This window comes from Pinus tabuliformis, chromosome 7 (genome assembly GCF_031772625.1).
Source record: "Pinus tabuliformis cultivar Carrire ecotype Pingquan chromosome 7, CPIR1, whole genome shotgun sequence".
In the NCBI taxonomy this organism is placed as follows: domain Eukaryota; kingdom Viridiplantae; phylum Streptophyta; class Pinopsida; order Pinales; family Pinaceae; genus Pinus; species Pinus tabuliformis.
Window position 1 is genome coordinate 459,477,558 of NC_142293.1, and position 144,179 is coordinate 459,621,736.

General features: G+C 34.5%; 2 pseudogenes; both read left to right on the forward strand.

Moving 5' to 3' along the window:
- Nucleotides 1-5,196: 5,196 nt before the first annotated feature.
- Nucleotides 5,197-90,613, forward strand: LOC149247945 (isocitrate dehydrogenase [NAD] regulatory subunit 1, mitochondrial pseudogene; annotated as a pseudogene).
- Nucleotides 90,614-90,641: 28 nt separating this feature from the next.
- LOC149247946 (isocitrate dehydrogenase [NAD] regulatory subunit 3, mitochondrial pseudogene) lies at nt 90,642-92,286 on the forward strand (annotated as a pseudogene).
- The last annotated feature ends 51,893 nt before the right edge of the window (nt 92,287-144,179 follow it).

Sequence of the window (144,179 nt, forward strand, 5' to 3'; positions counted from 1 at the left end):
TCCTCTCTCTTCTGATAGTCTTTTGCTACTTGCTTCCTTGTACACCCAGCTTCACAGAGTACCTGTAGAATCAAAGCAGCATAACACTATACAAGAACATGGATCTATTATCATAAACAATCTAGGATCAAATGTAAATTGACCATACAAATGCATAAAACATAAACGACACAAGAGTATGGAGGAAAAATTGAATAGATTTTATTGATAATCAAGAAAGAGCCAAGAGAGTTACAACCAGTTGTCTTGACCCAGCATCATCCTCTCAGCAAGTAAGCCCTTATTCACCTCATGCAAAGCTTATATCACCCAACACTATGATGTTGCCTCAAGAAACCAACAGCAATTCCTTACAAGATGCAAAATTCCAGCATCTGGATCTCTGGGATGAGGGATCCATATATAGATATCTGTAAGGGAGATGAGTCAGCTTGTGATTTGATTAGTGTCTTCCCTTTGATATTTCTTGCTTCCACTTGGAGATTGATGATCTCTTACTCATCCTTGGTCGAATTCAGAGACGCAAGTGTCACAGGAGAAGTTTCTGGAAGATTCCATGCCTCTCCACCTTGCGGATTGACACTACCATTTATCACTACTCGCCCATCGCACCCCATAGAAGGGATTTTTGAAATGCAACGCACCCACAGAGTGTACTTAGGTTAGATGCAACACACTTTGCCTATGGAGCAGGTGAAATGATCCTGTTTTGACTAGTTTTGAGTAGTTTTTCATGGAGAACTTCTGGGAGAAGCTGTAATCAATTGACCTTGTTCCTTTAGGGGTTAGAACAACACTTTTAGGGACTTAGGAGCCCTTGTTTTATGGACATTTTATGCTTGGGGTTGCAGTGCCCAAAAATGTCTATAACACTTGGTCACCCATAACGAAGCGTACTTCTCTGCCTCTGGAAGGTTAAGCATGACCGAAAGGAATTGGTCGTCTTTGGGCAGCTCTCATGCCACCTGTATGATCAATAGCAGGAACCATGCGTAATGAAACATTTTTCCCTACTATCGTTCCTCGAAACAGTTCACAAGGAACTCACTACATAGATAGTTCTACTAGTCGCGTCAATCCTCTGGCGCACTAGTTGCTCAATCGTAAATGCGAAAACTTCTCGTGGTTTGCGAGGTACGTATATTAAAATTTCAACACAGGAACCAGCCCTAAGTGTGGTCCCTCAAAAATAATATCATCTAGGAGCAGCGAGTTTGCAGAGAGCTCTTGCTCTCATCTATGTCCTTCGACACCTTGGATTTACCCTTATGCGAAGGAAGATATTCAGGTGACCAGGTAATAGTGTCTGCACCCTGGGTTTCAACTTCCATTTCTTCGTCCTCCTCATCCACTAGGATTTCTTCAGATTCCTCCTTGTCAACCTCCAGATTAATGGCCTTCCCCTTTTCCTGCAAGGTGAGCTTGGTCTTATGTGGATTTCTAGGCAAGACATGCACCGGGATCATGGAATGCTTATCCTTCTTAGGTCACGTTGTATTTGGTGATTTAGGGACCTCAACTATCGCTCTGGTGCTCTTTGGGGCTTCCACTTCCACAATTCCCTATATAGCTTCTTTGAGTGTTGACATCAGTCTAGTTATAAGGTCCTTCGTCTCCTTAGGAAATGTTTCAAACATAGAACTTTCTCTCAAAGCCTCAAAGTTCATAAGGTCCATACACACTTGATAGCGCAATGACTGATTTTTCAAAGCGCCAAGTGTTTTTCGCTAGACAACCACTTGTAATTTACAAGCCCTTTTGAATTCAAATTAAACCATTCCCCCCACATTTAGCCCATTAATGCTAGATTTGTGGTAGATTTCCAAGAATATAACCCATAAATTTCACCTTAAATGCCTATCGCCCACTCCATTTTTCCTCAAACCAACCATCAAATCATGAATAGTGACTTTAATAGTCACTTTCTGGCAGACCTACGCAGTAGCAGAGCTATGTTCGTGCTGTCGCAGACCCTGTGACACTTCATTGCTTCACGCAGTCTCAACATTGTGCGGTTCCCAGGTAGTGTAGTTTATAGTACCACGCCTCCTTTCAGTTGTCTGGAGTGCTAAGACTATGCTTCTATGAGATGTCAGATGGCTGAGCCACCGATGTATGGCTTCAAATGACTTCCATTCATTTTTCCTGGGAAGGGATCTCCATTCAACTTAACCAACTGGACTGCGCCACCATCAGTAATCTTCTTATAGCCTACAACCCTAACTAGTGCATCTTGAGTTTCCCAAGAGATTTATAAAACTTACTATCATACAAAAAAACTAGATCATTTACCTTGAATGTGCGTTGCTTGATGTGTCAGCCGTGCCATGCCTTTTCACGCTTCTTTTGGACCTGCTGGTGAAATCCAGCCAAAAATCTTTCTTCTTCAAGCTATCTAGCCGCATGAGCCTCTCTTCCAGGGCTCCCTGATCCATCATACTTGTGAGCGCTACTACTTGTAGACTAGGTACGATCTATTCCATAGGCATCATCACTTCAACCCTGTATACCAGCCTAAAGAGTGTACGCCCCGTCAACTTCTTGCATGTCATCTAATAAGCCCATAACATAGGAGGTATGCATAGGTCCCAATCAGTTTGCTGTGCATTGCATACCTTGGTCAGTGTGTTTTCAAGAACCTTGTTGAACGCCTCCACTATCCCGTTAGCCTGTGGGTGATAAGGTGCACTCTTTTGGTGATACACCTAAAATTCCTTCGTTAGTGCGCTAATCGTCTCATTTAGAAAGTGTGTACCACGATCGCTCATCAAGATATTTGGACATCCAAATCATGTTAGTACATGCTCAAATAGAAACTTCACGGTAGTCACACCTGTGCAATCCTTCACCGGCTGCACTTATTCTCAACAAGTCAAGTACTCCGTTGCAGTAATAGTGTACCTCACACCTATCTTCCCTTGAGGTTGAATAGGTCCTACAAAATCTATTTCCCGCTTTTTGAAGGGTTGCAACGTTACTTGTGGATTCAAAGGCATTTCATCTTTCCATGATGGCCCACCTATTTTCTAACATACATCACACGCCTTGCAATATGCTTTTGAATCTTGATGAAGGGTTGGAAAAAACAACCCCACGTGTAGAATCTTGTACGCAGTTTCTCTTACTGTATACTGTCCTCCTGTGGCGCAACCATGAGTGTCTGCGAGGATGCTGCTTCATTCAAACTCAGGTACATACCTTCGCAATATTTCATCATTCCCCATTTTGTATAGATGCCCAACAATTACAGAGAAGTCTGCTGCACGCACCACTATTCATACTTTTGCTAGACAGAGTATCTTTTCGGCATAGTTCCAGTTGTTAGAAAGTGTATTATATCCTCGAAATGTCCATCCACGATGCACACAACAAAGATCTGCGTGTCAGGTAATCCTTCCTCTAAACGGTAGGTTCCTTCCATGTCTCGATGCAGGACAGGTGGTCAGGTCCCACGTTCAATCGTCAGCTTTACAACAACTTTAAAATCATATTCTTGGAACAATAAAAGCCATCTGCAAATTTTTCCCCCCAACATAGACTTATAGACTAGGTACTTTAGTGTAGGTCCCACATTCAATCGTCAGCTTTACAACAACTTCGAAATCATATTCTTGGAACAATAAAAGCCATCTGCAAATTTGGCCCCCCAACATAGACTTATAGACTAGGTACTTTAGTGTAGAGTTATCCGTATACATCTTAAAGTGACCTCCTAGCAAGTAGTGTCGATACTTCTAGAGCGTGTACATCATAGCTAGCCCCTCACGCTCAGTGGTAGAATAGTTCTTCTCCTCTTTGGCCAACTATGCACATGGATCATTCTTCCCATCATACTTGTCTATTAGTCACATCTTAGGTTTCCAAGATCATGCTTGTAGCATTCTCCTACATTCATGCCAATCATCAAAGATTCCTTTGTGCATACCCCACCATCTTGCGGGTGTAGCGTGCAATACCCAGTCCAAGGTGTGGAAGCATTCCTTTTCTAGCACCTCCCCTTCAAATGCATTGAAGAAGGTATCTACCTCAGTTAGACCATCATAAGTAGGAAAATTTGTTACTTCTGATGACACGCAATGCAGCGACCGGCTCATCATGTTGCAATTCAATGTAGTTACCTCATGTAACCAATTCTTCCAGCGGTCTATTTCTTCGTCAGAATCCGAAGTGCAGGAACTCTCATGCTCCCACGTAATCCGCCCATCCGCGATGGGATTCCCTGAGTCTTGGTCTCGCGCTATTATCTTATACATGAAATCCAGATCATCATCACTATGATAGTCACCGACTGGTTCCGTATAGTGCAATCCTTCAGTAGGATCCAGGGGTATTATTACGCGCAGTGATTTCTTCTCAAAGATCATCTTTCACTTCTTCATATTGATTAACCCCTTCATATCAGTAGCTGAGTAAATTGCCAGGTGCGTAGGTTGGGGATTGTTGTCATCAACAATCTCTATTACATCAAAATATGCCATCGCACTCACTCCCTCAATATCCACAGTTACTCCCTACAGTCACCCCATGGGTATGATTTTCTGTTGCATCGCCATCCTCAGCTAAATCGGAGACCATTGCAGTGCAGGTCTCCCCATTCACTCCGATTTCTGTATCGGTAAAACATTCACATCTGATCCCAAATCCAGAATGACTTGATCTATCTCTTATTCTCCAATTTGCACGGTGAGTCTCATTTCATGCCTTGTTCTTGTATTATGCTTTCCAATCTTGTGGACTACACACAGTTCACCTGGCATAGTCCTAGCACATCTATTGATAAGTCCTGTAACCCTTTCATAGCCTTACTGTCGTGCAGTAGCTTTATACAGGTTTCCACGAAAGTAGTGAGCATAGAGGGGTCCATCTCCAGCTCTGGTTTATCTTTGCTTCCTGAAGTGGAGGCCTCAACGAAGCTCTTCTTAGCTTCCATGAAGGTTTCCCGAGCATGCTCAACTCGTTTCACCGGGGCTTTGCGTACCTAGGTACTGTCTTCTGGTCATTTCCCCTTTTCATCTCCCATCGTGATTCCACTTTGGCGCATTATATTTACATTCAGAGCTTCCTCGCGCACCTCAGACCTCATCATCTACAGGTTCTGAGTCGGGGGAGGTGGTAGCGTCCCTTTGTCACGTATCCTAGCTATTAGTGTAGGACAATCTTCTATTTCATGATCAAATAGTGTGCAATAATTACATGATGGATGCACTGGATTATTTCAATCATGGGTATAATGTCCTGGTCCTCTGTAATTATAGAAAATCAACTACCTGTGACCTCTACAATGTCCTTCTCCGCCTCGGTCTCATACGCGCCCTTGAAATCCTATCCACGCCATCCCTGCATTCTATTGAAGGGGCCGCATTTCAACCTGAAATCTATAGGCAGGCATTCTATCCATCATCAATTCGCAACTCTTGCAAGTCCGCTCATCATGTCCCACTGATCTACAAATGTTGCAGAACGATTATTGCGGAGTTTGCGTATACTTCGGTAACATGTGGTAGTTATCTGTCACATGTTTTTCGGCTATTTGATAGATAGCACACCATAAGGGAGGGGTTGCGCTAGGTCCTACTTGAGCTTTTGACCTTGAAGGCATCGGTCCTCCTCCTATAAGGTAATTTGTCAATACCGGGTAGTGGTTTTTGTCATGACCCTCACTCTTGCATTTCACGCACCATACCTCTTCGCATACCTCTAGCCAAAGCGTCCTGTCCTATTTCAGACTTTGTATCTCAAGGCACAAATTCTTCAACTACACATGGATCTGCTGGACTGCTATATCATGATCCTGCATCAGAATCCCATGTAGTCTCATGGCAATCTCCAAGGCCTCTGCCTAAGTTATTATATTCTATCCATCTGTCAAATTCATGTTGGCTTCATGGATCGTACATTTTAGCCTCTGATCTAGTTCCCAAGCTGTCTCATCTGGTAGCATCGTGATCTCTTTGAATCCCATAATTTACTGTGCTTCATATTTAGGCCTACTAAATTCCCTATTCAATGCTACTTGGATGTCCACTACTCTATCTTTTGGGTTATCGTTGGAGTACTTAATATAAAAGGTTATCGCACGATCTTGCAGAGCACTAACTAGTGTTTCCTTCTTTATATGGTCATTTTTAACACCTTGATCTTCCCATACAACCCTCACAATGAACCAGAATTGGTCCGATTCCTCATTTCCTAAGCCTTTGAAAAAATTCAACCTTACTGTGTTGGCCAACTGAAGCGCGGTGGAGGTGGAGGTGGTACATGTAAAGTTGGAGGTGATGGCAGTGAAGCAGGTGGTGGTGTGGTCGCAGGTGGTATTCACAGAAATCCTTGCTTTATCAAATGAATAGCACTTCGGGGAGAGACCCTCACGATCCCTTCTGCATCTCTTCACCGAGGTGAAGTCAAGGGGCTATACGCTGGACCCTTATTTCCTTCATTTCTATAACTTTTTCCACTTCGCGTAGTCCCAAACATCAAGGTAGGTGCATAACCCATTTTTCACAGCAACATTTTAATCCAAGTATTGAAAGATTTTACGTACTTACCTCACGGTCCTTTGAAAAGTGTTGTTCTGCCTTGCTATCGCTCACTGAGGTTGACTGCGAACTCAGTCACAAATCATCCTATAATGTGATCAAGCCAATTATCAATGGTGCACGTGATCTTACCCTCCGATGCTTCCAACCTTCACACTAGCTCTCGATTTCACACAATAGGGCCGTCAAGTTTCCACCTTCCTTGGCTATCTCTTAGCTTTGTGATCCGCTCATATAACTCAGTAGGGAAGGACATGAAAAATATTTCATGGACCTCCATATATAGGTATTGGTCAAACCACTATTATTTTGACAGTCACAGGTTTCTGTTTTCTTGTGCCACGAACGCATGAATCCTTCTGTCTAACTAGCCTTTGATTTCTTTCTTAGTTGGATTCCAGTGATACGACGTCACACGTCTCTATGTAGATTCTAGTCCCCGCAACAAAACTATTTGTTGGCTTATGGGATCCCGACCCAGGTTCAACATTAGTTAGCCAAACAAATCCCTACACTACTGGCCCTTTTGGCATCAGCCTGCGAAGCACGGACTGAAGTCTCACCCAAACCAATATGGGGGGATGTTGGAACCAAGTTTTCGCACCCTTGAGATGGATGTGATTTCTGTTTATCCCAACTATAGCTACCTACGTTTAGGTTTCTTAACCCTCTACTCATCCTTTAGCACCTTCACGAAATGGTACAACTAGCATTCACGCAGCCCTAACCTGGGGCCGATATGCTTCCGCACTGCTAGAACAGTGAACTGTGGTATTTCCCAAACTACGCTAAGTATCTTACTTGATTTATTAATAGATCTTAGTTAGCTTCACGTAAACAAACGTTCTTACTTGTGTTCACTTAACCACTACATTTACATACATTCATGCATCATATAAGAATTATAAGTGAAATTTATACCTAATATAACAAATGCATAAATAGGAAATAAAGACGCAGAAATTGTAGAATACTTCTCTTTATTGATAATTATGTACTGTTACAAACTCAACCCGCCCTCCACACTCAGCAGCAAGGGCCCATGCACTCAGCTGCAGACTTTTAGGCCTATGCGCACTCATCTACAGAGCCTCTACCTATGATACAACCCAAAACTTAGAGTTCTACTTCAGAGCTATCTCTCATACATGTTCGATCATTGATTCCATTCTTATTTCCTTTAACTACTTAGAGCTTAGCTCTATATATACAATCCATGGTCCGTAGACCATGTGTAGATCTTCTACAACTGACGTTACATTTCAAAATAAGGGTGAACAACCCTATGGCTCTTTAACAACTACACACTCTGTGACCACAAAATACAGAGTCTTTACACTTGGATTACAAAATTGGACCAAAATATGGGATTTAAGCACCAAATCTGCCCTTGGGGGATCCCACGCCCAACAAATCCCAAACTTAGTCATTTTTAGAGCTTTCACTTTCTTAGAAACTTGCTAACATTTCTTCTGATTGGAACAGTGTAGTGCATAGTATTAAGACACAATGAAGCATCCCATGCCTCTTGGGAATGTGAACTACACATTCCTAAAGGATAGTCTCACTAAATTTTACACTAAGGAACCTTAAAGTCTAGATCATCACTTTGGTGGCTTAGCCCTATCAACAATGCACTACCTTGACAAATATTTCCTTAGATTCCACACTGCACAATGGCAATAGTGGAGCCTCCATAATTCACTAACTTTCCCATATTTGTACTCTACTAAGTGTCCTCTTCAACTACTACACATTACATAGTTACAACATGCAACCTTCTCACCCTACCACCCTAATTTGTCCAACAATACGGTCCCTTCATCTCGTGGGCTTCACACTATGCATTGCATAGTTTTAGTGAGAGGCAGGTCACTTATATGTCACTGATACCATCAACTAAACAATTCACTCAACTGTCCCTAAATCACTGTGCATTGCACAACTACAGTGCTCATTCTTACCACTCATGCTTATTGAAACCTCTACTTGCAAAATCCCTTACCTTATCTTGTCTCCTACATTTCATTGTGAAATCCTAGTGGATAGTGAGGTCATCCCTCAACCCCTTTGATGCTCATCTATGAAATTCTTAGCCTCCTACTCTAAAATACCTTGCTCGTTGCCACACCAAAGTCAACATGTTCCATGAACAAAGAAAAGGAAGAATAGGTGGTTTTTAGACTAATTTTGGCATTTCATTAGTGGACATCATTTGCAGGTGCTATCATTTCAACACGAAAAGGTGATTGTTAGGGGAGATCATCAAGGAGAGGGTACAAGAGAGTAGTTGAGAAGAAGGGGAAGAAAAAATAACCATCATTAAGGACATGAATAAATCCTGGACCATGATAAAATGGTGGCATCTCATGTTGACTTGAAAGGTTCTAACAATGATCTAGACCCTTTGGAGGGTGAAGATGAGTAAGAAAATATCCATCTTGAAGAAGTCAAATTCATAGTAGAAAGGAGAAAGGCTTGGCATGAACACATCATAATTAAGCTACATGTTATCAATGCCAAGTCATGGCTTGTTCAAGTGTCATCACAAAGTCATATGTTTCAATGTATTTTGCCACATCATTTGCGGGTATTTTCAAAAATAAGAAAATTTAAAATGTGTGGAAGGCAAAGGGTTCCACATGGAATGTGAAAAGTCACTTAAAAGTTCTAGAGTCATTGTAAGTTCAAAGGTCGTATAGCAATTTGAAAATTCATAGTAGAAGCTCAAGATTGATGAGGGAGGTCAAGAGCCACATGGTAGGTGGAGAGTGTTAGTTGCTAAATTTGCCCACTTTTTACCTACCCTTTTATCCCTTTCATTCACCTATTTCATGTCTTTGTGAGGTTAATTTATATCTCGAGTAATGAAGGTATATCTATTTTTCATGTCTTTGTGAAATATTAATCGATGAAGCATAGTCAGAGGGGAACATTGCGTATGTGACTTGCTAACCCAGGTTTCTTTGAATATTCAAAAGGATGATGATCAACAAGCAACAATTCAACATATGGTTGTCGATGAGTTGGCAGCGCTAATCTCAGGATGCTCGCTGTAACGATGTTCAACCCATGAGAGTCTATTGGACCAATTCATTTTCTATCCTTTGTATTCTATTTCTGTATCAAATTATCATTGTGTATTTGTAGGCAAACAACTATTGTAATCTCTGGAAATTGTTGATACCATTCTTGTAATATTGAAATGTATAAGTAAGGTTATAGAGGCAAAAAGAGACATCTAGAGACACTATAGTTCTAAGAATGTAACAGTATAATTTTGCATTCTCCTTTTGATTAATGCAATCATGATCTTCTGAGTATTAATTAGTCTTCGATCTTTCACTACAACCCTGATTGGAGAGTTGGGCCCACTCCCCTGGTCAGGTGTTGCTAGATTAGTGGTGTGTATAGATTTATTTATTTTATGATTATTGATTTATCGCTGGAATGGTTCATTAAGTTTGTGTTGTCGTGAATCCTAATTTTTTGTTACTATGATTGTTGTTAGTATTTCTTGTTGTTACACATTGTTATATTGTTGATTGAATGCTCAATTTTGGGTAGGGAAGCTATGTACTGCAATAGACTTTGCATAGTAGCCTTGAAATAACCAGACGGGCCCTAGATTGACAATTAATGTGGGGAAGGGAAAATTCTATAATTCATATCTGAACACCAAAATCTTAGCCCCTTTGCCGGAGAGGCTATCAAAGGCGTGAATGCAGGACCCGTACTGAGCATAGGACCACTCTCACATCCTCATTAAGTGTGGTTTTACGCCAGCTTCCTCTAGGTCTTGAGCATCAAATTTACCATGATTGTCTTTAGTTGTTTTCAATTTCATGCCCTTTTATAGGAACCACTCTCTCATCTTGGGAAGGGAAATTTTCACCTTGTTATAGGTCCTAAGTATTAGATTGCTTTGGTTGTTTCAATTTCTTTCATTTTTTATTGATTATAGGAACCACAATCTCATCTTGTGAAGGGAGGTTTTACCCTGTTTCGGGTCCTAAGCATATATTTTCTGGTCGGCTTGTTTCTCTTTCTTTTATTTTCTTGATTTAAGGGGCCACTTTCTCATCCTGGGAAGGGAATCTTCCACCCTGTTCTAGGTCCCGAGCTTTAGATTTGTTTGGATTTTTTTCTTTTGCTGCCTGATTTCATGAATTGAGATCCAAATAAATGGGGCAGAGGAAGGCCCCCAAGAATAGGGAGGAAAGATTTAGGTAGAGTAGGCTATATCCAAAAAATCATTTCAAGAGCTAAGTGAAGGGCATCATCAAGAGCTTCTGTGAGGGTTAGATCTCAGATGAAATATGGACGACATTCAATTACACATCTGGATCCTCCCCCAATAACAGAATATGAACTCATGGAATAAGAAATAGGAAGCATTAGCCCTACCGAAGTAGAACCCAGGGAAGAAGAAATCGGGAGGGGTGACTCTGCAGAACCCCAGGAGGAAGAAGTAGGAAGTAGAGGATCCGAGGAACTGAGCATTGATAGCTCAGAAGAGGAATAAGGCTAAACGGAATTAAATCCACCACTTGAGTGAGGGAGTGTTGTTAGACAAACTCAACTATGCATTGTTGAACCATCAGAACCTATTGAGATCCCAAGTGAATATTGGAAGGTATTCATGGCTCATACAACCTCCGCGATCGATTTCCCAATTGCGTAAATTAGATGTAATGCACCTATGAAACCTATTCCTTTAACATCATTACCTAACTTCCATGGTCTTTCTTCTGAAGACTCGAACACATTCCTCTTTAAATTTGATGTTGTCCTTCAAGGCCATGATTATATTTCCGATGCTCAGAAATTGAAGATATTCCCTACTACTTTAAAAGGAACAACCCTTAGATGGTATATGGGCTTAAGGGGAAAATCCATTACAACATGGGATGAAATTGAGGAGATTTTTCTTGAAAAGTATGAGGAATACTGCAAATCACAAGATCTTAAAGAGGAAATATTTAATTTTATGCAGAAAGAGGATGAGAATATGGAAGACTTCGTGGAAGGTTTTAAATACGCTCGGTAGAGATCAAGCCACAATAATATGGATAAGGATATCTTAAAGATAATCCTTCTCCATGCATTAAGGGAAGAATCGTTGGAACTCTTGAATGTTGTAGGAAAGGGAGATATATCAAAGGAGGATTTTAACACCTTCTATGAATTATGCATCAAGAGCTCATGTGGAGCTGTGAGGAAAAAGAGGGGGATACAATCTCTCAAAGCATCCAATGGTGGGGTGAGGAAAGAAGAAATTTGGAACCTATTGGATAATTTGAGGACGGATATTCCCACCACCTTGTCCTCACAATTGGATGTTCTACTGTCAAAATAGAAACAGATGGAAACTGAGAGGGAAATGGGAATTTTCTACCCTGAACGAAAGAAGAAGCACCCACTGAAAGAATGTCCACTCAATACTGTTGAAATTTGTGCAATATTTGAGTAGAGGCATTCTACCACCACGTGTCCATCTCTTCCTAGGCTAGAGGCAATTTTTCAAGGTGCAAATGAAGAGGTAGATCAACGTTACTTCATGGGGCCTAAAAAACCATGGAAACCATGACCACAAAACATGAATTCAGGCATGTCTCAATATCTTTCTCAGTATTTCAATAATTTGACTTTTTGGCCAAAACCTATACCATTTCCACCTTCATAGCCACAATATTATCAATCTTCAATGCCTTGAGAATAGTGGTCCCCCCAACTGAGTCCAACTCCTTCATGGTCCTAGAATTGGCATGGAACCCCTCTTCCTACAAGTCAATTTTCCTAGCCTATGCCACCAAAAAAATTATAGGTTCCCTCGAATGCCGCCACTTGTAATCCTCCTCTTCGTCTGCAACTGCCTACTCAATCAAACTCGAACCTGAATAAGAAAGTGGCTCAATAGGTTGAGACACTCAACCTTCCTACATATAGTATTTCTATCGCGGAATGTAATGAAATGAACCTTCGATCCAGATAGGTGGTAAATAATAGGACTTCACTAATAATTGTTGAACATACTAATGATGCAATCCTAGAACCAGAACTTAGGAATTCCTCTAGAACAACCAAGGGTGATTCAACGCAAGTTCCCATGGAACAACAACCCCCTTCTTAAACAATTGTCACTCGAGGATGTCAGTCTAGTCCACCTTATCCCAAGAGACTCTCCTTGAGCAAACAAATTCCTCTTCTTGAATTTGACTTTTTGGGGAAATTGAAAAACCTATTTGTCAAGATCCCATTACTTCAGGCCATGAAGAATGCACCAATTTATGCAAAAAACGTTTGAATTATTTTTTTCTAAGAAGCTTGGAAGAGATTCGAGGGATCCACCCACTATCCATGTCATGGGAAAATTGTTAGACATGATGTTGGAAAGCCTACACATGTTAAATATGTAGATCTAGGGAACCTAATTCTTATAGTACAAATTAATGGATTTCATATCCCAAATGTGTTGGTAGACCTAAAGGCCACAATTAATCTTATAAAATCATCAACTATACTCACCCTAGGCTTACTTGAACTTAAACCAAATACTACAGTCTTAGAACTTGCAGACCGATCCACTGTATGACTAGTAGGGGAGTTAGAAGGTGTGACTATCTATGTAGACTCATGGCAATACCCTGTCAACCTATTGGTATTTCACACTCAATCTCTAGTTGGGGGACATCCTCTGATTCTAGGAATATTGTGGCTTGCGACTGCAAATGCTTACATTGGGTGTCGATCTAGAAATATGGTAATATCCAATGGGGAAGTCACAAAGAGCCTTATCCTTTACCCCCTTGTAGAACCAAGTTCATCAATTAAACCAAGATTTACCTTAATACAAAAATCTCCACCTATGGATGCACTTAAGCTTGAAAATGGAGATATTAGACCAATTCTTATCATTGGTGAAGCTCTTTGTTTTAAGGATGAAAGGGAAGATGATGATATTAGTGCATTTATCAGTAGTCCAAACTCTGTTTCTGATTGAACTCGCTAGTTATTAGAATATGTTATGAGATGCACCACCCAGGAAATCATTGAACCAAAAACCGAAGTTGAAAATTTTCCTGTCACTACACCCCATAATAGTATTCCTGTAGAAATCAAACCAAGAAAAACGTTGAATATTAATCCTAATATTACACCATCTCAGGTTAAATAGTTGATGAAGATAATTAAAGATTGAAAGGGACCTTTTTCTTGGGAATGTACAGATATGAATGGAATCCCTGTTGATCTATGTACACACCATATATACATAACAGAGGAATGTCAATCTCTTCGAAAACCACAAAGGAGGATGAATCCTACTTTCAGAAACATTGTCAAGGAATAATTACAGAAGCTATTGGATGTTGGATTTATTTATCCAATTCCGGACAGTCAATGGATATCCCCACTAGTCTTTGTTCCCAAGAAGAATGACAAGTGGAGAATTTGTGTTGATTATAGGGAATTGAATAGGGCAACTCAGAAAGACCACTTTCCCTTACCCTTTATTGACCAAGTCCTTGACACATTGGTCAAAAATAATTTCTTCTCCTTTTTGGATGGATTTAGTGGATATAACCATATCGACATAGATCCTGAGGATTAGGATAAAACTACTTTTACTTTCCCTTAGGGAACTTTTGCATATTGGGTTCTCCCGTTTGGCCTCTGTAATGCACCTGCAACCTTTCGATGGGCAATACTGGGAATTTTTTATGACCTTGTTAATGACAATGTTGAGATTTATATGGATGATTTCACCCCATATGGGGATTCCTTTGAAGAAGGTCTGGAGAATTAAGAAAAAGTACTTAAATGATGTAAACAGACTCATGTCTCTCTTAGCACAATAAAATGTCACATGATGATGGAAGAAGGGATAGTTTTAGGGCATTTACTTTCAACGGCTAGAATAAGGGTTGATCCTACTAAGGTTGAGGTAATGTTAAATTTCCCTACACCAAAGACACCAAACTACGGTACATCGATTTATTGATTGTGCCAGCTCTTACAAACATTTTATAGATTTTTTTTCTAAAATATAATTTCCACATTTTCAACTATTGTCTAAAGATATAGAATTTGTGTGGACAGATGCATGTCAATCAAATTTCTCAGAAATCAAAGAACTAGTTTTAAAGGCTTCGATATTATGTGGTCCTCACTAGAAAATCCCATTTCATATCTCTACAAATCCTTCTCACATAAAAGTAGGGGTGGCCTTGGGACAATAGGAGGACAAGAAACCCTATATGGTTTACTATGTTAGCAAGAAATTAACCCCTGTTGAACGTAATTATATGGTAACTAAAAAAGAGTTTTTGGTTGTTATTTATTCTATTAATAAATTTCGACATTATATTACAGTGTATCCCACCTTCATGCACACTAATCATTCAACCATCAGGTATTTGATGAAAAAACCCATAAGTCCAAGATGAGGTACAAGATGGTTTTTGTTCATACAAGAATTTTATATTACCATTGTAGATAAACCACGAAAAGACAATGTGGTAGAAAATTTATTATCTAGGCTTAATACTAATGATGAAGACACACCTATATAGGATAGTTTTCTGGATGAAAATATTTTTGCAATTTCTACTCACACCCTGTGGTATGTAGATATTGCTAACTATCTTGCTACATGAAAAGTACCTCATCATTTTTCATATAGGGAACAACAAAAAGGCATCCACCATAGTGGTTGTTACTCATGTATAGAGGGATACCTATTATATACAGGACCTTATCAGTAAATACAATGCTGTGTAGGCGAGGACGACATCTATGACATTTTGAAAGATGCCCATGATGACTCTTATGAAGGACATTTTGCAAACAAGCATATAGGTCATAAGGCATTGCAGATGAGATACTATTGGCCCTCAATTTTTGGTGATGCTAAGAAATATGTTTGAGGGTGTGATAGTTGTCAACAGATGGGTTAGCCTAATTGGTCAAATGAGATGGCGCTACAATCTCAATTAGTTTTTGAGCCCTTTGAGAAATGGGATATCGATTTTGTTGGGACTTTCAATCCTCCTTCACATCAAAAAGTTCATATTCTTATCTACACAGACTACGTGAAAAAATGGGTAGAATCAAAAGTTGTTGCAAAGGCCACTGAACAGGTTGTATTCAAATTTTTATTTGAAGAAATATTCGTATGGTATGGAGCTCCTAGGGAGATAGCTTCAGATGGAGGGGCACAATTTACATCATGTCTAATAGCAAAGCTCATGAAAAAGTATGGAATCAAACATAGGGTAACTTCTCCATATCATCCCCAAGTGAATGGTAAAGTTAAGAGCACAAAAAAGGTACTAGAAAAAATTCTCACAAAGACTATAGATAACCATTGCCGAAACTAGTCTGAAACACTTCCTGAAGCACTTTGGGTGTATAGAACTGCATGGCAGAATACAAGAAGAATTTCACCATATGAGCTTGTGTATGGAAAATACCCTTTGTTTCTAGTAGAATTTGAAATTAAGAAGCCCAGGAAAACACTTGAAGTAGGTTTGGATCTTACTGCAACATAGAAACACCGATTAAGACAAATCAATGAGTTAGATGAGATTCATTTGATGGTTGTACATAACACTACCGCAATCCAACAACGACAAACTAATTTTCACGAAAAATTCATCAAGAAGGTGTTTCAGAAAGGTGATTGGGCATTGCTCTATGAATCTCGGTTCAAATACTTTAAGGGAAAGCTCTTCTCTAGACGGATGGGACCATATGAAGTTGATGCAGTGTTTGATAATGGGACTGTTAAACTTGTAACAATCGATGAGGCACATAGTCCTTTGATTGTAAACGAACATTGCCTTAGATTGTATCAACATCCAACATATAGTCACTCCTTTACCAAGCATTTCCTTGATAAATCTGGTTTTGAAATTTTTTTAGCAGAGAACTATTCCTCTTGAAATCTTAAAAAATAGAAAAATAAAATAATAATCATATATATTTTGAGAAGATTCTTCGGTGAAAATCACATAAAGATACTTTTGTCGATGCGTTTCGAACCAACCCGTGTGGTTAATCGTCAGGGCAAGTTGAATGAGTAGATCTTGCTTTGCATATTAAATAGATAGGGGAGAATATCCAATGACCAAATTTCTAGACAAGGTAATGACTAAACTGACAACAGCTAGATTTGACTGGGAAATGGCTAGTTTGACTATGATGAGGGATATAAACTTTATTAGATAAGTTAATTCGGTTATTAATATTCTTATTAAATAAATGTAAATGGACTATTTTATAATTATAAATATATAATAGAATAAGTAAGTTAATATATAATAATAAGTAAACCAAAAAATAAATTAATTTCACATTGTTAGATATCAAAGTTATTATATATAAATAGAGTATTCTATAAATAGTTAATTATATTTTAAATATAAGTTAAAGGGACATATATTTATAAATATCTATTAAAATAAATAAATTAGTTTCATATTCCTAGTCAAAGAGTTTTCAGATATATAAATATTAGAGAATTCAAGTGTTAGAAAATATTAAAATATTTGAAAATTAATTAATATTTGATTAAGGGTAAAAAATAATATATTAGTTTTAAATTAATTAATTATAAAATAAATTAATTTTAAATTAATTATATAAATTAATTGTAAAATAAATTAATTTTAAATTAATAGTCAAAGAGTTTAAATATATAAATATTAGAGAATTCAAGTGTTAGAAAAATATTAGAATATTTTAAAAATTAATTACTAGATTATTTAAGGGAGGGGAAGAAAGGAAGAAAATGACTAAGAGAAGAGGGCTGGGACCCAACAACTACTGATCTTCCAGCCATCCTCTCTATTGAGATTGTTCGGCATTTTTTCAATATTAAGGGTTTCCCTAAATTTGTGATGATGGAATTACGACACTCTAGCAATCACACTAGCTTCCTCGATGTAGACATGATGATTGGTTTTCTCCACATTCTTTGTTAGAGTGGAAGACTTGGTTCTCATGTGCTTAAGGTCAGCTGCGTGCTCACTAATCCTTTGGTTAATGGAGCGACCAGTCTCACCAATATAGGGGGTCCCACATGAACAAGGAATAATATAAACCCTTTTCATGTCCTTGGGGTGAATATGAAACTAATTTATTTATTTTAATATATATTGATAAATATATGTCCCTTTAACTTATATTTTAAAATATAATTAACTCTTTATAGGTCACTCTATTTTTAACTTTTATAACTGACTAATATTTTTATAATAACTTTGATTTTAAATTAATTTATTTTAATATATATTTATAAATATATGTCCCTTTCACCTATATTTTATTTAAAATATAATTAACTATTTATAGAATACTCTATTTATATATAATAACTTTGATATCTAACAATGTGAAATTAGTTTATTTTATGATTTACTTATTATAATATATTAACTTACTTATTCTATTATATATTTATAATTATAAAATAGTCCATTTATGTTTATTTTAATAAGAATATTAATAACTGAATTAGCTTATCTAATAAAGTTTATACCCCTAAAACCAGGCATTTCCCGGTCAAATCTAGCTGTTGTGAGTTTAGCCGTTACCTTGTCTATAAATTTGGTCATTGGATATTCTGCCCTATCTATTTAATATGCAAAGCAAGATCTACTCATCCAAATTGTCCTGATGATGAACCACACTGGTTGGTTCGAAACATGTCGACAAAAGTATCTCTATGTGATTTTTGATGAAGAATCTTGTCAAAATTGACATGGATCACAGAAACCTAAATTCAATAATAATATATATATATATATATATATATATATATATATATATATATATATATATATATATATATAAATAAAAAATAAATATATATGTGTATAATAATAATAATAATAATAATAATAATAGTAATAAAATGTTTTTGCTACTCTATTAGTACTTCTTTTCTTGCAGGTGTTGTTACTCCATTGGTGTTGATACTTCGTCGATGTTGTTACTTCACTAGTGTTGTTACTCCATTGATGTTGTTACTCTGTTGGTGTTGTTACTACGCCGATGTTGTTACTCCACTGATGTTGTTACTCCCCGTTGTTGTTACTTTGCTGATGTTGTTACTCCACTGATGTTGATACTCCGCCGATGTTGTTACTCCACTGACTTTGTTACTCGGATGATGCTGTTACTCTGCTAGTGTTGTTACTCCACTGATGTTGTTACTTCATCAATGTTGTTACTCTACCAATGTTGCTACTCCACCCATGCAGATACTCCACCAAGGTAAGGTGCCAGGTACGTCCCCAACTGACTTTGTGGATTTGATTGGTATTTCACTTATGACATGACTAGTCATGATTAAGGACGGTCATACCTTAGTTGGGGGGAGGTACCACATTTAATAGAAAAGGTATAATATTTAATAGTAATTATGTCATGTCATAATTTTTATTAAACCTTGTGTCAAATCGTACATCCAATAATTATTACCACCATAGTCTGTATCAATATGTAACCCCCACCATACCCTACACACTTATCCTCACACATTGAAAGTTACATATTATACAAAGACATTAATTTTTAGTATTTTCCAACACATTGGATTAATTACTATAATTATTGTCACCACAAACTTTATTGACTAACAACCCCCTCAATCGTATTTGCTACTCTGAGTGTTGCTACAAAGAAATTGGTAGAATGGGTGGTCAAGCTATTAGACATGAGCTGAAAGATACATTACAGGTTCAACATCACCTTGATGTATGGCTGATTTTTCAGGATGTTGGACGACACATCTACTTTTAGAGGTTGCAGGGGTTTGATGAAGGCATAACAGTCGAGGTTGGATTTTATTTGGAAGGGAATTATTCCAAATTCTACGAATTGGATATTCCTATAACATAAGCGATTATCTCATGGTTAGTGGATTGCAACAAGGAGGGAAAAAATGGGTTTCCCGTAAAATACCCTTGCTAGAATTTCCAAAATTTTTCCTGCAAGAAGGAGAAACCGTGGTTCAGAAGGGGAGAGAATATGACCGAAAATCATAGTCACATCAATGGGTTGGGGTTTCATACTTTGTCATGTGATACATTACCTATGAAGGTTGACTTTGTACTCTATTTAAACATCATTTCAATCTTCTAGCATGTGTTTGTTTGCATCGATTGCATTCTCTAGATATTCCATTTTTCCTTTTGAACAATCTTCAATTAATGGCATGGTCTGTGCACTGATCACACCAAGAATTGATAATCCTCACAAACCATGGACTTGTCAGGTTGTGAGTGGTGCATTTCCTATTACTGACCCCTGTAACTTGGCCATAATTTGTTGAAGTAGCAAAAAAAGAGCTTGTGACTATGATGCCAACAAGGGTTGAGGAATCATTGTTAGTAGAGGAAGGAGTTGCAGTTGATGATGATCCACATGAACCAACATCAACTGCTAAACATTTGGGGGAAATGGGGGAACAGGCGACGGAAGAAGAAGAGGAAGGAAGGGAGGAAGAAATGGAAAAACAACCAGTTTAGATAGGGGATAGATACGGAATTGAAGAAACTAAGGCAGAAGGCATTGGAAGAATGGAAATTGAGAAGGTTACTTCTCGTTCTCCTCTCCCCACTTCCTTGCCAAAATGGGCAAGGAAATTATGCTCTCCTACCCACACAATGAGAAAAATGATCTATTCTATAGTGTTAAAGCTTGTAGGAGTAACTGCATGAGAAAGGACCATTGTTGACACTTCTCCACAAGAACTAGGGTCAACTTCTCAGCCAATGGGAGAGGAAGCTACACTTGACACTATTACACAAGAACTAGTGTCAATTGTTGGACAAATGAAGGAAGAAATTATTTTCGATAGTGCTAGAGAAGAACTAGTGTCAACTGGAAAGAAAACTGAAGAAATTATTGTCGACGCTATTACAGAAAAACTAGTGTCAACTCGTGAGAAATTAAAGAAATTTTTGTCGACACTATTACAAAAGAACCAATGTCGATTGATGAGAAAAATGAGGATGTTTTTGTTGACACTTCTCCATAAGAACCAACGTCGACCGATGAACGAATTGAAGAAAGGGTTATTGTTGGCACTGCTCCATAAGAATAAGTGTCAACCCCCGAGGAGTTTGAAAGATACATGGCTGTTGGTACTGACCCGGCAGTGCCATAATCAATTCCTGAGCAAGTGGAAGGATAAAATAAGGTAACAGAACAAGTACGTGAAGGAAATGTTGATGATACTACTCTTCAGGAACCTATAGTGGCTCCTAAGCCATTTGGAGAAAATGTGGATGTACTTGGACCTGTAGAAGAAGGCACTAAAGCCACCCCATGAGTTTTTCAATAAATGGAGGAAATAAGAGTAAAACAGGAACTGGCTAATGAGTTTGCTGACGTCAATCTGCCAAACCCAACATAGCTCGTGACACCGATGAAGGAGGTCATTATTAAACAAGAATTGATTGAACAATTTGAAAAAATCAAGGCCCCCATCCAGGTCTGGTACCGGTCACAGTTTAGGGAGAATATGCAATATAAAATGGAAATCACTAAGTTGAGGAGATAATTATTATGCTTGCGGAGACAAGTGAGAAGGAAAAAGTGGAACATCGATCAAGCTACCATGATTCCTAGAGCCAAAACGACTTCGAGAGTAGTACAGAATAAAGATAGGCTAACAACCTTGGTAACTACATAGACCGAGTCGTTTCTGCATTTGATTGAGCCTCAGGAGTTGCTGTTGACCGTAGAAATTCAAAAATGGAAAACCATTGCATCTTGTCTTTAGCTGTTAGGTCCCTATACTACTAGTGTAACCCCTTATTGTATTAGTGCAACCCCCTTATTATATCTTCATGCCCACGTAGTCCCCATATTGTTATTATTGTGCCCCATAGAAGCCCACTATTGTTATTATTGTGCCCTTACATTATTATCGTTATGTTGATCTAATTATATTATGACCCCTTAGACTCCTATATATAGAAAGGAGGTCTTGTCATTTTTATCATACAATAATTATTCATTTGTGTAATGTAAAGGAGGTTGCCCCCTTGAAGAGGCTTACTTATAAGGTGTTGATCTATCTTTTCTATCTTTTTCTTATCTAATTTCATAAAATTTAGTATCAGAGCTTTGGATTCTAGGGTTTTCCTACTCCAAACAGGTCATCATGGAATTTTCGCTATAACTTTTTTTCTACGATGTTTCAGAAGATAAAAATAAGAAACCCATTTTAGACAAAATCTCACTGAACCTCGGGTTTGAATTTCAGATCTTGTCTCGGTATATTTTGAGATATATGATCTGAGGAAGTTACGGTTTTTGCAAGCTCCATAATTCCATCTCAAACAGGTTATCGTGAAATTTTCTCTCTAATTGTTTTTCTGTGAAGTTTTAGATTCTAAAATTAAAACCCATTTGGGCCAAAATCATGGTGAAGCTTAAGGCTGAATTTCAGATCTTGTTTCACCATATTTTCAGACATATACTCTGAGACATTTAGGATTTTTGCAAGCTCCCGAATTACACCCCAAACAGGTGAGCTTGGTAAAATCGTCATAAATCTTTGTCTGAGCATGTGATTGAAATTTCATAAAAGGTGACAGCAAGTAAATGGATTGTAGTTTGTTGGGTACATTTTCAGAACCTAAGGTCCAAACAGTGACACATGGCACACTGTAGAAATGTGCTTTACTAAACTATTAAATAATTAGCTCATCTCGGGAGATTGGAAATAACCCTTTCTTAAGGAATCCAATTGTGATCAAACATGTGGGGATAGAAAGAGGAGTCAGAGGGCTATCATAGACCAAAATTCCAGAACTTAAAGATCCAAAATTACAGAGTTAGAGTAATTTCAAGTGTGAGTCCTAAAAACAAGAAAAATCAATATGAGGAAGTTTGGTGGAAAGGATCAAGTAAATTGGATACTACAGATGGAGAAATATTTTGATCCACATGAGGTGGAATTGCTATAAAAGGTACGTATTGCATCCTTATATTTAGAAGCAAATCAATTTTTATTCTATTAAGGGCTTTGTTCTCATAAGCCACTTGTCACGTGATCAATTTTCACAAAGGAAATGATAGCACATTATGAGGATACAAAGGGAAACACCTTCTTTAGCCAATTGATAAATCTCAAACAAAAGGGTTTAATGGAATAGCACATTGAGTACTTTCAAAAATTGAATATAAGGGTAAATGATATTCCAGAGAAGCAAAGGATTGATGTCTTCATAGCGACTTTAAAGGATAACATTCAACATGAGGTTCGTCTTTGGGAACTTGACTCATTGGAGAAGGCATTCTGGTTGGCAAGAAAAATTGAAAGTGGAATTATTGAAACAAGGAATCCCACCACTCACAACTATAAATATCGAAGTGTTTTTTCTCCTAGCCTTCCACAACCTACAAGGTTTACCTGACAACAATTGCAAGAAAAAAGAGAAAAAGGGCTTTGTTACAGTTGTGATAGCAAATACACTAAAGGTCATAAGTGTGCTGAGAAGAAATTATTTTACATAGATTGTGAAGAGGAGGAAGAAAATAATCAAGAAACATCAAAACGAGAGGATATATACCAGGAACCAACTCCAGAGAAAGAAGAAATGAATCTGACCATATCTTGTAAATCATTAGCAAGAATTACCACTCATCAAACTCTCAAGATAGAAGGGCATATCAAGAAGAAAAAGGTTCAAGAAGTGAAAGATCACATCGAGAAAGAAGAAATTAATCTGACCATATATTGTAATGCACTGGCTGGAATTACCACTCCTCCAACTATCAAGATATAAGGACATATCAAGAAGATAAAGGTAAAAGTGTTGATTAATTTAGGAATTACCCATAATTTTATTCATTGTAAGATAACCAAGGAATTGGTTTTCTTCCTATATTCAGCACTAGAGTGTCAAGTAACAGTTGCAAGTGGATGAACCATAAATTTCTCTAGAAAGTGCCATAATATAAAGCTATACATGGGAGAATATGTATTGAATATGTATTGGGTACAATAGATTTTAACTTTCAACAATGTTTCATGAAATTTTCTTCGGAAGGAAAGGATGCTGAATTAAGGGGTATCACAGGGAAACTAGGAAAGATAATTAGCTCTAACGGAATGACAAATCTTTTAAAGAAAGAAAAATGATGTATAATTTCACAATTATGTTCACTAGAGGTTCCCACATCGAAATCATCTATTTCTCCTGATCTAGAAAATGTATTGGACAATCATTGCAAGGTATTTGAGAGTCCCAAAGGCCTCCCACGTATTTGTGATCATGATCACTCTATTCATTTGATTCCAGGAAGTGCTCCTCCAAACATCAGGACTTACAGATATCCCTATGACCAAAACAATGTAATTGAACGTATGGTTGTAGAAATACTAGAGGCTGGTATAATTCAAGTGAGGCAAGTTCTTTCTCTGCTCTAGTAGTATTGATGCACAAGAAGGATGGGTCATGGTGGATGTGTTTGGATTATAGAGAGCTCAACAAACTCACTATTAAAGATAAATTCCCCATTCCTCTCATTGATGAATTATTGGATGAATTGCATGGATTAATTTATTTCAGCAAGTTGGATCTTTGTTCAGGATATCATGAAATAAGAATGAAGACTTAAGACATTATGAAAACAACACTATTGAAGAAGGATGCATTTTCATGGACACCAGAAGCAACGAATGCCTTTGAACATCTTAAAGAGGCAATGTGCCAAGCACTGGTCTTAGCTACACCAGACTTCACAAAAAACTTTATTGTGGAAAATGATGCATCAGGAAATCGAATTAGTGATGTTTTAATGCAAGAAGAAAGGTGCATTTCTTTCAAAAGTCATCCAATCAAAGGAAAGTATTTACACAAAGATATTTAGGAGAAGGAAATTTTGGCAAGACTGCATCCACTTAAGAAATGGAGACGTTACATAATGAGAACATCCCACTTCAAACAATCTTGCTAGAACTTGATGAGGAAGGAAAAATCATATTGGAACCTGGAGCAGTCATAGAAACAAGAACCTAATAGCTACAAAATCGATCAATTTCAAAGTATCTCATAAAGTGGAAGAACTTGACCGCTGAAGGTTCTACATGGGAGGACAAGAATTTTATACAAAAGCATCAAGAACTACTCAAGCATTGAGAACAACACTTTTTCAAGGAGAGGGGCATGTTAGCTCCCTATACTACTAGCGTAACCCCTTATTGTCATTAGTGCAACCCCCTTATTATATTGTTGTGCCCATGTAGTCCCCATATTGTATTATTATTCCCTGTAGAAGCCCACTATTATTATTATTGTGCCCTTACATTATTATCGTTATGTCAGCTCTAATTATATTATGACCCCTTAGACTCCTATATACAGAAAGGAGGTCTTGGCATTTGTATCATCCAAGAATTGTTCATTTGTGTAATGTAAAGGAGGTTTCCTCCTCGAAGAGGCTTATTTCTCAGGTGTTGATATATCTTTTCTATCTTTTTGTGAGTTGGTTTCATAACATAAACAGGATCTATCTCTTTGGAGGATCACTTGAAAGAAGTGACAGGAATTCGGGAACAAGAAGCAAAAGAGGTGGTTGATCATGTCACCCATATAGAAATGGCTAAACAGAAATAAGAAAAACAACAAAAAAGGATTGAAGAATTACAAGGGCAAGTTCAGCTACTCAAGGCTGAAAAGGATGAAATGTTCACCCTAACACAATAGGTAATGGTGTGTCGACCTCTTGCTAACTATTATGCTTTGTTTCTTCACAAGCAATATCTATTTCTGTGTCCAGAGAGTATCCACCAATAAATTAGGCATGACATAAAAGACCATATGCAGTTCCGACAGATCCTGAGAGCTTACAATCTATTGAACCGACACTTGATGTGTGAACTTTATATGCACAATTACATTTCTGAAAGTGATCAGTCAGTTAATCTCATGTCGTATGTAGGTGATAGTCAATTAACATCATTTAATTACTTCATTATTAGTTAGGTTAAATGTAAGAAATACTTCGACACATTTGAAGAGAATCAAATAAATCAACCACTTGTACTCAGAATGGAGCATTTTAAGGCTGTAGATATTCTTATAAAACATAATGAGTTTTTGAAGTTAGAGGGACAAAAAGAGCATATGTTGAAAACATAGAAATGGTGTGTTGACATCCATATGAGGTAGATCCTTAATTGTCAGGAGGAAGCCCCGGGACGCGTGTTAGAAATGATGGATGTTTTCATCATCAGCAGTGTTGATGTGTGAACCTTTTCTGGCCCCTAATTTTTCTGAGGCTTTGAAGCAAGTTCCACGATATATCTTGTGCATCCAAAACTATGGGACCAAATGGATAGGCTTAAGATTTCAATTTTCCATTATTTGACTGCCTTCTGAGCCATACACACTAGCCTATGTGACTTCAGAAGACCAGTGGAAGGACATCATTTATGTCGATGGTTTCAAACTCTCCAGGATCGATATGGCCATGAGATACGACCTTGGACAACTTCATGCCAATTGTTAGTGTCAATCTTTCCATCCTTCCTCCAGTGATCAAACATTCTCTTACAAAGTGATTTTAAGGTGTCAAGGTCAAATTTTATCATTTCAGTGAGTCTTCAAGTAAAATTTGGTCACTAGGCATTAGGTCTAGGGTTTGCTTTCAATCCTTTCAAAGTTTCCCAAATGTTGGTCTATGTCACTATTCATCTGAGTCTACCATCAGTCAGAGGGTTGTCATCATCATGTCAGGTTCCAATGGGTCATTTTACACCTTGTTCATGCTTGAGTTGCGCCTAAGTAAGGTCATTTCCCTCTCCTAGGGTTTTAAAGACAATTTCTCTTGGACGGTCAAATCATCAGCAAAACTTGTATCCTAATGTTCATCCACCTTCCCCTATCTTAATGTACCTTATTAAACACTTCCCATCACTGAGATTCCCCAAATTCCTCATTTTCGCACAAACCCTAGTTTCTTGCTACAACTTGACAATTTTCAAGGCTAGGCCTGTGTTTTGCCCTTTCTCACCCCTTCCCCTCACTCAATTTCTGAGGTTACACTTTCCCCTACTTCCCAACATCCCTCCCTACTTCTCAAAATTTCCTCAAGAATATAAAATCTCACTATCCCCTTCATTTCGCTTCATTTCGACAAATCTCTTGTTCTGCACATTGGGGTAGGTTTCACTCAAATGATGTACCTGAGCAAGAAAAGATGAATTTTGGAAAGTGGAGAGATTTATTTGTCCAAAATAGGCCAAGGAATAAAAACCTCCTTCACTTTTTACACAGGTGTCATGGTTTTAGAAAAATGTCAAAAATACAATTGCCTCAGGAGAATTGATGCACCTCTGGAGTGACCTTGCAAAAATCAAGTTTTCTCCTAGCGTGGTTCGCCAACTGACTTACTTGATGAGTCAAATGATAACTAGAGATAAATATCTTTCCAATGAGCTATCATGAGCTCAATGTGGAGTTGAGGAAGGCATTCAAAAGTTTACTGCAACAACACTCTACCTTGAGGAAGCCTCATTTGGCACATTTTGACTAGTCTTGGGCGATTTGATATTTGATAGAGAAAATCAACTCCAAATTAAAAAATTTAGTTGGGTTGGAAATTAGACTCAGAGGCCTTTCCAACGAGCTATCCTACGCCCAATTTTGACTCTAGGAAGGCCTCGAAAAGACTCCTGCAAAAAGCGCTATGCACAGACTCTATGCGCCATGCCTCAAGCCCAATGCGCCACGCCTTCCCTGTGTGTTGCGCCACCTGGTGCGCCCTTTTTCTAGGCATCTCGAAACTAAAAAAAAGTTATATTTTTGGATTTTTCATGAAAAATCATGACTTTTGGTTCATAGCCAAGAAGTTCGGGCAAATTTTGAGTCCTCAGGAGGTCAAAAACACTAAAAAAATGACCTCTCTGCCCCTATTTTGACACACAGGAAGCAGTATTGGGAGATTGAAGTTTTGGAGGGAAAAATGGGCACCAACTTTAGAAATTCCACTTGGGTTGGAAAGTAGAAAGGTGGGGATTTTTAACAAGAACACTTGGGCTCAATTTGGACTTCAGGAAGTGCCTCAAACTCAACCTCAAATTGGCGTGATGCACAAAGAAATTGGCGTGGCGCACAAAGGTTTTCTGCCCAATTTTTCACCTTCCAGCTCAGAAATTCGGCCAGTTTGACTAGTTTTGCTTTGTGATGTAATTTTTGATCTATATTGATGTAATTGGATGAACATGATGTAATTTTGGCATGTATTTACTTGTTCTAGAGGATTCATCCACTAAAAAGTGAACATTTAATGAATGAATCAGTTTCCTACCTTATAGAGGCAAGTTGTTTTGACTGCCTAAATTTTAGCGGTTTGTTTAGCATTGTTTGAAATAGCTCCTAGAATGATGAGCTCGACCCCTAGAGGCAAGGAAATAGGTTTTGCTTGCCTATATTATGTAATTTCTAAGTCATTTTCAGGGTTGGACACTTGGGATTGCTTTGGCATATCATTGTACATTCTATCTCTGCATTTTTGGCTAAGGAAAGACCAGGGTTTTGCAGCATTGTTTGGGATCCATGTGGCTTTATGTTTTTATGGTGTGCTTCTCTAAGTAATTGTAAGTTCATTAGCATTATGTGTATCATTTTCCTCTCTTTTCTTCTGAATTTGAACAAATGAGTGATTAAGGTGGAATCCATTAACTGTTATGCTCTGCCTTTGAATTTGTTTAAATTTCCATGTTTTCATCTGTTCAAGGAGAATTATTGAGACTCTCTTGCTCTCTTAGCTCCTCACTTGTCTAATCTATCCATTTCATTCAATTCAAAGCATCAAAATGATTGCCTTCCTTTCCCTAATCAGAACTCTGCAGAAACTGTGCCTCATCCCCGAGCCCAATTTGCCTTTCCCTATTTCCAACACAAAACCCTCAAAAACTCAAATCAAATCCTTTGCACTTAATACCTAGCCTAAAATCAGTTGCAAAATCAGTCATTTCCAGCCCCATTGATTATATTTTTCCAAGATCGACTCAGAGAGAGCCCTCTCCTATCATCGCAGGGCTAGCTACGAGGCTGAGCGTGGTTTGATGTGGACCTAGAACCTTGCCTTTTCAGCCTAAGGCAAATCTAGGCTCTAACATAGTGGCGACTCAACTGGGGAAGAAAATGGTTTTCTTGTTGATGTCATTTGTTTTATAAGCTACAGACGAAGCCTGAATTTATTCTAGGTAGCCTTCGAAACACTTTTGTTTTTCATTAGCAGAAGTAGATAAACGCTGCTTCAATCAATCTCCGGTCTAGCTTGTAAATGTGACATCTAACTTGTTAATTGCCCCGGTACATGTATCAAGTTCAAGTCTGATTGTTGATGGTGGACAATGATCAGACACTGGAAAGGATGAAATCATTTACTTGGCAATTCCAAATCATTTTCAAGATCAGATCCAAAGACTCCACTGGAGGATGAACCTGGTGAGCAGAAAAATGAAAAGACAATATGGACAGATCATGTATTCAAGTTGGAGTTTCATCCAAGACATTTTGTTCTTTGTTCTAAATTATTTCTTCTCTTTTCCCGAAAATGTTAACAAGGCTTTGCAAAGTATACTATGCTTGAGAAAAGATCCCAGGCCTGCATTTGATTCCTTCCCTTTGAAGATTGTGAATACCAAAGATTTGCATGCTTTTGAGCTTGATCAAGACCCTTTTTCTGAATCTTGCGATGACCGTCTTCAAAATGATGAGCTTCAATAGACCAAGACTAATTTTATACCTTCTATGCATACTCCTGCACCTTGTAAAATCCCAGATAGGTATAAACCTCTTGTTTTACCTTCTGTTCTTCATGCTTTCCCCAAAAACTATGATCTATACTTGCCGAGGTTTGATGGTAAAAGTAAGAATGTCAACGCTGAGCAACATGTGCAGAGTGTTGAGAATTTTCTAGACCTTTTTGAAGTTGATGACGAAGATGTTAGTATTAGGCTTTTTGCTCTTTCTTTGCAAGGAAAAGTCAAGAGTTGGTTCAAAACCCTGCCTGATGCAAGCATCTCAGATTTCCAGCAGTTCGTTAAAGTTTTCCTCAACAGGTGGGTGATCGGAGAAAACCTTTTCTTGATTATAGAAGAGTATAACCAGCTGAAAAAAAATGCCAGGGGAGACAGTACAACAATTTTTTGCCAGATTTAACCAAGTTTATTATTCAATGCCGGTTGATATAATACCTTCTCCTAGATCTGCTCTCTTGCACTATCCAGGTGCCTTTGATCCGGAAATGGAGTTTTAGCTGAGAGAAAGGAATGTCGCAACACTTGAAGAGATGCAGAACAATGTAGTAAATGTAGAAGCTCATTTGCTGATTCGAAGGGCAAGGTTGAAATAAGAAGAGACGAAAAATGTAGATCCGGATAAATCAGCATCTCTAGAGGTAAAGCTTGACATTTTGGTAAGTGTAGTAGAAGAGATGATGAAAAAGATCATCGCAAGGAACGATTATGACGTTCAAGCCCATGGCTCGCTGATTGAAGAAGAACAAGTTGCTAATCCAAAACATAGATCTGATAATGATTGTTTTATAGATCATCGTGGAGAGGAGAGATCTATTGATATGACATGTATGCTTGATGATGTGTTTTATATTGATTATTTGCCTCAGTTTGATCAGTATGATGATGATGATGATTATGTTCTCCAAACAGAAGCTAATCTTGCAGACAAACCAACAACCAGTTTGTGGGAAGAAGAAGTTCATTTTCAACAGCTCGAATGCAGTGATCAATCAATGGATATCAGCTATGATAGTGACGAGGAAAGTGCAACAAATTTTGAAGTAAGTGAAGGATCTTTGCCTTTTTGTTTTGATTCATGTCAATTCATCAGAGAAAACTTCCATGCAATCAGAAATTAGCTATCAACAAGTCTTGATTTGGACCATCTTGAGGGCGATGAACACCTTGTTCAAGACTTTTCATATCCAGATTTGCACCCCCTGAATGCCTTTGATTGTCAAGTTGCAAATAAAGACTTGGAAGTTGGAACATATTCTCAGATGATGCAAGATGATTCCATACCATTTTATTTTGAATCATTTCAGTTTTTGAAGGGAAAATTGCATAGTACATCTTTAGTAAAAAATGAGTAGCATGTAGGCAATCATGTAATCTCATCGGGACCAATAGAAAATGGGTTGCAGTAGTGTTGTCATGTTGTTCATGATCCAATACCTGATGTGTTGGATGATGTCTGCAGTCCAAGTCCTTCTCCATTGACTATATGTGAGCTTGAAACATGTATTGATACAAACTTGACCCGACAACCGGTTTCTTTTTCAGTTTCAGCAGGAGTCTCGTTACAAAGCTCAGATCAAAGTTTGCATTCGTGGTATGAAGAGAAGAGAAGTAATCCATTGGATGAGCTAAGTCCCAGTGAGCATGGATTTCAAGATCCTTATGCAGTGTTTTTGGAGTTGGATAGAGAATCGATAGCATTCACCGCATATGTTTCCAAGTTGTCATGGGAGTTTCCTTTCAGTAGTTCTCTCTTGTTGTTCATAAGTGAGTGCATGTGGAGAATTCAAACAATAGATGGAATACTTAGTTGGTTGCATTGGTTGTTTCATTTCACTTGATCAGGTGATGAATGAAACTGTTAGAGTAGGTTTTGATGAATAAGCTCCACTTTTGGCATCATTTCAAGTTTGTCGGTTGTGTTTAAGTATCGAGTCAGTTTTTAGTTGAGTAAGAGTCAATTTGTGTCATCAAGTCGTCGGTTTTCAAGTCATGCATTTTAGCTTGAGTTTTGACTCCATTCCCTAATGGATAAGGCATTGGTCTGCTCTCCCAAAGATCTGCCGTTCTTGGCACCTCTAAGGAGGTACCATCCCCATTGGAGCCAATGTTAGTGTCAGTCTTTCCAGCCTTCCTCCAGTGATCAAACATACTCTTACAAAGTGATTTTAAGGTGTCAAGGTCAAATTTTATCATTTTAGTGAGTCTTAAAGTAAAATTTGGTCACTAGGCATTAGGTGTAGGGTTTGCTTTCACTCCTTTCAAAGTTGTCCAAATGTCAGTCTATGTCACTATTCAGCTGAGTCTAACATCATTCAGAGGGTTTTCATCATCATGTTAGGTTCCAATGGGTCATTTTACACTTTGTTCATGCTTCAGTTGCGCCTAGGTAAGGTCATTTCCCTCTCCTAGGGTTTCGAAGGCAATTTCTCTTAGACAGTCAAATCATCAACAAAACTTGTATCCTGATGTTCATCCACCTTCCACTATCCTTAATGTACCTTATTAAACACTTCCCATCACTGAGATTCCCCAAATTCCTCATTTTCGCACAAACCCTAGTTTCTTGCTACAACTTGACAATTTTCAAGGCTAGGCCTGTGTTTTTCCCTTTTGCACCTCTTCCCCTCACTCAATTTATGAGATTACACTTTCCCCTACTTCCTAACATCCCTCCCTACTTCCCAAAATTTCCTCAAGAATTTAGAAGCTCCCTATCCCCTTCATTTCATTTCATTTTGACAAATATCTTGTTCCACACATTGGGGTAGGTTTCACTCAAATGATGTTTCTGAGCAAGAAAATATGAATTTGGAAGAACTGAGAGAGGTTTTTGTCCAAAACAAGCCAAGAAAGATAAAACACCTTCACATTTTACATAGGTGTCATGGTTTTAGGGAAATGTCAAAAATACAATTGCCTCATGAGAATTGATGCACCTCTGAAGTGACCTTGGGAAAATCAAGCTTTCTCCTAGCTTGGTTGGCCAAATGACTTGCTTGATGAGTTAAATTATAACTAGACACAAGTATCTTTCCAATGCGCTATCATGATCTCAATTTGGAGTTGAGGAAGGCATTCAAAATTTGACTGCAACAACACTCTACCGTGAGGCAGCCTCATTTGGCACATTTTGACCAGTCTTTGGAGATTTGACTTTTGATAGATAAAATGAACTCCAAATTGAAAAATTCTAGTTGGGTGGGAAATTAGACTCAAAAATATTTCCAACGAGCTATATTGTGCCCAATTTGGACACTAGTAAGGCCTCGAAAGGTCTCCTGCAATAACCGCTATGCACAGGCTCTATGCGCTGCGCCTCAAGCCCAATGCACCGCACCTTCCATGTGCACCGCGCCACTTGGTGCACGCTTTTGATAGGGATGTGAAAACTAAAAAAAGTTTATATTTTTGGATTTTTCATGAAAAATCATGACTGCTAGTGCATGGCCAAGAAGATTGGGCAAGCTTTGAGTCCTCAGGAGGTCAAAAACACTCAAAAAATGACCTCTCTGCCCCTATTTTGACACACAGGAAGCAGTCTTCGGAGATTGAAGTTTTGGAGGGGCAAATCGGCACCAAATTCAGAAATTCTACTTGGGTTGGAAAGTAGACAGACAGGGCTTTCCAACAAGCACACTTGGGCTTAGCTTTCACTTCAGGAATTGCCTCAAACGCAGCCTCAAAGTGGCGCGATGCATAGAGAAATTGGTGCGATGCATAGAGGTTTTTTGCCCAATTTTTCACCTTCCAGCTCAGAAATTCGGCTAGTTTGACTAGTTTTGCTTTGTGATGTAATTTTTGATCTATCTTGATGTAATTGGATGAACATGATTTAATTTTGGTACTTATTTACTTGTTATAGAGGATTCATTCACTAAAAATTGAACATTTAATGAATGAATCAGTTTCCTACCTTATAGAGGCAAGTTGTCTTGATTGCCTAGATTTTAGTGGTTTGTTTAGAATTGGTTGAAATAGCTCCTAGAATGATGAGCTCGACCCCTAGAGGCAAGGAGATAGGTTTGGATTGCCTATATTATGTAATTTCTAAGTCATTTTGAGGGTTGGACACTTCGGATTGCTTTGGCATATCATTGTACATTCCATCTCTGCATTTTTGGCTAAGGAAAGACCAGGGTTTTGCAACATTGTTTGGGATCCATGTGGCTTTATTATTTGATGGTGTGCTTCTATAGGTAATTGTAAGTTCATTAGTGTTATGTGTATCATTTTCCTCTCTTTTCTTCTGAATTTGAACAAACGAGTGATTAAGGTGGAACCCATTAACTGTTATGCTCTGCCTTTGAATTTGTTTAAATTTCCATGTTTTCTTCTGTTTAAGGAGAATTATTGAGACTCTCTTGCTCTCCTTAGCTCCTCACCAGTCTGATATATCCATTTCATTCAATTCAAAGCATCAAAATGATTTCCTTCCTTGCCCCAATCAGAACTCTACAGAAACTGTGCCTCATCCCTGAGCCCAATTTTCCTTTCCATATTTCTAACACAAAACCCTCAAAAACTCAAATCAAATCCTTTGCACTTAATACCTAGCCTAAAATCAGTTGCAAAATCAGTCATCTCTAGCCCCATTAATTATCTTTTGCCGAGATCGACCAGGAGAGAGCCCTCTCCTGTCCTCGTAGGGCTAGCTACGAGGCTGAGCGTGGTTTGGTGTGGACCTAGAACCTTGCCTTTTCAGCCTGAGGCAAATCTAGGCTCTAACACCAACCACAGTGGTTCCAACCCATACTTGCGCAAAAAGTGAGATGCATGAGCACATGCACAAAAGCCAGTTGGGAGGAGATGTTGGTTGCTAATTTTTCCTACTCTTTACCCTCCTTTTTATCCCTTTCCTTCACCTATTTCATGTCTCTACAAGGTTAATTTGTATCTTGAGCAATAAAGGTATATCTACTTTTCATGTATTTGTGAAACAATCACTGAAGTGTAGTGCTAGGGGAACGTTTCTTATGCGACTTGCTAACCTAGGTTTCTTTACAGATTCAAAAGGATGATGATCAACATTCTACAATTCAATGCATGCTTATCGATGAGTTAGCAACACTAATCTCAAGATGTTGGTTGTAATAATGTTAAAGCAATGAGAGTCTGTTGGAACAATGCATTTTCTATCCTTCATATTATGTTTATGTCTCAAATGATCATTGTGTATTTGTAGGTAGATAGTTGTCGTAATCTCTAGAAATCATTGATACCATTATTGTAATATGGAAATTTATAACTAAGGTTATTGAGGTAGAAAAGAGATAGCTAGAGACACTAGAGTTCTCAAAATGTAACAACAGACTTTTGTATTTTCCTTTTGATTAATACAATCTTGATCTTCTAAGTATTATCTAGTATTCAATCTTTTGCCACAACCCTTATCAGGGAGTTGGTCCCACTTTGCTGAGCAGGTGTTGTTGGGTTATTAGTGTGTGTAGATTTATTTCTATTATGGTTATTTCTTTATCATTGTAATGGTTCATTATGTTTGTATTGCTATGAATCCTAATTTGTTGTTATTCTGATTGTTGTTGCTGTTATTGCTTGATGTTAAACATTGCTATATTGTGTATTGAATGATCAATGTTAGGTAGGGAAATTGTGGCATGCATAGAATTTGCACAATAGCCTTGAAATTACCAGATGAGCCCCGTATTGACAATTAATATGGGGAAGGGTGAATTCTATAATTAACATCTAAACACCAATAGAGATTCACCTAATTTTCTATAAATATTCCCTCATAGCTCAAGAGAGAGGACTTTGGACATGGGATTTTTCACCTTCGCTTGTCTATTTTGGCATAGGAGAGAAGATATTTCTTCATAGGAACAAGCGGTAACTAAATGTTTCACTATTAGGGCTAGTGTGGCAACATTATAATTTTATATATTGGGACTTTTACTTAATATGTCAAGCTCCTTTAATTGGTGCACTTTCATGCACATGTCATGAATGATTGTAAGACTACTCTTTCATTTTTTGTGGTGTATGCTTATGTTAAGACATACTAATGAAAATGGCTATTTCCATGTTCTTGTGTGTCTCTTTTATGATAGTACTATTACTTTTCTTCTAGAGGCTCACTCTCTCTTTCCTTACCTTGAAAGTACCTTATATAAATTATAGTTTATGCCCTTCAATGTCAACTTACTTTCTTATTCCAAAGATAAATTGTATAATCTCTTATGTTGATCATTATTTCCGAGGAAAATTCCTAAGGATAATGACAATTGGCCTTATTTCCTGGTTTGGGCTCGTACTCCTAGTGGTGTGAGGTCTAATTGGGACTTCATACAGGGGAGACACCCCTAGTTAATAGATTCTGATCACCATCAATAGTTGGCTCTAAAAGGAGGGCTAGATCACAAGATAAGCCCATTGAGTCTATTTTGAATCTCTTTTCTTGAATGGCTGATTCCCAAATCATAATCCTAAGGATTTTTTATAATAGGGAAAATCTTACACTCTCTGTGGAACTTATTTACAACTTGTCTTAATTAAAGTTTAATGGTGAGGGTGGAATATGTATATATGAATATAGATCACAATTTTTTAAGTTTTTTTCTCTTAATGAAGTGATTTATGAAGATGTTGTTTGTAAGTTTTTCACCCTCAGACTTGAAGGTCAAGTTAAATATGGCATCATACCTTACCATCTACTTCTATTCATTCATTCAAACAAATCTTTAATAAGATTCATCAATATTTTGGAAGGTATGATTACTAAGATGTTTATAAAAGAATTATTAACTTAGGATGAAATTTGATGAACTAATTGAGGATTTTTCCTATAGATTTATTCACATATGCTATGAGACTCCTGAAGAAGACATGTACTAGGATTTATTCAAGGAAAAATTTCAACATTTGGTTTAAATCTCCTTGAAACATTGTGAATATGAATCCTTGGTTGATTGTTTTCTTCTAGCTTTTCTTAATCATGAGACATATCCCATCTTAGAGGAGGATCTTGTTGTCCCTTTCTTTCATTTTCCTCCTCCCTTTTCATTTCCTAACAAGGTAGTTTCTAGTGTTATTGCTGAATTTGGGGAATTTCAAAATCAAATTGTTCATCCTCTTCTTCCACATTCTTTTTAATTCCATGGTGAAGATATCATTTGAGAAAAGTTTCAATGTTCTAATCAATTCATAGAGTTTAATGTGGAGGTTGGTCCCTTTATTTTTCAATGTCACAATGTACATAATCCAAATTCTAAATATTTTATCATTAAAAGTATTGTTTCTTCTAGGGAGGCTGGTGATACTCTATCATCTACATATTATGACCCTTTATTCCTTGATCCACTTGATCAATATGCTCCACCATTTAGTTCTTCGATGCTCTTGATTTTCGTTTTACTAGTCTGAGTAGTGATCAGGTACAAGGTGATAACATTTAATAGGTAGATGATTAGAAAGGTATGTTAATTTCTCTGAGGGATATATTTTTCTTTCCTTTAGATAATTGAATTTCATCATTTAGATATTAAATTCACCCCACAACATCATATCATTATTCAATCTTACGTTATTCAGTAGCATATGAAATTATATAAAAGGAAAAATATCATCATCAATGTAGTAGAACATAAAAGGAACAATAGAAGAAAAGCATTCACAAATAGAGACACCAGGACTGGTTGGAAACCAAGGCAAAACTGAATATGGGGAAAGCCCTCTAAATTACTTCTTCTTATTAGATTGTCATTAAATGTTTCAACAAAGAGAGAGTACAATAATGCAATTTAAACTATAAGTCAAAGTCAATCTTTAAAAATCACACTGTAAATTTGTGTAATCATATGTGAATTCCTATAATCACACAAAAATTCCTATAATCATGGAAAAATTTAGGGGCTAATGTTCACTTAGTGGGCTAATTTTGCATGATTTTTCCACAAAATATTCGGCAATTTTCAATTTTTATAAAATAATGTTTTTCCAAATTTTAGAATATAGAATTATTTTACCTTAAAAATTGCCAACTTTATATAGAGACTATATATAATCATTATAAATTTGAATAATTTTACAAATATATCAATAAACATTTTATAGTTTTCATATTAGGGATTAGTGAGATTCACCAATGTTATTAAACATTAAGAAAATTTTCCATCCTTAAAATTTTCCTTACCTATAATAGGAAATTCCTACAATCATATGCAAGTCCCAGTAACCCACACGAAATACTGTAATAGAAAATTCCTACAATCATACATGAATTCCTGTAACCCACATGAATTCTTGTAATAGAAAATTCCTACAATCATACCTGAATTCTTGTAACCCACACGAATTCTTGTAATATCAAATTTATGCAATTATACATGAATTCCTATAACCCACGTGCATTCTTGTCATACAAATTTCTGCAATAATACCTAAATTCCTGTAACCAGATGTAGATTCTTATAATATCATGCAAACTCCTATAATAGCACTCAAATACCTATAATAATCAATGAAATCCTATAATCATGAATTCGTAATAATGAATTCCTATAATAGCATGCAACCTCTTGTAGTAGCATGTGAATTCCTACAATTTTTATGAACCCATAAAGATAAGGTGTATGGTAATGAGTATCCAAATGTGGTTTAGGTCACTTGTATTCAAGCTTACAAGGGGGTCCAATTTTCTTTAGGGCTGACGCGACCTTTTGTGCACATGATGGATTTAATTCAAAAATGTACTTTCCCTTGTCCAAATTGATCACTTCAATAGTCAAAATTTATCCTCTCGAAAAGAGGAATATCGTCCCATGGTTGGAATTTGTAATTGAGATTCTAAATTAACACTCCCTATCATTTAAGGATAAATTCTAAATGTATCACGTAATCATCGCAAGTATCCTATCATCAAATCATATCCTATCTCAAGCATCTTGTTATCAACTATCATCACTGGTCAAATAGATTCATATCTACTTATTCATGTTTATCTCTTGATTGTTCCTGCTCATATGTTGAAAATTATGGAAAGTAAAACAAGAATAATTTGACATCGAATGAGAGCCTAAGATACCACCCTCTATAATGTCAAAGAATGCATCTAAATAAACAACAATATCATAGAGCACATCTCAACCTGAAACCACATCAGGGAGCTTAGTCTCAACTTGAAAATGCATTGGGGAGCACATATTGATCGAAAATCTCATAGGGGATAAAAACAATTTCAGCCCCATATCACGCAATAGGTGATATATGAGAGAACATCTCAACCCATCCTATTTCCCACTCATATTCCCAACAATGACCCTCAATATTCATGTGGTAGAACACTTGCATCATAATCCGAGCTTGGGTGAGATATCAAACTTAGAAAACTGAAGGATCTCCACTCCCAAACCTCCCCAACCCATTGACCAGATGGGGAGGGATAATCCCAACAATCTTGTCATATGGGTATGAAGCCTGTTCGGTTATACTTTGCTAGACAAATATAAGGGGAGATAATGGAATTGTCAAAACAAAGAAGGATCATACACACCCTATGGGTTACAGTACGAGACATACCCTACCTACTGCAAGAGTAGGGATCATGCACACTTATTGTACATATTTGTCTAAACCCTAGGTGCCCTCCATCTAAATTCCACGTCCTGCGAGCTTAGACAAGGGCGAAGAGATGACTCAGTGTTCTCAATCAGTATTGCTCTCTGTAGATCATAAACATATCATCATGCCCATATCTAGTAAATATCATGTGTCAATAACAAAAATAACTTGTTCATATAGTAAATCAAATCAAATATTATATTAGAACAAATATATATATATATATATATATATATATATATATATATATATATATATATATCACATAAATGATACCCTATTCACCCTCCCTCTCATGGAGGTAGCTGTTAAGTAATTTACCCGAGAACACAAATTAATTACGGAGAATTACTAAGAGGAACAAATACAAAAATAACTAGTAGCAACCATAAACACATAAACACACATGTTTATCCAAGAAAACCCTAAATCCGGGGAAAAACTCAAGCTAATGATATTTCATTAGCATTGGTCAAAACCTTGGCCAATCCGACCAAGTGAGCCTTCACTGCTCACCTCTAGGCCCTTAGATTACAATGAAGTCCTTCCAGCCTTTTATAAGCTACATTACATATAATACCATGGGTAGAATACTATGGGTGCACAATACCATGTGCCCCAAAACCATCAATGTTTAACTTGGTCAACTTTGACTCTATCCCGAGTCAAGTTTACCTAACAATTCCCCCCTTAAACTTGACTTGGGGTTCCTTGACTAACTCCAACTAAACCTGCTAAGTGAGAAAGCCATCAAATCAAATATTATATTAGAACAAATATATATATATATATATATATATATATATATATATATATATATATATATATCTATATATATATATATATATATACATATATATATATCACATAAATGATACCTTATTCACCCTCACTCTCATGGAGGCAGCTGTTAAGTAATTTACCTGAGAACACAAATTAATTACGGAGAATTACTGAGAGGAACAAATACAAAAATAACCAGCATAAACACATAAACACATAAACACACATGTTTATCCAGGAAAACCCCATATTCGGGGAAAAACCCAACCTAATGATATTTCATTAGCATTGGCCAAAACCTTGGCCAATCCGACCAAGTGAGCCTTCACTGCTCACCTCCAGGCCCTTACATTACAATGAAGTCCTTCTAGCCTTTTATAAGCTCCATTACATATAATACCATGGGTAGAATACTATGGGTGCACAATACCATGTGCCCCAAAACCATCACTATTTAACCTGGTCAACTTTGACTCTATCCCACGTCAAGTTTACCTAACAATTCCCCCCTTAAACTTCACTTGGGGTTCCTTGACTAACTCCAACCAAACCTTCTCAGTGAGACAATCCCACTGACTCTAGCCCTTATCCCCCTTAGAGCTTTTACCCAGGGTATTGTTAACCCGACATCCCCCCTGTCACCTAGGTCTAACCAGAATTTACTAGTGATTATCTTGGGGTACACATGCCACACTAGGTCTTACAGTAGTATGCCCATTTACATGCAATAATTTTGACTTCATTATTTTTTTCTTTTTGGTTTATTGCTGCTGCTACTCTGACCCATCCTCTCTCAATTTGATACTGCAACTGACAGAATGGGACCTGGCAGTAGAGTTGCTATGATAAAAGGCCCAAATTTTGACCAAAAAATAACGTCTAGAGATTCAGCAAAAAGAGGGATTTTATGTCATTTGACCGAAGCTTCTATGGCCACCATGTTCGACTGTCCGACTGTATCTACAGCTCAGAATTCTGAACAAGGGTCCCTCCCAGCTCTCAAATCATTTGTTCCAAACTCTGCCTCTTTCCGGCGCCTGCCTTTGACAACGTCTATTCTCATCCTTACTTCCCTTCGAGAATATAATAATCATCCATGAAAACCACATTTGAATCCCATACCCTCAACCATGGCTCTGATACCAATTGTTAAGTAATTTACCCAAGAACACAAATTAATTACAGAGAATTACTGAGAGGAACAAATACAAAAATAACCAGCAGCAACCATAAACACATAAACACACATGTTTATCTGGAAAACCCCAAATCTGGGGAAAAACCCAACCTAATGATATTTCATTAGCATTGGCCAAAACCCTGGCCAGTCTGAGCAAGTGAGCCTTCATCGCTCACCTCCAGGCCCTTACATTACAATGAAGTCCTTCTAGCCTTTTATAAGCTCCGTTACATATAATACCACGGGTTTAATACTATGGGTACACAATACCATGTGCCCCAAAACCATTACTGTTTAACCTAGTCAACTTTGACTCTACCCCGAATCAAGTCTACCTAACAATAGCAACCACACACCTAAGATTGTCTCATACAACAACACTAGATGAAGATATCATAGTCCCAACTATATACGGGAATCTCTGCCAATCAGATCCCACTCATTATTATTGGAACATATCCCTATCATATCTAGAAACTACCTAAACATCTCTCCAAATAGCTTCTTTATCCTTCCCCATAATTAGCCACATCAGCAACATCGTACTCAATCTTTGCTATGCTTAAAGCTACAAACTTCTCATCCCAAATAATATTATGGAAGATCTCATACTAAGGAAACACCTAGATGTCCTCAACTTATCAACAATGATCCAAAACAACATTAGTACATCCATGCAATCACATATCATAGGAAGGATATCTCATATCAGAAATTGATCTTCCCATGCAAATATCTTGAAGGGTTATTAGCAATATATCAATGTGTCTAAAGCAGATCAATGATGAATACACTCAGGTTTCTCTATAACACACACACACACATACTAATGGGTGTTTGTACAAAACATCTATGCTTCAATCAACTATCGAATGCAAAGTCAGGTTCAACAATCTCTTTTCATAACTTTAATTCCCTCAAGGTTTTCAAGGATTTTCATTCACACTTAACACAATATTTCTAATAGCTTTACAATGTATTTTCCTTTTACAAACTCCATCATGCCAGGTTCTTTATGTCAAACTTCAGAGGCCAACTCCCTCTTACTTTCATCATCAAAGACTCGTTACCTATCAAGAATATATCATTAGTTTATAAAACCAAAATCAAAGGCATACCTTGAACCAATTTGAAGTAGAGGTTTGGATTGGAACATCCTCCTAGCTTCACTGATAACTGTCAATGAATTCATACCAGAATCGGGGAGCTTGCTTCATGCAATGCTTTCTACGAGCATAATTCTTGACCAAACAAATATGCTCAACCTTACACAAATCAGTATTGTGTAATTAAATCAATTAAGTTAGCTTATCAAGCCTTACATGATAGATCAAAACTAATATCAAAATCATAAAATTTTCTGCCACTATAATGGTAATAAACTCTTTGGACCAGGTGATAGGTAGAGCTCATATCCAAATACCAAGTCATAAATTTCTCTATTGTCATCTCAATAAAATTAAGAAATGCCAAATTTCATCAGGCTATTCACATAATCACAATATGAATTATTTCTTGATTTTAGAATCTTAATTAAAAGTTAAATGTTGTGTTAGAAAATGTGTCAATATATTATTATATTATAAGTTAAATATTTTATTTTATTCTATTTTTATTTTTATTATTTTTTAAGTTGAATAGGTCAATACATAACATTATATTATAAAAAATCCAAAAAATTAAAGATGTAGTTAAGGAAACTCATGAAAATAAAAGAAAAAAATAATTCGAATAGAACAACCCATTAAACTATCAAGAAAAATGGAAAAAAAATAAGAATTATATTATTTCATTATAAGATCATTCAAAACATCATCAATGTATTATGTATTATAATTATATAATATTAAATTATTTATGCAATAATGATAAAAACAAGTTAAAAAAAGGGAAAGGAAGAAATACTAATGATAATAAGCTGTATAAATTTACAAATAAACTAAAAAGATAAAAATAAAATAAATAATGAATTAATTGATAGATTAATAGATTTTAAAATAATAATAATAATAATAATAATAAGAGATAAGTTAAAGAAATTACAAGAGAACGAACTATAATAAAAAAGGGCGGGGGTGGGCACACTCAATAAGAGAGAGCGTGAATCCAACTCCTACTTAATTTCCAACCATCATCATTGTTGAGATTAACCTCATGCTTCTCAATCTCGATGGTATCCCTTAACTTCCTATGGTGGAAGTGATCAATCCTCGTGATGACCTTGGAATTCTCAATGCAGACATGGTGTTTGGTTTTCTCATCATGTTCATCTATAGCTAAAGAGTGAGAACAATTGTGCTTAATATCTAATGCATGCTCTTGAATTATTTTATTAATAGAGCAAATCGTTTCCCCAGTGCAGGGAATCTCACAACAACAAGGGATTGATTAAGCCCTTTTCATGTCTTTAGGGTTAATTTGGTCCTTAATGGATCTAAGGGAATTTCTAATGGTATGACCATGTTTTTTCTACCTTCAAACCCCTTAATACCATTAGAAATTTCATTATATCTATTAAGGACCTAGTTAACCCTAAAGACATGAAAATGATTTACTTAATCCCTTGCTCTTGAGGGATTCCCTAGATTTGGGAAATAGGGTGCTCTATTAATAGAATAATTCAAGAACATGCAACATATATTAAGCACAATCGTTCTTGTTTAGATATCAAGGGAGCCAATCGAAATTGAGAGGCATATAGTTAATCTCAACAAGGACGATGATTTCAAATTAAGTAGTAGTTGGATTATTGTTGTCTCTTATTGAATGTCTCTGCCACCAGCACCCCCCGCCACCCCCCCACCACCTTCATTTTTGAATGTCTTGCATTTTATTTTTATTATTATTTTTAAAATTTAAAATTTATTAACTTTATTTTCTATTTATTTATATTGTATTGTAGTTTATTTGTAAGTTTTATACAACTTATTATCATTAATATTCTTTTCCTTCTTTCTTCTTTCTGCTTTGTCTTTTTTTCTAAACATGTTTTATAATTTTTTCATAAATGTTTTAATATTATATAATAATAATACATGTTATTTTGATGACATTTTCATTTATTTTATAATAAAATAATATAATTATTATTTTATATTTAATTTAATTATATGTTTTTTTCCATTTTCTTGACACTATACCAAGTTGTTCTATTCCATTTTTTTTTTCTTTTATTTTTTTCATTTCCTTACCAATCTATTTTATGTTTTAGATTTTTTATAATATTATATTATATATTGACCTCTTCAACATAAAAAGTAATAAAAATAAAAATAAAATAAAATAAAATATTTAGGTTATAATATAATAATATATTGACATTCTCTAATAGTTTGTTTAACTTTTAATTAAGATATTTTACTATCCTAACAACTATCTCTGGAAATGGATGCATCGTTGCTATTTAGACAAGATGATAGATTGGTTTTTTCACCTTTGTCCTGAGGATGAATGTTAGGTCCCTATAATACTAATGATTACCCCATTACTATTGTAGTTGTATCCCTTATTAATATTGTTGTGCCCCTGTTGTTCCCATATGGTTATTAATGTGCCCCATAGAATCCCTCTATTATTATTTTTGTGCCTTTATATTATTATTGTTAGGTCGGCTGGGTTATATTGTGACTCCTCATATGCCTATATATAGGAAGGAGGTTTTGTCATTTGAATCATCAAAGAATCATTCATTTGTGTAATGTAAAGGAGGTTGCCCCCTCAAAGAGGCTGAATTCTAAGGCGTTGATCTATCTTTTCTATCTTTTGTGAGTTGGTTTCATAACATTTCGTATTAGAGATTTGGATTCTAAGGTTTCGCTACTCCAAATAGGTCATCGTGGCATTTTCACTATAAATTTTGTTCTTCAACGTTTCAGAAGTGAAAAAAAACCCATTTGAGACAAAATCGAACTGGACATCAGGTTCGAATTCAGAGCTTTTCGCGCTATATTTGCGGAGATATGAACTGAGGAAGTTAGTCTTTTTGCAAACTCCTGAATCACATTCCAAATAGGTGACCTGGGGAAAATCGTCATAACTTTCTCTCTGAGCATCGGATTGAAATTTCGTAAACCTCAACCAACAATTGATGATGTGATTAATCTGAAAACATTATCAAAATGAATTATTTATGGCAGTAGATGTGAATGTATAGACCAAGGATAAGTCGCATTTGTCACAGACTTCAACCAATTTACCAAATCCAATGAAGTCAATACAAAATCAATACTAACATCAATCAATGAAAGTCACTATGCCCACATAGCACTAAAGTTGAGGTAAACCATCAGTCATAAAGTATCAAATTGGATAAAAACTCTAACTTGTAATCATTGTGATTTCAATCAATCCATAAGACAAAACATATCTATAAACTATCATGCATCATGTCAAAGTTCTAACACATCATCAGTTATCCAATCCAATATTGCTCAACTATATTAAGTCGAGATAATATTTTTATATAATAAATCAAATGATTAAGTCAAGGAAAATACATATTCATATGCATATTTCAATCTCTTGCAAACAAAAGACTAGCCAAGACATTCATATTCTCTATATTAAGTCAAACATTATGTAAAATTCCTTGCTTATATAACATGTCTCTACGATTGTCATACACTTGGTGTGTTCTTGGTATCATGCATAAGGATTTAGATTTTATAACCTACAGACTCAACCACACCCACATGCCTTCATTTGCGCAGTTGGGAGGCTTATAAATGCATCGTTAAGCCTTTCTCCCAAGAGTTGGGGCTTGGGCTAGGAGAAACCTTTTAAGCTTGGATCAAAACATGAAAAAATTTCTTTGACAACATTAGATGGTTATTCATGACCAGAATTCTTCCTTTAACAGTTATGTGTCTTCTTTTCAAATAATAATAGGCATTGAAATCTGATGAAGTGTTTCTCCCTCTAACTGAGAAGCCTCTTCAATCATCAATATCAACTTCTCTATCATAATATTGTCATGCTACAAGAAAATTGTTAGATATATCATAACAAGACATCATCATGTCATAAAACATTCATCAAGGGTTAGTTTCATATAACTGTATCTTCATATTTCAAGGATCATAATCACAACATCATGTCAAGACATCCAATTCTGCCACATGCCATATTTACCAAGATGAACAAGAGATAAACCTTGTTATCACAGTTCCATCATGCTTATCTCAAGAATTAAAAACAATATCAAGTCACCATCTCCCTCTTGAACCAGTATTAAAGAGTCGTGACTGACTATTTCCCCTATGACATTGCTACCTTAATTATATTTTAACCAACTTCATTAGCAACGAGGCCTAAATAAGACTTTCCAATCTAGTGCTACCTCAAACCTTTCACAAGTGCTAAAACATCTTCACATTGCTCATGCTATGGTTTCTATATTGCATATCTAAAATCTTTGTCATTATCCAAGGTTTCTTCTAAACACTAATATCATAATATCCATCAAACCCTAATAACCATATTTCCTAAGGTTTCCTTAAAATCCTCGTATTCCTTTTGGTATTCACCATCTTCTCTTACTTCCATCAATTGTAACTTCTTAGGGGTGTTCTCAAAGATTTTTCTTCAGCCTAGCTCTGATACCATGTTAATTTCTCTTAGGTCTATATTTTTGTTCTCTTTAGATAATTGCATTTCATCATTTATATATTGAATTCATCGCACAATATCATATCGTTATTCAATTTTACACTATTCAACAACATTGAAATTATATATAAAGAGAAATATCATCATCAATGTAGAAAAGCATAAAAGGAACAATAAAATAAAAACATTCACATGTAGAGACTTTAGGATTGGTCGAAGACCAGGGAAAAACCCACTACGGGGAAAACCCTTTCAAATTCTTCTTCTTATTAGATTTTAATTGAATGTTTTAGTAAAGAGAGAGACAATAATCCAATTTGAACAATAAGCCAAAGTCAATATTTTACTATCACAGTTTGAATTCCTACAACCATACGTGAATTACTCTAATCACATGCGAATTCATATAATATAAAATTCCCGAAATCCTACATAAATTAATCTAACCTAGACAAATTCCTGTAACCCTTGTGAATTCCTATAATAGAAAATTTCTACAATCATACACGAATTCCTGTAACCCATGTGAATTCATGTAATACCAAAATTCCTCCAATTATAAGAAAATTCTTGTAATAGAAAAATTCCGGCAATCATATGTGAATTCTAGCAACAACACATGAATTTATGTAATAGCACGCAAACTCCTAAAATAACACGTCAATTACTATGATTGTGAATTCCTGTAATAAGGTGCAAAATCTTGTAATAACACATGAATTCTAGTAATCGTGAATTCTTGTAGTAGCATGCGAACTACTGTAATAGCATGTGAATTCCTACAATTTGTATGGACCGATAAGGAGAAGATATACAATGATGAGTATGTAAATGTGTTTGAGGTCACTTGTATTTATAGGCTTCCAATGTGGTCGAGTTTTCTTTAGGGCTGACCTAACCTTTGTATAGATGAGAGATTTAATTCAAAAATACACTTCTCCTTATCCAAATTGAGCACTTCAATAGTCAAAATTGGTCCTCTAAAAAAGAGGAATCTTGTCCCATATTTCAAATTTTTCATTGAGCTACCAAATTTATAAGGTACAAATATTTTTTATCTCCCTTCAGTATTTCAGACTCTTCCACGTGAAGATGTTGTTCCTCCATTCTTGGTTGATTTAGAATCTAGTGATCTTGGTAGTAAGTCAAGTGAAATGAAGATTCTTAATCAATATAAATCCTTGGGCATCCATTATTATGACGAAAATGACTCTATTGATATATATGGTGATGGATTCCTAGGTACATCAACTCATTTCTTGATTTCTCAAGAAGGCATAAATTTGAAAGATTTAAATCGAGGATCCGATTTGGTCAAAGAAGATTATTTTATAGACACTTCCTCTTCAACTCATTGGCCTTTATGTCTTATTAATTGTAATGAGTTAATTTATGATGATAACATGTCATGCTATTTGAATCTACAATCCTGTCAACTAGATTCTAAATTAACACAAGGTAGTTAGGTCATCCACAATGAAGAAGAAATAAATAAAATTATAGAGAATCCATTCCCTGCCTTGTAGTTTCTATTCTTGCATCAAAACAATTATTTAGTACAAGTTGCTCATGAGATTTATCTGATCTATGTGTCCCTAGATATAATTTAGAAGAATCTCATGACTCGATTAATTTGTTTCTTGAGGTTGAAAAATATGATAAAAAAAGTGATGTAGTTGAATGTTTTTTGGATAATAGTGATCATGTTGAAATAACTGATAGTAGTTGTTCACATGCAATTCATGATCTAACTCAGCTCTCACAATATGACTATCAAACATTTGAAAGTCATGGGACTTTTCAGGGATTCGAGGTACTTCAACTCTCATTGATGGTTATGTCAAGTTCTCACGATCCTGATGAGTTCCCCAAATTAAGCCAGTTCTGTGTTTCTCAGAAAATTCCATTATTCATATAATTTCATTAGATGCAAACTCATTCTTGAAATATTTGCAGAATTTCCAAGTCAAGCTTCCTAATTTTGAAGATTGGATTCTAATCAAATAGAGATTTTGTTTTAGTTAATTCATACTCATGTAAACCTCTAGAGTTGAATCGAGGATTGGAATGTATATATTTCTTGGCTGCACAGAGCTATGAAGCCTATCATTCTGATTATCAAGAAAAATATCATCATTGGATAAATAATTCAGATATTTTACATGTTTTTGTGAACAATCATCTCCTAATATTTATTGTAAATTTTATGAAGCTAATCATTTTTGTTTTTTCCCAATCAATCCTTTTGAGTAGCATTGAATGCTTGAGTCATTTACTAGATCAAAGCCCCATGCTAGTATCGATACTAGATTTTATTTGGCATACCCTTCTAACCTTTTACTAGCATTTCATTCTAATTGGTTTCATAGCTTTACAATGCCAAAAATTGCTTTTAATTCCCTGATCTTTCATATTACTAGTTTGGTATGGAATTGGACACAAAGGAAACTAACCGAGAATCAAGATTCTTGTATGTCAAGCCACCAATATCTTCATAAAATTGTGTCTAACATATGTCATTCAAATAAACACTTTCCCACTAGTATATATGATGATAGTTGTTTTACATTGATTAATATTGTTGAAGCTATTGATATTCAAGATTTATCATTTCGTAGTTTAGATACTTGTTAAGTGGTTGAGGCACTTCAACCTTTGATAATGGTTATGTTAGGCCCTCACTATCTTGAAAATATTTCTGATTGAGATCAGGTTATATTTTCTTTACAAGATGCTCCCCATGACTGGAATGTGTTAATTGAAATTTCATTCTCCTAAGAGTTTTGGGGTTTTTAGAAGGATTGTCTCGAATTCCATTATCGAATCTATGATTGGGTGGAAACATATTACTTAGAAATTTCTCTCATTAATAATACGTTTCTATCTTTCTTGATATTTGCTAAGAGTTAGAACATGAAAGAATGTACTTTCACGAGAATCTTTCGAGGTTTGTATGATTGTTGTTCTAATAGAAAAGGTAAGACTATAGGCTGGTAAAAGTTAATGTTATGGCACATATTTCTACCAGTACATAAAACCTTTAATTTACTGTGCAAGGTATTCAAGTTATTATCTTTACTTTTTCACATTCGTTTATGGTTTTTTAAATTTCTCGCATCTTTGTAGTTGTAGGTCGAGAGCATATTTGGTGGCTACATTGGAAATTTCACTTCCCTTAGTCCTGACATTCTAGCATGTTAGGTTAAGAGTAGGTCTACTTGCATTTTTACTTTTCAGGTTGCATCAAATGGACTTGCATTATGCCTTCGACAAATAGTCTTTACATTTTTTATTTTTCTTTGTTTTGTCGTGCATGTTGCTTTCAGTTCAGTTTTCCATTTTTTTTGTTCTTTTGATCTTGTTTTCATGAATTTTCCTTCATGTTTTGTTAATAAGACCATGCATAAGAACTTTTGTTGTTTACCTCGAAAGACGGTGTGGAAAATATTATAAAGGGTAACTGTGATGACGAACAATGCTTGGCTAGTCTGTAATCTCGTCCTTTGCTTGCATTTGATATATTTAAGGTCAATGATCTCTGAATGGAAAATATGATTAATTCAAATGGAATGTTATACGTAGAACCATGCATCCTATATCTATTTAGTGTCTTCATTCCTTGACTTGGTATGGTAATCGAATGGTGTTTTTCTTACCAATCCAATCATGTAGGGAAGGGAAAAAAGAAAAGTAAGAGAAAGAACATTAATTTTAGAGGTATATAATAGTCTTTGAAGTAATATCCTCTCTGTCTCTCAATAAGTCATGATCCCTCTTCCACCCTAGGATTATAAATGTTGATAAAATTCCAATGAGCATATTGAAAATAAAATAATTGGTGAAAGAAGAGAAAGGATCCATACGTGAAGAGGTAACTTCGCTCGGGTACTGAACAGGCTCGCTGGGAGTGAAGTAATGCTTATGTTCCTAAAATGACTCTTTTGGGATACTAAACAATCTTACTGGTAGTGTACAACATGAGGGATGAAACTAAAACTCTAATAATCTTAGGATCGTAAATATATACTATCCTTCTCCCACATCAAGACAATTGATAAATGATAAGCCTTGTAAATGTGTTTAGTTGAGAAAGGGAGTAGCAAAGCTTGTACTCATAATTGGGATAAATGGAGAAAATAGGGTGGTCAACATGGTGAATCAATACTTCCTGAAATAGTAAGACTTTGTGATTAAAGTTAGACCTAAGAAGATAAGTTGGAGTTCATCCAGTCTTTTTTGCTACGAGAAACACCCTCCAAAATTTTTCCTCCACTTGAATTTTGGAGCCTCATTCTGATCTTAAAATGTGTCACTCCAGGTTTATTATAGTTTCTTCATGATTGGTTTATGTTTTTTTTAATGTTTAAGTCTTCTTATGATATTTTAACTGTTAAAACTACTTGATTAAACATGCTTAAATTTCGATGCATTTTCAAGTGAAACTCTTTCTTACAAGCTCAATAGTAAATGTTTACCTCTATAGACAAGCATTGTGTATTCCCTGATGTTAATGGTTGCAGAGGCTCTAGAAATAGTTTTTGCACAACCCTTGATGACAAACATTAGACAAGTACTAAACATTATGCAACCCTCGCTACCAATGGTTGAACATATGACGAGGACATTGTACTATGTAATATGTGCCAACAATCAGTGTGCAACATTGTTTCACAACATCTCTCACTTTTAGTGGCTATTGTATCACCATTTTGATGAGTTTTCTTAACTGTTTCTTTTGTGCACCTTTTATTTTCACAAATGTCGCTTTCTCTTTTGCGACTCTAATTTTTTATTTACTTCACTTTAACAAGTGTCACTTTTGATTTCTCTTCACTTTAGCATGTTCCACTTTCACATTTTTGTAGCTTTGGCGAGTGTTGTTTTCACTTTTTCTTACTATTACAATTTCACTTTTAACAGTTTGTCTCCTCCATGCGTTGCACCTTAGCATATTACTAGAGGAGGCTTTAGAAAATCCTTCTACATTAGTTGATCATATATATCATAAGAATATGTGATAGGCACTCTCCCATAATTTAGCACATTTTCTAGTTGTAATTGACACTTTTGTCCAAACTTGTATTCTAAGTGCCACAAAGCTAAGTTTCAACTGTCACACTTAGAAATAAGTGTTGCTTTGTTGTTGTTTCAACGTATGCATGTTGATTTTGGTACTGATCATTCTTTTGGCTTGTGTTGATTTTATCTGATCTTGAGATCAATATTTTAGGAATTGTTTGCATGTCTTTCTCTCTTTTCTCCCACTGATCCGAACATAGTCATTTTCGAAGCTTTCACTGTGTTTGCAACTTGATAACATTTCTCCCTCCTATAACTATGAACTAAACAATATTAAGTCACAATGAAGCATTCTTTCCCTCTTGGAACTGCACAATGTGTAGTACTAGAGGACAGTCTCCTTCAAATGTACACTAAGAAATCTTTTAGTATGGACCATGACTTTGGCTACTTAGCCCATTCAAATATGAAATAACTTGACACAAAGTTCCCTAGATTTCACATTTCGCAGTTGCAATAGAAACTAACTCCTCCCCACATCTTTAACTTTTCCAACTGCATAGTCTGCTAAGCTTCCTCTTCAGCTAATGCACATTTCATAGTTACAATATGCAACCTTAGCCCCCTGTGTCTCTAACTTGCCCAACTGCATACTCCCTTCATCTGGTGGGCCTCCTATCACACACTGCATGGTTCTAGTGAACAACAAGTGACTTCCAAGTCAGTAAGACCCTCAACTACCCAATTCATTAAGCTTATTCCTCAATCGCTGCACATTTCATAGTTACAGTACCCAATCTTGCTACTCCTACTTACTGAAATCCATTGCTGAGTAATCCATTACGTTATCTTGTATGCTACTATGTATTTCATAATTTTAATGGATACCGAGGTCATCCCTCCACTGTTGTGATGCTCAAAAATGCAATTCTCAACCTCCTTCTCTCAAAACTCTTGCATGTTACCTCATTACAGTCAACATATTCCATGAGAAAAGCAAAGGTAGAATAGGTAGTTTCTATAGTGATGTTGTCATTTCATGATTGGACTTAATTTGTGGGTGTTATCATTTCAACATGGAAAGTTGATCCTCAATGAATATCATCAAGGAGAGGATACAAGAGAGAATTTGAGAAGAAGGGGCAGAAAAAAGAACCATCATGAAGGACATAAACAAATCTTGGACCATGATAGAATGGTGGCAGCACATGTTGAGTTAGGATGTTCTAACACTTGTCGAGACCCTTTAGAGGGTGAAAACAAGAAATGAAATGTCTATCATGAAGAAGTCAAGGTCAAAGTAACAAGGAGAAAGGCTTGGTCTGAACACATCATAATGAAGTTTCGTTTCATTAATGCGCAGTCATGCCTTGTCTAAGTGTCATCACAAAGTCATATGTGTCAGTGTATCTTTCCACATAATTTGGGGATGAAATTATTATATTTTTTAAAAAATGAGAAAGTGTAAAATGTCTGTAAGACTAAGGGTCCCACATGGAATGTGAAAATTCACTTGAAATTTATAGAGTCATTCGAAGTTCCATGGGCATATAGGAATTTGAAAAGTCATAGTATAAGATCAAGATCCACATGGAAGGTAGAGAGTCACCTCATTTGTTATAAATACACCCTCATAGCTTAAGAGAGAGGACTTTGGATATGGGACTTTTCACCTTCGCTTCTCTAGTTTGGCTTAGGAGAGAAGATCTTTCTTTGGATGAGAAAGTGGCAAATTAATGTTCCAATGTTAGGGCTAGTGTGGCATCAATGTAATTTTATATATTTGGACTTTCACTTAATATATGGAGCTCTTTGAGCTGACACACTTTCATGCATATGTTGTGAATGATTGTAAGAATGTTCTTTCATTGTTTATGGTGTATGTTTATGTTGGAACTTACTAATGAAAATGAAATATTTTATCGGATTTGGTATGAATCTTATTGAATGTGTGTTGTTACTTTCTTTTGTTATCATTGTTATCTTGTGAAATAGTTTTTAGGTTAATCAAGGATTGTTTCCATGCTCTTGCACGTCTCTTTTAGGATAGTATTATTACTATTCTTCTAAAGGCTCACTCTCTCTTTCTGTAGCATTAAAGTACTTTATATGAATTATAGTTTCTTTTATCGCAATTTTAACTTACCTGCTTGTTCCAAAGATCATTTGTATAATCCCTTATGTTGATAATTGTAGCCAAGGAAAATTCTTAAGGATAATGGAAATTGACCTTATTTCTTGGCTAGGGATCCTACTCTAAATGGTGTGAGTTCTAATTGGGAGTTTTACCTGGGAAACCCACTTGGTTGATAGATTCCCAACAACTTCAACACTATCCATCATCTTTGTACCTACAAAATATGCATTCATACACAAAATATCAATTTTAAAAGCACAATATTCTCTAAACTCCTTCTCTATCATTATTATCACATATTTATGCTAATATAAACTTTCCAAACAATCCACTAAACTCTCATTAAGTCTTCTATTAACATCTTCATTATCATACACTCTGAAGAATGATCATCACTTTGGCTCACAATAATAAATTCTCATTTCACACTAAACTACTATCATGTTTCTTCCTTCGACCAAGCTCTAAAATTGTGCCTCATATTCTTCCATAAATTCTCCTGAATAATTCCTTAACGTGCCATGTAACCTGTTTTTTTAATTTTCATCCACATCTCTAGTCCTCATCTTGACTTTCTTATAGAAAATTAACCATTACAAGGAGCCTTTCCTCTAACTCAGTAATTTCTTTGTCAAATTCCTCCTTACCCATATTCTTCTTTCTCCTACCAATTGTTCTAGCATCTTCTTTCATCTTTTTGTGGCTTTCTCATAAACTATTTTCCTTGATGTATTCAGTCATCTTCATCTTTTTTTCTATTATATTTCCATCCTCGATTGTGAGCTACAAACAAGCCTCTATAGTAACAAGTTTATTTCACCTTGCTACATAATACCTCACCAATATTCTCTCCTATGAACTTGGTATTCTGGTGATTTTGGTTCTCTCTATGAAACCTTATATGCTTCCTCTACCTCTTATGTTTCCTCATTCTATTCGTTCTTCTAACAATTATACCCACAATAGGAAGAGTGGAATTGCCTCAAAAATGTGTACCTAACCTCATTTTGATCCATAAACTAACGGGGATATTCCACTGGATAGTTCGTCGCAACATATCTAATAATAATATATTTAAATTTTGAAATTTTACACTACTACAATTTTATTAAACTTCTATATCTGTGAATTTCAATGTAATTTGTGCATGCATGCTAATGGAAATTATGAAGAAAAGTAGAGAATGATAGAATAAGCTGACACACACATAGAAGGCACAATATATGCTCTAGGAAACCCTTTCGGGAGAAAACTCAGCTACAAGGTGACGCCTCTTCCCTCTCTTTATTTGTCTGGAAAATATGGTTGTAGACACAAAGAAGTAATGCTTGTGGCCCGTGGGTTGCTACAGTGCACAAACCCTCTCGATGTTATCTACCTCCTATATCTCCTAGCTATATTTTCTGAACTATGGAACAAAATACTCTCGAAAGAATGGAATGCCTCTTCCTCCTAAGTGACTAGTTATAACACAACTTGATAGCCTACTAACGGTTAAGTTTGACTACGCTAAATCTTACCTAGAGTTACAATATAGACTCTTCTTCAATATTTTACATCAAAAACATGTGGATAGCCCATTTTCCATGAATAATATGGGATGAGGCAACATCCTCCAAAATTATAGGTGTCGAAACAGGAAGGTCAAATTCTGAGTGGCATAACGTTTGCATAGGGACTCCCATTGACATGCTTCTTACATCGTTGGAAATATATCTGCATGTAGAACAATATGAAAATGTGCTACACTAAAGAACCAATGTTTTACCCAAAGAAAACATCATTTGATGCCTTAAAATGGCGTCGAAGTTTTGAGACCCCATTTTGCCAAAATGGGTCATGCCAATAAAAGGGGTCTTGTGAGATGATTCCTCCACTTTTTTGACTCTGAATGAAATGAGATGGATAAAAAAGGATATAATGATCTAATCCATATGACAATTAGAATTTGTTACAATTTCTTCTTCTTTAATAGTTTCTCCTACATTTTCCTTTTACTTGTTGCCACATGTAATCAACAACTTCTTTACCCAAATTAACTTGAAAAAATAAAGATCATATTACTTTTCAAGTCTAATCAAATCTACAATTCCAATAACTTCTAAGTTTTTTATATGCAAACTCTACAAATTTTTTACTACTACGACCCTTCTCTTGTTTTCCTTGAAGCTATCATTAACAATTCTACCAAACTCCACTTCATGGCTAGAATTGACTTCAACATGAGGTAATTTTTTTATATGCTAACTTTCCTTTTCCCAAGGTCCACTATGATATGTTTCATTATCCAAACTTCCATTCTTATTGAAATAAATCCTTTCTCATAACTTGTGAAACGTATAATCAAATTTATTATCAAATTGAATAAATATATTACCCCAATACTTGTAGTCTGTGTGCCTTGCATATTTTCCTCCAATATCTTATTGACAATCTATTGGTCTTTCCTTTGAACTTTGGAAGCTTGTCAAAAGTTATAAGAATTCCTACTCTTATCTCTTGTCTTGAATTCTTATGCTACTCCACCACTATCCTTGCTAATATATTTTACTCCAATGTGGCTGCAAGGATTTCATTTTCCTACAAAACATTGAAATTAGCAGACTTGTCCTACTACACCAAAAATTATGCGAATGCATCCAATTTCCAAGTATTCCATGGTGTCCCAATTTGAATTCGACCAAATCCTCTTCATCGCGTTTTAATAATATTGTGGAGGATCCCTTGAATCCTCTCTAATTATAGCTATGTATTGATTTCGGCTTTAAACTTTAAACAATGTTATCGATTCTTTTCAAACTCTGTCCATACGATCATAGTGAACATTGCAAAAAAAAATCACAATCCCTAATTTTTTAAGCCTTGAGCACCGGGGGCTTAATATAAACCATCCACGAGACGTAGTGCTATGACAAAGCACTTACTTAAAAGGTGTGAATGCCAACTTATCACAACATCCATATCTGTTTTACTACTCCTAATATGGATACCTTTCTAACATAAAATGCATTCTCGACAACTCTGTGCTAGCACCTCGATCCGGGGATCCAAATATCTCACAAACCTAGATATCTTTCAACACTTTGTTATCATTTCAATCCAGATAACTTTTACCTTCCGAGTCTTCCTTTCACTCAAACTACTTTAACTATAATACTACCAAACTGCCACTCCAATTCAGATACTTATGCTTTATCTGGCTTAACTTCAATCTAACTAAAGGAACTTTTGTTTGACTCAAATACATTTTCTATTCGAGATACATGGAAATCTACAATGAAAACCTTTTTGCTTCCATCAAGTAATATACTTTAACAAAAATAGAAAATATGCTTATTCGAAGATTCAGCTCATTCTTGTACTTGGACCATTGTTCACAACCCGAATGGCGGAAGACCTGGATTTACATTCGATTCTTAGGTCCACTCTCTGTCGTTTATCAGAGGATGATCAATGGTTCACATTCAACCTTCCTCCACATGTCTTCATCGTAGTCGTTAAACTATCCCCTTTATGAAAAAACATCATTGTTTATTTTTCTAATTTGATCATGTCATTCGGTGTTGTTTTATAAAAATTTGTCTCTATTATGTGGTCTTTATCAATTGATTACTTAGCTCTGATGGACATGTTAACTTTATATGTTGTCTCGATAAATACAATGGTATTATATTTGACTATTTCAAATGACATTATTTGTCTGGAATTTCAAAACCATAGAGTATAAACATGTTAACTCAAAATATAACGATTAGGCACACACGTGATTGAGGATATTCACACCATCTTCATTCATAATGGATCAAATCATCCATTCATCGAAAAAAGCTAATCTAAGCCTAAAACCTCTAACTCCAACAAATTATTTCAAATAGTGAATGCCTTATTTTTCTAATCAATCTCTATCTCATTTGGAAAAGCAAATCCCTATCTTTAATTAAATTGTATTAAATTGAAAAAACCAACTCCCCTTAATAAATGTGGTAAACACTTATATATCTTGTAAAAAAATGCAGAACTTATATATCTTGTTAAAAAATTCCCATGAATCATTTGGATTTCCATTTCTACAACAGTAAGACATCACAATTGGTCATCACATAACAAGAATATTATTTTTTCCAATACTAGGAAATCTAAAAGTTTTAGTGAGAGTAATAGTTTGAAAGGAATCTCAAGAAAGGAATCTTTTGAGTTGTGACTTACGAAGGAGAAGCTCTCATTTATTATACAAAATCTATCAATTAAAATTTCAAACTAGGTTATCGAATTACTAATCAATTCTTTAAGGTCGAACTTTAATATATATGTGAATTAAAATAATTTTATATATTTAACTAATTTATTTTTATTTATATATTAAGATTTATATTAGGTTTAATTCATAAAAAATATTCCAATTTAAAGATATATAAATAAACTTTTTAGATCAATAAGGTACTTATTTTATCATCATTCTCATTTCTTAAAAAATTACATTTATTCTGGAAGTTCACAGAAATCAAATATTCTTTCATTATTATTTAATTCATGAAAACAAATATTATTTTTATGTTGTAAGGTGTTCCTTCTGAGAAGAACTCCCCTACTATGCCACCTTTTCCATCTTGCACCATTGATTTTGGTGTTAGATGATTGAAATATTGTCTGCCATAGGATTTAAAAGAAGTATCAGTGATTTAGAATGTGTCACGAGATTTTTCTATACAATATTATGATGCAACACCTTGTTCCCCTTCACAGATTTTGTCGCCGCTAGTACATGAAAGATTTCAACATCCGCCTAGTTTCCCGTATGTTAATGCACATGCTTTATCTTTATTTTCCCATTTGAAGCAACAATATGAAGTTTAGATTTGCGGGGCCAACCAAATGTAGCTATTCAAGCCAACTATCAATTTTAGAAACAAAAATCATGGCCTCCCTCCATCGAGAATGAAGAAATAATGAAATCAGATAAGAATGTGAGGATGATGTATGTAGAGGCTACAGTTGTGTTTTTGAAGGTGTGAGAGATGTTAATCAACGGACCTACTCTTAGGGCCTCCAATCACTCTAAATCTACCAAGAGATGGACCCAATAGAAAAATGATATAACTGCGGCAATTACCATATTTTTTTAATTATGTTTATTTATTGAGGTTAGGTAGGAGATGCTTTTGGGAAAATAAATTGTCTTATAAATTTTTTATCTTTGATTGAATTTGAAATAATTTTAGTCATAATAATTCATTGATAAATAGTTCTTCCATTCCAACATTCAAATTGACTCGAACGCTCTTCTAATTATTCTACAATGCTCTAATAACTTCGCACTTTAGTTTTTGTTTTGCAGTAAATTGTCATTCGCAAAAAATCTTATCCTTGCTATCATTAATGACAATAGTAACTCTTTAAGATAATTGAATGTTTTCCAATTCTTTAATCGCAGTAACAATTCTTGTACTCATTCTTTAAGATATATTTCTTAGTAGTTTATTTTGTTCATAAAACTTTTAATCAACCTTTAAAATCCAAGTGTTTTCTCACATTGTCATTCCTCCCATCGACAACATTCCTTTCTTTAGTTCCCTTTCAAACTTTTCCTCTAGTTGACGACATTCCTTTTTCTAGATGCTTTTGGAACTTAAATAATTAATCGCTCTGATATTAAATTAACTAACTTTTCAATTCTTAATATAAGTACATACTTTCCCCCGATTGGGGTATGATCTAGATGACACTCTCACCAATTGAGATTTAATGTGAAGGACATCGGGGTACAAACCCACCACTCCTCACACAGTCGAGGTGATAGTTACGATGGCTCCTTACATGTAAGAGGTAAATACCCCCATGGAAGGTGGCAGGGGTAGCATGTTTATGGTCTGGCTTGGTGCAAACGCTCTGCGAGTTTTGTTAATTGATTCAGTGTTTCAGGGAAAATAGTGTGGAAGGGCGACAATGAGGGTAGAGACACGCTGCGGATCCAGGAAAGTTGGTGGTCTAACCTTCTCCAGGCGAGGGTAACCTGGTATGGTAACTATTTTTCCTCTCTATCCTCCATGCATCCACTTGTCTATTCATGGGATTTGGGTCTACATGGGTTTGAATTTCTAGTTGATCGGAGAAATTGGGGTTGCTGGAAGTCGCTTGTGTCGATATCCTTGTTGCAGTATGTTGTCCTGACTAGTATGGTCTCGATGTCGGTTCAATTTTAAATTCTTCTCTCACAAATGGGGTTATATGGGATGTGGGTCTTGGTTGCCAACGCTTGGGACCACCTCAGTCTGGTTCGGTTTGATAATTCTGGCGTTAGGAGTTGGGTCGTCTTCAGCTCCATCTCAAGATTTCATATTATTGTAATTCATGGGGTTGAGTGGAAGTTTTTCCCTCTACATGATTACCGGTCCCAACATTGGAATGATTCAGCTGTCCATCCTGATAATTCTTGCACCCATGGCATTTATGGAAGCCCCCACGAAGTTATTATTGAAGGTATGTATCTGTATGTCTTTGGGGATTAATTTAATGTTATTGGTCATGGTGGTATTTTTGATGCTTCTTCTGACTATTGTGAAAAGTGGTTATGGTGTGTGGAAGCTGAGTCCTTATGTGGGATGGCTAGCAATGTTAGGGTGTGTGGGATAAAACCAACAAAGGTTCAATGTTTTTTATCATGGAAATTACTATTTCGTTCTCCTGTGGCAGATGTGTGTGGCGGTAGGGTCATCTTGAAGCAAAAGGCTTTTGGGCTTTGGCTACCATCTGCTCAAGCAACTCGTCATACCAAAATTTTCACTAGGCACTATGAGCTTGTACCTATGGCGTGGTCTACGGAATCAAGGTGCCATGGAAGGAGGCCTTGGGTGACCATGTAGGGGGAACAACCCAGCTCCTCAGGTGATAGAGCAAGGGGCAGTAAATTGATAGCCATCACTATAAACAATGCAACCAAAGTGTATCATGAAAGGACCAGCAAGGAAACTAGGCATTTGATTGAGGAGTGGGAAGTTGATCTGAACTACCATGCAGGCTCGACGAATATTGAGATGGAGGACTGACACGCGATGGTGCCAGATCTTCGGAATACCCACGGGAGAGCGAACAAGTTCAAATAGACTTTTTATTTATATTGCACCATGAAAAGTCTCCTCAGCAAGACCCTGAAACATATTTCAGTGAGCATGGTGACAACGTACAAGATTCCCCCAACTACAGGCAAGACTTCCAGAAAGTTCAGTTTCAACTGCAAAATAGGATGGAGGCCTATGCCGAATTGAGTATCAACTCCCTTTCCTTCTTTCATACATAGTACTACCAGGTTCCAATGTTATGGACTCAACCCCGTTTTATCTTGCACCTGTCGAGGGAGATGAGTAGGCTGCTATATGGTTCCTATTTTGATTATTATATATTCCGGTAGCTTTTAATTTCCAAAAGATGTTTTATATGTTCATAGAAAAATAATGTTTGTACAAGGTAAAGATATACATACATATTTAGACTGGGTGGAAACACATTGTTTTTTTCTACTTGATGATTTATTATGCTATTAGATGGCCAAGGGACTTGGTTTCCCTTCAGGAAAGTTGAGGTCACCTAACTATTCTTATGTGGATGTAGCTTGCTTATATTTTAATGAAAATGAAAAGATCTACCAAAATTATATAAAAAAATATAAATACATCATTTTCTTTCTAAAATTTTTTAAATTCTTTATTTTCATTTTATGATCCACATAATTGATTAACTATGTCAATTTTATATATATATATATATATACTTATTTAATACTTATTTATATAATATTAATACTTATTGACTTATGCTATCCTTAATACTCAAATAAATTGATATACATACACACAGTGAACCATTTTATCAATGAATTTGTGATAAAAATGAATTCAAATACTCGAGGGAATGTTTAATCTTATTGAACATCTTCGTGGGAGTATTTCTTGTTGAATGCTCATACATGATCGTGAATTGAATAATTAATTTATATGAAAGAAAATGTGGATATGAATTAATTTTTTATATGGGTAATCTAAAAGAAATTTAAATTTAATTGTTATAAAAATATAAATATCGAAATATTAAATATTTATCAAAAAGATTACATATTTTATTATAAAAATATTATATAAATTTTTTTGGAAGATATAATAATACAGAGTGAAGTTTTTTGTAAAAAAATTTGTGGTAAAAATGAGTTCAAATACTCCATAAAATGTTTAACCTTATCGAACATCTTTGTGGAGTATTGCTGGTTGAATATTCAGGTATTAGTCATCAATTTAATAATTAATGTATTTGAAAGGATATTTTTAAAGAGGTTGAAAGTTGTTAATAACTAAAAATAGAGTTCAATTTATTTTTTATTATCAAAATATTAAAAAAATTATTAATTTATTTATATATATAGATATATGTATATTTTTGGAAGAAATAATAATATTTCTATGTTATTAATATATATGGATGTTTAGTTTTTATTGGATTGTTTGGAAATAAAATAGGAGGTTATCTCCCAAAATTATGATAATATTAAGAATATTATTACTTCAAAATTTAAGGAGAAACGGTGGGCAAGTAAAACTTTAGAGAGTGAATGAAAATTATGGTATTATAAGAATGTTATCAACACCATGTCGGATTTTTTTTTTTTATCTCATTAGAATCACTAGCGTTAAGAAGGAAATGAACATTGTTAATATTAGAACCAATTATCATGAGAATCAGAGTGAAACTTTGTGTTGTTCAATTCCCAAAAGGTCATGGGATGAAAGAGTTTGTCACCTGTGGGATCCTATGAAGGTTGAGGTTGAAAATGAAAAGAATTTTAACTTAAATTTTTCATCATCTAAATTAGTATTTTATCACACTACCAATTTTCTTGACATTTTGACTCAACTAAATTATGGTGATTTAGGAATGCTCCACTCACTTATCTTTGAGCTTAGAAATACAATGCTAACTAATTTTGATCTCTTACCTTCTTCAGATTTAGTAAACCATATTGTCTTACTAAACAATAATCATCATGATATCTAATAAAAAAATATAAATATATAGCATTAACTATTAAAAATAATTAGAAGAAAGTAAGTTGAAAGGTTGTCTTTTTAATTTTTATAAATCCTTTTCTAATAATAATTTTATGATAATGATGAAATATTTTATTATTGAGAAAATAGTAAAAGTAAAAATGAAAGAATTAAGTTTTCTAGATGTGAGCCAGATGATTAATTTCAAAGCTCATTCCTGTGATATAATCTTGTAATTTCTTTTTTCAAATGTTATATAATTGATTTTCTTTTATAAGTAGATCTTCAACTCTAATTAAAAATTAATTTAAATAAATTCTTGATAAATACCCTGAAAAGCCTAATGCGCTTAGCACTAATGAAATGAGAGCATAATTTTTCATATAAACTTATTGGCCATTAATGCATTACTAAGCTTTATTTGCTTTAATTTGAAACTCATGAATAAATAACAAATTTTTAAATTTTATCTTAATCTCTGTGAAATATTTTTATTTTTCCATATTATTATTAATTATTATTATTTTTTTAACCTAAGTAGTTATTACATATTTTTATTAGCTTATATTAGTTTTAAATATTAATAATTTTTTAATATAAAAATTTAAATATCATTTATAAAAAAAATAATATAAAAACTAATTTTTAAAAGTGTCATAATAGCTTTGTTCTTTAATTCTTTTTATTCTATGTTGTAAATGAATTTATTCAAGTGTTTCGTAATGATCATGAAATCCTAAGTATGATTTATGGACATATACTTCACTGTGTATCTAGTAAATATGGATTGTAAATAGTTTAGTGCATTATTGGTATATAGATTTTTCTTTATTGTATGTATTTTTATACCTAAATTGAAAACTATGTAAACATTAATCAAATTTCACATATCCCCATATAAATACAATATTTTATGCTCCAATGTTCCAAAAAAATACATTATATCAGCGTCGTTGTCATGAACCTGAAGCAAGCAACAAGGTACCTTTATCTCATGGCCACCTTGCATCACTTCTTGTCCGAGATGAAGCATTTTATAGAACACAATCAATTATAATCGATTATAATGCTTTTAGAGGTACCGAATATTTACATAAGATCAATCTTAACTCTATTATATTTTTATTTTTGTTTCGATGTATGTTTAATAAACTTATTTGGCTACAGAGGAAAACCTTCTACCAAGCATTTTTGTGAGAGCATTACATGCAGAACACACATAAATGATCGTGAATTTAATAATTAAATTATGTGAAAGAAACTATTTTGAAAGAGGGAGTGATCGTGATTTAATAATTAAATTATGTGAAAGAAACTATTTTGAAGGAAGATGTATTAATTTGTTAAATTGGTAATCTAAAAAAAGTTTAAATTTAATTATTATAAAAATAAAAATATAAAATATTTATTAAAAAATACAATTTTTAATAAAACTATTATTTAAAAATGTTGTAGAAATGATAATGCACACTAAACCTTTTTGTAAATAAATGCGTGGTAAAAATAAGTTCAAATAATCTATTAAATGTTAAGCCTTATGGAACCTCTTTGTGGGAGTATTGCTCGCTGAACACTCATACATTGATGGTGAGTTTAATAATTAACTTATGTAAATGAAAATATTTTTAAAGAAGTTGAGATGTATTAATTTATTATATTTTAATTGTTACTAAAATATAAATACCAAAATATTATAATTGTAATTTTATATATATATATATATATATATATATATATATATATATATATATATATATATAGATAGATAGATAGATAGAGTAATGATATTATTTAAATTTTTTCGAAGAAATCATAATATTGAGCTGGTTTAATGGCTAACGGTATGTGTTTCCACTTAAGAGGTCATAGGTTCAAAACTAGAGTGAGGTAGAGTATGTATATCTTTGTAAACTTGGTAGTAAAATCGTTTGGTGGAGGTGAGTCTGTTGTCCCACAAACAATGGGTTCGCATAGACCAATTTGGTGTTTGTGAGTCTGTTGTCCCACAAACAATGGGTTCTCATAGACCAATTTGGTGTTTGGCTTGGATGTGACCTTAAAATTGGATAATAATAATAATATTATTAAGGTATAAGGATGCTTGGTTTTCATTAGATTATTTTGAAATAAAGGAAGATGTCATCTTGCAAAATTATGATAATGTTAATAATGTTATTACTTCCAAATTTAACCAGAAGTTGTGAGAAAATGAAAAAATAGAAAGTCAGTGAAAACTGTGATATTATAAGAACATGATCAACGCCATCTAATAAGGAACTAAACATTGCCAATATTAGAACTAATTCTTACCAAATTCACACTGAAAGTTTTTAAATTGCCAAAAGGCCATGGGCTGAAAGAGTTTTTCGCTTCAGGGATCCTAAGAAGGTTAAGGTTGAAGATGAATATCACTTTCTCTTAAAGTTTCTAGCATCTAATTTTCTTAATTTGTCACACTACCAACATTCTTGAAATTTTGACTCAAGTAAATTATGGTAATTTAGGAATGGTCCTCTCTCTTCTCTTTGACCATAGAAATAAAATGTTAACTAACTTTGATTTCTTACCTTATTCAGGTCTAATAAGACATATAATTTCTAAAGGCTTGTTATTTCAACTTAAGGTGGATAAGGCTCTGTTGAATTTTTTATTTTATTTTTTTAATTGATGAACTAGGTTGATTTTGAAGGGAATATGTTGAGCATATGCTTAGTCTTAATGTTTATCAATTATTGTATGTTTCATTTACTTTTAATAAATTGAAAAGATTATATTTGTGCCAAGTGGCTCTCTCCCCACCAATTTCCGAGTGATTTGATATTATTCCAGTTCTAATAAGTTCATATTCGAATTAGATGGGGAAATTAATATATAAACAAATTTTTTATATTAAAATTAAAGTTGACTCAACCTTTTTATACATGGTTAATCAGGTAAATGTGTACATTGGTAAGACATTCTTCGTTTTGCAATTATTTTTTTTTATATATTTTTAAAGCCTTCGACTATATCAACCATATTAACATTTTCAATGTGGTTTTACTAGTCTTCCTCAACAATAATCATCATCATGATATTTGATAAAAAAAATATAAATATATAATATTTCCTATCAAAAATAATAATGGTTGTATAGTTTGACTGGGCCTAATGGTTAAGACCATGTGTTTCCTCCCAATAGGTCACAGGTTCAGTAGACTTAGTAGTCAAATAGATACAGAAGGGGAGTCCCTTGTCCCACAAACAAGGAGGTCTCATCATGTAAATTGATGAAGTTATCTTTTTAAGTTTTCGAAATCCTTTTCTAATAATATTTTTATGATAATAATAAAATAATAAATATTTCTTTATTGAGAAAAGAATACAAGTAAACATGAGAGAATTAAGTTTTCTAGATATAAACGGGATGATTAATTTCAAAGATCATTCCTATGATATAATATTGTAAATTGTTTTGTTTCAAATGTTACATAATCAACTCTTTTTTATAAGTATATTTTCAACTCTCGTAAAAAAAATTAATTTAAAAGAATAGTTGATAAATACTTTTTCAAAACTCATTCCTATAATATTGTAATTTTTGGTTTGTTTGAAATGTTATATAATAATTTTTTTTTTATAAGTACATTTTGAACTCTAATGAAAAATTAATTTAGAGGAATAGTTTATAAATACCTTGGAAGCCCAAGGTGTTTATCATTATTGAAATGAGAGCGTCAATTTTGAGATAAACTTATTGGTCATTAATGCATTGCTAAGATTTATTTTCCCTACTTTGAAATAGTTATGCATACAAATAAATAACAAACTTTTAAAGTTTATCTCGATCATAAATATGTTTCAAATAGTTATGAAGTATTTTTATTATTCGATATTACTTATTAATTATTAATGGTTTTGAAACCTAAGTAATTATTAAGTATTTTTATTATGTTCTATTAATGTAAAATATTAATTATTTTTTAATATAAAAAAACTAAATACCATTTTTAAGCCAAAGTGAGATAATAATCTTCAACTATTTTTTAAAAGTCTCATTAGCCCATATTTTCAGAGAAAAATTGTTTTATAATTTAATTTGTAAATGTTAGCTTTTCCATTCCAAAACACCACCCCTCTCAGACACAAATATATATAAAATACTATATGATAAAGTATTTAAAATCAATATATATTTCCCTTAACTAAGAACCAACTCCTTAGAAAGAAATATATAAACATACCAACTTAAAAATTAATACATAGCAACTTTGTTCTTTTCTTCTTTTTATGTTATGTCAAGAATCCATTTAATTAAGGTTTTAGTCTCGTGATTATGACATCCTAGGTATGGTTTCTCGACATCTACTTTAAAACCTCATAGTGTGTATCGAGTAAATGTAGATTGTAAACAATTTAGTGCATTATTGGTATATAAATTTTGCATTTCCATATGTATTTCTATATGCAAATTTAAGAATATGTAAACTTGAATCAAACTTAACATATCCATATATAAACAAAATATTTTACACTCTATTGTTCCAAGAAAACATTATATTAGCTTCATTATCACAAATGTGAAGCACGTAGTGAGATACCTTTATCTGAGGGCCACCCTACATTGCCTATTGACCCAAATGAATAATTTTATATAATATGATCAAATATAATATATTAGAATCCTTTTAGAGGGACTAATAATTTCCAAAAAATCAATCACAACTCTATTATTTTTTGGTTTTTGTTTTGGAGTATGTTTAGTAAAATTATTTGGCTCCAAGGAAAACCTCCTATAGTATTGGTGGATGGTATCACTAATGAAAATTGAGTAAGTTGGTGTGTCCCTGGTAGAAAGGCACGGGAATTCGCTACCTGGTAGTGAATAGGCCAATTTCCACTGACATTGACAATTAGTTTAGTTGACATTAACGGCAACAACAATAATTGAAAGCCAGGGGAATTCACTATTTGGTAGTGAACATACCAATTTCCAGTGACATCGAAAATTGTTTTAGATGACATTAACGACAACAAAAGAAATTGGTTAAGCTAACCTATTGTTATAAAAATGACAAACTTTCTATTAACACACATATTAATGCATGTGATCTTCCTCTATACATAATAATCATAGCAAAAACATCTAACAGATTGTGACTCCTTGGAGCAAGTCAAGCATAAAGAAATTATTTTAAAATTTTATATATATCTCATGGAATTTTATTTTCCATCTCTGTGTTCTGGTGTATGAAAATTGTACTTGCGTAATTGTTTTATAGGAAAGCTTGTTGGGGTACATAGGAAGCTCTCTCATAGCTTGGAGCAACACGTAAGTTTTTTTTATTCATGTTGTGATTTGGTATCAATACGTTAGTATGCACTATAGTTTGACTGAAGTTTATATGTTCATGTTATCATGAATCTATTTGTGTTCATTATGATATCCAGTGTAATCCATCACCCTATGTTATAGATTTATCAAAGCAATGATAGCTCTAGAAAGCAATATGATAGGTTATATACATAGATATTATTAATATTAGGGACGTTAGACTACTCTTTTGGAGTAATTTGACTATTACAACTCTCTGAAAAAGTATTTGGCCATGTTGTTTTACCAAGAAATCTAAATTTCGGTATTCTACATCCTTGACTACCTTGTACAAGCTCTTGGTGAGCATTCATCCTCTCCAATGGGGCCTTTATGTAGTACAACATGGTATTTTATAATAATTTTTCTAATTTAAATTTCATTATAATACATAACTTGGTTTACAAGATTGAAGTTCTAATAAACAATGTTACCAACTTTTCTATCTCAGACGGAGGAAATTGATTAATCTCATTCTTACTACAAACCTCATATATCTTGATTATGACTTCATCTAATTCATTTATATTTTCTTTTTAAATGTTTGAATTCTTGTATTTCAGAAGGGTTGTTAAGCAGGAAAGGGTAATTGAGTAATGTCAATGTATTCCTATTGGGATAGATGGAAACCCATCTATATATCCTTTTCCAATAGATTGGAAGTGGCGTCAAGTGTTGGCAGATAGTTTAGAAAATTATTTATATTGAAGTAGCTAAGAGTTCAAATCTCTCCATGTCTTATCAGATTAAGAATCTTTTGATTAACATTTTTGGGATTTGAAAGAGAGGCTACCTCATTGGTCTTGGATGACCAACTTTGGTCCTGAAAGTGTTCAAGGTTAAAATTTTTAACTTTTACAGTATTGTAAAGCAAAGGTTCCATGTATATTCAATTTTCTTTATGAATTTTAATTTCTTGCCTGCATGCAACATTGTACAAGCTTATAAATTTTCCAAAAAATGTGGATTGAACAACTTGAAGCAGAAAATTGAAAATTATTTACTTGAAGAAGGGAAGGTATGAAAATGTACATTTAGAGTTTTTCTTTTTTTTCTAATTTTTTTCATGTATCACAAATTCTATTAGAGTAACTTAAAATTATTTTATTTTATTGCTTGAATTGCATATGTGGTTTTCATAAAATTGGGGCAATAAACTTCTACATTGCATCTAGAAAGTTGTAGATGAGGTACACATATACCTCAAGACCTATTGTACAAAGGAAAATTGATCTACATCTCACTTGTTAAAAAAATTTCACCCTTCCCTTGGCATGTCCACTATGTATTCAAGTCTAAATCTAGTCCACCCATGCACAACACTGGGAGTAACTCAGTCCTGTATATAAAGTTTGTAGATGGTGTAGTCAATACAAGGATAACAACTTTAGATTTTTTTGTGAATCCATTAGTTTAATTGCAAGAAGCAAAATTCTACTACTGTTACTTGGCAACTTTGTACCTACATGCTAATTAATGGTTAGGTGTCTTGGCACTTGATTTTTTTCAATGACCTTTTATATAAAAGACATGAAAACTTATTTTGAAATTTTAGGGGGATTTGATCGTCTAATTCTGATTTATGCATTTAGCGAACTTATGATTGACATGCAAATTAATAAATGAATTGCAAGTTAGTTCATTTTTCTTAATGCATGTAAATTTCCTTTATACATAATAATCATCACCAAACTAGCTAACATATTGTGATTCCTTAGAACATTTCAATCATAAATGAATTCTCTTAAAATTTAATATAAATCTCATGGAATCTTATTTTCCATCCTCGTGTTCTCTTGTATGAGCATTGTACTTGCGTAAATATTTTATAGGAAAGCTTGTTGGGCTAGATAGGAAGCTTTCTCATAGCTTAGAGAAACAAGTAATGTTTTTGTTATTCTTGTTGTGATTTGGTATCAATTTGTTAATATGCACTATAGATTGACTAAATTTTATAATTTCATGTTATCATGAACCTATTTGTGTTCATTATGTTATCCAATGTTATCCATTATCCTCGTTACAAACTTATCAAAGCAAGGGTATTTTTAGCAAGAAATATGATAGGTTACAGACAAAGATCTTATTAATATTAGGGATGCTAGACTACTCTTTTGGAGTAATTTGACTTTGATAACAGTAGCCTTTGACCACAATGTTTTACCAAGAAATGTAAATTTTGGTTCGCTAGGTCTTGGAGTACCTTGCACAATCTCCTTATGAGCATTCATCCTCTCCAATGGGGACTTTGTGTAGTACAAAAAGGTATTTTATGATAATTTTTCTGAGTTAAACTTCATTCTCATTACAAAACTTTGTTTACATGATTGAAGTTATAAAAACTATAATAATTTGTATTTTTTGCCTTAGTTGGAGGACATTCATTCATCTTATTCTTACTATGAACCACATATATCTTGATTATGATTTCAGGTACTTCATTTATATTTTATTTTTTAATGACAATGTAAGCCTATTGGGCTAGATAGAAAACTACATTTCCTTGGAGATTAGAAGTGGTCCCAAAGGTTGAGAAAGGGTTTAGAAAATTGTTTCTCTTTAACAAGCCGAGAGTTCTAGTCTCTCCATTTCCTATCATATTAAGAATATTTTAATTAACAATGTTTGGATTTGAAAGAGAGACTACCTCATCAATCTTGGACAGCTAAATATGGTTCTGAAAGTGTTCAGGGCTCAAATTTCAACTTTCAGAGTATTGCAAAACATAGGTTCCATGTATATTCATTTTTTTTCTTTGTTCCTTTTAATTTGTTTCCCCCATATAACATGGTCCAAGCCCATAACCTTTCTATAAAATGTTGATTGAACAATGTGAAGCAAAAAATGGAAAATTATTTTCTTGAAGCAAGGAAGATACGAAAATGTACATCTAGAGTTTTGATTTTTTTAGAAATCCTATCTATTTTTATTACCTAAATTACAGGTGGTTTGTAGAAAATGGGGGGCGGGGGGGGAGAGATAACCTTCTACATTGCATCTGAAAAGCTGTAAATGAGGTCCAAAAGTACCTAAAAACTCCTTGTACAAAGGAAAAATAAGTCTACATTGCACCTCTTAAGAAAATTTCACCCTTTCCATGCCACATCCACTCTGTATTAAAGTATGAACTCATTCGATCGATGCACAACACTGGGAGAAACTCCATCCAATATATAAAGGTTGTAGATGGTGTACTCATTACAAGGCTAGTATCTTTTGAGTTTTTTGTGATTCCATTGATTTAATGGCCAGAAGCAGTATGCTACTACTATTACCATTCAACTTGTACCTACATGCTAATTAATGGTCAGGTGGCCTTGCATTTGATTTTTTTGAATGGCCTTTTATAAAAAAAGACATGGAACATTCTTTTGAAATTTGAGCAGGATTTAATCATCTAATTACGATTTATGCATTTGATAAAGTGTCCTTTCTAATGAACTGAGGGTTCTTCATTTGTGTCAATTAACATAGTTCTCTAAAAACACCCCTTCAAGACTTTTTGTCTTCCTTTTTTTATTAAGCTTCCAAACTGACTAAGATTCATCAAAAACACCATCACAGAACTTATTTTTCTATTTTTCTTTGTTACCCTATCTGATAGGGTTTGCAGTTAATATTCTATTGAGCCACACATTAAAACAAAAGGGTTTAAAATTTACATATTGTGGTGTACATATCCCTATCTCCTTTATGTATCATAGTAGCTAAGAAATATTGAGCTAACCCCTTGTTATAACAATGGTGAGCTTGTGGTTGACACATAAATTAATGGATGAAATTGCAAGTTTGTTCATTTTTTGTATGCATGTAAACTGCCTTTATACATAATAATCATAACCAAAAAAACTAAGAAATTGTGACTCCTTGGAACATTTCAAGGCTAAAAGTATTCGTTTAAAATTTAATATATATCTCATGAATTTTATTTTCCATCTCCTTGTTCTGGTGTATGAGAACTATACTTTTCTAATTGTTTTATACAAAATCTTTCTAGGGTATATAGGAAGGTCTCTTGTAGATTGGAGAGACAAGTAAGTTGTTTGTTATTCTTTTTGTGATTTGGTATTAATTCATTATTATGAATTACAATTTTACCAAATTTTATAATTTCATGTTATCATGAACCTGCTTGTGTTCATTATGATATCCAATGTTATCTGTTATCCTAGCTTACACACTTATCAAAGCAAGGGTAGCTTTCACTAGAAATATGATAGGTTATAGACAAATATCTTATTAATATTGGAGATGTTAGACTAGTCCTTTGCATTAATTTTACTTTTATAACACTCTAAAAAAGTATTTTGCCACAATATTTTACCAAGAAATGTAAATTTTGGTGTGCTAGGTCTTGGAGTACCTTGCACAATCTCTCGACAATTGTTTATTCTCTCCAATGGGGCCTTTATGTAGTAAAAGAAGGTATTTTACGATATTTTTTCTAAGTCAAATTTCAGTATGGTTATAAAACTTAGTTTATAGGCTCAAAGTTCTAATAACTGACATAAATTGTCTGCTCCTCCTCACCCATTGCAGACACATCGAAGCAGAGTGCCTATTGGGCAAAGACAACTTGTTTGTAATGATGAGTGTGCGAGGTTAAAGAAGTATGCCTTTCGCCTTTGCACAAAAAGGGATGACCTATTAGGGTTGAATTCACAGATTTTAGATTTGATAACCAGAGAGCGAGAATGGGTCTCATATGTTGAGGAAATGTTTAGATTATTGGTTTTGTCTAAAAAAAAGGCATATGTTTGCGTGTTTTTTGTGCAATTCCTAAAGAGAAAAGGGACACATTGAACCTTATTACAAAAATATGTAACCTCTCTATATATTTTGTAGGAAGGGATCCAACATGTGTTTTGATTGTACAAGCTACACAAAACTCAAAATCCGCTCTACGTTGTAGTATAAATTCCAAGGATTCATTTCCTGAAATAGGGAAGGTGTGCCCTCTACCTTTCAAATCATTTGTAGATATGGAATCAAGGCTTGTGATTTTACTATTTGATTTACCATGCGATGTGGATGTGTATTCACTGATATTCACATTTGGAGGTGAGTGTGAGCCAATGTGGCTGAATGATAATAATGCATTAGTTATATTTAAAGATCACACAAGAGCCACAACAACTCTTAAGGTTGTGAATCATGCATCTACATATGAGGGGGCCAATGAAGCACCTGCAACAAATGTAATGTCCATCCATAGTGTAAGGAGTACAACAAAATCAAAGGACAGGTGAACAAACTCATGCATGGACAAGAGATGAGTAAAAGTCAAGTGATGGTTGAAACAATTAGCAATTTTCTTGTATTCAGGATTTAAGGAAGCCCTCACACCATGTATATTTTAATTGTAATGCCATTAAATTAATGTTTACAGGGAAGTTTTTATTATGAAATATGTTAAAATTTATTATTAATTAAGTAATTTGTAAAAAAAATTGTTTTTTTTTATTATCTAGCAACTCACAATAGGCAAATCTAGAGCATATCACCCATTTCAAGAAGAAATATGGAGGAATTGTACCAAAACAACCTCTCATTTCAAAGGTATAAAATCATGATCTATTTCATTATTTATGAGGCATTCATATTGACATAATTTGACAATGTACTTAACTTTAAGATAGGTCTAATGATTTGTAAGACTCAAGGAAGTGGCAGTAAGATTTCATTGTAGCATTGTCCTTGCCTTTTGTTGATATTTTCATGTCTCCGAATAGTTTGTCAAACAAGCATTAATTAGTGCTACATACTATTCTGTTACATGTTTCCTTTGCAACATATGGTGCAATTGCTAGTTAAATTATAATTTAAAAATATATTATTTTTTCATTTAAGTAAAATTATAACTTGAAAAAAAATATTTTATTTTTTTATTTTATAATTTTTTCTATGTGGTTTTACCGGTTCGGAGATGGTGATTACCATGTCTACCGAATATTATTCCATATTGAGTCGACCATAGAGCCAAACCTGTAGAATGTTAAGAGAAAAAAACATGTAACCTCTCAATAGCGAAATTGCTTTAACAACCTCTACCAATTAAACCAATCCTCTTAACTAACTTAAAAATTGTATTTTTAAATACAAAAATTAATTTAAAATTCATATAAACTTAATTTTATAATTTACAAATTTTATATTTTTTAAAATAAAATATTGCACTTTCTTTTCAAAATTTTAAATAAAATCAGTTTAATAGCAATATTTTTATTTCTTTAATTAATCGTATGAAAACATCCACTAAATTATTTTAGTATTACCACATGCCGAATTTCTAAAAATATATTTGTAGCACTATTTTCATTGAAGCTTTTATTTAAAAGTGTATATATAATCCAAAGAGAAAGGAAAGAAGGAAAATGGACCTCTCCGAAAATCTATAGATCTCTCCATATTTATATCGAACGAAACTAACCAAAGCGTCTGTCAAAATAAAACGAACAAGGAATTTTATTTTATTCGGCCTTGGGTGACTGATCTTGTCTAAATGTTCTTGAAAGTGAGGCAGAGGGTTACAATCACAAACATCTCCACTTTTTTCGTTTAACGAAACAAGAAACATGAGTATCTCACCAAATTCGATGTACTACCTCTGGCTCGGGAACGATTTCTAGTTGCGTTTTGCTTCCATGATTCCTCCTGCAACGGAGCACAGCGTTAAAACAACCAACCAGGGTTAAATGAAACGGGTATGCCCAGAAAACATAAAAATAAGGCCATCGATTTTTAAAAATGAGTCACCTTAATAAATAATGGCGAAACTAATACGGTTTTTGAAAAAATATGAAAATATCGATATGCGAGGGTAGAAAAATCTTAATCCAAAATCTATCAAGTATTTTGAAGCTTTAAAGGTACCAATTTTTTGATAAAGATAAATCTTGTTTTCTCTTTAACACATTTAGAATTAAAGTGGATTTTAAAATTAAAGTGGATTTATATTGTTGTATTGTTTATTTATATGTATGTGTTTTATTTGCATTGTTCCTTTATATATATTATTATTATCCAATTTTAAAGACACCAAATTAGTGTATGAGACCTTTTTGATCTATTCCTCTAGTTTTGAACATGTGACATCTTAAGAGAAAATACATGTTCTTAACCATTATGATCTGAAAATAAGATCTTAAATCAATATTAAGGTATTATAGACACATGTACAGGAATGCCTATATTACTTAGTGCAACAAATTGAAACGATTACGAATAATATAGACAATGAGTAGTTAGAAAACATAACAGACATACACATCAACACAACAAATAATCAAGGAGTTCACCAGACTTCCTGGCTGCGTCTCTTGGTCGAACTTTCAGTGTCGACCTCTATATTATGTCTGTAAGAGCAGAATATTACAAGTGCGAGCTCAAAAAAAGCCATAACACAACAACAATGATATTACATAGGGATTTCACTCAAAAACCTCGAGTTTAAAAGAGTACACAGACTCTCCCTCTTAGTGCCTTTGATCAACTATTCGAAGCTACGTTTTCTCTGACTCTCTGTCTCTGAGCAACTGATTCCCTTTTGTCTCTGTCATTGAGTGGTTTTTAAGCCTCTCAGCCCCGTCCGTTCACCTTCGTTTTCGGGCTCTCTGCCTCCCGGCCTTTGTCCCTTCATTTCCTTACCGAGAGTTAAACACTCATTGCAAAACAATTAAGGAACATAGGCAGCCATTCACAAACAGAAATATCTTGGGCACGGGTGAAAATCCCCCGCACTTACATTTCTTTGTTTACACAGAGAAATACTGGGAAAACACTAAAAACATAGAAAATCCTGATCGAAACGCCAAAGTCGGACTTCAAATGATATAAAGTCCACCGCATAATCCTTTCAGGTCCATGCTTGATCTCTATCTCAAATCCACCGTTGATCCACGATCTCCCAATCCAACGGCTGATATCCATTTCAGGTGGCCTATGTGCACTGAGATTACATGCTTGAAAAAATAGTTTTCTCTCTCCTACGATGTGCCACGTGTCAGCCAAGTGTATGGGATCGAGCTGAGCCCATCCAATACCACTTATCGCCTGAAGTCCGCCTGAAACACTGCTTACCACGGAACTAAAATAACATAAGGTTGTGTTTATAAACCTTTTAGGTCTGCCATTCTATCGTAATATGGCAATATTGCATTATATGTGGCCAAACATCAATACACTGGGAAATAAAAAGAAATCCGCAAAAATCGGACTTCAAATATATTTAAATTGCATTCATAATCCCTATCAGGTCCGGACTTTATTGAATGTCACAAAGCTCGTGGTCCTCTTGGCATCACCCCTTTGTTATATTGCGATGCAATAAGTCGTAATCGAATATCGCTTATGCCTCTTGCTTGCGGTAAGTCTTCCCTTTAAATTTGCGATACGATATACGTGCTCTCCGCTGTTGATCTGCGTGCCGATCCGTCGGTCCAGGTTATATCACTGGATCACAGTCGCAACTCACTCATGGTTAGCACTAATATGCCCCACTGACCTCTACTGATGCGATATCGTCGATTTGATTTGGACCGTTGATCAGTCTGATCTGATGGCTCCTGTACAGGGCCATTTGAACATCCGCTTAGCTCTTTTTCCACCAATTCTTAGTGTTTTTCCATGCGATAGTGTTTTCCGATATTTGAAGACTTAGAGGTTTAGAGGTTTTAGGATCCATTTTGGATCACGCCTTCCCACTGAAAAGATTTTGGACCACCAAAAGTTTGTTTTAGGCATCAATCAATTGAGGATATAGTTCCCTCACCTGTCCAATTTGTATCCATCATGCCTTGCTTGGATTTGAACCTTTGAGTCCCACTCTTAGGTACTTAACATCCCCTTGACACTTAGTTATTACCTTCTTGTCCAGAATTGTGTCTTCCTGTAACTCATTGAGATATTCAGGCAACAGATCCTCAATAGAAGGCAATTGACTTTGCTCTTCAGGATCTTCAATCATTGATGGTCCATAAAATCTCAAGTTTTCTGCATTAAAGATTGAATATATCTGTGTATAAGCTGGTAAATCAAGGCGAAAATAATTTTCACCAATTTTATCAAGTACCTTTAAATATCCATACCTTATTGGTTTTAGCTTCTTACCTTCACCTTGCATTCTGTCTTTGCTGATGTACAACCATACTTGATCACCAACTTGGAAACTATGCTCAACCTGATGCTTGTCGTGTCTCGCCTTGTACTTGGCTTGACTTCTTTCTAGCGGTTCTTGTACTACTTGGTGAATTTCTTAGATTTGCTCAATGAACTTGGTTACTTTGTCCATATCATTGTGTCCATCAACTGCTATGTCTTTACCAAAGAAAAAATCCAAAGGAGACTTTGGTATAAAACCAAAACAAGTCTCAAAAGGAGATATATGAATAGAAGAGTGCTTGGTACGATTGTAAGCATGTTGCACATAACACAAATGCTCATCCCAAAGCTTGGGACGCTCGCTGCAATAGCCTCTAAGCAACTGGATCATTTTCCTATTGACCACCTCTGTCTAACCATCTGCTTGTGGATGAAATGTTATGCTCTTCTTCAACTTGGTGTCCATCAACTCCCATAAGCTTGACCAAAACTTCCGAATAAATGAAGAATCTCGATAAGGTATAATAGAAGTGGGTAAACCAAAATGAACTCATACATTCTGAAAGAACAACTTTCTTGTTTGTTCAGTTGTAACCTGCTGGTTACATGGTATCAAAATACACATTTTACTGAACCTATCCACAACAACATATAAATAATCGTGACATTTTCTAGATTTTGGCAATCCCCAAACAAAGTCCATGGAAACACTTTGCCAACGACGAGAAGGAATTGGAAGTGGAGTGTACAAGCCTAATTTTCTATTACTAGGCTTGCTTATAGCACACATAGCACACCCTTTGATATATCTAGAAACTAGGTTTCATGCATTCTTGGCCAATAAAAAAACCTTTGCAATTGTGCAACTGTTTTACTTACACCAAAATGACTTGATATTAGAGAAGTATGTGCTTCTCAGATTATGTTAACTCTTTTAGTTTGTTGAATGCATAACTTTCCCAAATGATATAAGAGTTGGTGCTTTACATAATAATACAATTCTTCTACTTTCTTTCCATGACTTAAAGTTGCATATACATCTTTAAAATCTACATCTTGAGCATATTGTTCATTGTAACTTTCATGCATTACTGAGTTATGCTTAAGTATAGTAGATGCATTTATGATTGGTCTTGACAACATATTTGAAACCTTATTGTGTATGCCCTTCTTATATCTGATGACAAGATGAAATTGTTGTAGAAAACCCATCCACCTATAATGTCTTGATTGGTAAAATTTAATTTGTGAGTGCAAATATTGAAGTGGTTGATGATCTGTATGTATGATTGTTTCTTTACCCATTAGGTAATAATTCCACTTTTTCACACTTTGTACTAATGCATACAATTCTTTATCATATGTGGGAAAATTAACTACTGTAGAAATAAATGTCTCAGAATGATGGCATATGGGTTTTCTATGTTGCATCAACACTGCTCCCATTGCACAGTCACTGGCATCTGTCTCAATCTCACATGGATGTTGAAGATCTGGCAGTACTAGTACTGGTGCTATACTGATTTTCTCTTTTAAGGTGTCGAAGGCTTTTTGTTATTTGCCTCCCCACTGAAACACCTGTTTCAATCCTGTTAAAGCATGCAATGAAGCTGTAATCATTGAAAAGTTAGAAATAAACATTCTCTATTATTGTTCTGCCCCTACGAAACTCCTAACCTCTATAGAAGATTTGAGTTTCGGCTAGTTCACAATGACTTCAACCTTAGAAGGATCTATCTTCAATTCACCACCCCCTACAATATAACATAGATAAATTAAATATGTTTTGCCAAATTCACATTTTGACAGTTTTACATAGAGATTTTCTCTTTTTAAAACATCTAAAGACTACTTCACATGCATTACATGGCCTTCCCATGTCTTACTAAAAACAAGAATGCCATCTAAATAAACAATTACAAATTCATCAATAAATGGTTTGAGTACATCATTCATAACTCTCATAAATGTAGCAGGAGCATTATAACCAACCATTCATAAAGTCCTTGCTTTGTCTTGAAAGTAGTCTTCCATGCATCTTGTTCTGTAACTCTAACCTAGTTATAACCACTTCATAAGTCTAACTTAGAAAAGTAAACTGCTTCTCTCAATTGATCTAATAAATCATCAATACAAGGAAGAGGATAATGATTCTTGATCGTTATTTTATTTAGTGCTCTATAATCAATGCACATTCTCCATGAACCATCTTTCTTTCTCACTAGCACAATTGGAGATCCACATGGTGATGTGCTTGGTCGTTAAACCCTTTATCTAGCAACTCATGTACCTCTTTCTTTATCTCTGCATTCTCTAAAGCTAACAACCTGTACATTCCAATGTTAGGTAATGGAGCATCTTGTTGCAAACAAATATAATGTACTATTTCTTGCTTGGGTGGCAAACCTTTTGGTTCTTGAAATAGAACATCATACTCTGAAACAACTTTAACTAAATCAACTTTCTCTTTAGAATCACACCCTTGAAATACATTGGATTTTTCAGGATCCTTTGTCTTTACGACCATTAGTAAAAACTGCTCACTTGAGTTCACAATTCTTTTCATTTGTCCTGAGTTTATGAGAGAATAGTTATCTTTGAGTTTATGATCTCTTACAATATATTCCATTCCATCTTTAGTGAGTTGATACTTATTTTCAGCTCTATAGAAAATAACTTTCCTATTATACAAGTATGGACTTCCCAAAACAATACCTCATATATCCAATGGAACTATATCTAACCCAACCTCATCTACAAATGTTGATCCAATAGCAAACCTATGTTTACATTATCTCGTTACTTGTAGGTTTGTTTTATCACACACCCAACCTGATGGATTCGGCTTCTCATGAGGTTTTTCTTGTAATCCCAACTTCTTTACAATTGTTTAAGAAATCAAATTTACTTGTGATCCACTATCAAACAATGTATCAATCTTTTTATGCTTGGAAATCACTCTAATACAAAAAAGCTCATTTCTTTCCCTCTCATTACTTTCATTATCAACAGATTGTGTAGAATTACTTTTGGATGCTTCAGAATATTTACCTTTAATACCTGTGGTTGTAACTGTTATTTCATTGCTTGAATCTAATCCCAAGTCCTTCTGAATAGTAGCAACATTCTTTTTCTTCCTTCCACTGAACTTCTTAGGTCTCCATTTTGGATGCAAAAGCCAGCAATGTGCCTCATCGTGTCCTTCTTTCTTGCAATGAGTGAATGAATGTTTATCCTTATGTACAGTGTTTTCTTTCCTCTCCTTCCATTTCAGTTTCTTCTTTTCCTTACTCTTGTTTACAGAATATTTAGATGATCCCCCAACCTATGGGTTTACATTCTTACCTCTAGCCTTTAGATGTGTTTCCTAAACTAATACATCATCTAAGCTAGTGGGATTAAACATGACAATAGTATGCTTTAAATAGCTATAAAGACCACCTACATACTTCAATACGGTCTCAGGTGAGTCTAATGATATACCTAGAGTTAAATCTCTCTTTCTAAATTCTTGAGTATAACTCTACACAATCTGACCCTTCAACTGACGAAGAGTTTGCCAACTCATTATTGCCTGATGCATGTAAGCTAAAGGATAGAATTTCTTTTTGATAGTAGAAACAAATTCTTTCTAGGTAGAAATGATTTTACCATGTTTTTGTAGATCAACTAGTGTCTTTCCTTCCCACCATACTAGTGCAGTTCCTCCAAGTCGAAGGCTGGCCAGCTGAATCTTCTTCCTTTCTGAATCAACGTTTTGTACCCTGCAATATAGATCAATTTGTCTTATCCAATTATCCAGCTTTTCTGCGTTGAGTTCTCCATCATAAATTGGCAAATCAAACTTCTACATCTAATTTGATTAAGGAAATTTTCTTCTTCTTCTTAGAAGAGTTAGAAGATGATGAGGATGACAAAGGTGATGATGGATGAGATGGTGGAGGAGGTATTTTCCCTCTCCTTTTGCCTTCTGGAGGGGCAAATAGAAAAGGTTCCTCTGCTCTCTTGTCTGGTTTGGGTGTTGAAGTTCTTTCACCTCGACCCTTATTAAACTCTAGATACATCTCCTCCACCATAGCTCGAATTGTCATAAAATTTTCTATAAACTGAGATTCTGATCCCAATGGAGTTTCTTCTCCCATTCTCCTCTGAGAATAAACTCTTCCAATATCTGGATTAGCCTCAACAAGTTATCCGTGTCCTTGTCTGAGCTTTAATCTAGTTAGCATTCAAAATCCATCACAAGCATGTCTAACCTTAACAGAACCAAATGCTCTGATACCACTTGATCTTAAAATGAGATCTTAAATCAATATTAAGGTATTATAGACTCATGTGCAGGAATACCTATATTACTCAGTGCAACGGATAGAAAATATTGCGAATAATATAGATAATGAGCAGTTAGAAAGCATAACAGACACACACATCAACACAACAAATAATCAAGGAGTTCACAAGACTTCCTCGCTACGTCTCCTAGTCCATTTTTGAGTGTCGACCTCTATATTATGTCTTTAAGAGCAGAATATTACAAATGTGAGCTCAATCAGAGCCATAACACAACAACCATGATATTACACAAGGATTTCACTCAAAAACCTTGAGTTTAAAAGAGTACATAGACTCTCCCTCTTAGTGCCTCTGATCAACTGTTCATAGTTGCGTTTTCTCTAACTCTCTATCTCTGAGCAAATACTTCCCTTTTGTCTCAGCCATTAAGTAGTTTTTAAGCCTCTCCCCATTAGTTGACCATCCTTTTCGGGCTCTCTATCTCCCGTCATTTGTCCCTTCATCTCCCCATCCAGCGTTAAACACTCATTGCAAAATGCTTAAGACACATAGGTAGCCATTTACAAATCGAAAAGTCTTGGGCACGGGTGAAAGTCCCCTGAAATTACACTTCTCTATTTACACATAGAAATACTGAGAAAACACTAAAAACACAGGAAATCCAGACAGAAATGCCAAAGCCAGACTTCAAATGATACAAAGTTTGCCCCATAATCCTTTGGGGTCCACGCTTTTTCGCTATCACAAATCCACCATTGATCCATGATCTCCCAATCCAACGGTTGATAGCCATTTCAGGTGGCCTATGTGCACGGAGATTACCGACCCAAAAAGGTGGTTTTCTCTCTCCTGTGGTGTGCCACGTGTCGGCCAGTGTATGGGATCAAGCGGAGCCCGTCCAATACCACTTACCACCTGAAGTCTGCCTGAAAGAGCACTTACCACGGAAATCAAATAACATAAGGACATGTTTATAAATCTTTTAGGTCTGCCATTCTACCACAATATCGTAATATCACATTGTATGTGGCCAAACATCAATACACGGGGAAATATAAAGAAATACGCAAAAACTAATCTTCAAATATATTTAAATTTTATCCATAATCCCTGTCGGGTCTGGCATTTATCGCATGTCGGAAGGCCCGCGGTCCTCTTGGCATCACCACTTTGTTATATTGCGATGTGGTAAGTCGCAATCACATATCGCTTGTGTCTCTGGCCTGCTGTAAGTCCTTCCCTCTTAAATATGCAATACGATATACGTGGTCTCCATCATTGATCTGTGCACTGATCCGACGGTCCACGTTATATCATTGGATCGCAGTCGTAACTCACTCAGGGTTAGCGTCGATATGCCCTGTTGACCTCCGCTGACGCGATACCACCGAATCTAGACCGTTAATTGGCTCGATCCGACAGCTCCTACGCAGCACCATTTGAACCTCCGCTTAGCTCTATTTCCACCAATTCCTACTGTTTTTCCATGCGATAGTGTTTTTTGATATTTGAAGACTTAAGGGTTTAGAGGTTTTAGGATCCATTTTGGATCACATTAGTCCCACTCAAGCTATATATATATATATATAGATACACACACACAATAATCGAACCAATAGTAAATATAAAGGAATTGCATATGTCTTCAGTTTTATCAATACACTAGTGAAATTCTCTAACCATATTTTCAATTTCTTTATATGATATCTCATATTGAAATATTTCATTTAACATGAGCATTGGAATATTTGATGTATAGATATATTCAAATATTTTTTAAATATGAATTATACATTTTCTTATTAACAACACATTTATTTATTTATTTTTAATCATTTTTGTCTTTTATATATTAAGTTGAACTAAAATTATTCTATTTCAAATGATATCAAAATATTTTATTTATACTTAACATAAAAATATATAAATATTTTATTTATAACTAACATAAAAATATATAAAATAATTCTTTGTAGTTTTCCTTCTTATTTAGAATGATGTGAAAGTAAAATGGAAGTATATTAGTTAACATAGGTATTTAAATATTGTAATTAAGGTTTATATTAAAATATTTTTAAAAGGTAAAGGAATTAAAAACAAGGGTAATGGTGGCAATGCAATATAGTACCTATTTCTGCTGCTAATAAATTGATTAAGAAAATGCAGGGTCTGCATTTTTTTTTTCAAATATGCTTCATTTGCTCAATTGTCTCCCCAATTTGTCATTATTCTTGCCTTCACACACACTCCCTCTGCATATCCGTAGTCTACACAATGAAATCCACCTCCGAACAAGTTTTGCGTCTCGACACGCTTCTTCCACACATTCGTACTCCACACAATGAAAGCAATATCCATATAAAGTTTTCTATCCTGCCTCTACACATCAACAACAACAGAAAACAAAAATGAAAATGACGATTCTATGTGATGGCAGAGCAAGAACTCAATAGAATGTGAAATATGTACATACGCATATTACCCACACAATTTTTTTGAGAGAACAATTGCATAAAGGTGTGAATCTATGTGGAATGAAAGATTTGTTGAGGATGGGTTATGTGTGGGATATAGAGGGTGCAAAGGAAACTTTATTCCATAAATACTAAATTAATTTAACTAGTAATAGAAAACTTAGCAAAGCAAGTAGAAAAGCAATAATACCCCTAGCCCAAAAATTGATCGAGTATGCATTGTCAATGTCCATGTCAACAAATACATGTTGAAAACTTGGAAAATTCAACTAGAAACATGCTATTTGTTAAAATTTTGTTAAGTTCTCCATCATAATTTGCATTATGTTCATAAAAGCTTCATAAAACTTAGATTTTTTTGTGCATTTATGAAGTAAACAATTATTTTATAACATTAAATGAAATATGTTTTTAATTTATGATTTGTGCAGAAGAATAACTGTCCGCAATAACAAACACACAAGTGTGTTGTGATGTTTTTCACTTCTGCATGTGTTTTATCTCTTAATAGTTCTCTTGCATACTTTCTTTCCACACAAAGAGGGAGGTAAAACAATAGTGGAAGAAGCTTTCATTGTGAGAACTGGCAGAGGTTTCCGTATAGATGTGATACTCTAGTTCTTACATCCGAACTATTTTGTCACAATGTTTCATAATTCTACATGAATTCTCCCTCCACAATTCTATTGCACACCTTCCTTCTGCACAATACTAGTTTTTAAAATATTGAAGCCATCAAAACCACATTTGAGTTCAACAAACATTAGCGTATCTCTCAAAGTTAATATTTTTGAGACAATGAACTCCAGTATTATGTGAAGGAAGCTTCGTTTGGATTTTTCATTTGTGTAAGGCTCTTCACATTATCAAATGCACTAAACACTAGATATCATAAATTTTCACAGTGTGTAATCAAGGCCCCTTGGAGGAAAAAATCCTGACTCAATATAGTCCCTACTCCTTAATAGAATCATCCACACTCAATTTTTCTTCACAATCTTTCTCCTTCCTCCATATATATCACAAAATTAGCCTTTTTTTAATGCCTCCACTCCTCATACTAAGTTAGCAATATGCAAAGTGCAGAGGAAGAAAGCTTGACTTGATATCTTGTGTACCGTTTCTTCCGCACTTTACATACACCCATTTTCTAGGAAATAAAATAGTTGGAGAATACAACTATGAATACATTACTAGTTACAATTTTGTTAGGTTCTCCATGTTAATTTGCATTTATGTTCATGAAATTTTCATAAAACATAGATTTCTTTGAGAATTAATGAATTGAACATTTATTGTCCATTTTTTAATGAAATTTATTTTTTAATTTTTGTTTTTTGTGACAGAGCAAGTGTGTGCAATAAAAACACAAATGTGCCACAATGTTTTGTACTTCCACATGTATTCTTTCTTGGCATAGTTCTCTCGCACACCTTCATCCGGCAGAAATAGGTAGGCAAAATAATAGTGGAAGAAGATTTCATTGTGCAAAGTGTGGAGTTTTCCTTATAGATGTGGTACTCTAGGTATAATATAACATCTCAATCCTGCACAATGAAAGCCACCTTCCTCAATGGATAAAGCTTGATTTGAATCTATGCATTTTGAATTGTTCTGTCATAATTTTTCATACTTACACATGCATTCTCCCTCTCCACGTTTTTTCTGCACAACTTCCTTCCACACAATACTAGCTTTTAAATAATTTCCACATCTCTCAAAGCTAAGATTGTTCAGACAAAGAACTCCAGTATTGTTTGAAGGAAGTTTCCTTCACACTTAGAATTTGTATTAGGATCTTCACATTATCAAGTGCATTAACGCTAGATATTGTACTTATGTACAATGTGTTATTAAAGCTATGTATCTTTATTAATTTAGGGACTAGTGTTGATGTTTATACGATTAACAAACATCATTGTTATATTGGCCAAATGCAAGCATGTTGTCCATTTTATTTGTATACGTCAAACCATATACCAAAAGAACCAAGGATTACTAGTAACCATTAGTGTTTACAACATATAATAAATTACGTAATCATTCTAATGATAATATAGCACGCAAATTTTTAAAATAATTTAGTACTAGAGCATGTGACAATGGACAAGTGTGTAGGGAAACATTATATGGAAAAAGTATGTCAAGGCAGAAATGTTTGTGAAGATGCATGAACTTGGAGTGACATATATTGATTATGATGCAAATTATTCAAAAACTAGCATTGAAGAATTAATTAATGCCTTGTAGTACCATTAATATCTATTCATCAAATCATACACAATCACATCATCCATCAACTGCTTAATAAAATTTACTCTAATGCATTGTGTATTGATTACTAGATGAAAACATATCAATATTATATATATATATTGATATTATAAAATACTCTTTTTGGCATTTATTTGGTGAATAGATTTTTAATTAACACATTATTTGAGTGCTTAATAACATTTATGCTTAATAACATTTATTGCTTATAAAAAATTCAAGAATATTCACAAGTGTGTGCAGCCAACATGCCTCATAGCAAATTGAAATGATGTGTAGATACTATTTACATATTTATTTTGCACAATGGATGTTTCCTTTGCATCTTCGCACTGTGCACATGCATAACGATTATTAGTTGTTAACATATCAAGACAAACATATTTATCAATATTATAAAATAATTTGTTTCCATTTATTTATTGAATCAACACGTAATTAGCACACTTGTTAACATGTATCCATTGCTGCAAATCGAAACGATATGCTTCGAACACTTCTTGCACTAATTTCCTTATTTTTTGAAAACATTTTGGTGATTATCAGATATAAAAGAATAATTGATATGTACAAAAGACATCGTAAAAGCCTAATTGAGGCTTAATTCTATGATTAGCATATATCTTTTCAGATATTAATGGAAGTTACTATTCATATCATATGAATGTGTAGTAGAGTAATGGTAAAATCATTATATATTTAGAGCTTATGCGAATTCAATTCTATTGAGATGTGCGAATCGCTTTTCTTTCTTGATTCTTGTTTGTTCGTGATACATAATCTCCGCATCTTAATGTTGTTTAGAGTAAGAAGAAATTGCAATAGATACCTTTAGTCAGATTATCTACATATGAAACATTATTTTTCAAACCATGTAACCATGCATTGGTCTCTATTTTCTATGTTATTTACTTAGACAAAATCACATTGAATATGATAAAGAATCTATTATTATTTGTCCAAATTGTATGAATTATGGAATTCATTATAATTGCATGTAATCTACTTACCGCTTACTAATTATGTTATTAATGATAGAATGAGAATGCCACATTACGTCAATAGATTAATCCCACATCTCTGTACTCCAAAAATTACAATGTGAGGCATAACCATTTTACTATTACCCTTAATTGAGTCTGTAATATTCAATAATCTGTGATTGAGAAAGTTCAAATGTGTGGATCGATAACATATACGAGTGTAAAAGAGAATGATCAAAAGATTTGATGCACATATTGCTTCTTTCACATCGTTCCACTTTACTAGAATGAAAACAAGTTGCAGAGTAATGTTTATGCATGCATTCACTAAAGAAATGCCAAAAAGACTATTTTATAATATCAATCGATTTGTTAAAAAGGGATATTCATTAAACAATGCCTATTTACCGAATAATTTCTTACATTAACGAGAAAGGGAAATAGAAATATATGCAGGTTAAATTAAATAGAAACATTTTTAAAATAAGGGAAACACTTTTTGGATTGTGAAAGGATTGGGAAGATAAGATTTTACGTCCATATCAAAACAATGATTAAATTGAAAATGATTTATGTTGACGTACGATATAGCTAGCGAGTTTGAGGGATATAGATAAATTCCATGCATCGAAATTAAATATTCGTGAAATATGATTATATGTTATTCTATTATTTTTGAATTTGATAGCGAAGTAAGTTGTAACGTGTCTATGCTCCGGTATTAGTATTTTGTGTTATTATTAGTTGTTTCTTTATAAATTTTCTTTTGCATTGTGTGACTATTCATTTAAATTGTTCCTTTTGGGACTAGATCATGGTTCATTTCAGTACAAGCCTGAGTGGTTCATTGGTATTATTATTTAACTCATTGTTTTAATTATTGTAAAATCTTTCGTTACTTTCGCCCATCCATGGCATTATTGTATTTGAGACTTTTTTTTTTCAGGTAAAGTACAAGATGTCATGCAAACAAGGTAGAGTGAGGCATGGAGTTAGCGAATGAACAAATACATGTCGACGCCACCTAGAGAGAATTGCTGAAGGGGAGGCTATATATCCTAGCCCTATCAACATATATGATTTTAACGACTTTGCATTTGATCAACACAACATTGGTAATGAGCTTGCATATTTCACCATGCTTCTAGAATAGCTCATAAGAAACATACATGAGGATCAAAATACTATCATCTGATTCATGAATGATATCGAACGTAACCAGTGGATGATGCAGGACATATTAACAAATTTGCAGAAGGATCAGGAGTGTTTACAAGAGAAACTAGATTTCTTTGAAGACAAATTGGATCATATGGAGAATTATGTATACTCTGAGTTTCAACCTCGGTTGTTAGTGAGTTTAGTAAAAAAAAATATTATTCCATAAATACCCCTCATATTTAATATGTCTTGGATATGTACTAATCCTAAAAGTGTTTTGGACCTATGTTTATTTTCCTTTTTTAGCAATGACACGACTTTTTGTTAAGTTGTTATCAACATTGTAATTTGTGTTTTTTTGGCATAAACTCATACTTAGTTTCATTTACAAATGCTTCTAACTTTGTCCACCATTTGATATTTCACTTTTCCTACTATGGCATCAACATATTGTTTTTTATTATTTTCATTTATTTTTATTTAAAATTCGATGAGATGATCATTTTGTTTTCTTGGAAAATTGTATACAATCCCCATGTGCTCAAATTCATTTTTATTATTTAATACCTTATGCTTCTTTTTTTATTGACATTTAAGGATTGCTTCAATGCATTGAAAATAATTTTTTTATTTCGCATATTACACAACACCATGATCAAATGTTTAATATGGAAAAAAAGTTTAAAAGGAAAGCTTCTTACTAATTAGTAACAATTATAGTCATAAAATGTTAGAGCCCTCACTAATTAAATAACATTTCAGAAAAATAACTTAGATTTATACACATTGCACACGAAGAAAGAATAATTCGATACAGTCAATGCTCCTTAACAAACTCCCATAGATCCAATTTCTCTGCACACACCTTTTTCCACACCTCCCCCACAACCTTTCTCCTTTCCCTACAAATTAACTATAAAGAGTAATTAGCATTGACTATTGGAAAGTGAAATATTGAGTTTTTGATAATGCTTTGAAAATTATAAGCCATAGTTTAGTGTGTTATTATATCCTACTTTCAACCTCAACAAAATAATTTATTGTATCATAAGTCGCTATTATTTTTAGAAATTTATCATATTCAATGTTTCATTGTGTGGAACAAATAGGTTTGACAAAAAATCATTTCTTTTTGGTCAATTGAAAGAAATGTTGAAATGCATGAATGTATCAATAAATAGTTTTAAAAACATGTTTATTCGGTTGTCTTAGCTCAATTTATTTAATTAAAAAAGAAAATTGATGCAGGAGAATCGGAACTCAATGAAAAAAAAATAGAGGAAGAAGACAAGTGGACAAGAGGAAGAAGACAAGTGGACAACGACATGGACAACGAGGCCAACCTTGAGCAAGATTCGGTTAATCAACTAATTTTAGTTAAAAATTAGTTAAAAACTGAATGTATGGATAATAAGAACTGAGAGAAAGAGAGAAAAAAAAGAGGAAAAACCTGTGCCTACGAGAGAGGGAAAAAATGTAGTTGCTGGAGAAATCTGGATTAAGGTTGAGATGCCTTAAAATTGTAATCTGAGTTTGTACATAATAAAAAAAGGAGTGTTTTATGTGAACTTGTGTCTGTGTATGTTTTTTCACTGAATTAGTTGCCAGCGTTTTTGTTTTATTTTTCTGGAGCACGAGGTCATCCCTGGTGTGGTCGAAATCCTTAAGGTGATAACAAATTTTTGTTCCGAGCGGATTGCAAAGTATGCTTTTGAGTATTCTTATCTGAACAATCGGAGGACGGTGACAGCAGTGCACAAGGCAAATATAATGAAGCTTGCTGATGGAATTTTCTTGGAGTCTTGCCGTGAGGTTGCAAAGAACTGCCCTGGCATAAAGTATAATGAGATCATTGTCGATAACTACTGTATGCAACTTGTTTCAAAGCCTGAACAATTTGATGTTATGGTTACACCAAATCTGTATGGTAATTTTGTGGCAAATACAACGACTGGTATTGCAGGTGGCACTGGGGTTATTCCAGGAGGAAATGTTGGTGCTGACCATGTTGTTTTTGAACAAGGAGCCTCTGCTGGTAATGTTGGGAATGTAAGGTTGGTTGTCAAGAAGAAAACCAACCCAGTGGCATTATTATTATCTTCGGCAATGATGCTACGGCATTTGCAGTTTCCTTTCATTTGCAGACCGGTTGGAAAAAGCTGTTATGGGAATTATCAAAGAAGGAAAATTCCGCACAAAAGATCTTGGAGGGGATAGTACTACTCAAGAGGTGGTAGATGTTGTTATTGAAAAGTTGGAGCAATCGAAAAGGCTGTGGAAATTGGGCCAAGAACGAGAACGAGGCTAGAGAGATGCCTTTCATTGTGGTTGGAACAATGGAAAGTGCTGCGCAGTCATGTTAAGGAGATTCTGAGAAGTCTCATATGGGTTTCGTGGACCAATAACCCATAGGTCCCAAGGTCGGACTTGTAAAAAATATTGAAAACGAAGAGACCACAGAATTCATTTTCATCAAGTGGTATTAGAGCGGGAAAAGATTTCCTGCGGAGAGGAGTTTTTTTTTGTATGTGAAGAAAGAAGAGGTACGAAAAAAGAAGAGGTATAGTTTTTTGAAGATTTGTAAGCTTGTAGTTTTTTTTAATTTTATTTTGTGAAGGTGGGAAGATTGCAACAAACCTGGAGCAGAAGCGCTCAATTGGTTTGAGAGGGGAGAACCGCGGAGATGCTGAGAGGACTAAGCTCAGTGGAGATGCTTGGTAGGGCATCTAGTAGCAGGGAGGACTTGCTATTGCAGAGGTTTGGTTGCAGCTCACAGAAGGCTCTTCCACTAAAGAAGAGAAACAATGTGTAGAATTGCTCAGGAAAAGCATATAACCAGGAGGTCATAATTTTGTACCTCGGGAGCATATGACCAGAAGGTCATAATTTTTGTACCTCGGGAGTCTAATGCAGGAGCATTGGAACTCTCAATGAAAAAAAATTAGAGGAAGAAGACAAGTGGACAAGAGGAAGAAGACAAGTGGAAAACGACATCAACAGCTAGGCCAACCTTGAGCAAGATTCGGTTAATGAAATAATTTTAGTTAGAAATCAGTTAAAGGCTGAATGTATGGTAATAAGAACTAAGAGAAAGAGAGAAAAAAAGAGAAAAAGAGAAAAAAAAAATAGGAAAAACCTGTGCCTACGAGAGAGGGCAAAAATGTAGTTGCCGAAGAAATCTGGATTAAGGCTGAGATGCCTTAAAATTGTAATCTGAGTTTGTACATAATAAAAAAAAGAGTGTTTTATGTGAACTTGTGTTTGTGTATGTTTTTTCACTGAATTAGTTGCCAGCGTTTTTGTTTTATTTTTCTGGAGCACGAGGTCGTCCCTAGTGTGGTCGAAAGCCTCAAGGTGGTAACAAAGTTTTGTTCAGAGCGGATTGCAAAGTATGCTTTTAAGTATGCTTATCTCAACAATTGGAGGACGGTGACATCAGTGCACAAGGCAAATATAATGAAGCTTGTTGATGGACTTTTCTTGGAGTCTTGCTGTGAGGTTGCAAAGAACTGCCCTGGCATAAAGTATAATGAGATCATTGTTGATAAGTGTTGTATGCAACTTGTTTCAAAGCCTAAACAATTTGATGTTATGGTTACACCAAATCTGTATGGTAATTTGGTGGCAATACGATGGCTGGTATCAGAGGTGGCACTGGGGTTATGCTGGGAGGAAATGTTGGTGCTGACCATGCTATTTTTGAACAAGGACCCTCTGCTGCGAATGTTGGGAATGTAAGGTTGGTTGTCAAGAAGAAAACCAATCTAGTGGCATTATTATTATCTTCGGCAATGATGCTGCGACGTTTGCAGTTCCCTTTCATTTGCAGACTGGTTGGAACAATCTGTTATGGGCGTCATCAAAGAAGGGAAATTCCGCACAAAAGATCTTGGAGGGGATAGTACTACTCAAGAGGTGGTAGATGTTGTTATTGAAAAGTTGGAGCAATCGAAAAGGCTGTGGAAATTGCGCCAAGAATGAGAACGAGGCCAGACAGATGCCTTTCATTGTGGTTGGAACAATGGAAAGTGCTACGCAGTCATGTTAAGGAGACTGTGAGAAGTCTCAGATGGGTTTCATGGACCCATAACCCACAGGTCCCAAGGTCGGACTTGTAAAAAATATTGAAAACGAAGAGACCCCAGAATTTGTTTTCATCAAAAATGACGAATTGTATAATTAAATTTTGGAAAAATATAAAATATGTAAATGATACATGTAGAGTGCAAGCAAAGCATTCTCCTTCATCTACATTCTCACGCATCCTTATTACACAAATTACAATGTCACGATTAAGCATTTCATTATTAAAACAATATAAGAACAATTATGAAAGCAATTTGTAAGGATAAAGTAATTGCTAGTTTGTTTCTACCAACAAAAACATTATTTCCAAACGAGAATATATGTGTATCAAATAACGTAAAATTTCAAAATTTCTAATTTGAAAAAAGAAATGTATGAATGAATTTGACTTTAAATATGTTTATTTTATTTTCTTGTGACATTCTATCTATTGTGTGGAGCTAACTTGCCTAATATCTTTTATGCAAAGATTTTCTCTTTGTGAGAACTTTTGCTTCTCCCCACATACTTTCTATCAAGACTTAAGTTTTCATATTGGCACCAAAATTTATATTATTATATAAATTCAAATTAAACCAGGTATTAGTACAAATTCACTCCACATTTATGCAACCGAAACAACTGAAATCTAATTGATTAATAAGTAACATAGAGAAATTTATACTGACATACCAGATATGATCGGGTAAAGTTCATGTTCCTTGCTCCACATAGCCATTTTCCTACACAAGTGTTTTGATATATAGAGAAAAGTTGCACGGGGATAATCAAAACAATTGTGTTCGAAAGTGCATTAGGAGTGTATGTGCAAAGCAAGCAACATAAATAGCTCCACACACGCTAAGTTATAATGTAAATTATACTTCCAGTATTGAATTTCAGAAACTGTTAATGTTTAATCCATTCAAAATAGTAAGCTTTTACAATTTCATTTCAAATTTACACTTTTTAATAACATATATTATTTTGATAATTAATATTACCTTATATCTCTTATTTTGTCTACCTTATATCTCTTACATATAATGTGGAGGTGTAGAGAAAACTCCATATAATGATCATTTCATATTGAAGAGTAGTAAAACTCATGTTGTAAAAATAATAGTTTTGAAATGCTAGTTTTTAGCTTAACTTAAATTGGTGCAAAATCATATCAAGTCAACGTATGAAATTGTCTCAAAAATACAAGTAATTGTCTTCAGTTTTGTTGAATCTCATGCAAACATAAAGCAAAATTTTTATGTCACAAACTACAAGTTAATTTATTTATCCATAGTATGGTCCATATATCCATTTTCATATGCAACACTTCTTGCTCACACAGATTAAAAACATAGTTCATTTAATACTGGATCATACGAGTTCAACTGAAAAATGTGGAATCACTAATGCGCTTAGTATTTGGAAAATTTCAATACAAGATTTGTCTATTGTATCCTGGTAGTAAAAAAATGGTCGATAGAGAAACAATATCAATGTTTGTTCAGTGTATTTCGGTAGTAAAAACTTGGTCGATAGAAAAATAAGGTAACAAAGTAAATATCCTGAATACGTTTTGGTTCACTGAATAAATGTTGAAAATAATTGTAATTATTTACAACAGAGATTTAATTAATTATAATAGAATAATATTTAGGATATTAATAAAATAATATGTTGATATTGATTTTTGAAGCATGCCAAACATAACAATCATGAAACACAAATTTATCAATTGGAGTATCCCAAGTTCAAATTTAATAAAAATGGGTATGATTCAAAGTAATCAATTTGGAACAATATTTTTTTATTACCAATCAAGAAAATCGGTAGTAAGAAAATTGATGATGATCATTGGTTAATGAATAGCATTAAAATCGATAGTAGTTAAATGTCCTTTCATAACTTTGACATCAATTCACAATTTAGATGACTTATTTACTTTAACACATTATATGTAGACCCATTGGCTTTGAACTAGTTTCTAATAGACTTTGGAAAGAGATTTTCTAATGTTCATCTTGTTGTAGACCTGTTAATACTAAATTCAACACAAAATTTTTTAGGAAACTAACTTTCTTCATTTCTTCTGGAACAAAAAACTGTTTTCAACATTTGCTTTATCATTTGTCAATTGTTTTTTGAATTTAATACCAACAATGAAAAAAATGGCTGAAAGAAACAATGAAAAAAGCACAAAAGAAAAGTTATATGCAGAGAGACAAGATATATTAATGCTCAACCGAGATATCTTAATACTTAGCCAAGGTATTTTAATTCTAATGGATAAAATATTGGAACTTCAACAAATTCTTAGCGAACTCAATGATGAATTGGAGACCATAATAACATTGTTAGAAGAGCTTTTTTAAAACATCTTGTAGCATAATCAATAGAAGTGTGAAACTCTAGGAACAATGGATGATTAATAAAGAAATATTTACCAAATTTCCTACTTGCTCCACCAATTTTTGAATTTTTATATGCTAAAGGCTATATATTAAAATTCTCTAAGTTATTTCACAGTCTTTTATAAATTGTTTCTTCAAATAAGAATTTGATTTACAAATTGGCTTCAGTTCTGTATGATAATGATTGATTAGAAATTTGTTTAAATTTTGCATGACATGCCCTTTTTGATAGAGGTATTTGCAACATTTATTAATCATTAAAACAATCTAAGAAATCAAATTACAAAGACGAAAACATGACATAAGATGATGAAAAACATAGTAAATAATGTTAATAAATATCATAGTACAAACACCAATACTTGATGGGGGGGTTGGGGTTAATTTTCTGAAGTGTGGATGAAGAATTGAACAAGTCGATAGGGGGAAAATGCTATTCTGCACAATGTGTCAACGTTAGCGGTTCTATGAACTATGTAACAAAACCATATTCAAATATTGTGGAATATACACATATCTATACATGAAAAATATTTTGTAAGTTAAGTCATATTCTCCCATATGTTGTTTCTTGAAATAATCATTCGATTTACAAATTTGTTTGAGTTTTGTATGATAATGATTCATTAAGAAATTTGAGAAAATTTTGCATGACAAACCCTTTCTAATAGAAAATAGTTATGATAACAAATTCTTAGAAATATGAAAATGTATTGAAAACAAATGGAAATGCATTCTCTAATATTGTTTCACTAATTATAGGATTCACAAATTTAATAAATTAATGAAATAATGTAAGAAATCACGTCGCACAGAAATAGACATGACATAAGTAAATGAACTAGTTACACGTATGTATCAAAAAATAGTAAATAATGTAAGTAAATATCATAGTACAAAAATCAATATTCGAGGGGTGGAGGGAGATGGGAGGGCATTGTGCAAAGTGCATAAAAAAACATGATTGGGTGGATGAGGGAACAAATCCCATGTCACACCTCTACATATTATATCAATATCAACAGTTCCACGAAATAATGAAATGTATTGAAATAAGAAGGCATCTTGTAACTGTATCCATGACATTAAAAATGTGAAACCCATGTTTTGAACACAATTAAGTGCAAAAAAAATTACATCATAAAGCAGTAGGCAGGACATAGGAAAATGAGCTTGTAACACATTACAATCAAAACATAGTAAACAGTGTTACTAAATATCATAGTACAAACATCATTAGTTGACGGACAGAGCATGGGGGTATTGTGTGGGGTGCAAAAGAAGATAAATTAAGCAAGTGGGCGAACAAATACTCCTTTGCACCTCCACACTATGTATCAATGTTAACATTTCCATGAAATATGCAGATGCCTTGAAAGAAGAAGTCATCTTGTAACTGTATGCATGGCCTTATAAATGTGAAACCCAACTTTAAGACATATTTAAGTTCAACATTTTGATACTTTATTTACACATTTTTTTCGAATTTAGGAAAACTAAAAATGAAATAACAATGTAACATTAATTACTCTAAGTTTACGATGTAAATTTTTGACACTTCGAGTTAAATTGAAAAGGCAGAAAATCATTGTCAAATATTATTAAACACAATTTTTTCTTTTCTTGAGATGTCAAGCAAGTGTTAATGATCCATATGATCTTTAAATCTTCAAATATAGAAACTCCTTACACAATTTGTAAGCAAGTGTTAATGATCCATATGATCTTTAAATCTTCAAATATAGAAACTCCTTACACAATTTGTATTCTTGTTTGACTAATTATAGAATTTGCAAATTTGATAAATCAATAAACAATGTAAGAGATCAAACTGCAAGAAAGAAAACACCACATCTCATAATGAACCAACTACACATTACAACCAAAACATAGTAAATAATATTAGTAAATAACATAGTACAAAACATAGAACTTTAACATGGAAATTCATTGAAATATGTTTTTGTACAATTTTAATAGCTACACATTACGTAATCACAAGATGAATTCATATTCCGTTTCCTTATTAAAAACCTTTCAACAATGCTCAAATTATTGAACTGAAAATGAGAAGATGATTTTAAGAATTACGGATATACATAACCACAAAAATGTGGATGGAGCTTTACCCCTCACGAATATCTGATGGAAATTCAATCTTACTAGTTACCGATAAGAGAGACATATGTATTCCAAAGTACCAATACTAGAATGCTTGAGAATGCAAACAAAGAGAATAGTACTTCAGCTAACCGTAACATGAAGTTAGATCCCAGTCATTCAAAAAATGGAAAATATTGTCTAACAATAGTCAAATTCTTCTAACAAAAAGTATTGGGTAATGTTAAGATCGCTTGATAGTCCAAGCAATGAGAACATTATCGTCACTAGATTCCCTAACAATGCAAACAAAGAGTACCATCATTATATATGTATAATCATGTTTTGAGGGTTTATTATAAATGTGCCACGTATCCCGAAATTAGACAAAAAATCAGTAACATTGAGTTTTCTGCAAACTATTACTCGCAAAAAACTTTTCATAAAGGACCTAATACTTTCTCCAGTTCCAGTCCTCTTAGAACACATTTGATTTAAATTTAGCCTTTTTCATTTGCATGTATGATACAATTTGGTTTATGCAAATAAACAAAGCGACATTATTCATTGCAAACTGTATTATAAACCATAGTTTCATTCATAGTTAGAGCAATTGTAATTGGACTACTACATTTCATACATATAGTCTCAAATGGATTTCTCTATGCACTAGTCACTAGCAGTTGTCATTGGAAGTGCTACAAAATTGATATAGAAAACTGAGGCTTAGCAATTTGAAATCAAATTCCTTTCTATGATTTTTTATTTATCTCTATCTATATAGATACACATAATAGATACAATATAATAAAGTTTACTATGCATATTCCACTCGCAAAAGAAAGTAATTTTCTTAGAATTTTACATTTCTTTTTTGTTTTTAATAAACATATGAATGTCGATTGTGAAGTTTGGAAAACTCTTTCTTGTTTTCTAACTACAATTTTTAGCAATATAAGTGGAAAAACATTTTCTCCAACTGTCTTTTATTTGAAAGATATTGTAAATGAATTTTTCATGTACTTGAGCCTATCACATATCCAGTATTTGTAAAACAATACATGAAAATTGTATAACAAATTTAAAATAACTATGTAGCAATTAAAAGTTCAAATAAATCAAATCTTACTATTGCCTTGTCTTGTTTTGCATTCTCATTAGTGAATTACAATACAAATTATATTGTTGTTTGTGTTGCCAAAATTACAGTAGCACCGATTATGCAAACTAGAAACAAATATTTACTATGAGACACATTTCTAAACGTAATATTTGGAAAGAATTAATACCCTATGCAAATAGGACAAATGTTTTCTACAATTCTAAAGCTATTTAGACAAATAGTTTCACCATTGTAGTATTTATGCTTTGGAATTATTTAAAAATTTCTAATAGAAACACTAGGATTTGTAATATTTTTTTCCTCATTTTGTTGAATAAGATATGTTGGCACAAACAATGTTATTGTCATTTCCACATTCTTATCTCTCAACTTTGCTTGAAGTATTGCTTTTGTCTTATTTTATTTGTCCAAAAAGTTTGATATGTAACTAAGACAACGCCATGAAAAATGTTCCTTGTTATATTGTTATTCATATCTTTGATCAATAATTTTATATACTTGATCTCTTTTTGCCTAGTCTTGAGCATTGAATTGAAATTAATTCAAGAAAACAAAAAAGGAAACTAATATATAGTTAACTAAACCTGTATAGAACTACCTTTTTTTATTTTGTTTCTTCCATATTTTTTGTTCCTTTCATTTTGTCCTCTATGATATTTGTTTCTGTAATAGTGCTAATGTCCATATCTACTCCATCGTCCATGTATATTGTCACATCCTATGAATTTGATACTTCTTTCCAAAACATAATACATGGAAATCACTACTTAAAAGGACATTATAATTGATACTAAGTAAGAACTGACTAATGATTATACAACCAGAGGGCGCAAAGTCATTGCTAATGTATATTCTAATATGAAATTCATAGTTACCATGTGGAATATGATTTTTATGCATATAGGTAAAATACTAAATAAATTATAGTTTCAATATATACAAATTCTTTCTAGAAATATTCAAGTAAACTTTTTCCTTGTAATCGTTATCCTGAATCTAAATCTCTAAGTGTTATATGTTTCCCAAAAATTGAAAAAACTCGCTTTTAATTAGAGTACATAAAACATATAGCAGAAGTAATAGAGAAATGTATAATGTAAAAATAATCAAATGAAAATAAATAGAACAAAAGCACACCACTTAGCAAAATTATCATTGTCTTTAACTTTATTTTTTTTAATTCTGTTCATTTTCCCTACTCTAACAATATGAATTAGATCAAATATATAGAAATACGAAAAAAAGAGGTTTTAATTTCGTACCACTAAAGAAATTCAGACGTAACAACTACACAATAGTAATATATATTGTATAAATGTGTTTAACACCCTAACATTATCCACTTTTTGGACGCTGCACCTCATTTCCACAGGGTTGCAACATATATTGTATAAACACTCTAAGTATTCCCATATAAAAGAAAGAATATATCGTTTACCTGAAAAAAATGTTACATACTTTTCACCTTCATTGGAAATGAGCTTGTATATAAATTACCTCTTTCCATGAAACCACTAGAACATTATACAACCCGAACAAGAAATTTATTTGTAACGAGGTCCCTCGAAAAGTTATCAAATGTGCATTTGTTCGTAGGGGTTACTGAAAATAAATTTCCATGGAAATGATAGGCCTCTTTGCCAAATACTATATTAAAAAAATCCTTTGGATTGGACTCTAACATTGTAGAGTGCGAAGAAGTAGAAGAATTTGTGCGGAATACACATGTGTAGAAAAGCTTCCTAGATTATCCAATTTCACCATCAACATCTTTCTATATCAGCATGCATAGACATCAAATTTTTTATTCCCTATGTTTTCACGCTCAGAATTTTTTTTCTCTGGTCATTTGTATCTCTAAGACCATGAAACTTTTATTTTCTTTATATGATTAACATTCACTAGTTCCTCAATTTCTTCTCTAGATCGAAAATCAAATCAACCCTCTGGTTACAAGAACATAAGTCATTGTTTATGAAATACTAATCTCCTTTGAGATCATGTTCAATGCACTAGACAAATGACTTAGTTCTTTGCACTAAATGTTGCAAATCGAAAGCTGCTTGTAATGCATGTTAAATAATTTGCAATTATCAGTATATATTACTTATAATATATGTTTTCACCACATTAAGCATAAACACTTTAATTATATGCAGTACAGAGGGCTAGTGAACATTCTCATTGTGTGAAGTGAAAAAGTGGAATCAAAACTTTTATGGTATGAAACAATCAACTTCCTTCCCTTATCTCGACACATATCTCTTATCCTCACTTTTTCACTTCGCACTTGTCGGCGCCCAACAATGTGTCTTAGAATTATAAAGGAATATCAAGATTTTTTGATACATTGTATGAAATGTAGAGGTGTGGGTTCATAAATTATGGAAATTCCTACATTGTACTGAACATAGTTGATAGTAACATATTAAAAGAAGACTTCATTAATATTAGATTCAAAGTTTATGTTTAAGGTTGAATTATTCGTATTATGTTCAAAGATTTGGGTTTTTGATATATTGTATATGATGGCTAACAAACTGAGATAATGTATGTGGTCAAATAAAATTTAACTTTAACTTTATGACGAAATGAAATTTATTTAATAATAAATTCTATCAACCTAAATTACTCTTTGTAATTAGCTTAGTTATACACATGTACATTTTATTTTCTTAAAGAAATTGAGAATTTAAAAGAATTGTGCTAGGCCCTTTATGTACATATTCCCTTTGCCATATACAAAATGCTATCAAAGACTTAAATATTTATCTAATATTTAAATATTTAAATTGTCTAAGGGCATGTGGATACTAGAAATTGCTTTGTCATCATAAGCTTGAGGGGAAAATTAAGAACCTTAATTGCAGGAGCACGTTTCATTGTGCAGAGATTTCCATGTGAATAGATTACAATGAAAGATATAATTACGCAGAGGAATCTTCCTCTCCATAGTGAAATCTCCACACAATCAAAGCTCTGAACAATGAAACATTGACTATGACAAAATTAAATTTAAATTTAGCTTTATGAGTAAATCAAATTTATTTTATCATAATTTTTTATTAGTAGCACTCGCTTCATGGTCGATAAGTGTTGACTCTCCATTAATTTTATGAGTTTTTCATTACTATTATTAGTCCTTGCCTCATCAGGCACTACAACACTTGACTCATGGTCAAAGTCCATTGAATATCGATTATTTTTAGTCGCTTCCTCACTAGATTCTATAACACTCACCTCACACTCAAAGTCCATTGAGTATCGATTATTTTTCCCAGTTTTTTTTACTACAATTTTTCTATTTGTAGGTTGATGTCTATTGAATATCAATTATTTATGTTGATATATTAACCATTGTTTTGAGAAAATGTTGAATATTCCTATTTTCCTATAAATTCAAAAATCATTTTCTAATTTATGGAAATCTTATTTTTAATTTTCCATTGTCTTAACAAGGCTTGTATTTACTTAGTATCTAATACGTATGTTGAAAATTGAAAGGGTAATAACACAATTGTAACCATTAGTTCTAGTTACGCTATACACAAGAGCATTCACTGTATATTTATCATTCATTTATAGGCATACATGTTATATTGAAAATGTTTAGGACGTCATGGGTATTACCTCAATTTTTATTTTTTTTTAATTCTGGACCATGTCATTTATTTAGTTCTCCTGATAGAGAAGAAGAGTGACTTCATCGAATATTCCAAGGCTATTATTTGGCAACACCTGTTGGAAATATCCAAGGTACTCCCATGCTTGTCGATCCTTAATTTTATGTTTTATTAATTCACCAGCTATTTCACATGAATTATGAATAGAAAATTGTCTTGAAAGTGGAGCTAAATTGCAAAAAGTGTGAATGGGTACCATGAAGATGGTTGCAGGGATTGAAGGTGAAATCTCCATATATTTATTATTTTCAAGATTTGAATGTAAGTTTTTGTTGAATTTTCACAATATGTTGATCTGTTGCAGGAATATGGAATTGCATATATATATATGAAATATTATGGAATAATGTTTCTTTTCCTTGCCCCACACAAACTTTATTCTACAAAAAAAGATACTTCACTTAATATTGCATAAAATTGTTAATACAACCACCAGCGTTCCACTGTTGACAAATAATAACAAAAGTATGTTTTTCAATAGCCTTGAATCAATGTCTCCAAAATATCTCCTCATTAATACTTCCTCCTTTGAAAGCCTTGTCACTCCACAACTGGCCCTCTCTCCTTCGAATTTTCTATTAGTATTAATTAATTATGCATATGCATATTAATTAATTAATTATGTTCCCAAAAAAATGAAAAAGGTATTTTCACTCTAGAGCTTTCCCCATCTCCTTCAAATCTTCTATATCAGTCGTTTTGAATATATCAAACAAAATATGCAAACTATATTAAGGATCCATATAATATTTAAGCACTCTACACAATGTATCAATGTTATTTATTTAACACCTCTAAACAATACTACACACAATGAAAGCTTCTTCCTCAGCTCTGCATTTCACACAAGGAAAACGTAACAGTAATAAATTGCACTGCAATGTAAGCTAAAGTAATATGTTATACATTAATGCTACAAAATAATCACCAATCTAATTACCATTTTGAAGTGAACGATGAAGTGTTTTTAGTGTGGTGAATAAGATAGTCCCTACTCTCACACATCCCACATACCCTTTCTTCCACGCTTCCCGCACACACTTTCTCCATACAAAAACATAATAGCAGGAACCTGCAAGCCCATCATTTCTAGCATATTGAGACTCTTTAAGCACTACTTGTTCTGCACCTTCACACATTAATATAAGCCATAATGTGATCTTAATTTAAAACATGATATTCTCTCAGCACTTCCTCTTGCTATATAAATGTCTCCTACAATGTTAAACTAACCTTATGCAAAATGCATAGGAAGAAAATTTGACATGATATAGTCTGTTCTCTCTCACTTCGGCCACACCCTTTATCTTGCACTTCCTACACACCCTTTCTCTACACAAAAGAATAATAGCAATTAGCACCCCCACTCCTCTACCGTCCCAGTTACATAAGGGACCTGTAACCTTGTAAATTTTTGCATCTTTGGACAAAGCAATAGGATATCGAGGGAGTTTCCTCCACACAATGAAAGCTTGCATTGCATCCTTCGTACAAGGAAATCTCCACACAATGAAACATGTCCTTGAAATTAAGGTTCTCAGTTTGCATAAGATAATAAAAGAAATTTTTATTCTCTACATGCACTTTGACAAGTTAAATATTTAATTATTAGATACATATTTAAAACTTTCATAGAGTTTTATATATGTGTATAACTAAGATAATTCAATGGAGATTTGTTAACACAAAACACATTACAATTTTAATGTGAAAGGTCAAGTGTTTTTAGTGTGGAAAATAATATAGAGTCTGCTCCAAAACTTCCTGCACACCCTTTCTTCGTACAATGAATAATCGTCGGAAACTACAATTCTATTAGTTCTGACATATTTGGACTCTTTAAGCACTACCTGTTCTACATCTTTGCACAATAATATAAGCACATTAATGTAAGTCAAAATATGATCTTAATTTAAAATTTGATATTCTCTCAGAACTTCCACTTGCTAAGGCAATCTCTCCCACATTCTTAGATTACCCATATGCAAAATGTGAAGGAAATTTTTTTGACTCGATATAGTCCTTTCTCCCACACTTCCCGCACACCCTCCCCCTCGTAGATCCTGCACCCCCTTTGTCTGCACAACCGAATAATAACATTTAGGTCCCCCCTCCCTTTGCTTACGTAAGTGACCTGCAACCCCATTAGTTATAACATCTTTGGACAAAGAAATAGCAATGTCAAGCACAATAGTGTCAAAACACTCACCAACGTAATGGACACTAACAAAATTAGTCTTTTCTTATTTTAAAATTATTTGTCAAGAACTAAAAAATAGAAAAAATAAATCACCATCCACTACGAGAATTATGTCACATCAAACCTCCCTCAACTATTGAAAAATTAGAAAAAAGATTTCCATAAATTAGAAAATGTTCTTTGAATTTACAAAAAAATAATAGTATTCAACATTTTCATGAAAGTTTGGTTAAAATTTCAAATACTTGGCAAAATAATCAATACTCAACGTACTTTGACTATAAAGTAAGTGTTATAGTGCCTCGCAAGGCACGGACTAATAAAAATAAGAAATGGAAATCTAATTTTTTTATTTTTTATTTACTTTAAATTATTTTATCTCTTTATATACTTTTTAATTACTTTAAATTGTTTTTTTTTTATTATATATTTTAGAAAATGATTTTTTATTATATATTTTAGGAAGGGATTTTTAATCACATTTATTGAAAAAAAAAATTCATATATTTTTAATTAAAAAACTTGTATTTTTAATTTCTTATTATAAATATTGTGTTTTTAAAGTTGTATATAAATTTTTGTAATGAAACGAATTTAATAAATAAAATAAAGATAATGGAGTGAATGAAGTATCCCATCGTTAAATCAAAGTTTTCCTTTGGGTTTTAACCTCCCGACCTTGTTGGGTTTATCAATAATGTTTACTGGATTCAAGAACCATCAATGGCTAACGCCTTGTTGCGTTTATTTTTAATGTTTAGGGCAATGATTGAAGAATTATTAATGGTTAAACTTATCTTTAGATGGAGAATTTTACTTTAAATTAAATTAACATAATTTAATTTTAGTTTAAGGTAGTTAAATTTTTTAAAATGCAAATTCCTTTTTCGAGTATAAACTTTTTAATTTATCAAATTAAATGTTTTAAAATGCAAATTTCCTTTTAAGTAGAAAATTCAAAGAGAGTTTACACCCTAAGACATTTGATTTTTCTCTTCATTTAATGAATCTATAATTAAGATGCATTTACATTTTATATATATATATATATATATATATATATATATATATATATTTATATATGAAATCTTAATAGTTTTTAATATAAATTATTATTATTTTAAATTATTTTAAAATTATAAGTATATTGTGATTTTTTTATGGATAAAGTTGTTTATAATTTTATTAATAAATATTCTCAGAGTATAGAAAATGATTATATGGTATTTTTTTAAAGTATTGTGTCATGTAAAGAGCACTAATTTTGAATTAAATGTCGTTAAGCCTTGCTTACTCATCCCATAACTTATGCATGACTTTGATCTCAAGCCTCACATAACCCAACGGAAAAAAATTAATAAAAGAAAAATACAATATTACAAATTAAGCTCACTTGAGTTAATTTATTATTAATATTACTTTTTATTTTTTATCACTCTTTAATAGAACGAATGTTATGTTTTATTATTATTTTCTAATTTAATTTTTATTTAATACGGCATTGCAATATCTATTTTTATTATGCTATATAATCATATAATTTTTTTTGAAACAATTAAAATAAATTACAATTTTTATTGATTAAAAAAATATATTTTACAATTGTTCCAATAACTTTTTATAAAATTATAAAATGGGTTTCTATTAACAAAAAATATAATTGGGAATTAAAAAATTTGCATGCTTTCTAGTAAAATGATAAATAAATTACAAGAGTCATAGTTTCATCACAACATAGTCCATTCCTCTTTATTGGGGTCCACATTTTTTCATTATTTGAGAACGCTTCGTTTCTGCACATTTCAACTCCACAATTTTCACAATGAAAGCTTCCTCTAGTGCTATGCAAAACAAAAACTAAACCCTGAGATATGCAAAGTTGCAATTGTTGCAATAGTTTCTCTGAATGCACTCTAAGATCTACACGTAGCTTTCATTATGCCGAGCTTGAACATTAATTAAGGCTTAGAAAATAAGGTTAAAAATATTAATATATTGATTTAAATTAGGGATGAAGCTTTCATTGTGCATAGTTGAGAGGTGCACAAGAAGTATAGTTGAAGCTTTCTTTGCACAATACCCAATTTTCCATGCACCCTTCATTCCATACACATTAACAAATCTATACACATGTTTTCCACCACAACTTATAATAATTGTCTTGAATTCACTTCAATATGCTCAAGTAGCTTTCATTGTGCCAATTGCAGAGGTTTGGGTGTGGAGTGTGGAAGAAGCTTTTAGTGTGCTTCCTCCACACTCCACACAATCAAATTAAATCAATTAATTAAGGATTACAAAATAAGGTTCATACAAAATTGATATATTGATTTCACTCCAATATCTAGAAGAATCTTTTATTGTTTGGAGTCGAAAGGTGCAAAAGAAGCTTTCATTGTGTGGAGTGTGGAATAAGAAGAGTTGGAACTCTATCCACATAATACCCCATTTTCCACAAGCCCTTCATTTTGTACACATTAACCAATACATACAAATGTTTCCTCGTGCAGCTCAGTCTGTAAAATTTTAAAATGAAATAATAAGTAAATGCTAATGTCCATGTCCGCATAACTCGATATACCTTTCCATCCCTAGGTAATTTCTTGAATCATTTGATTGGTCTAGAATTCCCTTGTTTTCCATTGTATTCACTTTAGAAAAGCCCCGAAATTTTTCATGCCCCAAACATTAACAACTGAATATCACTAATTAATTTTGTTAAGAGGTATGCAGAACAAGTCTTAAATTCTTAACTTTATCGTTTCTTGCACCTCTACATTATGCACAATGAAAGATTTATCTACATATTTGTCCACCCATGCATTCCACACAAGGGAAGCTAAGTCCTACAATATGCCAAATTTAGTTACAACAATTGTTTCAAATTCCCTTTGATATGTGAAACAAGCTTTGAATATGCCAAGTGCAGAGGTGGGGAAATGTTTTCATTCTTCTTTTTTCAACTCTTCTACACTTTGCATAATTAAGTTAACTTAATTAAAAATCAGATAATAAAACATATAATTCAGTAATGAAAGCTTCCTCCACTCTCTCCACAATGCAGCTTAAATGACCCCTTCAATAGAAAACTACATACATTTTCTAGACCTCAAATCAACAATCACATGTACCATTCCATCTGATTATTCACTAGCTTCACATTCCTTCCATCTAACACTGTCATATTAGTATATTTCATTGTGATGTTTGCAGAGGTGCAATGAAGATTTTCATTGTGCACTTGGTACTCTGAACTCCAAATAATGAAAGCCCCCTATGCTCCTTTGTACTTTGTAAAATCAAATTAACTAAAGTAAAAATAAAATATTAAAACACATAATTTCGTAATGAAAGCTTCCTCTTCTCTCATTTAGAAATAAAATATTAAAACATATAATTCGATAATCAAAATAATCAAATGTGTCATACATTATGAGTTTTTATTGGATTTTTCGTTGACCAATATGAGAACCTACAATGCAACTGAATTAAATGGTATATAGAATAATATTATATTTCATTTTGCACTCCACACAATGAAATTAACACAATTAGAAAAAATAAATAAACATACGATATTTCCCTAATTATTAGAACATATAACATGTTTTGAACCTTAAAATAAATTCAACTACAAAGCTTTGATAATGGAAATAATAAATGTTGTCACACATTTTGTGTTTCAATTGAATTTTTTGTTAACGGTCACTATGTTAACATTGTATTCCTAGCAATGCAACTACAGTAACAATAGTTGTATCCAATCAGTAACATATTTGCAAATTCAGCATAGTAGGTGGAGAAGCGCTCTGATGACGCGAACGTCTCGCTTGCAAGAATTTTGATAACCCTAATCTTTGCATTCCTCTGACCTTCTGAGCTCGCGCTGTCGGGCTCCCTCTAACTTCCTTCCATGGATACGCCTGCAGGAGGGGTGGTATCCTCCCCCCCTCCTTTCACAACTCCAGCCTCTGACAATTACCAGACTGCAATCCCTCTGACCCCTTCTGGCGATTTCCCTAAAACTGATCAGGGAGGAAAACGAACAAACAGTGAAGCGAATCCCTCAGCACCATGTGATGCGGCTGAAAAAGAAAAAGATGTGCAACAAAAAGCCTCTTCGTCACAGCCAAAGGCGACCTCGGCTACCTGCATCTTGAAGGCTGCAGAACGAATCAAGGTTGATCTTCCAAGCCATCGTATTAACAGTGAGATCCAGTTCATGTAGGATCATGTGCTAATAGGCAAGTTTCTTGGATTTTGGCCAACTGAAAAGGCGTTCCAAGGATGGATAGCTTCAAAGTGGAAGCCTAAAGGACAGGTTACCCTGCAGCTTGGACCGAAAGGCTTCTTCACAGCCGTTTTTCACTCTGTGGAGGACAAATCTCGCATATTCGAAGGAGGCCCATATTTTTTTAACTCCTCAGGGCTTTATCTCAGGGATTGGAAGCCTAGGTTCAACCCTGACAAAGAATATTTCAGTTGAGCTCCAGTTTGGATACGTATGTATTCACTCCCCATGGAATATTGGAAAGAAGACACGCTAGCGGACATTGGCAATAAACTAGGGGCCTTCATCAAAGTTGCTGACGAAAAAAAAAACCCGCAAATATACCTCGTATGCCAGGATCTGTGTTCAGATGCACTTGACCAAAGCTCTCGCCAACTCGGTAAGTCTCTTTCACGATGATTTTGAATGGACCCAACCTTTAGATTACAAGCATATCCCCTTTCGCTGTCGTAAATGCCATGAACACGGCCATCTCTTTCGAGATTGTCCTCTGAACTCGCAGTCCAAATCTTCAACCAATGAATCCAATAAAGATTTTGAAGGATTCATCAAAGTCCTGAATCGCCGTAGGCATGCCAAGAAAAACTAGGCAGTCCCTGACAGCTCCATCAAATCGGACACCCATAACAGATTCATTTTGCTATCTTCTCCTGATCCTCAGGATAAACAAGCTCTGAACCACAGGAGAATCCCTCCTTGCCCTCATCCTCCCATGCTCCCATTGCCCCCAAGCAGCCCTCCTTTCCAGTTACTCCTCGCCCCTCAACCAATCCTCCTTCGGATAACAAACTGGTTTCTGACCCCGGCCCTCACCCCTCTTCCCAGGGGAAATATGTTCTAGAATTCAACTAGCAGCCCTCAGCCATGGAACTAGATGCAGCTCTTGCCCTCAGTTTATAGGACTCCACAGATGTGGAAGACCAGATTTCCCCCACCATCATGGAGGAAGATCAGGAGCATGTCAGCCTGGATGGTCTAGATATCTTCAAACTAGAAACGGCTTGCAAATAGAAAGAATATAACTCAATACCCCCTTGGCAAATCGACAGGCTTGAAGGAGTCTTAATCAAAGCACAACACAACAAAAGTCTTGGTATACAAGCAGGAAGCCCATGGGACGGGAAAAAAATTCTCAAAGAAACTAAGAAAAGGGGGCGCAAGACAGACCTTCAAAGGACTATCATAGTAGGAGAAATACTTATGGAATCAGGGCGGTTCCCTAAGTTGACAAAGTTCTATAAACCCAAACCCCATTGTCCATGAAGCTCATCTCCTGGAATGTGAGAGGACTCAATAGCCCCTCAAAACACCGAATGATAAAAAACCTGATTCAACAAGAAAAACCATCACTAGTTTTTCTTCAAGAAACAAAAAGCAATAATACTGCTATAGAAAGAATTCACAACAAGATCTGGGCAGGCAGCTACTCAATTTCAGTCGATGCCTCTGGGGCTTCAGGCGGATTAGCCATCTTATGGAATCTGAAGATTCTCACTTTATATGACTTTCATGCCACCCATCACCTCATCCAAGCATCCTTCCATCTCATTGGCACAAAAATCCATGGGCATCTCTCAAATGTGTATTTTCTGCAGACTCTTCAGCAAAAATTAGATCTTCTGGATACTCTTACTATTCTCAATGCAAATAGATAGTTCCCCCTCTGGATCGGTGGCGGCGATTTCAACATTATAAAGACGATGGAGGAGAAAAAAGGAGGCAGAATCAGGTTAGAAGGTGATAGCAATGGTCTCAGAGAATTCATACAAAACAATCAACTCATGGACATTCAAACCTCCAATGGAGTCTTTACTTGGACCAATAAGCGGAGGGGCACACATCATATCGCCTCTAGGCTAGATAGGTTCCTCATTTCAGATAATGCTATACATCTGGGAGGGGACTTCCATGCATCCATAATACCCCAAGGAGGATTCGATCATTGGCCAATAATGTTACAATGGTCTCGGCTGGGCACTCGAAGCAATAGACCTTTCCGATTTGAAGCCTTCTGGCTCACAAATCCTAACTTCAAGACAGTGGTAAGTGAAGCATGGCAATCTTTCATCCCTCCGGAGGGTGCCAAAATGTTCCAATTCCAACAGAAATTAAAAAACTTAAAAAAAGTTCTCAAATCTGGAATCGTACACAGTTTGGCAACATCCTTGAGAATCGCAAAAGGCTGGAACAACTAATGAATGCGCTTCAGCAAGCTCTCATCCTAGAAGGTAGGACAGATGAACAGACGCATCAAGAGTAGATCCTCTGGAATCAAATTGAAGCCCGTAGGCAACAAGAGGAAATTCTTTGGCGTCAAAAGTCCAGAATTAGGTGGCTCAAGGAGGGGGAGAAGAATACCAAATTCTTCCATAAAACTGCCATCCAAAGGCGAATGCACAACAACATCACCTTCATAAACAATCAACAAGGGGCAAGATTAGAAGCACACGAAGACATGGAGAAGGAGTTCAAAGATTACTTTCAGGACATTCTCAGGGAGCCTACAGGTAACAAAGATCATGCAATTAGAGCTATCACGTAGCACATTCCCAGAATCATAACGGAGGATCACAACAACAAAATGCTCCAGTCCACTTCACTCAGGGAGGTCGAAGAAGCAATGACCCAACTTAAAGACGGTAAGGCACCTGGGCCTGACGGTTTCACGGCCAGTTTCTTTCATGAGTTTTGGGAGCTCATCAAGATAGAGGTATGGGAACTAGTGGAGGAATCAAGAATTATGCACTGGATTCTTCCCTCCCTCAATGCAACCTTTTTAGCGCTGGTACCTAAAGGTGAAGAACCAAATAAGCCTGATAAATACTGACCGATAGCACTGTGCAATGTCATCTACAAGCTCATCTCAAAAGTAATAGCGAACAGGCTCAAACCTCTCCTTCCTCTTCTCATTTCTCCAGAGCAGACGAGTTATGTAGAAGAGCGACAGATCATGGATGGTATTATTCTATCAAATGAGGTAATCCACTCTCTAAAGCTTCTCAAAAAACCAGGTATGATTCTAAAGCTGGATCTCTCAAAAGCTTTTGATAAACTTAGTTGGAATTACATTCATAAGATGTTATTGGCTTTTGGCTTCAATTCAACATGGACCAGATGGATCATGAATCTCATTTCCTCTCCCAGCATCTCTGTCCTGCTGAATGGTTCCCCATCATCGCCCTTCCGCCCCTCCCGTGGTATCAGGCAGGGGGATCCCCTATCCCCATTCCTCTTTGTCCTAATGGCAGAAGGGCTCAGTAGACTACTCCAATCAGCTGTCTCCACCCATGCTCTAAAAGGAATTTCCCTACATGGTCTCAATCCCCTTTCCCTTCAACCGTTTGTCAACGGCACCATGTTATTTGGCCATCCATCCTCTCAAGAGGCCACTGTTTTCAAATCCCTTCTCTCCCTTTTCTCTGTAGCCTCTGGCACCTCTATCAATGCTTCTAAATCTCAGCTCTTCTTTTTCAACACTCCCCCTTCAACTCAAAGGAATATTGCTCGAATTCTGGGGTTCTCTATTGCCAAGCTTCCTTCTAAATACCTGGGGGCTCCTCTAGCTGATTTAGCCATCAAGCATGCTTCTTGGAGGACTCTCCTAGACAAATTAGAATCAAGGCTTTCGTCTTGGACTTTTCGCTCTCTAAATATGGCTGGTAGACTTGTCTTGATCAAATCGGTTCTCCAGGCCATGCCTTTGTATCTTTTTTCCATCCTGGCAGCGCCAAAATGGGTCCTTAAAGCAATCCGCAATCTTCAACGCAACTTTCTATGGGGCTCCTCTGGCCTGAACAGAAAATGGGCTCTTGTCAACTGGAAAGAAGTATGCAAAATCAAATCAAAAGGTGGGCTGGACTTAAGGGATCCTCTCCAAAGCAACAATAAAATGGGAGCTCGTATATGGTGGAATTGGATCTCCAAGCCACATTCACCATGGGCGAGACTCTGGCAAGCAAAATATGCCCCGGGTAGTCAATGGAATGATCTTATCAGAATCAGCACAACAACCCAAGGTTCTCTGATATGGAATGTCGCAAAGCTCCACACTGCTTTCATTCAAGAGCATAGTTTTTGGGAAATTCACTCAGGCACCACTGCAAGGTTCTGGGAGGACTCATGGCAACAACTCCCGAAACTGGCAACTTTATTCCAAAAGCCAATATGGCAAGCTTCCATGCAGTAGGCAAACCTCACACTTGTTCATCAATTCTAGCAGCAGCACACGCACCAAGATTTCCAAATCTGGAAACCTGCTAGCCTCTGGCAGACTGATTGGCAAGGAGAAACATACACTGAAATAGATCAAGAACTAAACTACAGAAGAATTAGATACTCAAACCAGCAGGACAAACTGAGATGGGGACATACGCCTAAAGGAACATTTATCACCAAAGAAGCCTACCAGTTACGCTACTTAGCCATCCAGACAGACAAGGATCAGATATGGGAAAAGGTCTCGCAACCAGGAGTATGGCCTAAGGTCTCCACTTTTTAATGGATTTTAAGTAAAAGGTGCATACTCACTTGGGACAACCTGCAAAAGCATGGATTCATTGGCCCATCAAGATGCCCAAATTGCAATCTCCACTCTGAAACCATTAGACACTTAATGGAAACCTGTCCGCTAGCAATGCAACTTTGGGAGAGAATTGAAAAATGCAATAGGAGATCGGAAGCTCGGATGGAAGATGTTACAGAAACCATTAGGAAATGGACAAAGAACCCTTTTAAAAGCCAGCTTCTTAACTCCCTTTGGAGTCTAATACCAGGCTTTCTTTATTGGATTCTCTAGAAGGAAAGAAATTACAAAATCTTCAACAACACCAACCGGCCAATTGAAGCTCTGTGGATCCTCCTAAAACAAAGTCTTCAAGAAACTCTAGCCATCAGAACCTGGTATGACACGGATATGCCAGAATCTCTGCAAGAATGTACCATTCTGAAAGCCTGGAATCTGGACCTCTCCTTCTTAGCCCAAGTCAAGGCCCGTCCTCCAACATGCACCACCTCTCCCCTATCTTGGTCCCCTCCTGCAATTAACTCTTACAAACTAAATTTTGATGGGGCAGCCAAGGGTAATCCTGGGCCGACAGGATTTGGAGGAATCTTCAGAAGCCATACGGAGGCAATATTGCATATCTATTATGGTTCGATTGGCAAAGACACTAATAATCCAGCTGAGTTGGAAGGACTTTGGAATGGGATCTGCATTGCAGAGCAAAAGAACTTATTCCCTCTAGAGATCGAAGGCGATTCATTCATCGTTATAGCAGCAGCCAATAGAATACAAGCAGGCACTACAGCAGTCAAGATAGCATCCAGCTGGAGATTGCTCAGTAGATTGGAATCACTGGAGGAAAAGATAAGAAATTGCCAAAGCATAACCTTCCAGCATGTTAGAAGAACAGCAAATCAAGTCGCAGACAGATTAGCCAACCAGGGAGCAACTCAGCAACTTCCTTATTTCTCAGGATCCCTTGAAATGGTAGATAATGAACAACTCAAACAGGATTGCACTTCTTTGGTGCAGAAATATATCTCTCTCCCAGATGCGGGTGTTTGAATGCAATGAAGGTATGAAGGTGGCGCTTCACATGGGCAGGTGTCAACCCAAGCACGCCACGAGGTACTTTGCAGAGCTGGTGAGCTGGTCTCACACAAGTCTTTTAATGTCGGTCCTTAATTCCTCCATCCGCCTCTTGGTTAACTATGCAATGGCGCTTAGTAAACTCTGCGCTCATGCGACCTCTTCGCACTCCTCTGCGGTCTTTTGGTTTGATGTGCTGTGGGTAACTCAGGGTTACTCAATTACAGTGCCTAAACCCGTCCCTGTTTTAGGCACAAGAGTGTTTTACAGGCATCGGGCTCTGGCTCAAAGGGCTTACGACTTTGTTGGTCACTCCCCTCAGTGTTTCTGTTCACTTGTCAATCCTCTGTACATCGCAATGTCGCGAGAACGGCCCAGGATGGGAAGCAGACGTGGTGGCTCCCGTGGACGTGCCACCTCTCAGAGGTCTGCCCCATTTCCCCCTCTTCCTCGGTCGAGCTGGAACATGAGCAAAGCAGTCCCCCTGTTACCAGAGCCAGAAGAGGCAGAGGACACGGGCAGGGCAGGATGGTCGAGTGTGAGCATGCGGCGCACCCAACAGTTCGTTATCGTATCCCCTATACTCTTGCCAATTCCACTTTCCTAGTTTCTGTTACTATAGAAAATTGTGAAAATCTCAACGGCCAGGCAGTAGCACATCCGGAAATTCTGCCAGAACAGAGGATGGCGCCTCCAATAGATATTCAATGCCCGGTCATGGGAAGCTCCTCCATGGCGAATCAAGCTGCTCCTGCAGGTCCAAGTGAACCAGCTCAGGGAGACCCAACAGGCTCGGTGGTCCTTCACTCAGACTCAGAAGACTCTTTACAATACGGGTGTAGGGTAGTGGAGGAACCTTACACTACGGATGATGATTGATCTTGTCTGGCATTCTGCTCTCGGCAGCCTCAGAAGTAGGCGCATTACTCTGTTTTGAAACTCGCAATTTTTCTTGTGTCAGGTCATTGTATGTGTCTATATGTCTCTGTGTCGTTGTATGTGTCTGTATGTCAGGACGTTCAAGTTTAGCATTGCATAGCTGTGCAATTGTTGTATGTCTCAGCATGTCCCTGTTTAGCAATGTTTCGGGTCTTAGGAGAAGACATTACAGAAGGAAGTCTACCAAAAATTTGAAATGTGTTCATCTGGGCTAATTGCCAACTTCATGGCAAGATTTTCAAGGCCAAGGCCTTGCTGTAACTTTTTGGATCTTTTTGTATAATAATAGAAGTAGACAGATTGAGAAAAAAAAAACAATAATTGTATCCAAATTCAAATCCCAATCATGATAACCTTAATTAATATAAATACTATAGATGGAACAAATATCTAAAATCCAAAATTGTTCTCAAGCATCCATTTTCATTGTCATCAATCACAAAAAATTAGATATGGTATATAAATCACAAATCATATCCAGCAAAAGATATGTTTAATTAATTTTCTTTAACCAATGCCACAAAATTCAGATCTATACAACATCTGATGCAAAACATTTTCTGACAATTTGTAACAAAATTGGTGAACTTCTCAACCCCTGATTTATAGTGATCAATATTCTTAAATGCAAGTGTTTCCTATATCTGTAATGACACTCCTCTGATACCTCAACCAATAGTTCTTTAACAAATCGTTTTTAAAAGAAATAATTATTCTCTAATAAATTAAGTAAATGTAATAATTGATAATTTATTAGAGAAATAAAGGTATTTAGTAAAATGGAGGCATGTGCGAATGTAAGGGATTATGTAATGAAACTTACATGTAGATATTAATCCATTTCAAATGTTCTTGGTACAAAGAATAATGTTTGGTGTCTAAATCCACCTCAAAATATCAATAGTTAATCGTAAAAGTAAATACATTCATCCCAATGGATATTGTGAGTGGGATCCCATGAACTGTAATGTGAAAACAATAACTACAAGGAAAAACAAAAAATTGCATCCAACAATTAGATTAGGTAATGATAACACCACCAACAAACCTGAATAATTAAATACTAGTGAACAGAAAATGAATGTACCAAGACATAAGAACAATAAAAATATGTCAAAGCATAGGTCGTCACTGTTTGACTTCAAGCTATATTTCGGATTCATGATTTCTTGAAGGAATTTCTCCAACATAGTTTTCATCACATATTTCATCAAAGGCACTACAATTTTCATTTTGACATGTTTATTGAATAATTTCTTATCAATTTTTGTACCCTCTTCTTGCAATTATACCTCCAACACATGATTATCTTCATTAATAGCATCAAAATAATTAGCCATTTACTAATTTATTATATAGTAAAATCATTATATCATCAAATTCTATTTCCTTTCACTCTTTTACCTTCTCTAATTTAGCCATTTGTGTATCTTATGAAATTAATTCAAAATCACATGTGATGCATAAAATTTTTATATCTAAAACAATACCTACCACCTTAAGAAAGGAATTACCTCTTTCAATGTCCATGTTGTCACATTGAGAAATGATGTTTTCTAGTGTCTTAATTCTCTTACAACATCTAGCATTGATTTGCTTCATTCAATTAGCATTTGGAAGTTCTTTATTTTTTTTTTCGCTATAACAAATAATACACCAATCATATGACTAAAAGTGAAGAAGATAGTGTCCATGAAATTCCTGTCTACCTTAAGATGACTTTTAACCAAATTGATAAATGACACAATTCCCTATATTGAATGTAACAAATGAAAATCTACTTTCCATGCATGTTTAGTAATTTCTAATCTTTGGCATATATTATTAATAATATAAGATTTTAAGTATGGGGGATTTACGCAGTGCATTATATTAGATATCATTTTTTTTGGGATTCAACTGCGTTAAGTAAGTCATTCAAACGTATGACCATTTCCATGAGAGGTAGTCGTAACTGACTAATTTCTCATGATTTTTGAATAGTTCACTTAGCACTCATTGCATCGGGTGATGCTCACAGGGGTGAAGAAGTGGGATTGAAACTAGTGAAATGTGGAGAACGAATCACATAGCATCAATCATCACTTCCGGGGCTTGCACCCGGTAACCAGGACTTCCCAGGAGGTCACCCATCCCAGAACTCCTCTGGCTCAAGCGCGCTTAACTGTGGAGTTTTTCCCCATAATCAAGCCCACTTAGCTTGCTACCCCATTTGCAAAACCTTAGCAAGTATTGTGCCTCATGAACCATTCAAGTAGAGATCCCTTGACTCTTTTTGAATTTAAGTATGGGGGATTTACACAGTGCATTATATTAGATATCATTTTTTTTGGGATTCAGCTGCGTTAAGTAAGTCATTCAAACGTATGACCATTTCCATGAGAGGTAGTCGTAACTGACTAATTTCTCATGATTTTTGAATAGTTCACTTAGCACTCATTGCATCGGGTGATGCTCACAGGGGTGAAGAAGTGGGATTGAAACTAGTGAAATGTGGAGAACGAATCACATAGCATCAATCATCACTTCCGGGGCTTGCACCCGGTAACCAGGACTTCCCAGGAGGTCACCCATCCCAGAACTCCTCTGGCTCAAGCGCGCTTAACTGTGGAGTTTTTCCCCACAATCAAGCCCACTTAGCTTGCTACCCCATTTGCAAAACCTTAGCAAGTATTGTGCCTCATGAACCATTCAAGTAGAGATCCCTTGACTCTTTTTGAATTTAAGTATAGGGGATTTACGCAGTGCATTATATTAGATATCATTTTTTTTTGGGATTCAACTGCGTTAAGTAAGTCATTCAAACGTATGACCATTTCCATGAGAGGTAGTCGTAACTGACTAATTTCTCATGATTTTTGAATAGTTCACTTAGCACTCATTGCATCGGATATCTAATATAAGATATCTAATATAAGATTTGATTGCATTACGGATTTGGAAAACATTATTAGATATATGGGGTGTAGTGGGTGTAAAATTTTTTGTGGTGGTGCCCGTATTTCTAGGGGAGGCATTGCAAAAGGACCTGAAACTAAAGCATCTTGTAGCTCTTTTGTTATTTCTTTAAGTATCATGTTCTCTACTTCCTATTTTCTAATAGACTCTGCAAGTGCATTACCGGTATATTGATGCAAATTCATGAACCTCAAGGGTCTAATGCCAAACACATCAAGATATGTAACTACATGATCAATAACCTTTTTTTATGAACCTGTTCCTTTTCAATTATCAATTTCTTACTCCTCTTTTTATAATTTGCATTTTCCAATGTTATATGGTAGTTATTGATACTAAAGACTTGTTTCGTAATTTTCTCCATTATTTTTTTATTTTCTACTAAAAAAGTACTAAACCAATCATGTATTATAGGATTTTCAACTCCCATGTTCATAGATTGTTCAATGCTTACTGTTTTGGTAGGATTTTTAGATGTTATTTATTCAATAATGTGCACTCTGTCTTGAGTGAATCGCCAAGGAGGATCTTCAACATCTTTTTCAGTTGATAGCTAATCGTGAACTAGTATTCGACATGTAGTATACTTTCTCTTCCTTTGACAAGAGAATGAACTCAGATAAGTACGAGATGTGGAAGTTGGATTTTGTTCTACGGGATTTCTACCTCTTTTCTCATATTTTGTTTCTTTGTTGAAACTTGATTCTTCAGTAATTCCTTTAGTATCGATTAACAGTTCTTTATTTTTGGTTGGAGAATTCTGAATCTCCTTTTTTTCCTCTGCAACTCTTGTAAACAAGTTCTCATACCTAATTGTTCTTAGGCATGTAGTAAATAGGCCTTATAGATCAAATCCTCGATGGGATTCATCTTGTATTAATTTGAAAGAATCCAAAGACTCTACAAGCTTAACAAGGTGAACTACATTATTCACAGTGACTTGTCCAAAAGTAAATGGAAAATAAATATTTTTTTTTTTTCTTTTTGCCTTCGAATATAACTGGCCACTCATAGTATTTTCTGCAAACCTTAGCAATGAAATAGCTATCTATAACAACTTTTGGTAGTAATACTGGCTTACCTATGTATCCACAAATCTGAATAACTATATTATATTCCCTATATTCATTGGCACCTTTTCCCAATACGAAAACTTGTGCTTGGGTAGATATTTGATGGGGTTCTTATCCAGTTCTCATGTAAATTATATTCTTTACAAAGACATCTTGTATTAGAAAAAAAATTAAAGAATCTTTCTGCTTCCATAGTATGGGATAGAAAAATTGCATTTGTTCTTGTTTGGGGTTGAATTTGGGTTTATAGGGTAATTCGTGAAATACATGGCTCAAGACAAGGGTTTTTATCATATACCTCATCAGAAAGAATCTATTGTTGCTAGAAAAATTGACTAACTAAAAAAGTAATTCATAGGAAATGAGATCATCCCAAATGAATAAATAATATTTTTTCATTAGAGTAATAAAGTAGATAGAGAATGGATTTTGTGACATTTGATGTAGTTTCTCATCTCATCAGGTAAGCACATAGCCAAAATAAGTCCCTACATAGCTATCTAGAGAAAGAAATATGTAGAAAACAAATATGAGAAGGAACTGGGAAGTTGGGGAAATGAATTTTCGAATAAGTTCATCCAGCCTTCCTGTGACTCTAGAAAACAATCTTCTTATGAAAAATTTAAGCACATATTTGGTTCAGGTAGCTTGAAGATCCAATATGAATGCCTTGGCTGTTAGACAAATTTGGGTCTTCTTAACTGCTAGCATAATTGATCTAGTGTTTAAATCAAAAAAAAATTCCCAAAACTAAATGATTTATCTAAAACCAGACACTTCTGTAAACAAGGTAACATTTGACAGTCTGCTTGAAAAAATATTATTGTTATTCTTCTCTTCCATTGATAGGTTCAGATATCACTCATATGTAGTTAACCACTAAAATCTCTCATCAATAAAAGAAAAGTGAGTTAATTGTATGAATGTAAATATCTTCTTTCCTTCCTCTATTAGTCATTTCCACTTTGTACTTAAAAAATACTCTCTCAATTCGTAATATTCTGAATGACATTTAATTGTATATTTCTCGATAAACTGAATAATCACTACTTGTTACTATTTGGCATGTGAGATCTATTATACAAGACACTCTCAATGAATAACAATTGATGATACAAAAGTTTCTGTTTATGATAAATAGTCGAGATAACTCTCGAAATTCGAAAACCATTTGGTTTTTTTATTTTTCACTTTTATTTTTCATTAATAACATCAATACACATACCCTAAGTGTCTAAAATTTATAAACTAAATTAAATATATATTCTTTGTGGTAATGACTACTAGCATACAGGTTGTCAATAATAACTCTGTGAAAAGGCATGCAAGGATAACCAGAAAGAAATATTGTGTGGATATGTGGTCAGTTATCTCTACTATTAAGTGACTTGGTAGTTGGATAGCTAAAACCATTATATCCATGTTAGTTCGCCTAATTTGATAAAAATGGGTTTTTAACGTGGAATTAGTTCTCATTCCTAATTAGGTGTTGATTGGAAAAGTCTCTAAAAAAGTTAAGAAATGTCTTACATTTACTAATAGTATATCCTTCGTTAATATTGGTATTAAATCTTAATATTATTCTCCACTTTCTTTATTTAATTACAACCAATAATCGTTAGACAATGTGTCATAATAAATGTTATTAAGGACTAGAACAATCTCTTGGTTATCTATCAATTAAAACTTAACTAATTTTTTAATATAAGTTAATCCACCTCATAGCAGATTGATTAAGTTATGTGAATTTCACATATATCAAATACTGTGGAAATTGACAGTTTGGGGACATGCACAAAATAAAAAAGAGAAAGAGTACATTGCTCTGACACCACCAACTGTAGTTTATTAAGGGAATCAAATGAAATATGGATTACTAACCGAAAATAAAGAGATATGCAATGGAGGTGTTCAAAACAAATTTTGTATGTGACGGAGTTATGTGCAAGAAGTGTTCAGAGGGAAAACGTGTATAGAGATGCAGAAGTAGGGCATATATACTCTTCCACACTTACCTTTTTCTATAGATCTCTTATTTTTCACATTGAAAACCTATGACCTTTGACATTTAATAAGAAAATTCATACTTTATACCAGTGAAATGCAAGCAATAAAAAATAATTTTTATTTTTGCAAACATATTACAATATCAAAAATTAAAACAATAATTTGTCTTATGTGAAGGAAAACTGATTGAATTACTATTTTGTAGTGTAATTGTATAACATAGTGCTTCATCCTAAATTAGATTTTTATGGATATAGGTGCATCAAAATAGAGTACGAAGATGAAAATGTGTGTGGATATGTAGTAGTGAGTATCCGTAGCGAAGGAAAAGAATCTTGTCACACAAGAATGGGTCGATCCAATTACTATCCAGAAGAAAATCGTCTGAAAGGATAAAGTTTGTACCAAAATAAACGATGTACAAAGGTAAATCATCGTTCACATAAAGGAATAAATATCATTTCACCCCTTTTGTAATTGTAGAACCATACATGAATTTAGTCTCACACCTAATATAACACAAGCATAGATCCAAGCAATAGTAAATTCGATTTAAATTGACGTTAGTTACTTATTTACAAAATTTAGAACTCCTCATAGAAATTGTGAACAGGATAAAAATTAGAATAGACTAATCAATATTTGAGCTTGAAAATTCTTAAATAGTAAGATAGCTAGTTGTGATAACAAGAATATATGCGGAAGGTATAGAATATTGTGAAAAACATTTTACAGTATTTCAGAGGGAAAAATGTTTCTGGAGGTTCAAAAGTGAGGCACAAAGGCTCTTCCACACATATTTTATCCTACATACTAAAAATGTATAATGTATAACATTTGACCCTTGATAAGAAAACACATATTTTGTACCACTGAAATGAAAATAGCAAAAAGCAATATGTATTTTTGTAAACATATTACAATATAAAAATTTAAAATTGTAATTTATTTGATGTAAAGAAACGTTCCATTGAGTTACTATTTTGCAACGTAACTATATAACATAGTGCTACAGTTATGTGACAAGCTAAATTTTGTGTGAAAATGAACATTGTACGTAGATAAAGAATCTGGTGACTTAATGGAATGACTAGCATTTGACCCCTTCCGCAATTGCAAAAGCATAGAGGAATTTAAACATACACCTAATTAATGCATGAAACATAAACATTGATTAAAAAATTAGGATTAAACTGAAATTATTAATTACTTAATTGCATAAATTTAGATGATTTTGATCAATAATAGAACATCCATTTTTTCTAAAATTTAGAAGCATATCCTCCAAAAATTATGCAAAACATTATCTCAGAACTCTTCATGGAAATGGTGAACATATTCAAAATTATAACAGAGTAATCAGTCTTTGTGCTTCAGAACCCTTGAATATCAAGAAACATAGCTATAGTAACAAGCATTGTATACAAATTCAAATTTCAATCATCATAACCATGATTAAAATAAATGGAACAAATCTAACAAATATTTGAGAACCAGAAGTGTGTGAGAATGTATGCGAAACATATGGAAAGTTGCAAAAAAAAATATGTTCCTTGCTCCGTACACCCGTTCTCCTACACAAAACTTCTTCCTAACACACATTAAAGGCGCACTTCATTTAATATTAGATAATAAGTATTTAATTTAGAGACCTAACATTTTTTTTTATAATTTTTTTAAATGAATGAGAGAGTTGGTATGAAAGAAACATCAAAATAAACATTTAAATATTCATATAAAAACTCAAAGTATATTCTTGAAAACTTAGGCAAAAACATTATCTTAGAATTCTCCATAGAATTTAAAAAAAACTCAGAATAGAACATCATAATCATTATTTGCTCTCAATAATTCTTGAACAGTAGCCAATACAGTTATAGTAACAAGAATTGTATCAAGATTCAAATGCCAGTCACCATAGCTGTGATTAAAATAAATATTATAGATGAAACATATAACTAAGATCTACAACTATTGTTAAATGTTAATTTTCATTGTATAGTAACCAATATAGTTATAGTAACAGGAACTATATTTAGACTCAAATGTCAATCACCATAGGTATGATTAAAGTAAATGCTACATATGGAACAAATATTTGTGATCCAATACTATTGTTGAATGTTAATTTTCATTGTGATCAACTACAAAACACAATATATAATATAAAAGTTGAAATCATATTCTCATAAAGTTATGTTCAATTAATTTTTTTGACAATGCTACAAAATTCAGATTTATGTGAGATCATATTCAAGACATTATCTCAGAATTTTTCACAAAATTGGTAAATAGTCTGAGTATTAGAAAAAACTAATAAAAAAATCATTTTCATTGTGATCAATTTAAAAGAATAATCATTGTTGTGAAAGTCACTTATCAAATTCCTGATACTGAATCTCAAAAGTAAATGAATTCATCCCAATAGGGAATGGGATTGAGATCCTATAAACTGTAATGCCAAAAAGTTCTCGTAATGAAATCCAAGAAATTGCACCCAACAGTTAGCTTAGTTCATGATAATGTATCCGAAAAACATGAATAATTAAACACTAGCAATAAAAAAATGGTTTCTCCAATATTTAAGAATATTCACAATTGTGAAAGCGCTGACCATGATTTCCAGCTGTGTTTTGGATTCATGAGTTCTTCAAGGAATTCATTTATTTTTTATTGAATGAAATATTTCATAGGAATGACAATAATTTCTTGTTTCACATGTTCATTGAATATACCCCCTCATATTCCTTAGCCACTTCTTGTTATTTCACATCCAAGATAGAGTATTTTTCATTAACACTATCAAAAGTAATTAGCTAATTTCTAATTTCCTTTGTAGTGAAAATTAGTTATAATATCAAAATCTATTTCCCACAACACTTTTAGATTCTCCAATTTAGAAATTAGCTTATGTTTCAAAATTAATCTAGTCACAAGTGATGTGTGGACCATTTATATCCCAAACAATCCCTACGAATTTGAAATAGGCATCAAATCTTCTATTCCCTATGTTTTCACATTCATAAAAAAAGCTTTATAGTTTTGTTGATGCTCTTAAACCATCTAGATTTGAATTGCTTCATTCAATCAGCATCTATCAATCCTTATTATTCTTTCCCTAGATCAAGGAGAAAATCAAACACGTAACTAAAAATAAGTCTTTTTATATGAATCCCTTTCTCAGTCAAGATCAATTTTAACACACTCAGAAAAAGACTTAATTCTCTATACTAAATGGTGAAAATTGGAGGATGTTTTCCATGCATGCTCAATAATTTCCAATCTTTCATATCTATTACATATAATCTAGGATTTCACTACATTAAGGAGGTTGATGGGTTTATCAAATGTATCGGGTGCACCAGGAATAGAAATTTCCAATGGTGGTATGCATATTTCTAGTGGATTCATCAACAAATGACTCAGATTTAATGCATTTCATATCTATTTTATTGTTTATTTCAGTCTCAGATTTTTTGCTTATTTTCTGGTAATAGGCTATGCAACTAGATCACTAATAGGTTGATGCATTTTAATGTGCCTGGTGGTTCCAACCCAAGACACATCAACATCCATTATTTCTCATACAATAACCTCTTTATTACAAGCCTTTACCTTTTCAATTCTCAATGTGTTATTTCCCTTCGCATTTCGAAATGTGACCAGATAATCATTGAAAGTACTGACTTCTTCAACAATATCCTCCATCACCTTCTAATTTTATGCTAAGAAAGCACTAACCCAATCAGTTGGTATAGCATTTTCAACTTCCACATCCATATCTTCTTCAATGCTTATTTTCTTGGGCAGGCTTTTGGATTTAGCTAATTCAACCATGTGTGCTTTTTCTAAAGTGAATCTGAAAGGATGCTCTTCATCTCCACTGTGAGATAGCCCACTATGAACCAATTTTCCACTTTTAGTAGCTTTTCTCTTCCTCTAACAAGAAGATGAACTCTTAATAGTATCAAGTGTGCAATATTGAGATTGTTTCATAGGATTTGTGCCCCTTTTCGTGTTATTACAGGCCATTTTGTCACATTTTCTCAAATGGCCTATAAACTAGATCAATCAACGTCCTTGACACCTTGGAATCATCCCCTTTCAAAGCTTTAAGAATTATCTCTCCAAAATGTCTAGGAGTTCTTAGTTTAACAACTTACAAAGATAGTTTTTAGTCCCATCTCAGTTTCCCTTTGAGTAACATGCACTAGTTCTAGGTTGTACATTGAGCAACTCCACTCACCAACACATGTTTCCTTTGATGTAGGTGTGATGGTTCTATAATTATGGGAAAAAGAAAAAATCATTTCAAACATTCTCTTTTCATAAGCTTCTAAGGTGGTTTCAACCATTTACCATTGATTGATATCTGGAACTCCTATCCTAGAGGTCTTATCTCTTATCCCTTCCCTCATATATGGATGTAATTCCTATATTGGTAAAACCAAAACTACCCTAGTTACCCTATAAATTCACTGCCTCGCATAGAGTCTAGATTTTCTTTTGGAAACTCTTTGTTATGCCTGGTGCTACTCCTTTTTACCTAAGGATCCATTACCATCCTTTAGTTGTGATTGAATATTTTCTCTATGGCTAAGTAAGGACAATTTATGTGTGAGACATCTACATGGTCAAGATATGTAAAAGGTTTGTAATCTTATTCTACATTTCATTAATACAAAATGATTTGTTCTCCTATACCTATGTCTATTTGATGCATATGTATTTCAATGCCCTCTTGAATCATTGATTATAGATATAAATTATGCTACTTGTATCTTGTAGTTATTGTGCTTATGATAATTATTTCATAGGTTCCTTTTATAGCATTTGGATCTAGAGCTATAGTTCACAAGCAAGGAGAAGAGGAGAACTTGTGTCAGACTCAAGATAAGTCTTTCCTCCATATTCTAATATCTATAAGGAATGCAAAAGTATTTTGTTTATATTTTTTATAGATGAAGACACTAGGTATCGGGAGTTCACTTCTATCCATAGAAGAGAATTTTCCATCAAACAACTTGGTGACCATATTAGGAACGATATGTTCCTATAGTGGTTTTGTTTTCCTAGTCATTTTAGACCTATCATTCCCACTCAACTTTAACTTGTTTATATAGTATTTAGTCTTAGGCAAGAATAAAGTTGAGCTTGGTAAAAAAAAAATCACCTTTTGAACAAAATTAGACCCAACGCACTTTCTGTTCTAAGACAGAGCAGCCCAGTGCAACTGTCTGTTTTTGTTTGTGCGATGCATCACACTTGTTCTCTTATCTAGATTGTGATGTTTCCTATAGGGTGCAAAAATTTCATTTTTATGCCTTGCTCTGTGTTCTGATTTGATTGAGTGGATTTTCCTGAGTCTCTGAACTAGTCATTGTCTTTGTGAAGCCATTAGTGCATTTACATTTCAGTTTGATTTTCTTCAGTCAGTACTCAAAGATTTTTTCTAGTTTCCTAAAAATTTTATGAGTGTTAATTTCCTTTGAGTTTGATTTCCTTTTGATAAGAGTTTACTAGATTTTTTCTTTATTCTTGTCAATTAGGGTTCGTGAACGCTTGGCTTGATTGTTGATTTGATAAAAACAATTATTTTTTTATAATTACAGTCTATGTGATTTATTTGGGTTAATGATATAGCTTCATTTTGATTTTTATTACGTTTGAAATTTCAAAAGAAAAGAAAAACATTCATTTTTTGCACTCCATATAGGGTTCTTGAATTGCATTATAATAGTACATTGAAATATCTAATTAAGAAGCTCTTGTTTGTTGCATCATTATTTTTTTCTTCCTTCCCATTGATATATCTTCATTGGAACAAAAGAATTATTTTCATCATGACAGTTGCATCATAGGAAGTTCACGTAAATTCGTATCATGAGCCTTGAAATGGAAACTTAACTGAAGATCAACTTTAAAATTTATTCAATTAACCTAAGGAGAATCTGCAATATTAACAACACACATATTTTTCTAGCTTACATACATTTTATTTTTTCGATAAACCTAGGAGATGTCATTATTGTTCTACATTACATTCTTGGGGCAGTCGGTATTCCATTTACGTAACTATATCAGATCCTTCTTCGCGTACCCTTGGGTATATTGGATGACACTCCATGTATGAAAAGTATATCAGAATACTTCCTATCATATAAGACTCATTAGACATCACTACTATGGATTTCCCTTCCATGTAACTTCAAGTATATTTTGGAAGTCCCCATTAGGTTTCTATCCAGCCATAGGTAACCTATTTGGCCTCCTTATTTATTGTGATACACCAAACACAACATTCTAGGAGACTTCGTGCACGTAATGGAAACGGTATATTGCAGTTCACAGACACTCGGTAAACCATTTTTCCTAGTTACCTATGTTTTTTTTCTTTGTGTTTTTAGTTTTTAGAATCAATTAATACATCATGGAAGAATAACATGAACGCTCCCATGGTTCATGTAGAATGTAAAGATTGCCTCCTATACCTCCAAGGGCAACACCTAGTCATCGTAAGAATAAGAAAATGAAAACTACTGAGCTTGGTGTTTCTATAGCTACCCGTTCTCGAATAACATCTAAAGTTAATCAACTAGAAACATCACTATCCATAAGTACCAAACCTGAAATTACGTTCTTATCAATTGGTGACTTTGAAGTAGTTGAAACTAAGGCTCTTGAGCCTGAAGTCAATGAACCTGAACTTGTAGATTCATACACTTTACAACATGAGGTTATACAACCCGAGGAACCACAAATAATTGAACTAGTTACTTCAAGAACTTCTCATTCTCTTCCTCTTCCTTAAACTCTAACAACAACTTGTATATTTTGTCCTTCACAAGGAACAATTCCCATACACATCTCTTTTGAGCATAGAGGAAATTACTTATGAGAATTCTCCTAGCCCTCAATATCCTATTAACATACGATTATGACTAGATTTTCCTTCTCTATATCAATTTTTGACCTCTAGCACTCAAACATGATCTCATTCACCTCAAATTCCTCATTTTAATTCACCTTTGAACTTCCCTTGGAAAACGGCTTTGAGAAATTTAACCATTATTGAGTCTGTGATGATATCTCAACCCATGTATTTTATCATGAGTTAATCGATCGAAGTTGGAACAACTTATGTGTTTGTAAATTCACCAAAATATCATTTATATGGTGGTCAATCAGTACCACCTAGCTACCAATCATTGTCTAGAACCTTTTCTAGTGCATCGACTAGTCCATGGACTTCTCCTTTACCATATTAATCTATAATTCCATATGGTCCCTCTTTAATGAGTACCTCAGAATCTATTGCACATCCTATACCCCAACCATCTTTAGAGTAGCAATATGGTCCATTTATTATTGGATTGGAACACCTGCAACAACATACTTCATCCTACACTATGTACCCTCCACCTTGGGGGGGGGGGGGGGGGGGGGGGGGCAGTTGCCTCCATAAACTTCTTATCCTCCAATAGAGGGGAAACCTATTGATGGAATGTTCCCATCTACTAATCAAATTCTACAAGCTCATGTTGCACCTCATTCAATTCATCTTCTTAGAATTCCTCTCTCTCCAGGAATGGTTGCTAGTCGTTGGCATCCTACGTTTCTTGTTCAGCCTAATTTGGTCTTCAATCAAACTCTAACCTCTCAACACATTCCATCTATGCCACAGGTTCCTACTTGTCAATATATTCAATCCATACCTCAACCTGTCCAAGTTTCACCTCAAGTCAGTCAAGCTCTTCATGTTGTATCACAAATATGAATTACTCTAATGGTTTCTAGGATTTATCAAATCATATTTACCCAAATTGTTCAAGGAGAATTAAAAACTCCATCTCTCCGTCAATCCATACCTCAGATGAAAGTAAACCAACCTGTGCATAGTATGTCATAGGTACCAACTAGTTAAACCAATATTGTGATGATGAAAAATCCATCCAGGAAACTATTCGAAGGCATTCCTCAAATACCTGTTGGCCAATCATATTCAGACTCATTCATTCCAACCTTACCAAAATTTTCATGGAACTGGAAAACCTAGTTACAATTATCTGTGTTACCAAAATCCTCCTTATCTTGGAATGAAAATCTTAGTTACTCAACCCATTTTGTCTTACCCAGGGTGTCCTCCACCACTGGTTAACCTATATCCATAATGTAAACCTCGGCATATGGAATTTAATAGGAAATTTCCATTCATTGCAACGCTTAGTTACTAGATTTATCCCGCTAATGAATGATCCAATTTGTCATTCTCCTTTGTGGTTGGCTATTCCTACAAAATTGACAAGTTACATTCTGAAATGTAATGGAAATCCTAGAGATGATTTGTCCAACCACGTTATGAATTATCGTTTGTGGTGTTCATCCAACTCCTTAAATGATGATTCTATTCATTTACAACTTTTCGGAAGAACTCTTACTAGTACGAAAGTTAAGTGGTATGTTGAATCACCACGAGCTTCATTCAATAACCTTAATGCCTTGAAAACTATGTTTCCTACCAATTTCCATTTACCTATTCATTACAAAACTCGATTTGATATTTTTACCTCACTAAAATAGTCTAAATTTACCCATATATCTAATCATATACATGAGTGGATGCATTGACATCGATTGGTCAAAACTTACATTCTCGATAAATTATTGGCAAAAATCATTTATCAAATATTTGATGCCATACTTAATTAAATACATTTTCAAATGCATATTTGTTACTGAAGAGAAGGTCATTGCTCATGCTTAACATCTAGATTTCATTTATACTCAATTTGGCACACTCTATGACAAGATATCTAATGCTTCGTGAACCAAACATACTATTCCACCTTCTCCCTCTAAGGAATCACACACTAATGATGGTGTGGTTGGTTCTATCGATCAAAACTCCATCAATACATCTTCTAATCAAACTAATTCAAAATATACTCCCACTATGACCAATAAAAACCCTCCCAATCTTTCTCCTGTGGGTACGTTTGAGGGAACTGTTGTTTAATGGAATAAAGTCAAATTTCAGTGATTTCGAAGTAAGATAGACAGTAAAGGAAAGAATAAATAGTAGAACCATCCACAAGAAATGCAGAAGAATCAATCTCCTGATGAGAAAGGAAAGCCTCGTTACCCATGTCCTATTTGTAGGGATGAACATTTCACAAAATATTGTCCATGTCGTGTAGAGATCGATAGGTTTCTAAAAGCTCCATCCACTAGACATGCCATTTTGACAAATCATTTCCGGAACTAGGAGACAAATATGACTATGAAAAATCCATCCTCCTCTTCCCAGAAAATGATGTTAATGGATACCATAAATTAAAGATGATGTCTTAGTGGCAACAAGGAATAAGGACTCTGGAAACCTCAATCCTTCAACTCGAAAGGCTAATGATTAACCATCCATCTCTACACCACCTACTTCTTATCCTATCCAAATAGAGAAACATGCTAATTAATTGACTATCTTATCTCCTAAAGGAATGATTCATAAGCCAAAACCTAATCCTTGTGTGAGATTTGCATAAAATTACAACGTAGTTGACAATTTAGGTCAGGGTCCTTTACTTATGTCAGTTCTTGAGGTCTAGGAGAGTTATCCTTCCTGTTATCTCTTAGAGGAAACCCGACTGCAAGAAAACCTCTAAGGTAAACTGAAAGCTCTTTAAGGTTGAAGGCTAGTGCTTCAACCCAGAGATGGGTCTCTCCCTAAAACATAACTACTCAAGGTCACTATAGTAGTAAGCGTTACACTTTAAGCTCTATGGCCAGATTTAGTTTGTATGATGAAACTTGGTTGGGTTGTATACAAAACACACCATTAGAAATGGAGTCCAATTTTATCAAATGATGCTACATATCCAATGAGCAAGACAAAAAAGGTGGGGTAGGAATAACTCCTATGACAAATTAGGAAATTTAGAAGAAGAAACTTGAAAAGAAAACATAATTGTAAATGATAGAAGAAACAAGTACTAATGACTGAGAGATACGAGAAAGGAGAATGAATGAATCCCAATCTCAGATACTAAATTTTTCCAGACATGAAGAAGATTTTTCATAGACATAGAAATATCAGAAAGGGAACTACAACACGTGAATTTTCTGCAAATTCTCATCAAACTGTAACATATTTAAGATATTCTCAAATACACCATAATTCTAATGTTTTTACAATAAAAGAAAGCCTTTTTATCTTCTTTAGAAATTTTCTTTATAGACATTACATCAACTGATCACAAGATTATAGTGTCAATGTTAATTACAATAATTCAAAAATATCAAAATATTCTAAGTTCATGCATATGGAAAATATATTTAATTACATTGCTTTTTCTAAAATAAAATATTTGTTGGAATATATGGTAACATATAGGAAAAGAAAATTATATTCACGAATATCTTCCTGGAAAATAGAAACAGGTCCTTGACTGATAGAACTAAATCCTTGCTGGCAAACAAGTCCCTTCACAAACAGGTTCAATCTTTCATGAAAACTACTTTTCTGTTATCATTATTTTCCTGAGGCTTCCTGGTGAAATTTTCTGATACTACAACTATCAACTTCTTTGTTTTTTGAATTGAATATTTTGCTGATAAACTGAATGTCAACATTTTCTTTATGCATATTTTTTGAATTCAGTGATAGTGGGAATGCTATCATTTTCACCTGTCAAAATTTTGCTGACGATGGAGATGTCAACTCTCCCTCTCAAAATCGCTGACAACAGAGATGTCAACGCTTCGTGTTTCTTTCAAAATAATTGACAATTGGAATGTCATCTCCTCCCTGATATGCTATATATAAAAACATTGTTAAGCATAATGTCAGCCATAGAGGAAAAAATGTTGTTTCTTAAGTTCATAACCAAAAATTTCAAAATGACCCCAAGCCTCCTAGCCGAGGGTGCTGGCTGCTTTAAGAAGTAAGTCCACCTTCTTCAACTTATGTTTCTTTGTCTTCTCTCAATAGGAAATTTTCTTATAATTTCTTTGTCTCTTCTCCTGTTAGACCCTGTAGTCTTCCTTTTGTTGATGATAAGGTCTTTCAATGGAAAATTATCTACATGAATTATCTCCTGAGCCAAATTTGGGTTATTTCCTAGTTTAATTTTAAACCTTAACTTGTTTGTTGGCCTTTTATGGGGTCTTTTGACTCCTTTAAAATTTTCAAACAATGTTTACTCAAATTGGGTCTCAACTTTGACCTTTTTGCCTCTAATACTCTCTGGTATAGTTGTGTCTATTGGTGAGGCTTCAACAGATGAACTAATGACCCGGGGAGAACTAATAGTAAAAGGTAAGTTTGCAAGCAGTGCAGGGTCTATTTTACTAAGCCTACCACTTTTTCTTTGGTAGAATTTGTGGATTTTAGGGCTAGAGGATGTAGAAGGGACCTCATGTACTTATGGCTAGCAATTGGCTCAATAAGGGTTATTTCTAGAGTATTTTCCTATTTTTAACAAATTTTTCCCTTCCTCTTTGATTTTTAGGGGGTTGATGTTGAGAACCTCCCCAAAATAGGAAGTGGCTCTAGGTTCTTCCTGCCTTGCCTAGCTGGTTTTAAATTAGTAGTTTAATGAGGGATTTATGGTAGATGAGATGGGGAGAAGGGTCAATTCTAGCTCTAAAACAGGCTTCCATATGTCCAAGACTCCCCAGTAAATAGAAACAAGAATTCTGATAGGTCCCTATAATACTAGTGATTCCCCCATTACTATTATTGTTGTATCCCTTATTGTTATTGTTGTGCCCCTATTGTCCCCATATTCTTACTATTGTACCCCATACAATCCCTCTATTGTTATTTGTGTGCCTTTATATTATTATTGTTAGGTCGGCTTGGTTATATTGTGACCCCTCAAACTCCTATATATAGAAAGGAGGTTTTGTCATTTGAATCATCCAAGAATTGTTCATTTTTCATTTGTGAGTTGGTTGCATAACATTTGGTATCAGAGCTTTGAATTCTAGGGTTTCGCTGCTCCAAATAGGTCATCGTGGAATTTTCACTATAAAATTTGTTCTGCGATGTTTCAGAAGCTATAATAAAAACCCATTTGCGACAAAATCACGTTGCATCTCTGATCCAAATTTCAGATTTTGTCTCGCTATGTTTTCTGAGAAATTATTTGCGGAACCTAAGGTTTTTGCAAGCTCCAGAATTTCATCTAAAACAAGCCTTCATGGAATTTTCACTACTACTATTTCACTACGAACTTTTAGAAGCTAAAAAAAAAAAAAACAATTTCAGAAGAAATCGTTCTAAATCTTCTCCTGAAATTCAATATCCCGTCTCGCTATATTTTCGAAGATATAATTTGAGGAAGTTAAGGTTTTTGCAAATCCCAAAATTACATTCCAAACAGGTCACCTTGTGAAAATTGTCATAGCTTTCGCTCTGAGCATCAGATTGAATTTGCATAAGAATTTACAGAAAGAGGACGAACTATAGTTTTCTTGGGTATCATTTTCAAAACCTAAGGTTGAAATAGTGACCCGCGGCACAACGTACAAGTTCGCTCTACTGAACCTATCTATACTCAAGTCATCGTGGGAGATTTGGCATAAATCTTCATTGGAGAATACAAACTCGATCAAACGTATGGGGTTAGAAAGATTACTCAGAGGATCACCAAAGAAACCAATTTCAGACATGGGAGATCCAAAATTACATAGATACATCAGATTCAATATCAAGCTCCTGCAAAGTGAAAAAATGTGTGTAGTTTTCTTTTAATTTTTACATAAGCTTGGTTTGAATAATTAGTTTGAAGGAAATCAAAGGGCATAGTGAAGCATTATTATCGGTAATTGATGGCCCAAAGAAAGAAAACGGAAACACGTAGTAAGAAATCTGAAAGCTCTAGCATGACTAATGAAGAAGAGGAAAAATTGCAACATGATATATCGAAATTATGAGACCAAGTGCAACAAATTTCACTCGCACAAAAGGTAACAAAAAATAAGATGGATGGTTTAAAGAATGACGTAGAAGCTAATATGGATGGTTTAAAGAAAGGTGTAGAAGCTAAGATGGATGGTTTAAATAAAGGCGTAGAAGCTAAGATGAATTACGTGGAAGCTAAGATGGACATGGTGGAAGCTAAGATGGACAGTGTGGAAGCTAAGATGGATGGCGTGGAAGCTAAGATGGATGGCATTGAAGCTAAGATGGATGGTGTGGAACCTATGATGGATGGCATGGAAGCTAAGATGGATGATTTAAATAAAGGCATGGAAGATTTGAAGAAAACTTTGAAGACAAATTTGACACATTTTCTACAAGAAATGCTTACTAATGGCGAAAGGGTAGGAAAGGGAACTCGTGATGAGAACAAAATAAATGTTAATCATGATTTCATAGACTCTAACATTGGATCAAAGAACCACAATGTTTGAAAGATCGATATGAGGAAGTTTGATGGCATGGATATCAGAACATGGATACTACAGATGGATCAATTTTTCAATCTCCATAATGTGCAAAACACACAAAAGGTGCACATTGCAGCTTTATATTTCGAACCAAATCAGTTTGTATGGTATAAATGGCTTTTCTCTTGTAAACAAATTTTCACTTGGGTTACTTTTTTGGATGAAATGATAGCACATTATGAGGATAGAAAAAGCAACACTTATTTTAGCCAATTTATAAATCTCAAACAAAAGGGCTCAATGATGGAGCACATTGAGGACTTTCAAAAATTGAAAATTGATGTGTTCTGTTAGAGTCGGTCTAGTAGCCCTCCATCAGCGATCAAAGCTCTTTGCATTTGCATAAGTAGGTGTCTCATCAGTGTCTTGCATTCCATTAGGCATGCCATAACCCTGATGGAGGAGCTGGTATTTTATTCCCCTCTTGGCACTGCTGGATCAGGTTGTTTTAGTCATTAAACTATTTCAAAGTTGTTTGTCTTGTCTTGAGGTCAAAGTATTAGGTCTAGGGTTTAGGTCCAGTTTGTTTTCAAGGTCACGTCTCTGAAGGTCAATAAGTGCCCAGCAAGCCAGAGGGATGATTTTCAAAGTATTTCTTCGAAAGATTCTATCTTGTGCAGCTAATTTTCACCTTGGATTTAAAAACCCTGTTTTTAAAGCCAAGGTCATTTCTCAAAATTTTGTAAAAATTGTAAAAATTCAAAATGATTCAAATGACAGCATGTAACCCTGGCTCCCTTGTCAAGATCCGTCAGATGCTATCCTTGCAAAAATTATCAAAGAAAACATCAAATCAATCAATTTCAGGACAAAAGGAAACCAAAAAGACAACAACATTCAAAGTTTAAAAAGTGTCATGGAAAAACATTAGAAAGTGGGTTGTGACATGAAATTTATTCAAAGCAAGGCTATAAAGGCTCTATTTCCCTCCATCAAGCTCCATTGTGCATCCAAGTAATAGAGAAATTAGTTGCAAGAGCGTTTGAGTGAATTCGGTGAGTTTGGGAGGCGCGCGACCCGTTGAGACTGGCGCGCAACCCGTCAGACAAGAGCGACCCATCAGGGCACCTCCGCCAGTGCAAATTTTATACGCGCGTGCCCTGTCAGGTGCGCGCGACCCGTTGGGCAGTGCGTGCGACCCATCAGGGTTTCCTCCACAGAAAACTACCAGCAAGCTGCCAAGTGACCACAAATTGTTCAAGCTTGTCCGGTAGGCCTTCAATCATATAAATTATGGTTTGCTAAAGCTTGAGAAGATCATGATAATATTTTAAAAGCCTTCATTTGCAAGTAAAAGTCTCCATTGTGCTTTTGGGCTTGAAGTTGTTAAAATTGCTAGGGTTTATTATGCTGTTTTGAGGTATCCCTTTTCTTTCCTATTGTCCACCTCCCATTACATATTCCTTATCATTTTATTTAAACTTCCATTCCAAATTTGCTAAGAGCCTAAAACCCTATCCCTCTCCCCAAGAAATCAAAAATCAAACCCTAAACCCTACCTCTCATAACATCCTTGCAAATGAAATTGTATGATGATGTATATGTCATAATTCTTCCCCTAAACTCCCTGTTTCATATATTTTTCCCAATTTCCCTTCCAAGTCTCCCTTCCCTAACATTTCCCTTGTGCTACTTGTCCCCTTGAAACAACATTTCAAAACAGTTAAAATAGCAGATTTCAAAGCAGAAGTAGCAATACATTTCAGCCACTTTGCCCCTGAAACCATGTCAGAAACCGAAACCGACTATGAGCAAAGTGATGACCGTGAGTCAACACTAGAAGTTGAGCCTGCTCCGGAACATGAAGAATCATTATTGGGCACGGATGCACGTGTGCAAGGCGAAGATGAAAGTGCTCCAAAGGCGGTTGGCCAAAGCACAAAAACGAAGAAAAAGGTCCGACCCCCTCCACATCTTGGCCGAGACTTCCTTGAAGGAGCATAGCACTAAATAGCTCAGCCCCAGAACGAATTCCAAGAAATTTTGAGCATTTTGGGTAATTTTTGGTTTTTTCAGGCAAAAAACAGGTTTTGTCCCCTCAACGGGTCTCACCCCCCGCGCGACCCTTTCATTTGGCTACTCCATTCCGGTAACACTCAACATTTCTGGATTTTTCATGAAAAGTTACACATGCTCACCCATTTCCAAGAGATTTTATGAAGTTTTGGGCCTCCAGAAAGTCAAAAAACAAGCAAAAAATGACTTTCTGCCACATTTTTGACACACAAAAATCAGTCTTGGGAGATTGCAATTTTGGAGGGGCAAATGACAACCAAATTCAGAAATTCCACTTGGGTTGGAAATTAGACATCCAGACCTTTCCAACAAGCCCACTTTTTCCTCATTTGGACACCTGCAAGGGCCTCAAAAGTGCCTCCAAAGGCGCGCGACCCGTCCAGGAAATGCGCGCGACCCATCAGGCAATTTTCACAATTTTTCACTTACAGCTCATGGATTCGCCCAGCTTTTACTAGTTTTGACTTTTGATGGGATTTTTCACCCTCTTTGATGTAATTTATGTATTTTCATGTTGATATGACACTTATTTACCTTCTCTAGAAGATTCATTCATGAAATAGCATGCATTTAATGAATGAATTGGTTTCCTAGCTTATAGAGGCAAGTTGTTTTGATGGCCTAGTTTTCAGTGCTTAGTTTAGAATTGGTTGAAACAGCTCCTAGGATAGTGAGCTCGACCCCTAGAGGCAGGGAAAGATGTTAGATGATCTATATTATGTACTCTCTTGCTCATTTTCATGGTTGGACTCTTGAGGGAGAAGCTCTTATTGTATTATTCACTGTACCTCTGCAATGTTTGGCAAAGGAAGACCAGGGTTTTGCAATCCTTTCTGGGATTCTTGTGGTCACATGTATTGATGGTGTGTTTCTCTTTGTACTTGTAAGCGTGTTATGTGAATCATTTCCTTACTTTTCCTTCTGCAAATTAGGCAAATGAAGTGTTAAAGTAGAATTCATGACTGTCATGCTTTGCTTTTAAGTTTGCTTAATATCAATGTTTTCAACTGTTTAAGGGGAATTCAAGGTTATTTCTTGCTCTCCTTAACTTCTCACCAGTTAGTCTCATCCATCCATCTCTATCAAAGGCATCAATACTGTTTCCTACCTCGCCCCAAAGAACCCCCTGCAGAAACTGTCTCCAATCCCCGCACCCAAAATTGCCATTCCCCAATTTTCCACCAAAACATTAAAAAATCCCAAATTTAAACCTCTTGATCAGTTTACTAGCCTAAAATCAGTGTTTTCTTATTGGTCATCTCGCCCATTGAAGATCTTTACTGAGATTGACCGGAGAGAGCCCTCTCCTGCCCCGTAGGGCTAGCTACGAGGCTAAGTGGTTTGATGTTGCCTTGGAGTTTACCTTTCTCAGCCTGAGGTGAAATTTCAATCGCTAACATGTTCATAGGGACTTTAAAAGATAACACCCAACATGAGGTTCGCCTTTGGGAATCGGATTCATTGGAGAATGCATTCAGGTTGGCAAGAAAAATGTAAAGCAAAATTATGGCAACAAGGAAGCCTACCACTCACAATCATAAAGATGGAAGTGTTACTGCCCCTAGCCATTCACAACCTACAAGGATGACACCACAAAAATTGGAAGAAAAAATAGCAAAAGGGCTTTGTTATTGTTGTGATAGCAAATACACTAAAGGTTATAAGTGTGTATAGAAGGAATTATTTTTCATAGATTGTGAAGAGGAGGAAGAAAAGGAACAAGAAATGTCAAAAGAAGAAGATATACACCAGGAAAAAACCCTAGAAAAAGAAGAAATGAATCCAACCATATCTTGTAATGCATTGGCTGGAATTACCACTCCTCCAACTATCAAGATAGAAGGCCATATCAAGAAGAAAAAGGTAATAGTGTTGATTGATTCGGGAAGTACCCATAATTTTATTCATTGTAAGATAGCCAAGTAATTGAATTGCTTCCTATATCCATCACCAAACTGTCAAGTGATGGTTGCAAGTGGAGGAACCATAAATTGCTTAGGAATGTGAAATAATATCAAGCTATCCATTGGAGAATATGTATTGAATAGCCCAATGATTTCCATTCCAATGGGTGGCGTTGATGTTGTACCAAGAGTCCAACGGCTACAATCCTTGGGTACAATAGCTTTTAATTTTTAAGAACCTTTCATGAAATTCTCTTCAGAAGGAAAGGAAGTTGAATTAAGGGGTATCACAGGGAAACCAGGAAATATAATCAGCTCTATCATAATGACAAAGCTTCTAAAGAAACAACAACGATGCATAATTGCACAATTATGTTCACTAGAGGTTCCAACATCGAAATCATCCATTTCTCGATATCTCCAAAAAGCTTGGACAATCATTCCAAGGGATTTGAGACTCCCAAAGACCTCACACCTATTTGTGATCATGATCATGCTATTAATTTGATTCCAGGAAGTGTTCCTCCAAACATCAAGCCTTACAGATATCCCTATGTCGAAAAGAGTGAAATTGAACGTATGGTTACATAAATGCTAGACGCTAGTATAATTCAACCTAGTCAATGTTCTTTCTCTGCTCTAGTAGTATTGGTTCACAAGAAGGATGGATCATGGCGCATGTGTCCATATTGTAGGGAGCTCAACAAGCTCAATATTAAAGATAAATTTCCCATTCCTATCATTGATGAATTATTGGATGAATTGCATGGATCAATTTACTTCACCAAGTTGTATCTTCATTCAACATATCATCAAATCAGAATGAAGACTGAAGAAAATCCAAAAACAACATTTAGAACTCATGAGTGTCATTATGAATTTTTGGTCATGCCTTTTGGCGTTACTAATGCACCTTCAACATTTCAAGGTTTGATGAATTCCATTTTCAAACCCTTCCTTAGAAAATTTGTGTTAGTATTTTTTGATGATATACTAATCTACAACAAGACTTGGAAGGATAATGTCTAACATGTTGACATGGTGCTCAAACTATTGGAGCAGAAACAATTATATGAAAAAATCTCCAAATGTTTCTTTGGAGTACAAGAGGTGGAATATTGGGTCATATTGTAGCTCATGAAGGTGTTCAGGTAGACCCTAGCAAAATTAAAACCATTAAGCAATAGAAAATCCCCATATCCATAAAGCATATACGAGGATTTCTTGGGTTGACAGGGTATTCTCGCATGTTTGTTAAGAATTATGGGAGGATAGCAGCACCTCTAACAACATTATTGAAGAAAGATGCATTTTCAAGGACTCTAGAAGCAACGAAGGGCTTTGAACATCTTAAAGAGGCAATGTGCCAAGCACGAGTCTTAGCTACACTGGACTTCACAAAAACCTTTATTGTGGAATGTGATACCTCAGGAAATGGAATTGGTGTTGTTTTAATGCAAGAAGAAATATCCATTGCTTTCGAAATTCGTCCAATCAAAGGAAAGTATTTACCCAAAGCTATTTATGAGAAGGAAATGTTGGCAATACTACATGGACTTAAGAAATGGCGAACCTACCTGATGGGAAGGCACTTCAAGGTAAAAACAGATCACGATTGTCTAAATACTTCTAAGAAAAATATTATCTTCAAAATAACAGCAAAAATGGATCACAAAGGTGTTGGGTTATGACTTTGAAATCATCTACAAAAAAGGGAAGAAAAATGTTGTGGCAGATGTTCTCTGAAGAAAGTATGAGGATGTGGAAGCATTTCTTTGCACCATTTCTATTATCCAACCAAATTGGATAAAGGAAGCAAGGGATGAATGGAAGAATGACGAGGAAGTGTGGGCACTCATTCAAAAGATACAACAACATCCCAGTACATCTAATACATTTAGCTGGAAAAATGATTCATTATGTTACAAGGATCAGTTATACCTATGTAAGAATTCCCAACTCAAACAAAAGATTCTTAGGGAATTGCACACCTCTCCCTTACGAGGGCACTCAGGATTTCTAAAAGCCTACCATAGGGTTAACAAGGATTTTTTTTGAGATGGCCTTAAATCAGATATTCAAAAGTTTGTGGCAGAATGTTTGGTTTGCCAAAAAAATAAAGTTGAAACAATTAAGACCCCAGGACTATTACAACCTTTATCCATTCCAAGCCAATGTTGGGAGGAGGTTTCAATGGATTTTCTCTCAGGTTTACCCAAATCCAAAGGAAAGAGTGTTATCATGGTGGTAGTTGACATACTTACCAAGTATGCACACTTTTGTGCATTATCTCGTCCATTTAAAGCAAGTACAATTTCTACTGCATTTATGGAAACACTTGAAAAGCTACATGGAAACCCAAAGATTATTGTAAGTGACAGATATCCCATTTTCACTAGAAATTTCTAGACAAAATTATTTTCTTGTCTTGGTACTCAATTAGCTCATAGCTCATCTTATCATCCTCAATCTGATGGGCAAACTGAGATAGTACACAAATGTTTGGATGTATATATTCGTTGCTTTGTATTTCATAAGCATGAATAATGGGTCAAATGGTTTCCTATGGCTGAATGGTGGTATAACACTTCCTTCCATACTGCAACAAAAATGACCCCATTTGTGGCACTTTATGGATATCATCCACCATCCATCACATCATATTTAGGAGAAAATTCTAAGGTTCAAGCAGTGGAAGATCACATCAAGCATCAGAAACAAGTTCTCCAACTCTTAAAGGATAACGTCACCTCGGCGCAGAATAGAATGAAATAGCAGGAAAATCAACATCACAATGAAAGAGGTTTTAATGTAGGTGATTGGGTATTCCTACGGCTACAACCATATAAACAAATGTCCCTCAAGCAAGCTAAGAAGGATAATAAATTATCACCAAAGTATTATGGTCTGTACAAGGTGTTGCAAAGGATAGGTACTATGGCATACAAATTGGAGCTTCCTACAGCTTCCCGAGTGCACCCAGTTTTCCATGTTTCATTCTTAAAGAAGGTTATAGGTGACAAGCTTCCAGTTCAAACAATAGTGCCAGAACTTGATGAGGAAGGGAAAATCATATTGGAACCTAAAGTAGTCAAAGAAACAAGAACTTGACAGCTATGAAATCGATCAATTTCAGAGCATCTGATCAAGTGGAAGAACTTACCCATTGAAGATTCCACATGGGATGATGCGAATTTTATAAAGAAGCATCAAAAACTACTCAAGTGCTGAGGACAACACTTTTTTGAAGGAGAGGGGCATGTTAGGTCCCTATAATACTAGTGATTCTCCCATTACTATTGTCGTTGCATCCCTTATTGTTATTGTTGTGCCCATATTGACCCTATATTGTTATTATTGTGCCACATAGAATCCCTCTATTGTTATTTGTGTGCCTTTATATTATTATTGTTAGGTCGGATTGGTTATATTATGACCCCTTAGACTCCTATATATAGAAATGAGGTTTTGTCATTTGAATCATCCAAGAATTATTCATTTACATAATGTAAAGGAGGTTTCCCCTCGAAGAGGCTTATTTCTAAGGCGTTCATATATCTTTTCTATCTTTTTGTGAGTTCGTTTCATAACAAATTCATGCTAACCTATGCAGCTAAATGTGTAATAAAATGGAATTGATAGACATTTATGTGGTTGAATCTTCCTTCGCATGTGAAATACTGTTAGGAAATGCGAAGCAGGTCATCCCATTTTTCTTGTATCCAATCCCTTTGAACCTTAGTTGTCCAATTGTGATTCTTGAATTCTTCCTTTATAGAGAAGGGCAGATCAGGCGCTACCAACACACAACTTCTAAAAACTCATTTCTCATATACTTGCAAGGTTGTGGCCTTTGAGATTAGTTCCCATGTAACATGCAAGGAGAGGCCACTAACTTCCACCTAGTTCCCATCGAAATTATGAGAAAATGAACGAGCCACGACATCATGTTAGTCGGTGCAACGATGGAAGAACTCACTCCAACCAACCTACTGAAACTACTGCTGGGTATCAGGATGAATGTCCGACAAATCTGGTGCTTTGGGTTCATCCTCGTTAGCTTTGCCACCTTTCCCCAGTGCAGTCCTTAGCAGGAATTTGAAACCCCAGGATTTGATATTGGATCTTTACGGGAGAAACTAGGTGATACCATGCCAGTCGATACCAAATTATAGCCAAAAGAACCAAACTTATCAATGAAAACATGAATTTACAAAATGAAATGATTTTAACAACAAAGAAGGGAAATCATTTCAATTCATAAAAATCATTACCATTTGAGGAAAACATGTTTCAAAGCATGATTATTCAACAAACCATACACCAATTATGGTGGTAAAATCTATTATTTAACATCACACTTACCCGTGGCATGTTTGCAAACCTTATCAATGACGCTGACGTGGTGAACATAATTCCAAATTTAAATTTGAAATTTATTTTTGGCACTAACAATTGGCCTGTCAATTTTATCAGAAACACTGATAATCTCATTGTTAGCAAATTTATTCAGAATAAATTATCAAAACACTTAAAGCACTCATAGCCTCGCTATCGATGATTTCCTTTTGTATTACAAATAAAATGCTGACATTGAAACTGTCATCATTTTCTGAATAATTACAAAAATAGAGCTAATGTGATAACACTGCCTAAAAGAAATATTTATTCACAGAAATTGGACGAGTGAATCCTTCAGATTCAAATATTTTTATATTTAATCATAAGAACCATTGTCCTAAACTTCTGCCCCAACCAACATTCATAATTCTAGTTGTTGTTAAAATTACAAATATCCACAACACAATCATAGATGAAGGTGCGTCAACTTGAATCATGTTGCTTTCGTGTTGGAAAGCCATTATTTCTTTGTATCTTATTCAGTCACCGTAAACCCATAAATATTTTCATGGGAGAAGATTTAAAGCATTAGGGATGTTGAATTCATTACAAATAGAATTATCTAGCAAAATAGTCTTAATAGAGGTTAAAGTTATCGATGGACCTTTATATTATAACCTCTTTCTAGGCCAAACATGGGTTTATGCCATGGAATCTGTTGTCTCAACCTATTTTAGGATGATTTCTTTCCCCCAAACTGTTGGCATTGGGTTTGTATATCAACTTCCCATTTTTGACATTAATTCCAAAACCACTAGTAGTTTTCCACTTGTAGGTGAACCCCTATGTATTTATTAACATCTTCGGATAGGAATGCTTAAAGATTCATCTTTAATGGGAACTTTACACTCCTTCCTCCTGACATTGCCAATCCAATTTCCTCTATCAATATGATTTCATCTTGCACTATTCCATCAGATCCTTGGATAGTACTTGAAAGATCTAATATAGACTCATTTGGTGACTATATACTGCTCCATACTGTCAAGCTATAATATGAATCTATTTACTTGACTTGTTCGGAAAATTCAAGTATTGATACCTTAGTAAATTGGGTTGATCATTCCCAAGATTCAGTTTCATATTCTGATCCCGTCGATGACACATTTTCCAATGATGAAAGCATTGTGGAGATCATGATTGCAGATGAAACACCATGGGATGATAGTCATCATCGATCCCCTTTACCTGGAATACTTGAGAAAAATATTGAAGACTTTTATTCACTCAACATTATTGAGACACTTCAGAGTTTTATCTCTTCATAAATTCTTTTGGATTAACCACATCAGGACCAAAAACTCATGATGCGATTAATCCGAAAGAATTTATCAAAATTAGTATGGATCACAAAAGTCTAAAGTCAAGTTTTATCTCTATTTATTAATTGAATTCCTAATCAGAAAATTACGGAACAAGACCGTTATCTGACACACTACAAGTTTGAAAATGGGTCTTCAAACAACTTGTTTGTTTTGTTGTTCCTTCAAGAATGAATCAATTTTTATGTGCAAGTTTATTATGTAGAATATAACACAAATAATCATGCAAACGTCAAGAAAAATGATAACAATTTTTATCATGGGGTTCACCCCTCCATGGCTACATCTCTGGGGCATGCTGAAACGGTTAGGCCACTCATATTTTAGTATTTAGAATGA